At 46.6% G+C, this 131,416-nt stretch overlaps 3 protein-coding genes across 4 annotated transcripts; all 3 read left to right on the top strand.

Annotated features, from left to right (window-relative positions):
- The first annotated feature begins 13,251 nt into the window (after positions 1–13,251).
- On the top strand, positions 13,252–16,182 carry LOC144138463 (acetylcholinesterase-1-like). Of its 2 annotated transcripts, none has more exons than XM_077670749.1 (3): positions 13,252–13,637; positions 13,716–15,204; positions 15,954–16,182. In XM_077670749.1, exons 1-3 carry the CDS (start codon positions 13,616–13,618, stop codon positions 16,093–16,095), a joined length of 1,653 nt encoding a protein of 550 aa, XP_077526875.1. In that variant the 5' UTR covers positions 13,252–13,615; the 3' UTR covers positions 16,096–16,182. The 2 variants fall into 2 exon arrangements, with proteins under 2 accessions (XP_077526875.1, XP_077526873.1); XM_077670747.1 differs by having other exon boundaries at positions 13,254–13,637; positions 13,713–15,204; positions 15,954–16,181.
- A 4,044-nt stretch (positions 16,183–20,226) lies between these two features.
- On the top strand, positions 20,227–25,494 carry LOC144138462 (uncharacterized). The gene is made up of 3 exons (XM_077670746.1): positions 20,227–20,470; positions 21,374–21,467; positions 21,818–25,494. The coding sequence occupies exons 1-3, from the start codon at positions 20,315–20,317 to the stop codon at positions 23,698–23,700; spliced, it is 2,133 nt and encodes a 710-aa protein (XP_077526872.1). The 5' UTR covers positions 20,227–20,314; the 3' UTR covers positions 23,701–25,494.
- Positions 25,495–57,433: 31,939 nt separating this feature from the next.
- Positions 57,434–130,569, top strand: LOC144138461 ((E3-independent) E2 ubiquitin-conjugating enzyme UBE2O-like). The gene is made up of 27 exons (XM_077670745.1): positions 57,434–57,735; positions 58,127–58,294; positions 59,914–60,011; positions 63,029–63,086; positions 67,026–67,169; positions 67,804–67,898; positions 71,659–71,797; positions 77,173–77,326; positions 83,482–83,636; positions 84,742–84,844; positions 88,982–89,081; positions 107,595–107,700; positions 109,189–109,412; positions 112,719–113,054; positions 114,147–114,324; positions 117,218–117,373; positions 120,160–120,364; positions 122,608–122,720; positions 122,786–122,848; positions 124,090–124,296; positions 124,972–125,032; positions 125,145–125,266; positions 125,959–126,038; positions 126,553–126,617; positions 126,741–126,866; positions 128,314–128,374; positions 129,726–130,569. The coding sequence occupies exons 1-26, from the start codon at positions 57,532–57,534 to the stop codon at positions 128,322–128,324; spliced, it is 3,471 nt and encodes a 1,156-aa protein (XP_077526871.1). The 5' UTR covers positions 57,434–57,531; the 3' UTR covers positions 128,325–128,374; positions 129,726–130,569.
- The last annotated feature ends 847 nt before the right edge of the window (positions 130,570–131,416 follow it).

Below are 131,416 nucleotides of genomic sequence, written 5' to 3'. Positions count from 1 at the left end.
CACTCTACCTGGAGCCAGATTTTTCTATGATATCATAAGCTTTCTCGCCGGGTTGTTGGTGATTTGTTGCTTATTAGTATTTAGCCTGGGATTTGCTCTTGGACAACGCCAGAACGATTACAAAATCCTCAGTACAGACTTGAGGCAAGTCAGATGCCAACTGATTTCCGAGCAAGAAGTCGCCACGCATTTTAGTAGTGGAGAAATCAGCTGAAAGTTCATACACGGTAATGCCCCTAGGTTCGGCGGTTAGTCAGAGCAGCTGTTTGAGCCACTCCGCAGGCACTTAGAAGGGTATTGAGAAGAGCCGAGGTTTGAAGAACTGGCTAAGGTGCACACTGAGGTAGAAGCCGTTGCGAACTCTATGCTTCTTGCTTTTATTGAATTCGACATAGCAGAGCTGTGTGCTTGAACTCCTGCCAATCGCTTCCTTGTTTGCAGACTCAACGATTGATTGATTGATTGTAGGGTTTAACACGCCGACGCAATGCAGGCGATGAGGACATGCCATAGTGGAGGGCTCCAGATTTATTTTGACCACCTGGGGATCTTAAACGTGCGCCGAAATCTCGTACACACGGGCGTTTGTGCTTGTCGCCTCCATCAGCAAAGCGGCCGCCGCGACCGGGAATCGAACCCGCAACCTCGTGCTCGGCAGCGCAACGCCTTAGCCACTCAGCCACCGCAGCAGGTGCAGACTCAACGATGTGACAAGCCAGGAGAGCAACTTAGGACATGCCCCAACCAAATTTGAGCGCACAGCAGTTGTGCAGCAATGTTGATGTTGCGAACATCTGACAGAAAACTTTTGGATAAAGTGGAGAAAGGATACCTATTGCAACTGTGCCATTTTCTACGACAATTACTATTGTCATGTTTTTCTGGAGAGCGTTTCTTACCGCTATCATTGCTACCATTGTCATGCTTCTCCACTTCACGGATTACTCTTTCTTCAGTCCAACATGGAGCACCTGAGCTGGGCAACATGCAAATAATCTGTCCTCTGTTGGTTATCGAAAAAGTTCTATTCCTTAGCCCCTGATATGGCTCGCTCAACACAGACATAAGCTGATAGCTACCCACCAAAGTTATTTTTGCCACTCTTAGCACATATCAACAATGGAAGCAAACCACTTCAAAAATTGGGTGGGGGTGATTTTTCTGATGTGTGAACAAAGTTCTCAGTATGAGCCATTAAAAATGTCATGAATGCCATTCTCTCTCTTCTTTAATTCATGTTTGCACTTGTTTCTTCAATACAGTTGCCAAATGATGGAAGCAAACTTCAGTGGGCAGTCACCATCACAATAGGTGTCATGTCCTCTCTAAACGTTTCTATAGATATGTCTATAGATATGTGTATAGGTGCCCTCTAAACGTTTCTAGCTGGCCCCCTTTAAAGTATTCGTGCAAGGAGCACATGAGACAAGCACTGGACGTCAACTGCTGTTTACCTACGGACAACATGATATATTACATAACAGAAATGCACAGTGTGCGCATTCGCGCAGGCACAAATCGCGACATACTGTGTGAATGGCCCTTTTGCTTGCGTGGGTCTACAAAGCTGCAGAATGCGTTATTAAAGTGGGCTTTCTACACGCCAGTGCGTCGACCCTTGTCCCAACAAACTAGCAACCAATGTGGGTTGCCACATCGCCTACCACTGGTCCCTTTTCACAATCACACTTTCTGGGCCAGTGAGGAGCAATCGTCACCCAGCCAGGACGTCGCAATGAATGAAGAAATTTTTGCTTGGAACCAGGTTTCATTCTACGATAAAAGCCCAGAGGTCAAAGTTTTTATCGTTTTTATCGTTTCTTACTGAGGTAAATTTTTACCTCTTTATGATCCCGCCCAGTGTAGAACGCTTGCTTCGCAACAACTGCCACCGAGACCTCACTCTGCTAGTCCCACTGGGCGAGTGTTGCCACACACGTTCTCGCGTGTCTTCTGCTGCGGGCGGTGTGCAAAGTCCTCGGGGCCCACAAGTCAGCAACGGCCAGCCGCGTGGCGGCGCATGTGGCTGTCCAGCGCATTCTTCTGGGTGAAGGCGCTGGGGCACAGGTGGCACTGGTAGGGACGCTCCCCCGTGTGGGTGCGCAGGTGGGTGGCCAGGTGGTGCTTGTGCACGAACGCCTTGCCGCAGTGGTTGCACTGGTGGGGGCGCTCGCCCGTGTGCGTGCGCCGGTGCTTGTTCAGGTTACTCGAGTCTCGAGTCACGTAGCCACACTGCTGGCAGCGCAACAGCCGACGACCCGGGGTATTCGGGGAGGGACGAGAGACTGCGATTGGGAGGAGAGAGAAAAACCGAGAGCGCTTCCACCAACGAACACGGCGATAGCGACGCAGGAGAGCAAAGGGCCAGCACGAAGAAGGAAGGAGCATTGGTGCCAGGCCTCTCTACTCACGGTGTGCCCAGGCATTGCCCGGCAACGCAGACGAACCCTCCTCTTTCTTGCTGGCTCGGCAGAATTTCGCTCGGGAGGCTTCGAAAACTCCACAATCAAGGCTTGTTCAGGAACGGCATGTCTAGTACTCTTGCACACAAAAGGTCTCCTCGATTAAGGAATTCATTGTACTAGTGAACCTTAAGACAGGGACAAAGCTAAAGAGGAGACGAAACAGACGCTAAAACTTCAACTCAGTTTATGCCACAGAAACACGGAAAACATCCGTTTGCACGTAGGTGTTTTCCGTGTTTCTGTGGCATAAATTGAGTTGAAGTTCTAGCGTCTGTTTCGTCTCCTCTTTAGCTTTGTCCCCGTCTTAATGTTTGCTAGTACGATGAATTCCTTAGTTAGTAACCAACTCGCCCAACTTAGCGCGTTAGTTGTCTCCTCTGTTACCGTTTGTCTGCGAAAAGCTACTAAGCTGACGCCTATCCTATGAAACCAAGGGAGTGTTACTAATCCCCGAAGGTGCTTTGCTGTGTCCACTGAACATCGGCATCAGCTGACTCGGCAGCACCAAGCAGCTGATGTGTACGGTGCTCACAAATGTCAAGCGGATGTACAGGTGCCGTCAAAAGTAAAATTGGAACACGGCCTCATAAACTTACAGGAATTTCTTCTGGAACTGCCCGGCTGCATTGGTGTGCATTTAAAGGAGCCCTCCCTAATGGAAAAAGCCTCCTGTAAATCGTTAATGGCTGTCGTAAAGCCAGCAAGACAAATATTTTGTGATATTCACAAATCCTTGTTAGAGTTATAACAGCACCCGTACAGCCCAGTTGCATGTGCTCCACTTGGGACACACACACGTGCAAGCGTAGAGTGGCAGATACCACAAGATGGGAACTGGCCGGGGCTTGGAAAATGGCTGATAAAATGAATATTTTCCTTTAAACAGTTGGCATGAAATTCGATGAACCAGAACTTCACCTCCTGCTGCCGCCAATAACCTGCAATCCTGGGCATAGCCTTAGGCTAAATGATGCGCATTAAATATTGTTAACTAATCTTCACTTAATACACTGTTATGGAGCCTACCACGATGTAGTTTTGAAAGGTGAACTAGATAAAGTTCCATCCATGGCAGTCATGCCAGGAACCAGCAAACTTTTATAAAGCTGTTGTGTGTCCAATGAACTGAACAGGTAAATTAGCAACTTAGTTTTGTTAAATTACATTATTAAACGGGAAGTAGGTCCCATTTGTGGCTGCACTGTCGTGTCTGGCCTACGTAATCAAATATTTCACTGTTTACCGAGTGCCTAGGATATCAATTTATTTGTAGCAGCTGACAGGACTAAGAACCCCAAACACCGACAACGGTGACCGCAGCAACTACCGCAATGGCATCATACTAGCTAGACTCTAGCATGTTTTTGTGCTACGCCAGTCTTCAAAATTTGTACTTTTGCCTTGTTTGTTACCAGTGACTATTAGATGCCAAAGCACGAGTAAAAGCAGTAGGTAAAAAATCAGGCGCCATCATAGCCAGGAGATAGCACACAACATGGCTGGCGGGTAGCCTAAAAATAAAAACTGACCGATCTCTCGAGAAACAAACAAAAAAAAAGAAACAGGGGAAAGAATTCTCAAGTTGGTGCCAAATTCCTCAGAGAAGCTTTCAAAAACAAAGGAAAGTAATTGAGTAGAAAAAAAAAGTTGCCAATTTTTGGTTTGGTTAGGATTATGTCGAGCCCAGGTTGTCCAGAATGCGAGTGAAAGTTTGTGTTGGAGACATGTGTTGAGGTTTAGATGAGTAATTTGGGCATGTTAATTACAGAAGTAGCAATTAAGCCGATAACCAAGCACGTCTCTGCAAAAATGCCTGCTTTGCTCAGTACGAAATTGCACTGTCATTCACTGAATCCTGCAAGCACAGGGCACCGTCCCAACAAATAGTGTGTGAGCAGTGCGAATAAAATGAAGGAAGAATAAAACAGGGAATAAAACACGGGAGAACAAAAAGACGCAAGGAGAAGATTGTCATGATGATGATGAGGAGTGGGCACCGTGTGGCCATTCGGCGTGGAGGAAGGGCCTGCAATGGGCAGAGTTCACTCTGTGAAGAAGGATGACCACCAAAGTTGCGGCGAGTAACGCTAAGACTTGTCTTAGCGCCTAATTCTCATATCGTCAATTTGTTTCCACATAGTTTCAGTAAAACAACAGTTACAGCCGTTTCGTATAACCACACTCCCTCGGTCGATGGTGGTGTATTGACAGCACCCAGTAATTCTGTAGCGCTCACAAGTTCACGGCGAACAAATTATGACGCGCAAATGAAACTCATCGTAACGGTACAGTTGCCGTAGCGGCTAATTGTCATTAATCTGTTTCGGGAAACATTCGATAACACAAGAGTTAGAGCCGCTTTTCGTAGTCCATTAGGAATGCGTGTAAATCGCCCATCAAAGCTTAAAACCTAGCTTATATATTCAAAACAGGCAATGCTTACAACGTGGTGAGGTGTTCATTTTGGTAAAGATGTTATGTAGACAAGCAGCTGGCATATACATAGCTACGAATGAAAAATACAAGTGAAATTGCTGCCACAACTGACGACTAGGTATAGTATTAAGCAAAAACTTTTTAATTTATGCGTGGCATTTTTCGTACAGCACCCTAGTGCTTTATCTAGAGATGTTCACCACTTAGACAGCCGAGCACTCCAGACAACACAACATGACAACCACACGAGCGTCAGGTGGCAAATGAAGGGCACTGAACAATTAAGGATGACCGACCAACAATGGGAAATAACAGAGCAGTCTGTAACAAATGTGCGACAAACTCAAGCACTGGTGAAGGAGGTAGCAATGACATATTCAGCAGTTCAGCTTGTAAACAAATGTTGCTGGAACAGACCTTGTAACCCGGCAACTACATTTGGAGCGCGGCCTCCATTCCGGGTTGAACACCTGACCCATTCCTTCAAACAAATGGTACGGCTAGGCTCAGACACTTGGTAGGACTAGAGGGCCAGAGAGATGCTTGATCGCGCATAATGAACTTGAAAATTCATGGCCGCGTCAGAATGCAGACAGCCTTTTCAGCCCGATCATCTCGTCCCAACGCTGCTTGCAGACGAGACTGATGCCTGCGAATGTGAAACATGACACACCAAGCCGATTCAGTTTTGCGAAGTCACAACAAGCCGCTATGTGAGCCAAGTGCGCATCCACGACGGCTGTTTCGGCCTTTTTGCTTACGACAATTTACAATTCCAACAAGCAGCTCGACACGGTATTCGCGTTGTGTGTGCCTTTTGGAGCGTGACTGTCAACTGAATCGTAACATTTGACGAGAGAGCACGCGGTTACGGAGAGCACAGCAGCTTTTTTGTGCTGCTAGCTCGGAAATGACGCTGGAGAAATCGTCAGTAACAGGCGATTACACTTGTTTCGCTCTTAGCAGCAACTCGCTGCCCGCAGTTTCGCCTGCTCGGTCGGCTTGAGAAGTGCGTATTTCGCAACCCAGGCGTTACGATGAACTGTGTTCCAACTTTCGTAAGTAAGACTCCCTGTTAGGCGGGAGGTACAACCGCTCGAGCCAAAAACAACGCAACTGCAGTCTCGGCGATTTGAACAATTGTCAGCCCCGCCGTACCAGCGTCACCACTGACGCGGAAAATAAGGACACGAAATGTGCACTAATAAATTCTCTCAGCTTACTGAAACCTCGGGCAAACACTTAAAACGTGCGCCGATCAGTGCATCATATGCCTGTGATTTTCGCGTTACCGAATGGCCCGCACGACCGGCACACACACCGCCGGGAGCAAAAATAACTAAACGCGTATACACGACCAAAATTCGATCAAAAAACTCTTCCTTATCTCCGTTGCTTCGTCGTTCACAGTGAGTCAACGAAGCATGGAATGAAACACCCACTGCAGCGAGCCGCCGATGAAACGCCGTTATTTTCACTAAGTGCACGCTCCTACAGGGCTACGCTGCGCAAGCATGCGACTTGCACCTTTCCTGGGTACTTGACCCGCAAACTTCGCACGCAAAAACGAAATCGTGAGCCAGCATGAAATTGTAACAGTGTAAAAACACCCCGTCAAAACCATTCTCTATGAGCAACTTACAACCATTTACAACAAACGACTGGGCGCCGCCATTATTGATGCCATCGTGATACGACTTTCTGAAGTAAAAAACAACTTTATAAACACGGTTCGTGTTTATAAAGTTTATAAAAAATGATATGCGTATGTTTAGAACACGTTTCCACAGAATAATCTTTCCTCCACTCGAACCTCCAGTGGAGGAGGTCCTTGAAATCGATTTCTTCATGCATAATAAGCATTGCGGAATCCTCCTCTCAGCCGAGTGGAGGGAGAAAATGGAGTGGAGTCTCGTTTACGTTTAGAAACCCTTGTAGCAGAAGTTGTTGCCGCAACGTTTCTGCGATGTTGCCAATGTTTTGTAACGTTGGGCAACGGTATGCAACGTTATGAGAACTTTTGACAATGTTCCCAATGTGGGCCAACGCTCGACACAGTCAGCAACATTTCATGCACGTTTTTTAGATGCGACGCTGAGACCATCTCTTGTCGGCGGCCCTGTCCTTCCTGCGTGCGTCCGTCGTCGGCGTCCGCACCCTCCTCCGCTCACCCCCTCTCCTCTCCGATAGCGAACGCTCTCTCGCGAGGGGCATTGGATTGGATTCGATTGGCTTGGCTTGCCTTGAATTGGATTAAAGTGGATTGTGTTGCGTCATAGCCGCGGCAGACGCACTGGCGCCGGCGCGTGCCCAGGTGAGAGCGAACGCTCTCTCTCAGCATCTGCGGTTGTGCGGCCGAGCGCGCTCTCATTCCGCCGGTGGGCGGCGCTGCGGGCGGTGCTGCGCATGTTCAGTACTCTCTCTCTCTCTCTCTCTCTCTCTCTCTCTCTCTCTCTCTCTCTCTCTCTCTCTCTCTCCGCGGTTTCCTCTCCTTCGGGCGCGGCGGCCTTTCGGTCGACGGTTGCTCTCCACTTGCGCTTGAACCCCCCTCAGCGTCGCATCCCACCAGGGTTCCCGCGAGGGGAGGTGGGCGTAATTTTTTACGTTTCAGCAACGTTGCCGAATGTGGGCCAACGCCGGGGCTTGTCCGGCGTCCGGCGTCCGTGCTCACGGCACAGCACCGTGTAAATCGACACATCTGTGAACAAAAGGTTCACGAAAGGTTAGAGAGAGAGAGAGAGAGCACCATGTAAATCGAAACATCTGTGAACAAAAGGTTCACAAAAGGTACAAGAACAAAAAAGGTTCACAACAGGTTAGAGAGGGGGAGAGAGAGAGAGAGACGCACAGCGCCGTGTAAATCGAAACATCAGTAAACAAAAGGTTCACAAAAGGTTAACAAGAACAAAATGAAAGGTTCACGCAGGCGCGTAGCCAGGATTTTTTTTCGGGGGGGGGGCTAAGGTTGTTCTCAACCCCCCCCCCTTCCCCTCCCCAATGAAAAAAAAGCGCGGTAGTTTACATGTTTTGTTCATTAAAAAGAGTGCATTGTCCTGATAACAATGATACCAGTTTCATCGCCAACTTCAAAGGAATAGTCGAGATATTAAATAGAACATATGAAGCCGTGGCGAATCCCCGCCCACTTTCTCGCGATTTCTGTATGACATCACAGGATCTCGTTGGTACGATTGGCTCCCAATGACCTAAGCCACTGCCAAGGAACATGACTGCGCGGTTGTAGAGTGGCCAGCTCCTATCATTCGAATTCTAACGCGAAGTTAACACACTCATAATTACTTTTTAGTGCTGGCCTATATACATCACTCGTGCCCATATTACGTCACTGCAACGCTAAATATGAGTTTTTGATATTTGTTGCATTGCTCCGGTTGAAAAACGTCTGTGACTGGAATGGAGCGTGTGAGTTACCAAAGATATATGGTTCTACCAAATTGAACGAGGCTGTATTTTGTCTTCATATGGCCCCTTTAGGGTATCTCTCATGATATTGGTGTTGATTATGGTGGTATTTGCACCAGGTGAAGTTGTAAACTGGGAGAAAATCCCCAGACCGCGTGGTGCAAATCTGTTCCCGTGATACGGGACGTATTCTGCACGCACGGGCACCTTGCGCAGGCATTGCATTAAATAGCCATAGTTTCATGTGATTACTTGCTTTATTTCAACTTGTGGAGTATGATGAGTGTGAGACCCGCAATAAAAGGACGTGGGCCGTAAGAGTGAGTTTTTTTATTTAGTTCTTGTCCAAAATGCAGAATATTTTTTTTTTTTGCATATAAGCATTCTACGCCCGTATAGCCGCTTTCAGTGCAAGGCCAACGAAGCTCATTCTTTGCAGTCTACATCGAATTCATGCCCTTAGGTTATGTGTAGCGCAGGTCTTATCTTAAGAAAAAAAACGACAGGCTATGAATTATGCCTACAATAAGCGTTATATCACTAGCAAAAATTTCAGCAAACACTAATAACCCTATATCATACAGGCATCCCGCACAAGAACAGCGCTGTTAACGGCGAAAATTACACGAACATGGCAGGATTAGCCCTCACGCAAAGCGGAATAATTCAGCCATCGGTATTGGTTAATTAATTGCCATGCCAGTTAAAATTCCCGCTGATGTTTTTGGTCTCAACGCAATCCATCTCACAGCTTCTATCAGCACTCAGGGCAGACTTGAGAAGCTGGTGCTTTGTAGCATAGTGAATCTGGCTGACATTTCGGCACAGCCCAAATGTCGAGTCTGCTGTAATGAGCTCCCCTATTTTGTTCTGAAATAGTTGCATTATTCTCTAACAAGTATTCAATGCTTCGTGCATAAATGCCCTATAGCCTGACTGAAGACGTGCACTATCCAGTAACTTTTCTGGGGAGGCCATTCCCTTTAGGTGTAGGTACCATAAGGTAGAGTAAGTCTCTGCAAAGTGGACCATTCAATTCTGTATCGAGCTTTAAATTCAGCGAGATAAAATAATAAGGCAAAGACGGCGGTGTCTGGCCATACTCTGTGGTTAGGCATGTTCTGTGCAAATTGAGCAAAATATTGCTGTGTTCGGAATTTTGCCGTGAGATCTGAGGAAGGAGTTGTAATGAGGTCCTACCATTTTTATTTCAGACTTTAATGAAAGGACATACTTTTTAGCTGACTCGTGCGCTGCCATTGTTCAGCCGAGTACACACGGTGGGTTTTAAGCTAAACGATAAAACAGCATTTGCAGTGTATGAGCATGGTTGGCTCTGGAATGTATAGGGCGCACAGGAATTTTGTAGTTTTCGTTAGAGACTCGGAAAACGGAAATTATGTTGGGAAGCTCCTTGGTCCCCCAGAGAACGGAGCATCGGGCAGTTGTACAGAGCCAACATCACCTTCGCGCGTGGTGCGATGCTTTTGTTTCCCGGATGTCCACCAAGAAAACATGCGTAATGGCATGGCCCCGCAGACATAAATGCTACAGACTGCCGTTTTTCAGCGTGAAACAGACAGTAATGGCATATTTACAGCATTGCCTCGGTTGACAGCGACCGTGATGTTCACCTTTCAGGCTACGACATATGATAGATCTGCTAAAAATTGCGAAGTTTTTTTACAGTGATAATTCCTCGGTTATTAAGCAATGCTTACGATTGCTCAAAATTACCTTCGTTCGACAAGTTGCGGATCTAGGCAGAGGGGGGGGGGGGGGGGGGGGGGGGAGTAGTGCTGGTGCTCTTGATAGGGCCTGTAGTCTGTAGTCTGTTTGTTTAATTACGAAATTCTGTTGTCATGTCAGACCGATTGAGCATTGAAAGAACGATACGTCTACGCACACAGGACTTCGAAGGCCAGGAAGCGCTAACGGAAAATGTCTACCACAACGGCATGTTCGCTTCTGCGCCACGATTACGAGGGTTCTTCACTTGTGCACGCTGCTATGATTTTAAAAATTGGGTGCAGCAGTGGATGCACGCGTTGGTATGAAACGCGCTGACAAAAGTCTCGATAACGGGCACACCATGCGACAGCGGCTACTTCACATGGAGTTGTGTTCCTGTAAAAGCAAACTACTAAAACTGCGGCGAGACCTAATATATTTTAACTCTTCATATACCCATACTAATGCTGTCCCGATGCACTGAGTATCCTTCTCCAAGATTGTGTATAATAAAATATTTAGGCGTTTATACGAATTCAATTTACGTTTTCCTTCATTCAAAGTCACCTATCCGCTTCACAGTGTGCACTTCTTTCAACGACCAATTCACACGCAAATATTGCATTCGAAATAAAACGAGACACACATTTTTTATCTCACAGAAACAAAGGTATTGTAACATCGTGTATATTTAGGAAGTGATCAATTGATTTACACCGCACAGCTTAAGGCACAGCAACCTCCATCGTCAAAAGACATCAGTGATCATGCAAGGAAGAATCAATGCAAGAAAATGACTTACAATTTGAGGCCTCTTTTGTGCGTTGGCACTTGGAACATGAGCTTCTCAAAGGCATGGGCGCTTCTGTCCTTGCAACATATTGCTGTTTTTGTGTCTCAATTAAGCACCTCAATATACACTGCTCCGGGCAGCGGCCGCCCAGGTAAAAAGCGGCCGTGGACATTATTCACAAACATGTAGTCACATATTTAACAACCTCCTCTCACGATATCAACGAAGCTTTCGCGCGGGCTTTTGGACAGTCACCTGCAGTTACTCGAGTTTACGCATGAAATCGCTTCGACTTCAAACGACCGCGGTCAGATGGAGGCCATTTTTATTGACTACTCGAATACTTTTAATACTGCTTGCCACAAAAAACTTCTCCTCAAGTTAAAAGCCTTTTTGCACGGCACTCACGGCATTCGCTTGTTATCTGGGCTCTCAGCTATTACCTAAATTTAAGGCAGCAGCTTGTCGCGTTTAACAGTTCACAGTCGTCATCACTCCCTGTCACGTCGGGTGTGCCGCAGGGCTCTGTCCTTGGGCCACTCCTTTTACTAATTTATGTGAAGGATGTTGTTGAGATTGCAAAAAAACACACCAGTCAAACTCCGTCTGTAGGCCGACGACTGAGTCTACTATTCTTTTATCAGTAACCCCAGTAAGCAAATAGATCTAAATAACGTTTTTGTTTGTTTTTGTTCCTGAAGCTCAACGTAGAAAATGGCACTTAACCTTGATTAAACGGTATGCATGACATTCACAAACAAGAAGCAACTTCTACGCTTTTAGCATGGCCAGAGCATACAACATGTTAACGAATTCAAGTACCTTGTAACATTCTCACCGAACCTAAATTGGCATAAACATATAAACCTGGTCTGCTCGAAAGCGCTTCAGCAACTGGGCTTCTCGAAGCGAACGTTAAAAGATGCAACTTGTGAATGCAAACGTACCAACAGCGTACAAATCTCTGATATGGCCCGAACTTGAATTTGCCTCCGTGGTCTGGTCACCTCACTGCGCATGCGACATAGCACAACTGGAACGTGTTCAAAAAAAAAAAAAAAAAGCAGTAAGATTCATATTACCGTTATGATCAGAATTTTCGCCTTTGTCACATGCTGTTCGTCTATCACTCAAATCTCCCCAACACAGAGACGTACTTGTGAGCGTTCGGTACTTTACAAAAAATAGAGAACGAGATAATCACCATTGACACGCCGGACGCCCATTTCCTTTGCTAACTAGCACTCGCAGGTCGAACCCCCTGAACATCATGCCCTTCATGCCATTTCTAGATTGTTTGAAGTTTTCGTTTTTTTTTCCTTTCACAGTGGAATTATGGAATAACCTGGATATTTCTCTCCGAAAGTTGCCCACCAATAGTTTTTTGAATGGGACCGGCTCATGACTGAGCCGGTCTCTCAAGAGAGCCTCAGTGATACCACTGATTCACTCTCTATTTAAGCTAGAACTCGATCAGTACGACAACAAATAAAATCATGCATATTTAAGCATGTAGGCGAATACATGCCTGCAGACCTCTCTGCTTTCTTCTACTAAAGAGCTCTCTCTCTCTCTCTCTCTCTCTCTCTCTCTCTCTCTCTCTCTCTCTCTCTCTCTCTCTCTCTCTCTCTCTTAATTTTTATTTCTTTAGTTTTCGATCATGTGATCCCGACACGCCTACTAGAAGAAGTACGTGCGGATGCAGCACGTGTGTTCTGTCCTCTTGTGGTGCTGTTAGTCCGAACTGAAGGCCACAATTACAATTATTGCTGCCACTGAAAACAAAACTAAAACCTTGTTCTGGGTATTTAAACGTACAAACTAAAAAAAACGTTTTTAGGCTATAAAAACCGAGAACAGCTATAAATGACAACGTCTGCTGTTTACGTACGTGGCGCGACGCATGTCTCGTTGCTCGGGCGGGCGTGACAGAAGATAAGGAGGAGGTGGTTTCTTTGGACGAAAGCAGCCGCGGGTTTCAACTCACTGACTTTGGCCTAAGAAAATTGTACGAAGGTGAAAACACCGTCAGTGCCAGACGATTACCTGGCATGTGACCGCTGATATAACATAGAGGCTTAAATGCGCGTATTCCTTTCACTCCTCCAAAGCTTGATCGTCTTTCGGGTCTTTAATATACCCGATTCTCGACAACGTTGCCACGCTAGGCAAATGTGCCGAGCTACAGAGATAATTCCATTCTGTACCAGCTTGTTCGACAGAAAGACCGAATCATGCCATCTTCGATAGCACACGTGGAGCGCGTTTCAGAGTGTCTCAGCGATTTAAAATATTGTGGTCATTTCGACTCGGGTTTCTGTCCCTTGCACGTGCAACCTTAACTTAGTAATGTGTTCAGCACGATACTACCCCTCTCCTTTTTTTTTTTTGTACTCCTTGTTTACGCTGCCACTTAAACGCGCCCCCTTGCTAAGCGCGCTCAGAAGTACCAACCTTCTCTGTAGTGACCGCATATTCTTCTGCTCGCCTAGAACCTTCTGAAACGTTGCGTCGGTTGTGCTGCCGAAGTGCCACCTTCGGGATATCTGCCTAAGAGGCCATAAGTTTGTGTTGGAACACATAGTCCTCACAACGAGTGTCTCAGCAGTGGGCGCTCTTTAGTGTAACGGGGCTGGAATGTTTTGAGACCATCGCGCTCACGCGGTACGTATCCAGGTCTTCGCTTGCACTCGTACATGTGAGGTAACGTCCGGTGTTCGGAGCAAGTTTGGCCGTCGGACTCGCGACTGCAGCTGGTGGACACAAAATGCATCACTTTGGCATCTTGGGTAAGTGCCGCACAGGAGAACTTGGTGTCTACCTGCGAAGATTTGATTCCGTGCGTCTTCTTGTACCTTTTCCAGCAGTGTTCGTCGCCTTATGGAGCACGTTCGTAAACGCCCAGGATACCAACACAGTGTCTACATCCCTGGGAGCCGTTATCGGAAAGCAGGTGTGCGTCCAACAGCATTGCGTGCAAGCTTTTCTTGGGATCCCCTTTGCCGAGCCTCCCGTGGGAGCTTTGCGTTTCGCGAGGCCCGTGCCCAAGAAGCCGTGGCAAGGGCCGCTTCGTGCGATGGAGTTCTCGAAACCGTGCTTTCAGAGAAGAGGCAATATACCGCAGGTGCCCTGGCAGGGGGACGAGACCGAAAGCAGCGAAGACTGTCTGTACCTCAACGTCTGGACGCCCCAGAACCGGTGCTCTGGCGCACCAACGGCCGTCATATTGTGGCTGCACGGTGGTTCCTACAGGATTGGGTCGACCGATCTGGATCTGTACGACGGCAGCGCTCTTGCCGGCTACGGCCAAGTTGTTGTAGTCTCCGCGAACTACAGGCTGGGCGCCCTCGGGTTCCTGAACGCCAATGTCACCGACATACCGGGCAACATGGGCTTGTGGGACCAGTATCTCGCTCTGCGCTGGGTGCACGACAACATCGCCAAGTTCGGCGGTGACGCCTCGATGATTACCGTGTTTGGCGAGAGCGCCGGTGGCGCGTCGGCTGGTATGCTGGCACAGTCCCCGCTGTGCAGAGGCCTGGTCCGAAGAATAATCATGCAAAGCGGAAATCCGCGCTGGCCGCTGCCCATGGAGAACGACGACGGGCCGGGGTCTGTGCGCCGAGCACTGGCCATCGCCCTCGGCGTGGGCTGCCTGCACAGCGAAGCGGCTGAGACATTAACCGCAGACGTCATCGCCTGTCTCCGGAACGTGTCGGCTGAAGACATCGCCCGCGCAGAGTTGCAGAGCTTCGGCGACCACCTGTTCACCTTTATGCCCAGTTTCGGTGACGCCTTGGTTCCTATGCGTCCCATCGCGGCCGTCGAGCAGGGAAAAATTCTTCCTGTGGACGTGATGCTGGGGACCAATATTCGTGAGGGAGCCATCCTTCATTACATGCGCAGTGGTTCGGACGGCATCCCTAAGAACTGGACGAGCTCCGGTGCAGGCATTGACGTCGAGTTTGGACGCCAGTACCTCGCTCTCGTATTCGCCGCGTTTCCGAAGCCCATAATCGACCGCATCATCGAGCGATATTTGGGACACATGACCGAGCACTCGTCGCCAAGAGACGTATTCGCCGCGATGGTGTCCGCCGGAGGAGACTTTCTGTTCAACTGTCCGGTGGTGTTTTTTGCCGAGTCGTTTTCGCGCAGGCTCGGCGTACTGCTGGCCTACAAGTTTCCGCATGTCGCGTTGCACAGCTACTGGCCAGAGGAGTACGAAGCTACCCACTCCGATGAGATCCAGTTCGTGTTCGGTGCGCCGCTTCGACATCCCGACTTGTACTCGATGGAAGACTTGCTGATGAGCGAAACCATGATGGCTGCTTGGGCCGCATTCGCGCACACAGGGTTCGTATATACGCAATTGTTCTACGTAATCTGTCGTTGTCGTAATTGCAGTTAAATGCGCGATAACTTTGTCTTCTGAAGATTACTTCTGGTGAACTTCGATGCGGAAAAAATTGCTACTTGTAAGCCAGACGGTTGCAGCATATGGGTGGATAAATTTATTTGCATTGATTCGCGTCGTTGCGAGCAATGGGATTGGAGCTAAATAAGCGTGTACTCAAGGGTGATTACGATAGTTCTCTTGCGCTGGCACGTGATTTCTAGCTTTGAATGTGCCTCGCTCCACATTCGTTTACCGCGAATTTTAATGTTCGCGAAAGAACTTCGCACAATTAATGGTTTCTAGAGAGCAAGCGAAACGGGAATGATCTTTTGCGGACGAGGAGCAAGCATCAAAGCACGGAGAGAAGGCATTCCACGTATTTTAACTGACAAATTAAGCGTCTAGAGTTACACCTTCTACTGGTATACTAAATTTCGTGACTCCTACGATGTGGTGTCGTTATTCATTAGCGCCACTCGGCTATAGTGTTAGAGATATAGGTTGATACTCAGGAGAAATTGTGACCCTTTTTTTTCTGTCCCAAATCTAAGCAGCTTATTACGCTCGAATTTGGAAGGCACCAGCTGTGCCGCTTAGAAAGTTTGTAAAAGAAGAAACAAAGCACTAATTGGGCTCGTAACATCTTTTCACAATCAATATCTTCACTCGCGCATAACGATGCCTTTTCTACTTTCTCTTCTTTCAGGAGGCCTGTACTTCCGAACGGAGCAGCGTGGCCTAATTACGACGACGGCGGTCGTTCATACGTGACTTTTGATCATGGCATGGCGGAAGTAAGCCGAAGTCTCGAAGGCCAGAACTGCGCTTTCTGGAAGGGTCTGATCTGAGGACAGAAGATGAAGCACTTTCAGAAACGATGATTTCACCCCACAGTGTCGTCCACACCGCAGTATTTGAAATGTGAAATGTCAAGGGGCAACAAAATAAAGGATAACTGAGTTCTAACGAAGTTTCAGCGCAAGTGTTCTGCAACAAGTGCTCGCCCCAGAAAGGAAGCCGACACTGGGGATCCTCGATTTACCAGTCCGGGGCGGTCCGCGGGCAGTCCGAGGACTGCCTTCAGACCGGAAGCCCTATAGGAATACATGGGAAAATCGAGCGCCGGATCGCATCTCGGGCAGTCCGCGGACGATCCGGGGCTGATAATCGAGGAAGCCGACACTGCAACGACGTGCCATCGTGGGAGTTTTGGGAAGATGGATGCGTATCGGCTTCATAACTGGCTTGGCTAATAGCCGCAGCTGGCATATGCATAGCTACGCGATGGAAAATGCAAGTGAAATTGGTGCCACAATTGAAGATTAAGTATAGTATTAAGCAAAACTTTTAATTAATGCGTTACATTTTTCGCGCAGCACCCTAGTGCTTTATCTAAACATCTACACTTAGACGGCTGAGCACTGCAGACAACCACAGGAGCATCAGGTGGCAAATGAAAGGCACTGAACAAAGGCGACCGACAAACAGTGGGAACTAACCGAGCAGTCTTTAACAATTATGCGACAAGCTCAAGCACTGGTGAAGGAGGCAGAAATGACATACGCAGCACTTGAGCTTGTAAACAAATGTCGCTGGAACTGTCCCTATAACCCAGAAACATCGGAAGCACGGTCTTTCCTTCTGGGTTGAACACCTGACCCATTCCTTCCTAGCAAATGGTACTACTGTACTCGGTTACAACTCAAGAACGGCACCACATCATGTAGTGTATCACTCCGCCAAAGCGCCGGACCCGTGACGTCAGTGCGCGCGCGTTTTGAAAGGGATTTGCTATGAATGCGTGATATCGTCTGCCTTGTCTCACGCAGTTTGTTTGTCGTCACTGGAGTCGTTTATAAGCATATTAAGTCCAAAAAATCACGGGAACTGCTCACGCCACGTTCTAAATATTCCCAGTAACGCCCTACTTGCGTCGCGCGGAGAAACATCCGGCTACGGTGATAAGGCACAGCGGCAACTTCCGGTGATGCCCTCCAGTGAAACAGGGATGCCCTTTGAGCCCAATACTGTTCATGCTTTACATGGCAGGGTTAGAAAAGAAACTGGAAGAAAGTCAAGTAGGGTTTAGCCTAACCCATATGCTGCAAGTCGAAGTGGTACAACAGCATATTCCGGGAATGTTATACGCAGACGACATTGTTCTTTTAGCTGATAACCAAACCGATATGCAACGGCTAATAAATATTAGCGGCCAGGAAGCCACTGACCTCAAGTTAAATTTCAGTGCAGAAAAATCAGGAATAATGGTTTTCAATGACGCTACCACCGACGTAGTGTCTATCCAGCAAGGCGAATTACCTAGAGCGAAGGAATATAAATATTTGTAAGTGTGGATAAACGAACTACTTAAGTACTCACGAGGAGCAACTTAAGGTTAAGGGAAAGCGAAACGCAGCTATAATGAAGCATAGAGCTCTGTGGGGGTATAACAAATATGAAGTAGTAAGAGGAATGTGGAAAGGAGTAATGGTTCCGGGTATCACGTTTGCGAATGCTTAAAATCAGACGTTCTATCAGGCCTCGAAGTAAACCAGAGAACGGTAGGACGTTTGGCCTTAGGCGCACATGGAAAAACAACTAACGAAGCAGTTCTGGGAGATATGGGCTGGGCGTCGTTTGAAGTTAGAGAAACTCAGAGTAAAATATGCTTTGAGATGAGGTTTGAGGGCAATGGATCAACGATGGTGGGCAGCTAAGGTTTTTAGGTACCTATACTTGAAAAGCGTGGACACGCAGTGGTTAAGAAAGACTAGAAGGTTAACGATGAAATACGGAAAGAACAGTGGAGAATCCAAAACAGCCAAGGTAACCAAAAAAGAGGCAAGGCAGATTGAAACGAATAAATGGAGGGAAAAAATGGAAGCTAAAACGTCGTTAGAGATGTACAGGGCTCAGAAAATGAACATCAGAAAGGAAAATTTTTACGATAATTCCCAGGGAAGTGCTTCGCTTTTTGAGGCTAGAGCAGGTTGCCTGCGAACTAAGAGTTTTGTGGGAAAGTATTCACAAAATGATGGGGTATGTGTGGTCTGCGGAAAAGAAACAGAAACTATGCGGCACATAGTGTTAGAATGTGAGGGTATCCATCCAAATATACATGAAGGGAATATTGGGCTTCCAGAAGCCCTAGGATTTAAGGGTATCAGAGAGGAAGTTAACTTCAAGGCTGTCGAGGGGACGAAAAGCAGAGAGGGGAATATTGCCTAGGACAGTTACCACCTGTAACAGGGAAAAGAAAGTATTTCGGGCCTACTATTATAAGCTTTAGTGCCTGCCCTAAGCAACGCTAGTATTAAACCAAGAGTGTAAAACATGGTTATATTAGTCCTTTTTGGTAAGATGACATGTCATCACCCCGCTTCAAAGGGGAAACCAATAGCAATCATCGGTGCGGTCACCGGGTATAGGCTCAGACACTTGGTAGGACTAAAGCAGTGGCGTAGCCAGGGGGGGGGGGGTGGTTTGGGGGGTTCAACCCCCCCCCCCCCCCCCGAAATTTTCACAACACCCCCCCTTCTCAGTAGCGTAGCCAGGAGGGGGGCTGCCCGGGCTTAACCCCTTACTCTCCCGAAATTTTTCGGGCCGGCGCCGTGCTGCCTGTTTTGCCTGGTACGCCGCCTGTGAACAAAGGCGCATATGTTTTGCAAGTGCCGCTATTAGAAACATGCACGACTAAAGGCCTGCCCTACGCATTTCTGCTCACACAAAACTAAGCGCCTGAGTCACGATAATTGCGGTGGGGTGCAGCCCCAAAACCGATCGCGCCTTCGGGTAAGCTCAGCGCGCGGGACGCCAAAGGCGTCCGTTGTGTCCCTTTGTGCGTGACATGTCGCCACACGGAGAATAATTGGCCGGCTGAGTCGTTCTCAGCAGAAGAGATTGACTCGTCACGGTATGGACGAGGAAGGAAGGAAGGAAGGAAGGAAGGAAGGAAGGAAGAATGTAGAAGAAAGGCAGGAAAGTTAACCTGGCTAGAGCCTAGTTTGCTATCCTGCACGTGGGAAAGGGGAAATGGGCAAAAAAGAGAGAGGAAAAAAAAAGAGGAAAAGTTGGACCAGACACGTATGCCCAGCACTGAGGCACTGACAGTGATTGACACTGGAGGCTCTCAGTCTATAGCCTAGTGTTCAAGTTCGTCACCCGTAGAAAACGTAATAGTTCCTTCGTCGCCTTCTGAGCGGATGACTGAGAAGGCCAGTGGCACAGAATCTTTCCCTCCGAAAATGGCCGCCGAGAGTCCAGGTTCCTCAGCGCTGACGACAGCTTTTTTCTTTCAGCCGAGTAGCGTGGGCACTCGCATAAAACGTGGCGTATCGTCTCCGATGTGCCGCACGTTTCGCACTCCGCCCTTGCTGCCATTCCTATTAAGTACGAGTAAGCATTTGTGAATGCCACCCCCAGCCAGAGACGGCAAAGAAGAGTTGCGTCAGACCGTGGGAGGCCTAGTGGAAGGGGACGTTGCAGGTGCGGGTCAAAGGCACCAATGCGTGCGCATGTGAAATCTTCTGGAGACCATTGGGAGATAGCTGTTTCGCGGGCAAGAATGCGGAGGACCCTAGCTGCATCCGTCCTAGACAAGGAAGCAAGGAGTGGTACGCATTAACTCGCCAGGGTAAAAAAGAGAGACCGCCGGCTATTGATCGGTGAAGACTAGAGCGGTGGAGGGCCTAAAGGGAACAGGCGATCATTGTGTAAAGCATAACAACATGCAAGCGATGGTGGCCGACCACGGCCGCTTCATCTCGTAAAAAGGGCGAGATCGAGCGGCCTAGGGAGCCTACATAAGCCGCGCCTTCGTCGTTTAGGGTGGTGCCACTCTTTGACACAGCTCGTGCCGCCTCCCGCCGTCGGGCAGCGTTGCCAGCACACGTTGCCATAGCAACGCGGCCGATACGGCGCCATGTTGTTCCCCAGTCGGCTCACTGCCGCCGTGTGCGTGCTGCGTCTTTGCCGCCCGTGACTCGCGGTGACTTTTGTTGACCACGGGAAGCTTTTCGTAACCATGCCAGCTCGGTGAACGTGTGGGGAGTTGTGTGAGCACCAAAAATGCCCGGCTGTTGCGTTCCGCAATGTACGAATCATTGCAGAAAAGGCACACGGATGTTCCGCTTCCCGGCCAGCCCGAACCGAAGAAAGCGCTGGCTTGTAGTACAAGTGAAAAGGGACCGCTGTGAGCCCACTGCTGCTTCTCGTGTTTGCGCTGTGAGTATTGCACCTCGCTTCATGTTTTTCGCACGCGTACTTGCAGCTATATTCTATTATGTAAGTGCTATGCACCTGCAACGCTTTCACCGAGCGCCGTCGTGTCCTCAACGTCGCCGAAGCGCCGTTGCGCGCCGGTAGCGGAGGCCATGGCTGTTTTGATGGCTTCCAGCGACGGCTGCGCGTAGCCGAGCGGCAATTTAGCGTGCGAATGCAGCGTGTGCGCAAGTGGATGCTTTGCGTGGTTCGATTATGCCGGATTATGCATGCATGAAACGTGAATGTTCAAAACTAAGCCTGGTTATAAAACATCCTCGGAATCGGAAGGCCCGGACCGTTCACGCTTGCTACAAAAAAAAAAAAAAAACGCGATTCTCGTCACTGCGACAAAAATTGGTCGAGACCAAGCGACAAAAGCGGTCACTGAGCGACTGCCAAATCTTCGAATGCGCTGCAATTCAGAGTTCGGCAATCGATTTTGAAGCTGCCGTGGGCTGGATATTCATCGGGTCGCCGAAAAAATTGGCTGGCGCCCCCGTAGGCTTTGTGAAATCTCCCCCTCTACCGTAGACTCGCCTCGTAGGTGTTGTGAAATCCCCCCTACCGTAGACGGGCAATTGTTCCCTGCGTTGCTTGTGCTGATATTCCGTGCGGGGGTGGAATATATGACTGATTCTTTCATGCAACACTGCCAAACGGCGTATGAGGGGTCACTAAAGTCTGCAAAGATTTCTGTGGCGAGCCGCCCCATAAAAATTCCCGTACTGCAATTAGAGGGCATAATCAATTTCCATTCCAAAAGATAAAAAACGCGCGAAAGCGATCATTCTGCCTCTCGAGCGAGTAATTCAAATGCATTATGTGGTTTTCAATTATTGTTTAGATTGACTTTTTTTGTTCTAGGCACATTTTGAAGATTCAAGTTTTGAGCAGCACCGACAAGATGGACTGAAAAAGCTGAGGCCGGATGCTGTCCCAACTCTCTTTCCCTATCGTGGTAAGAACATATCTGAACTCGTTATATAAAGCCGTAAAATGGACACAAATTTAATTTTCCTTTGAATTTGTGAATCTAGTTTGGGTCATTCAGAGAAAAGACAAACTCATCTAAATGCATTGCTTCAATTGCACTGCGGCATTTCGCTCTTATTTTTGTTTACTCAGAACATCTATAAGGAATAGTAATATGCTTTGTGTGGTGCAGACCATTCAAGAAAGTGCGTGATAACATTTTGCTTGTAATTTTTAGTCTGCAAAGCGAAAATAAGTATTGGAACTGTTTGCTGAGTGAGAATGCATAGGCAAGCATGTTATTGTAGTAATGTTTGTATGTTTAATTTTTTCCAGCTGCTCCAAAACACCGGAAGTCCCCGAAGAAGCGCACTTCTGCCATGAAACCTGCGAATTCGTCTAACACCAAGCGTGTTTGCACATCTGGAGACATTCCACAGCTGCCTACGGATCCTTGCGACATAACGAGTTTTGAGCACGGTGTTCAGTTGAGTGCTCATATTTCAGCAGCCGTTTTACAGCCAGATGCTCTTCCTCATGACACTGCTGAATTCGCGAGAGGTGATCCTCCAGAAGCCCACTTGCTGTCAAGTTTGCCCACCAACAAGGCAGCAAGCATCGGTACCAGCGATCCTGAGTCCAGGCTTGCTCACGCATTGGGAGATTTCTCATTTCCTCTACCGCCTACAAACAATCTAGAAAGTGATGCGGACAGTGCTGCCGAGTGCAGGTGTGAGTGTACATCCGTGCGTGTGCCCCTGCCATTTGTTCCTCCAGCCAATGACGCAGACAGCACTGGTGAGTTTGGGTGTCATCATGAGACAGTAGCCGCCTCTCCACCACACCTGTCTGCCAACAATCTAGCAAGCGACACAAACGCTACTCCAGGTTCATCCGTAGCCATTCTGAAACAGCTCCCTCCCAACACCGTAGCAAATGATGCAGGTCTCACTCCTCCACAAGAACAGTCAACCATGCCAGCTGCATTTATGTTTGGAGGCAGCACAACTCCCACATTGTCGACGTTGCATCGGGAAAATTCCGAGCTCCGGAAAAAAAACGCCGACTTAAGCAGAAGGTGTAAAAACTTGGTAAAACTGCATGAGCAGACGAGATCAAAAGTACGTAGTCTAAACAAGAAACTAAGGTTAGTTCAGCAAGAACTGAACGCATTAAGATCATCGACATTTCTTGCTGCAGATCAAACGAAGGCTCTAACAACAAAAGGCAGGGTTCGCAAGTGGTCAGTTCAGACTATACGCGTAGCCCTCCAAATAAAGCACGCATGTGGTACAACAGGCTACGAATTGCTCAGGTCTCTGTCATACCCACTGCCATCTAACCGGACATTGATTCGAAGAATGCAAAACATTCGCTTTCTGCCTGGTGTACTTACTGAAGTGCTGGATGTTCTAAAGCGTAAGGCAGAAACAATGGAAGACATTGAGAAAGATTGCGTCCTCTTCATGGATGAGATGGAAATTAGTCAAGGGTTTGAACATGACCGCTCTCTGGATTGCCTTTTTGGGGGTACGACACTTCCAGAGTCAACTGACAACGTTGCAAACCATGCCCTCGTGTTTATGATTGGAGGTCTAAACACGAGGTGGAAACAGGTCATCGCTTACCACTTCACTGGTCGTTCTACTGACGGAAGCCTTTTAAAGGAGCTTATATTTCATTTAATTGCGCTTTGTTTTGAGGTGTCCCTGAGAGTTCTTGTTGTAACAAGTGACATGGGAAGTGCCAACAGGAAAGTGTGGCAGCTGCTGGAGTTTTCAAGCCACAGGCACTCGCAAACTGTCTGCTCTATACCACACCCTCACTTGGATGGTAGGGAGCTGTATTTCATGGCTGATCCTGCTCACGTTTTGAAAAACATACGTGGGCAGCTTCTCCGCTCAGGAAGTTTTACCCTGGGGAAGGAGACGACAGAGGAGCATTGCATCCCAGGAAAAACTGTTACCCTTGAACATGTTGAGGCTGTTCTCGAATATGATAAAAAAAATGACCTCAAAATCGCTAACAAGCTGTCGGACATTCATGTCAGCGATGGACATTTCGCAAAAATGAAAGTAAACATCGCAGTGCAGTTGTTCCGTGAAGCACCTCCTGCCATTCGCTATCTAATCAAGCTCAAAATCTTGAAGCCGGAAGCTGAAGCAACTGCCTGGTTTTTTGACCTTGTCACTAAGTGGTACACTTTGATGTCGTCATGACACCCCATCGTTGCTTTAAGTCATTTTGACCGCGCAAAGCACCAGGAAGCAGTTGGGACATTGCAGCTGGCATGTGCTACATTCACTCGGATGAACATGGGAGCAACTGCACACTGGAAGCCATCGCAGGCCGGTCTTTTGGTGTCTACAACTGTTGTGCTGCGCCTGTCAGAGGAGCTCCTGGCGAGGCGCGGGTACTTGTACCTCCTCACTGCTAGGTTGATCCAAGATTGCCTAGAAAATATTTTTTCAGTTGTGAGGTTGAAGAAGCCAGTTCCAAGTGCGTATGATGTTAAATGTGCACTGAAGGCCATTTGTGTCAGCCAGTTTGTACACACCCCTAAGACTTCGAGCTACAACATTGACGACAGCAGTCATCTGGCTGACTTGCTTGACCCAAGCTTAAAAAAGCTAGAGGAAGACCCCATTCAGCAGGCTGAGGAGTTAGAGAACTTGTTTGTGATTGGACTGACGGAAGCAGAGTGCGACATCGCAGCGTACATCGGCGGTTTCCTTCTGAGGTCTGTTTTAAAATCTATAGGTAACTGCAAAAGCTGTAAAGCAGTACTGACTGACAGTGCTCCTGGGAAATACAGCAGCCTCATCCAGTTGAAGGAGTACGTGAAAAATGCTGGAAATCTGATCCAGCCAAGCATGTCTGTAATGACAATTTTGATGGATTGTGAAGAAAACTTCAAAACGTTTGCTGAAATGGGTGAAGTCATGAAGGTGAAAAAGCCATTTTCAAGCATTCTGAGTGCCCTGCAGAAGTCTGTAAAAATGCACTTGGGATGTTGCAGTTTGCACAAGCCTACTGTAGAGAAGCTGCTTCTCGAAAAATATGTCCGAACAAGACTAAAGATTTACCTCAGGCAGCAGCATGAACACAGAGTAAATGGGGCAGCAAGCAAAACCTGTGCTGCAGCAAACTTGGAGTAGTTCAGCAGCCAGCTAGAACCGTAGAGCGTACGCAGCTGCGATAAATTTTTTTTTATGTGAGGACACTTCAAGACTTGGGTGTGGTACGTTCAATCATAATTTAGGACTGCCTTTGTTAAGGACTCTATGCAACTTCATTGCCGTACAATGATGATAAAGGAAAATTGATGCCTTATTTGTATAATTTACATTATAGTGTGTTCAAAATAGCTGTAAAATATTTTACTGCTAACATTTGCTTTTGCTGTTCCTCAGTACCAGCCCGAAAAAGGCATTCAAAACCAAGAACAGTAGTGTGCCTTCGTTCACATTGCACCTTTCTCTCGAGACGTTGCTCTCCATTGTGTCAGTTGCTCACGACGTGTTTTTGTTCTCGACTGATGTCATGTAATTTTCAGTGGGGTAATTTAAATTAACCCAGTGGGGCTTGGGGAATTTTCTTATTGATTTATTCCCCAATATTTTGGTTCATGTATGTATCCTTGCTCAAAGTACTACTTATGCAGACGTGTAAAATGCTTTCTCACTGTCATCAGTGAAGCAAGCCGTATTCTTCTCTACTTGCTTTCTCCTTCATTAGTTATCTCTGCGTTTGTCTCATCAGCATTGTCCACCTGTGTAGCCCATCTGGGCTTTAATCTTGCTCGTTGCCTGTGTGTTCAGTTTTTTTTCAACAGCTCCATTGGAAAAAAGTCACCAATGAGTGGTAACTTTTACATGCATTAGTCTGCTACGTAAAGTGCTTCTTGAAATTCGATGCCTTTATTAGCTCGGACACATTTACTTCGTGTGTTTTGTTGTATTTCCCATGTGCGCCTGTTGTTTGAGAAGGGGGCATCTGCATGTCACGCAAGCAGTGCAATAAAAGAATTTTGCGTGAAGTTTGTCTTCCTTTATGCGTGTAATGAAAGTACGCTTCAAGGCATGATGACGTGTATGTTCAGCCATAGATGTAATATTTTGTGTTGCCACCTCAACAATATTCTTTTTAGTGTGTGTAAACGTGTTAAATTACACATTGGGCACGTTAAGATGCCCAGTTTGGGCAGAACGATTCAAGCATAGGCTGGGGAGGTTCTATAGGCAACAGTGGTTTAGTCTGTGCGGGCCATTTTTATTGTATCGGAAACTTTACTACTACACCGATATTTTCTATGCTATAGCATTTGCGGGGTACCCTAATAACATGTAGTGCCTTGTATCTGCACAAAAATGCGTAATTTGAAAAGTCAACCTATTCAATTGAATAATAGTGCATAAAAAATAAAAGGGTAATAGTGCCAAAACAATTAAAAAATGATATAAAAGCCAAAAACTGAAAATGAAATTACCGTCTCTCTAATCGGGCGTCATCGTGCAATTACCTAAACAGAACCTTCCCGGGTTAAGAATGACGGCGAGGTAAGGCGACATAAAATCCCCGACCATTTCCACTAACGTGAAACCTGGGGAAAAGCGAAGCGTGCGGTGTACAAGTGTATCCTCGGCGCTTTGGCGTTTTTGCCACGGAGGTGAAACCGTTGGGGGTAGAAGGATACAGCTTTGAAGCGCAGCGCGTTCTAGCGCGAGGCATTGGAAAACGAGTGACCTGGTGTGTTTTCCTAGTACGCGTTACGCTTTACCCTAAGGCGTAAACAAGGGTCCCGGTGTTTTAGTGCCATGACTACATCGACGACGACATGAGACGGCCACAGCCCGAGCCATTAAGGGGCTTCGCCCCTAAAAGAGACGTGTTCCTTCAATGCCACCAAGGAAATGAAACGTTCGTGCAACAAGCGTCGGAAGAATGCTTATGTATTAGCAGATAATTCTGAGATATATTTCGTGCTTGCCACCGAACTGACCTGCGAAAAATAATTGCACCGTAGCACGATTCTGCATGTGAAAAACAAGATACACCGGCTATGCGCCACATCGAGCTCCACGCACAAAAAATCGCGTATTCGCGCGCTTCTACGTACAGCTAGGGCCTCCAAAGGAGGCATTGGCAAGCCTTTACCAAGGACGTGAATGCCGCATTAAACGAATGATCCCACGATCTCAACTCTTCCCAGCAGCAGGAAGTTTTTGGAAAGCTGCTTGGCGATAACCACGCACTATCGTTTCGAAGCAGGTCGTTCTAGAGATAGCCCATTCCGCGCCTCCATAGGCGCGGCGCATGCCGGCTCCCTGGGTCGGGCGGGCACTGGGGGGACCAATATGGCGGCCCGTCAAGTTTGGCGGCCGCCGCAGCCACCGTTAGGAAACCTTGGACTCTGCTGTCGCCACCCTAAACGACGAAGGCGCGGCTTATGTAGGCTCCCTAGAGCGGCCGTGGGTAGACATTCAAGGCTCCTGCAAGGTTATTGAACAATGCGATGCAGGGACTGCGTATTGGGTGAAATGTGGGGTTTACGTGAATGAATGTCGTGCCTTTGTGAGTAAGAGCGCACAGCAAAGTATGCCCCTCTTCCGCGCGTCACCGCTTCATTCTTCCTTTTTCACGTTTCTGTCGAGCCCGCGAGGGGGTTATTGCTGTGGTCTCAGATTGCGCGCACTGCGTATCCCCTTCTGAAAGCGGTGCTGCGACAGTCATTTTCACCTCCGCGATTACGCAGATTTGTTCGGCGGTATTTTTCACTAACCTAAGAAATTGGCGAACAGCGGGTCAACAAAAATGGCGCACTGCGGCTCGCCGAGCCAGTTCCAGACTTTGTGAGGGCACGGCGGTCACCAGCCCTTCCACAGGCAGACGGCAGTCGCGACAGCAACGAACAACCGATGGCCATCTTCAACCTCGGCCACAACTAAAGCCCCTCCATTGCGTCCATGGCCGCTTTTTACGTGAGCGGCGGCTGCCCGCAGCAGTTTATATTAATTCAGGGGCTTTATTGAGCCACAACAACAACCACATGCTGCAAGAACACAAGCGCTAATGCCTCTAAGAATTCTCATGTTCCAAGTGCCAATACACAAAAGAGGCCCCAAATTGTAAGTCATTTTCTTCCGTTGATTTTTCCTTGCATGATCACTGATGTCTTTTGGCGATGGAGGTTGCTGTGCCTTAAGCCGTGCGGTGTAGATCAATTGATCACTTCCTAATTTACACGATGTTACAGTACATTTGTGTCTGTGAAAAAAAAAATGTGTATCTCGTTTTATTTCTACTGCAATATTTGCGTGTGAATTGGTCGTTGAAAGAAGTGCCCACGGTGAAGCGGATAGGTGACTTTGAATGAAGGAATACGTAAATTGAATTCGTATAAACGCCTAAATATTTTATTATACACAATCTTGGAGAAGGATACTCAGTGCATCGGGACAGCATTAGTATGGGTACATGAAGAGTTAAAAATATATTAGGTCTCGCCGCAGTTTTAGTAGTTTGCTTTTACAGGGACACAACTCCATGTGAAGTAGCCGCTGTCGCATGGTGTGCCCGTTATCGAGACTTTTGTCAGCGCGTTTCATACCAACGCGTGCATCCACTACTGCACCCAACTTTAAAATCATCATGCATCGTGCGCAAGTGAAGGACATTCGTAATAGTGGCGCAGAAACGTACGTGCCGTTGTGGTAGAATTTTCCGTTAGCGCTTCCTGGCCTTCGAAGTTCTGTGTGCGTAGACGTATCGTTATTTCAATGCTCAATCGGTCTGCCATGACAACAGAATTTCGTAAAACCCCATTTCAATAAGCCACGTCGCGCTGTGTAACCTCTGTTTTTTTTTTTAATGTGTGTTCATGTGTCTGTCTGGTGGAGTTTCTTTCGTTTTTTTTTCTCTCTCTTTTTCTTATTTGTATTAGTCATGTAAGCATATAACCCTTATCACATGTTCACCAACCATCTGAAGTAGCAAGCCCAGCATTATGCAGGGCTGACCTCTTCGGTCTCATTAAAGAATTTTCTCCATCTCTCTCTCTCTCACAGAACAAAGGAAGCTGCCAGAAGGTCACAGTAGTTTTCTTTAGTACGTGACCGCAGCGATGAGAAAGTTAATAAAATTTTAACCGTTATCGAGATGAAGTTGTTCCACACTCATTTACCTTTGCAAACTCCATCGTGAGAATGAGGGTGGCCGTGTCGGTAACAAACGTTGAACATGAAGAATCCACGATGACGGGTGACACTGCCTGCTTCATAGTATAGTTGTGGTGGTGACGCTGCCGTGTCCGTAGACTGCTATGAAGACCCGCTCGAGTCCACCAAGTGGCACCAGAACTTTCCACTACGTCCGCAACTTCCTGGAGGACAGAGCGGCCGTTCTGACGATAGGCAACGCGAAGACGGACCCGATAACGCTAGGAGAACGCGGAACACCCCAGGGATCCGTAATATCGCCCCTGCTGTTCAACCTGGCACTGCTACCCCTGCCTAAACTGCTGGAACGCATTGAAGGGTTAGACCACGCTTTCTACGCCGACGATATCACGGTCTGGACGAACAGGGCCGGATCGGAGGGGTGGATGGAAGAAACACTGCAGCGCGCAGCGACGACGGTCCACGAGTACGCCAAGTCGTGCGGCCTGAGCTGCGCCCCCCAAAAGTCCGAGCTCTTAGTAGTCCAGCCGGGCGTCGGCAAGAGGAGCAGATGCGGCCTGAAGATCGAGATCGACGGCATCCATGTCGAACCCTCTCAACAGTGTCGGATCCTGGGGCTGTTGCTTCGCAGCGACGGCAAGGCGGACGCGGCCGTGGACAAGATATGCCTAACGTCGGAGCAAGTCCTCGGCATGCTCCGCCGCGTAGCAAAAAAGAATCGGGGCATCAAGGAGAACGACGCGCTGCGCTTGGTTCAGGCCTTCGTGGTTACCAGAACCACCTACTCGGCTCCATACCTTAACCTAACCGGAACACAGAAGGCAAAACTAGACGTCATCTTGAGAAAAGCCACGAAGCAAGCCCTTGGACTACCCGCGTACACGTCGACCAAACGGCTGTACGAGATGGGGGTCCACAACACAGTGGACGAGCTCGTGGAAGCGCACCTCTCCAATCAGAGGATACGTCTCAGCGGGTCCGAACACGGGAGGAGGATACTGGAAAAGATCGGATGGACGCCTGAATTGGTGCAAACGTCCGACCGCGTCCCCGAACATTGGAGAGACAAGATCAACACAAAACCCCTCCCACGCAACATGGCGCCGGGGGAGGATGACGACAGGAGAAAAGCGCGCGCCAAGGCTTTGGAAACGCGCTTGGAAGGCAACCCCAATGTCATGTACGTCGACGCCGCCCTGGTCAAGGGAAGCGACAAAGCCGCGTTGGCAGTAACAACAAGAGACAGGCTCGTCGCCGTGGCGTCCACGAGGACAAGAAACGCAACAAACGCTGAAGAGATGGCGATCGCATTGGCACTAATCCAACCCGGGGCGACGCACGTCGTGACAGACAGCAAGAAAGCCTACGCGAACTACCGCGGGGGGTTGATCTCCTCCGAGGCGGCACGCGTCCTCAAACGGCACAAAACACCAGACAACGAGGTCGAACTGATTTGGACCCCCGCGCACTCCTCCCTGGTCGGCAACAACATCGCCGACTATTACGCCCGAGACATGTCCCGCCGGGAGGTGGAGGAGACGGGGGTCGACTCATTGACACCAATCACTGCGTATAAAGATATCATTACAATGTACAGGGAAAATAGACAAACGCTACCTGAGCCCCATCACTCCCTCACCCGCAGGGACCAGACGATAATACGCGGAATACAGGCAGGGTCTCTGGCCCACCCAACACTACTACATAAGATGTATCCGCACCAATACTCCGAGCTGTGCCCGTTCTGCAACACTAGCAAAGGAACGTTAAAACACGTCATCCTAGAGTGCACCGCACTAAAGGCACCAATACCCGAAACACCCTCCCCTTACCCCCTTCCCCTCAATGAGCGATGGGAGATCCTTCGGCTCAGCCCCTCCGCAAACGTCCACGCGAGCCTAGCGGCCCGTGGGCGGGAGTTGCTAGCCCGGTACGGGACCTGTGAATAAGGCTCCGCTCCCGTCGACGGGTCCCCCCCCACCGGAGGGGGCTCACTCTTTCGCATAATAAAGTTTGATCAATCAATCAGAGTCCACCAACCTTCGAGCCTGTATGGCGACAAAATTACTGCACTTACGCACCGTCGCAGTTGAAGGAGCGACGCAACGAGCGCGAGTAAAATTATACGTACTTTGCACAAAAAGGCGACGCACGAGAAAAAAAGACGCGCAGAGTTTACATGTGTCCAGAAGCTCTTGGCCCGTCAAGTTTAAGCAGTCGTTAGTCAGCTGGTTTTCTGCCCTAGCAGGACCCCATGAAAGAGTCGACAGCCCCCTACCGTTCCCCACCCCACCTTTCGGAAACAGTGCTGCGGCGTGAACAAGCGACAAACCATTGCTTATTACCGAGTTTCGGCGGGTGCGCGGGCACGAACAAAAGCATTGTTACGCGCAAAATTATATTCCAACTAACTATACATACGCATCGTGCACTTAACGAAACGAGCGCCTACTGCGGTGCCGAAATCAGCCGCTGTCGATGACCGCCCATTTCTTCCCATGTTGAAATTTCGCAACTGTGTCAGTTGGAGACAAAACTCATCAAAACGCATAACGCATTTCCTGTACGCTCCAGGCCGTGCAGCGGCCGAAGCGATGGTGGCTATCGTTTTCACGACGCAGTTATGCCTTGCCGGCCGCTCGCACCGACGAGCATGCTGCCCGTTCAAGCTACAGATGCAGAAACACAGTTCCAGTTTCTGACACGACGGTTCTCATAGTATTCGAGCCAATATGCTCTGCGCACTTGAGCTTGCTTCACAATGGACCTTTTTCCAGTAGCGTTCTGCGCATGCGCGGGCTGCCGGTCCGCCATTCTTGGCAGGCGCCTCCGGCAAAATAAACAAAAGGGTGCCCCCCCCCGCTTTCTGTTTGGGGAGAGGCTATGCTGTCCAGCGCTGCGCGTTTTTATTTTTTCTCGTTCGACAGCTCAAGTGGGTCCGTAAGTGCACACAAAAAGGGCTTTCTAGGGAAAGGGGCAAAGACATTTGAGGCTGACCACGCTGGCAGCACATGCAAGCCAGTGAGGGAGTAACAAAAATGAAAAAAGTAAAGCAAAAGGGGCGCTTCGACCCCTGCAAATTAGTCACGGGAACTAGTGTCACTAAATAAGGTGACTCTAATCTAGTGACTCTAACGGGAACGACGCCTGCTACCGCGATATTCACGTGAAAGGCACGGGTGACCGGTTGGTGCAGAAGGGGCTACAGTACCATTATATTTTATGTGGACGAGTTCTACGAAAGCTCGACTTTTTGTGGGCGTGCATTGCTGCCAATTTTAGTTCGTCGTGGCGGCCGCTAGGAGGATGGGTACTGGAAAAAGGTCCATTATTTCGTTCGCAGTTTTTTTTTTTTTTTTTTTTGCTAGGAAAAATCTCTTGATGCGGTAAATCGTTCACATTACCGCTATCAGATGCACTTGTTCTGTTGCTGCAGCTCCGTTGGCTGCTTGCTGCTTGCTGAAGGGGACCAGAAAAGAGACGTTGGCTCCGTCGCAGTTTCAAAGAATTATGTGTGCCCCCGACATGGGAAAGGAGGGCAACCCAGACGCTTTCCGAAAACTCAGGAAAATGTCCCTTCCTCCCTCCTCCCCCCGATCGCGCGGACGGCGGCGGCCGCCGCGACCGCCACGACGGGAGACAAAGGATGCGTCCTTGGAAAGACCTCCACTCCCCCCAGCAACAGGCAGCGGTGCCTCCCGGAGGGGTCCGCTACAAAGGAAGCATTCTTCGACAAGCCGGCGTCGAACAAGAGAAAAAGCAAAAGGCCCCACCGGCGAGAGCCGCCTGGGGCGGCCAATCAGAGTGCTGCATTACCGAAATCAGTTTGTTTGTTTCCTTTCGCTCCTTGTTCTATCCCCTCTCCCATCGAGTTGACGACGAAACATCAGTCTTCAGCAAGATTTGTTGACGGGCTAGTTGGTCTGATACTTGAAAAGCCATGAGGATTGCGCGGAACGACGACACAAAGAGGAGACAACAGGACGAGTCTTCCCCATTTACGTCGACTGCTTGTCAAAAATCACGGTCACTTGGCCGTAAATGTGACGGCCAGTTTTTACAGTGTACCTCAAAGCGCGCTTTGTGACTCCGAAAAAAAAAAATCAAGAGTTGTTGCAACGTTGGGCCCTCCGAACCTGCTTCTATAGTCTCTCGGCACAAGTATGCCAGTGACTGCTGACTTTACGAGGTAAGGGATATTCATAATATTTTCGGGAATTATTAATGCATCTGTTCGCAGTGTATTCACAGTTTATGTATTAGTGTTTCTTAGCTTGCGTATGGCGAGCACATCTACTATGGAACGGTGAAGTGAATGATTTTAGCGCCCTTCGGTATTTAAAAAGGAGCGTACATAACGTTGACAGCTCAAAACTAAACCGTGCCACAAAATGATCCAGTTTTATGTGCGGACGTTTATATTAACTATTCACCCACAATAGCGCTTTTAAGAAATGAAAGAACTTCACATCGTACGAGTAAAGACTGGTTAATTGTTACGGCGGCCAGAAGAAAGCAGGTATAACTCAATAAGCAGAAAACGGATATGCATGACCCTCGCGCGTATGTTTTGCTAATTCTGTCTTGTCTGAATGGTATGGTGTCATCCAAGATATCCTGATAAAAAAATGAGGAAATATTCACGATTAAATAAAAAAGAAATATCACAAAAAAGCAATGACCGATTTTCATTAGAACAAAAACTGGTTCACCGGAATTATGTAGGCATTGCGTATAACTTTTTTCACATGGGTTATAATCTCGGCAATTTGCGAACTTTTGTGGCATATGCGTAGTAGAATTTTCTGTTTGCTTATTGCCAACGCCTTTTGTCATAATTGTCCACAACGAGCACTTTTTTTATTGAGGATTTACTTCGTGTGCCAAAAAGCCCTTCGCAAAAAACAACTTAAATACGATTAAAAAAATAGAGCGCTACTTGGACAACGACAGTAAAGAAGGACGACGGGACAAGCGCTCACTTGCAACTAACAAGGCGTTGCGCTGCTGAGCACGAGGTCGCGGGTTCGATTTCCGGCCGTGGTGGAGGTCGCTTTTCTGATGGAGGCGAAAAGCAAAAACGCCCGTGTGTACGAGATTTCGGCGCACGTTAAAGATCACCAGGTGGTCGAAATTAAACCGCAGCCCTCCACTACGGCGCGCCTCATCGCCTGCGTTGCGTCGGCGCGTTAAACCCTACAATCAATCAATATTGAGGCATCGTCTCACATTTATACATGAATCATCAGGAGCATGCGCACGCGCACTTCGGTACACTACATGGAACTCATCAACCAGAGAACATGATCAAAGTGACGTTTTCAAAAATTCCAACTCGCTGGCACGCAAAAGCACAGAAGTATCGCTGACGCACATTTTCCCCTTTCTGCTTGATATTATTGTTCGGAAATGCAGAATCACTACGATAGTGGTTGATTAGGGCGAAATCCTAAAAACACTTTGAAATATTTTTTACGGGCTACATATATCAGCAAGAAGCGCTTCCGTATGTAAACGGGTGAGCAAGATAATCACGAATCTACGGAAACATAATTTCTTGCTCTTCCTTGGTTAGGAACACAATTTCGAAAAATTCTGCCTTAGTGAGCCCTACGCCATGACACAAATGCACTTCCGAAATTTCAAGTCTCTAGGTCTAGCGGTTCTGGCTGCGCGTTGATGAGTCAGTTAGTCAATCGGGCACTTGTTTTTATAGGTATAGATTTGCTTTAGTTTTATCCCTGGGTGCGCAGCTCTTTGCAAGCATGTCATTCTAGCAAAACAAAATATTTCGGGAAATGCAAAACAAAATATTTTGGGAAGTGCGCATTGCGCTGTAAATGGCTTGCTGCTGAAGTACTTTACCTATTTCAGTTTGATAAAATAAATATATAGGATGTTAATTTCACAGCAACAATCACCATGAGTATGCTTGAAAGCTCGTCATGTCTTATTTCCAGGTCCGTGAGGTCACAGTATTACCGGGAAATTAACCAGCGGTATCCGACTTTACACGGAATAGGTCACCCCCCTGGTGTCTGGGAGATGTTGACCCAAACATGGGAGTCACGAACAACCAACGATGTCACCGAGAGGCTAGTGCTGTTCGAGCAAGCGGATCCCCCCTTCCTGATTTTTGCTTGCCAGCAAGACCTCCAGGTCTTGCATGATTCAAAGCACTGGATGTGCGATGGCACGTTCGATTACTGCCCTCCAGAGTATTCTCAAACGTACAGCGTTCACGGGTTCCTCAAAGGAGAAGGGCTACCACTGGTGGTTGCCCTAATGCCAAGCAAAACAAGGGCAGACTACACAAAGCTTTTCGAAGTGATCAAGAACGCACTATGTGCCAGGCACGGAACCGTGGGAACACTGGAGGTGGGCCACTTCGACTTTGAGGTGTCTGCTATCTCCGCCTTCGAAGATGTGTTCCTTGGAGCTACAGTGAAAGGATGCCTCTTTCACTTCAGCCAGTGCCTCATGCAGAAGGTGGCTGATCTTGGCTTACGGGTGCGTGTCTTATCAGTCGAAGTTTATAGGAATATGAATTCGTGAAAATATTTTTGCCTCTCTTATCCCCTTCGCTACCTAATTAAAAAAAAACGCGTTTTTTTTTTTTTTTTTTTTTTTTGCAGTCGATGTACAGGGACACGCAGGATCCAGCTCTAAAAAAGTGGGTAAGGAAGCTGGTGGGGCTGGCACTCCTTCCTTTGCCATTGGTTCTTCCCCATTGGATGTCATCCCTCAAGGCTCTGATGCCCGTGGCCCGGAACGCCAGAATCGACGCAGCGATCGGCGAGTTCGCGTCGTATTTCGAGCGGCAGTGGCTGTCATCACAAGGCCAAATCGCTCTGTGGAACCACAGTGATGACAGCGATAACCTCCGAACCAACGTCTCCGAACAACAAACCACGTGGAGGGCTGGCACAGGTCTTTAAGCTGCAGGTTTCAAGTGCAGCCACGGATGCCGCTCGGAAAGTTACTGGTGGATTTTCAGCGAAGTATCCATCACATGAACCAAGTGAGAGAACTTATCAAAGCGCGTTGCGGATACTTCTTTCCTATTTAGTCGTACACATAAGTTGCTAGCTTCTTCGCCTTACAAATATTTTGTGTGCGAAGGAAAATTGAGCAGTATGCCTTCGAAACTCGAAAATCATGTCACTCATATCAGATTGTTTGGAACTCATCAGTTGAATGGGCAGCAGTATGGACGGGGCGCAAAGCCCACCATTTCTGATTAGAATATGTGACCTATGAGATGGGTAAGCTGGACCTCATGATTTGGACAGCTTATCTTTTTTGCATTTTGCAGTATTTTGGCTTGCCGAGTGCGCGGCTCTCCTCAGGTGAAAAATATTTCTACTGGTTCCAGCTTTTTGACTGAGTTTTTGGATTATTCTTAGATGAAACCAGTATCACCAAAGTAGTAGCATCTGCAACTAGTAGCTTTTGAAAGCAGCTGCAACGAGTTATAGACCAGTTACTAGTGGACCTAAGGACTTACATTATTCTCAAAGAACTGCAGGACGTATGAAAGGCGGACTTCACAGGATGAAGTCACTTTTCGCAATGTTTTAGTCTAAGATTGAAACGGCTTGAGTGTAAGCTCACTGTGACACTAAAAATTCGTTCTGTCTTATTGTTAATAAGTAAAAACAAAAACAGCAAATATGGCAAACTAGGAGTACTACAACGTGATGCCCGTATCAGGGTACGCCAATAATAACAACGGTAAGTAACACATAAGGAGTGACGCGTTACCTGTCATAGTTTGTTAGTTTAACGTCGAGTTCTACATAATTAGGATTTCCTGTCTGCTGCAGTACGCGCGCTTCGGCGGATAACTATCAATCACTATTTTTAGAAAATAATGTAAAGCCGGCGCTACTAAGTTACTCCAGGAACGCATCAAAGCCACCATGTTACTGTAGTACCAAGCGAGTGGGAAAGACACATAACGAGTTAAGCCGCCGCTTATAAGCCATTCCACCCGCATAACAAAGCGCCCTGTAATAGACGAACCAACGTTTGTCTGCGAGGATAACACTGATACTGTGCCAAAGTTTTCTTACAACAATTCCGCAAAACAATGTAGAACCGTTTTTATTATTGCAAGCACTTGAGTTGCACACTGGCCAATCAAGTTTTTTGCTATTCACTCATTTGGCTTTGTGGTCAAAGCACATTCCTGAAATTCCTTAAGGGCAACTATTAACGACCTTGTCTTTTTTTGGCTACTTGAAAGGGAATAAGTACCAGCGTTGCATTGGTTTTAACGTCTTAAAATACAGCGCCGAAGAGACGCTGGCTGCCCCAACAGATGCCGTGCGAGCTGTGACAACGCAAAACAATTGAATTGACGTAGCCCTTTGAAAATGCAATTGGCATGGCATGGCTTGGATTGACTTAAAAAAAACAGCTGTGGAAGGATAATGTTGCCGGCGGCGGTACCAGCTCATCTATTGCGGAAAGTTGCTTCCGCCTCGCCTCACAAGTTCTTACCATACCATTTGTAGACATACATAAACGACTACAAAAGAATCCCAAATGTCCCAATCGGCACTAATACCTTGGCCAAGTATTCAGTGGGGGTCACATTAAAGAACTCTTTTAACCGCATGCTCTGAAAACTGCACATTTCTGGCTTATAACATGGATGCAGGTTAAATTTGTCTCAGTCAATGCAAATGAATTTCAAATTACTTTACAGACAGCTCTCGCCTGATAGGATTGTTTACTTACAACCAACTCTTGATGTTTCCAAAACTTGCCCAGGTTGAATATTCGGCAACTGCGTAATAATGAACCAGTGCATCATACCTAGAATAATAATAAGCTCTATATACTATGAAAGTGAACTCTCGCTAAACAGAACGACCAGACAGATGTGTTGCGTTTGTCAGGTGTTCTGTTTACTGAGGTATTTATTCAGCACTGCATGATGCAAAAATACAATTTTTATGTCACAAATGTAAGCAGTTCATGTCTGGCTTTTAGTACCAAGTAACATGTAAATAAAAAATTAATATTGCTAGTTCTCCTGCACATTCCATATGTAAAATTCAATGAGAACTGCGATTTATAAGATTACGAACAAATACTCTACATTTGCTCATCTATGTAATAAGTGTAATTGTTTCAAGTTTGTATGTGCTAAATTTCAGCAATGTTACCAGTAAATTAAATCAGTTAACTTTAAAACTTCGTCAACGCCTTGACTGCTTCACTCCGATCGGCATGCTAGCGTAGCGGCAGTATGTGACCAAATTACGCGTTACAGTATACCAATGAAGCCTAAATTCCCCAGTAAAAATTTGACAAATTTTGTACAGCGGTAGTTTTTTTTTTTTCGTCCTGAAATGGTGCAGACTTAAATTTTTTTTTCCTAATGTGCCCGCATTTGGGGGTTCTCTTGGGGCTTTTTCATGTGTAATTGTAACATATGGCTTGCGTACTGCGTGGTCTATTTTCATTTTATTGCTTCCAATTTATTTTTTCATTAGAAACAGCGCAATGGAAGAAAATGGCCGCCCTTTGCGCTGTTTCTGCTGTTTCAGCATTTATTTCCATTTTGTAATTTCACTGCTGCACATTGTTTATTTTTGTAGCGTATATCTGACGTCACTAATTTGGTATATCATTCTATGCTGAGAAGAGCACTCACACGTTCCCGCTAAGTTATCGGCAATATTCCCAATTTAACGTGATTGGAATGCAGGCACCAAATAATAAATATTTTGTGCGGCATAATAATTACTTCGGTGTTGATCGGGTTTCTTTATGTACCGCAGAGCACAGCCACCCTCCGGACAGCGTCGAGCTCAACGAAGCTAAATTCAGGAATGCTTTGAAGGAACGGGCAAGACAGCAGCCTCACGTGCCGGTGCCACAGATTTACAGCCAGGAGATCGTAGATCTAACACGCCAGGTGAGACAGGACACGTTTTAAATGCGGAGCATTTCTTAGGCTCGCGATGTCACTCGTCGATGTTGTCGGCGCCGTCCACACGTTCACTGCACATGCGCGTCGCGTCGAGGCGCAGGTGCGCGTCTCTCCCCCGTACCCTCCTCGCTCTCAACAACAGGTGCGACGGTGCGGGAGGAGCGCGTGTACCCCGTGCGCTTCGTCGCTCTCAACAACAGCTGCGGCGGTGCGGGGGGAGCGCGTCTGTGCGTGCATGCGTCGTAGCTACCCGTGCGCTGCGTCGCGCTCAACAGTAACGGCGGCAGGGCGTGTACACGTGATAACGGCGTGGTGGGTGCGTGGAAAGTTCGCGCGCTTGTGTACGGAAGTGTGCGCATGCGCGTCTCTCCCCCGTACTCCTCTCCCTCGAACGCGGGCGGTGTGTATATAAGCGGCGGAGCGCGCGTTCGGAATTCAGTCAAGGGCGTCTTTGCTTGGATTTCGCTTGACTTGACGCTTTGCTTGACGGCACCAAGCAATAAAGACAGACTAACTTTACACTCCTTGCCTTCGCTTCTCCTTCATTCAATGAATACGAATAATAAAGACGAAATAACAATTAAGCATTCCCTGGAAAATCACTGGAAAACAACTAGCTGACAAATTCAACGATTACTTTGTTTCGCTTGTTGATAGTGAACATGACCCCACTTCTCTCGACTACTAGCCATGTGTCGAATTCCCTTTTCCTCACTTCGTGTGATGAAATGGAGGTTCAGTCAGCTTTCGACCGCATGAAAATCACTAAATGCGAAGACGCATTCGGTATAAAAATGCAACCAGTTATTTACGTCATAGACATTATTTGCCCTATCTTAACTTACATTTACAACTTAGCTCTCGAAACAGGTGTATTTCCTGTCGAAATGAAGACGGCCAGAGTAGTTGTTCTGCACAAAGGAGGTCCTAAAGACGTCCTTAATAATTATAGACCAATATCTATTTTGCTGGTATTTTCCAAGGGTTTGGAGCGTATTATTTTTGTACGGCTATCCGATTTCCTTAAAAAATACAATGTTTTAACAACTAAACAGTTTGGATTCAGGCAACATTCTTCTACCGAACTAGCACTGCTACGACAAAAAGAACTCATACTTACTATCATCGAGAACAAATTGATCACATTAGGGATATTTGTAGACTTTTCTAAAGCATTTGACAGAATGAATCATCGCACTCTTCTTTTAAAACTTTCAGCCTATGGAATCAGAATTAATATGCTCAATCTAATTTGTAATTATCTCAGTGATCGCGTGCAGTGTGTCTCAATTGAGAGTTTTCAATCTGCCTTCAAATCTGTTAAACATGGGGTTCCTCAGGGAAGTTTGTTAGGTCCTTTACTTTTTACCATATATATTAATGATCTCATACGAATAGATAAAGAAGTTGAATACGTAACGTACGCGGATGATACAAGCTTATTTTTAACTGGAGAGGACGTAAATAGCTTAGTGGGAAAAGTCAACTTCGTCCCAGCTAAATTGCACACATGGTCTATCAAAAATGCTCTTTTGGTCAACTCTGCCAAAACAAAAGCCATATTCTTTAGAGCCAAAAACACCACTTATGACCTAAGAAGTACCCTCTCACTAGGGACTAATGAAATACAAATAACAAATGTAGTTAAATCTCTGGGCGTTTACTTTAGTGAGTTTATGCTGTGGGATGCTCATTTTGAGCACCTGCACACTAAACTATCTCGTACAGTCGGAATACTTAGGAAGTTGCGACACATGCTGCCGGTTAAAACAAAGCTTCTTTTGTACTTTGCATTATTTGAGTCAAATATAAGATACTGCAATTCAATCTATAGTAGTTCCACTGCAACTAATATTAGTAAACTTCCGGTGTTACAGAACGGGGCATTGAAAGCAATAGCAAACTCACCAAGTATATCTTCTTCCCACAACTTGAACTCAAATTATAACATAATTAAACTTACGTCTTTCTACGATTTCCACCTGCTTCAACTGTATAAATCATTATCCGAACGTCGAGCGCCTTTTCTTGAGGAAACAATTATTTTACAAAAGAACACGCACTCCCATCAAACACGCCACCATGAACGCTGGCGCGTGCATCGCCCACGGACTAATTATGGATTTCAAACGCTAAATTATGCGCTGCCTACTCTGCTTAACCGATTTGGTCTCCCCAATTCTTGCGATCGTTTGCCGTCCTACCAACAGATAACAACTTTCTTTTTATAAGATGATTTCAGTGTATGTATCACTTTGGTTGCCTATCGTTTAGTAGTTCACATGTCTTCTTGTTAACTCTGCCTCTGCCATTCTCTTTGCCATGTCTTTGATACCACTTGTGCTGGATATATTTCTGTTCAATTCTTATGTAAGAATATTTTTAATGGTACAAGAGCTATGTATAAGTATTCAACTGTATTTGATTACACCAAAAACTGCATTGCTGTTTTGCTTCTTGCTACCTGCTGTTCGCTACCCTTGTTGCCGATGTAGCTCAGGGGAAGGGAGCGTTGTCAAGCCGCTAAGCTGTGGCTTTTTTTCCCTCCTCCTCAGCCATGTACTTTACATGTCTGAAATAAACTTGAAACTTGAAACCATACCCAATTACGCAACATTCACGCGATACCACAACCACTCTGCGACGCATTTACTCGAGTTCCCCCCGTGGGAAGATGCGGGCGGGTTTTTTTTTTAATTTTTCAGATGCCCAACGAAGTCTCCAGTTTATTTTTAGAAGCTCAGTGCCAGCGTTGTCAATACAAGGCGTTGTTCGTTTGCTCACTTTATGTCGTCGAAAGATAATTTTCTGCCCCCCTGGCCACGTAAATGCCTATCTTTTCTTCTCCGCCCACCTCTCACGCTCTTCCCTTCCCGCCTCCCTGCACTCGTAAAAAACACGGTGCAAGTTTGCTCCAACGAAATCAATTTTAGCGCGTTCCACTGCTCGCGCACGATCTACTGGGACTCTTCGTCAGTGTTGGACCTCCTGGAATGTCAACGCGTGTCTAGAGTCACGCGCGGGTGTGTTTTGAATTTTTGGGCCACAGCATCGCTTTAACGCGTATATTTATTTCCAACCGCAAAAATACAGTAGCCGTATATTTTTAATTAACAGCACATCGCAAATACCACTTATGTAGTGATATTTTGCCTCGAATTTGCTTAATGTTTTCTTTTGCGTGAATACCGTTGACAAGTATCAAGTGTGTTTTCGATTTTAGTAATTTGGAACTGTTTTGCCTCCATAAACTCTTCAAGAATTCACTTTAACCTTTCGCTGGGCGGCTGATTCAAGGGACAGACCCATAAATACAGTCCAAAATTTTCCCGTTTAATTACCCAAGGAAAGACCACTGTGTTTAAAGCAAGTCAAGCCCTCAGGGGCTTTCCGGTAAGGTGGAACATGACAAACAGGCCATACCCATTGCGTCCATATTACGTGCCCGCACACCAGCCTAAAAAGCAAGAAAATGGGGGTTATGTTGTAACGCTCCCGTGCGGCAAGGTGTAGAGTGTTGTTATAGGAAAGCTTTCAATTTCACTTTCCCCGTAAGTTCTTTTACGTCGTTCTTTGCAGTGTTTTTCTTTTTCCGTAGTTGTTGAGGCCTATCTATAGCCTTTAGTCTCTACAGTACATGATATACCGTGTAGGACCAATGTTTAGCAGTAAAAATACAATTTTGTGTATCATAAACGACAAGCTAATGATACATGGTGCTTTGATTTAAATAAGTAGCATTTTTTTTGTCGACATGCCCAGGTTTGGTAACTTGCGCTGATAGACTGTGGGTACTTGTGTGGGTGGGACCTGTGGGTTCTTGTTTGTGCTTGAGAGAGAGAGACAGACTTCCTTCATGCTTACCCTAAGCTTATAAACTATGCGAATTCGACGTTGCTTCGCTGTCCCTGTTGAGAAGTTTTGTAATGCGTAGCATTCTTTGCCGAATACCTCCACAGCCAGGACCATGTAACCCTCTGCATTTCCACAAAGATGCAGATATCGCGGAAGTTCCGCCTGTAATCGCTCTCATAGCGTAAATGGAGATAACTGGTAGCGCGAAATTTTGAAAAACTAAAAAAATAAGAAATATATAGAAAAATTACGGAAAATCGCGAAACATGTATAACGCCTTGCATTTCCACAATAACGCAGATTCCGCAAAAGCTTCATCTTTACTCCTTCTAATATCGTAATTGAAGATAAATGGTCGGACGAAATTTGAAAAAAAAGAAATAAGAAAATATTTTAAAAAATTACCGAAAATGGAAAAACGTATAACGCATGGCATTTCCTCAATAGTGCATATTTCGCCAAAGTTTCATAATCGCTATAATAGCGTAAAGAAGATAATTCGTCGAATGAAATTTTGGAAATTAAAAAAAAAAACAAATATGAAATAATTACGGAAAATGGCTGACCGTGTAACGCCCTGCATTTTCACAAAAATGTAGATTTCGCAAAAGCTTCAAATGTAATCTATATATAACGTAAATGGAGATAATTGGTCGAAAGAGATTTCAAAAAACTACAAAATAAGAAAAAAAATATTAAACAATTACGGAAAATGGCAAACCGTACAACGCATGACATTTCCACAATCATGTGCACCTTTCCCGCTCATGACAGTCCTTTCAACAGTGATTACTCTGCAATTTTTCAGCGAAATGAAATGTTCTTTTGCACAGCTAACATTTGGGGTGAATACTTGCTTTGTGCACAGTTTCAAGTCGCGCACGTTGCGCGACTGGGTTCCTGAGCCATGGGAACTATCCCATAGAAATGCATAGGGAGTTAGATTTGACAGCGAATTACGCAAAGAAACAGTCAGAAACCTGAAATATTCTTTTAGCGTTTTAATCGCCACGTTGGCTTCTAGCTTTGCGCCAAATATCATTTTCCTACAGTGGTTTTGCTAGGTTCCCGAGAGGTTGTAATTTTGAGCGAGAAAGCTGGGTATGAATGCAGGTTTTGCGAATGTCCGGCTTCTAATCCTTATAGCAGCGTAAATGGAGTTAATTGGTCGGACAGGATTCAGAAAAAAAAAAAAATCGGCTGTAGAACACTCCCACTCAAGACAAGCGGCACAGGAATGCTAGATAATTCTCTGTATTTCTGCAGAATTTTTTCCTCTCTGCCGACTGCTGTCAGAAGCGGCGAGTGGTTCTCCACCCCTTCTTGTATATACCTTAGTTCTTCCACGTCATTCCTTTAGTGTTATGGATGTGAAATGCTGAGCTAAAGTAGTTTCTTTGTGTCTTTCTGTTATGTTTTTCCCTGTTTTAGTGGAACTAGTACAAGAATGTTATTTTCTCTCATAACATTGCTTTACAAGGTTGTGACCACTGCAAAATACTATATGTGGGAAAATAAGTGCCCTACTGACTGATCTAGAAATTTATTAAAACATTTCCCCCTGCAACACCAGATGGTCCGGATTAGAATTTTGGACAAAATCCGCGTTTTACGAATTGCATATAAGTATTCAGCATGCCGAATATCCATCTGGTTTTTTTTTTTTTGTCTTCGAATTTTCTGCGAAACCAAGTTTAAGAAAAAAAAAACAATCTTAGGATATTGTCTTAACAAATACGTAAAGGGGAGAACGGATTTTTTTACCCTACACCCCTTTTGAAGTCAAAATGACTATACGGCGTGATATCAACGTCCAGTCAGAGTACGGTCTAATCATGGTTAGGAGCTGATTTAAGCTATTTTTTATCACAGCTATAAGTAAAAAAATGCCCTCGTATCTGCCTATTTGGCGGAAAATGTCTTCGAAAGGCATTTTTCAACCACCCTTACCACGTATTTACTTACCTTGCTCCCTCATGCCGGGACGCCACCCATCTCTTCGGTCCTGTTTTTCCTTAATGCGTTCTTTTTAGTGTTGTAAAACCGATTCAAGTTTATAACCATCAAGAAATTTGAAATGATCGCACTCTTATCCTCGCACAAAAAATTCGACATGTCTTTTCCATGGTGGCTTTGTACTGCGGCTGGAATGGCTTAGAAGCGGCGGCTTCGTGTTGATTGTTATGAGACTGACTGATAGTTATCCGTGACTGACAGCTGCTAAAATACAACTTCCTGTTGGTATACGTATATCCGTTCCAGCGAACCAACGCCTTACAACACGTTTCGGGATAATTTCAATAAAACAGACACAAGTTGTCTTCTGTAACCAAAATCCTGCTGTAGGAACTTGCGTATTGACAGAAGACGGGAGTTCCATCTATAAGAGAGAGAGAGAGCGATCTTTAATGAAGTCTGGCGATGTTAGCTGGGCTAAAATGCCTAAGGTGTACTACGTAAGACAAGTAACAAAAAACTCAATATCTTATGCGTTGTTGGTGTATTGGCACACCCGGGAATCGCAGGCCGTGGCGCTACCGTTAGTAATAAGTCAAAGAACGTACTTTATATCCTATAGTCCACTAATTCCTTTGCGGGGGATTTGTTATATTAGTGTTAGCGCCGGCTATGATAGGCTACTGCTTCAGAGGTTTTTGATATGAGAAGCTGTGCATTTTGTCCGGTGTATTTCTCGATATATCTAAGCGGGAAAATTTGAACCCGTCTGTCTGCCTCTAACCAGAATCATCCATAAATTCACCGGGGAGCCTGATAACCGGTGGGTGACTGCCTTACTAGAAATTGATGGGTAAGGGATTTCAGTTGGTAGAGATTGGAGAAGGAAAATGTCTGTAGAATTAAGTAGAAATGGGTTAAGGGACAGTAGGATAGGGAGATCAAGGTATACACGAAGAGGAGAAATAAGATAGGAAAATGAATATTGTGGTTGGGATGGGTCTATGGTGAGGAGAAAATAGCAGAAGCAGGAAAAAGCAGTGCATACCGGGAAAGCAAGGGGAGAACAGGGTGCAAAGAAATCGTAGCAATAGATGATGTGGTCGCGGAGTTGAGAATAGTAGAGAAAAGATATAATGGAGGAGTGAGAGTGGGAATGGATACCTAGAAAATTTTTAGGGGCCAAAAGGAGGAGATAAAGGCATGGTAAGCAAATTAGGAAATGATCAAAAAGGTGGGGGGAGATAGGAGTTAGATAGGGAGAAGCTGAAAGGTAAACGAGAAAAAGAGCGGAGCATGACGAGGGTGAAAGAGGAGGGTAAGGACATACGGCAAGCAAATGTATATAGAAAGATACAGCATCGGAGGAGAAGCAAAAATGTTGGAAAGGGTAACGACGTTGTGAGAGGTTGTAGGAAGGATGGAGAGCACACAAGGGGGAAATATGAGCGGCATGAGGTGGAGGATCGGATCTTAAAATTACAAGATGGAACGGGGAAGGAAGGTGAAGAGATACGCAGGACCGAGAGAAGGGTGGTGACGAAAAGAGGAAGACGGACAGAGAGGAAAGTGGAAGTCTGGGCCTGTTGGTTCATGATGTTCAGGGAAAAAGAGTGAAAAAAAAAAAAAGCTGCGCAAGAGGAGAGACAAGGTACGAGGACAGTCACTAGAGATGAAGTGCACAAGAAAGAGAGGGGACGAGAATTGGTAAGGGTTGGAATGCGAAGAGTGGAGGGCACAATTGCGTCGTAAGTGATGCAAAAACAGTATTGCTTTTCGAGGTCATTTGCCGCGAAGCAAGCACATACGGTGACAAATTTTTAAAAATACAATGTTATTTTGTTGCAGGGGCACACTACCGTCGTCGCTGACGTCCCTGTATACATTTGAGAGCGTCCGCTCTACCGTCTACAGGGGGAAAAGGAAACAACAGCCCCCGTTGCCCACTCACGTAACGGGAATCGACCTTGGACGTGTACAGAGGGAGACCCGGCCATGACGGATGGAACTTCTTACTGTTCGATGTGACAGCGCATGTTGGCAGAATTTTGTGCTTTTGCACGCAAGAGGCGCTGCAAGCATTTGGGAAGCCGAAGAAGCATTCGCGGATGGAACTTTTTTTTGCATGCCCCACTTTGTTTTATCAGCCACTTACCATAAGCATTCTGAAAGAAGGGGCCAGTTGTAATATTGCGTATTTTCTTTTACCGGGAAAGTCCCGAGAAGTGTACATAATCGCCCTCACCCACTTCAAGCAGAAACTGGACGCTCTTGGCCAGCCCCTGTCTTTGAGCACAGTGCGCGCAGACTTCGAACTAGCGCTTATTCAAGCTTTTACTTTTGTTTTTTCGGGTACACGGCACCGCGGTTGCCACTTTCATTTTGGGCAAGCCATATTGGCCATATGGCGAAGAGTCCAGGAAGTAGGGCTTGCAAAAGCCTACAAAGATGATTCCCTTGTGACTAGCTAGCCTTGCGTTCGTGCCGCCCACGTTTGTGCGGGTCGCATGGCGGCGCCTGAAGGCTAACGGTTCCTTCTTCCACGGACATGCCACAGCTGATCCTCTATTTTGAGGACACCTGGATGCAGGGCAATTTCGACGTCCAGCGCAATGGAATCATTATCAGAACGAGGGAGCAAGAACCAACAATCTCAAGGAGGCGTGGCACCGGTAAGTACACTTTTCTAAGCGAGATAGCTTCGGTAGTCAGCAAGCAAATGTTGTCATCAGCAAGGCGGTATTTTTTTATGTTCCTTATTCGCAGAAAAATCAACAACCTTTTGGGGAAGGCTCACCCCAACATCTATGCCTTCGTGGAATTGCTCAACCGGGACGAGGCTACGACAAGAGCAACGCTGATGCAGCTGGCCAACGGCACGAAAGCGAGAGAAGAAGTGGGAGAAGAAGGACAAGGCCATCAGAGAGTTGGAGTCGCGCCTCAGCAACGGCCGCCTCACACTGGGCACTTTCCTACACGCCATGCAGCGCTTCTGCGGCATATAAGAGGAAGAGGGCATGCCTTAACTTGTGTGTTTGTACATAGTGTAATATATACACAGGGAATTATAGCATTATATATAATTCTTTTGCGATTTCCTCTCTTGTTTTGATTTTTATTGTCGCCTTATTCAAGCCCCTACCTCGAGCCTGAAATGTTTCTGTAAATAAATATATGTATTCAGGATTGGTGTTTTTTACTTATATACATTATGTTCTTGTGCGCATGAACAGTTTTACTGATTGCTTGTGTTTAGAAAGTGCTAATAAATTCACTTTGAAGTAGTACAACTGCGAAGTCCGCCTTGGCCAGTAAACCGCAGATGCAAACATGGGGCTCCAGTCGTCAGAAACTCGCTGCGAAGGGGAGCAGTAAGGAAAAAGATGAACATCTTTTTCGTAACAGAAAAAGATGACCCAAGATTGCATGATGGAAACATTCGTACCGCCTTTTTTTTTTAAGTCTCTTTACATCGCGTTTCAATACTGCCTACCGGTTATGGTGTGCTGTTGTTTTGAAAGAGTTTTTCACCAAGGCTGTATTTTGGCAAACAACCATATTTTGTTATCACCTATAAATAGCCCTGCCAAAGAACACCCATCTTTTATAAGAGTCATACACTCCCAACATTTCCTCCTCGTTGATGTCAATAGTTTTTATCGCAGCTTTTGGTTAATACCAAACCAAGATGGTTTGAATTGAATGGATTGAACAAGCACTTATACTGCCTCAGCGCTAGCGAAGAATGAATACAGCTTTAATAAGAAAACAAGTGCACACCAAGCAGAACTTGAACATGAAATTCAAAGGCAAAGTACAAAAGCGCTAACCACATGGAGCGATTTTTCCAGCGACGCGACGAGCGACGCGACTAGGATCCGCAGTCGCCGAACCGAAGTCGCTCGCCGAGGCAACCACATGACAGCGACTGCTCGAGCGACTGAGGAGGGCGATTTCAATGTTGCCGCACACACGCGCTTGGTACGCTGGTTGTTTGCAAACATTTTTTTTGTTCATTTGTCATAAAAAGCATGACTAAAAAGTATTACGCCTTTGTACCTTCCTCTTTGCACTTCATTGCATCTCTAAAACTGGTTTGGGTTAGCGATAGCGCACGCTTTTCCTTCTGCGCCTCGTCTCTCGGCTGCAACATGAACGCCGTGAAGAATTCGCTTTCTTGACGTCGTTTTTCCCACACGGGTGTCACCCAGTGTGTGCGGGAGCCTTCTTGCTCCTGCTTCAGCGTGTACACAAGCTTTACCACGAAAAGCTTTCTTTTCCGCTGCACCGCAAACGCCGACTGCGTGGATTTGCGAAATCTCCCCCGTTCTCTTCCAAAACCGGAGGTTGCGTGCTTACGTAGGGGCTCTCCTATTGGCTAGTCGCTGAGGCCACTTCCGGCAGGCGAGCGACTGTTTCTGGCGGCCCAGAACCGAGCGATTCGATGAGCGACTTGGTCCGCGGCGAAAAGTAGTTCGTCGCTAGTCGCGTCGCTCCCCAAGTCGCTTGCAAAATCGCTCCATGTGGTTGGGGCTAAAGAATAAGGGCCAAATTAATGACAAATTGAATATTTTATTGAAATAAAAATTTACAAGGCTAGGAGTAAACATAAGTACGCTAAAACTTTACCTACAAAATTGCACAACTTAATGGCTGTAACAAAAAACAAATGGCGAACCTTGCGCAATGCTTGAACCATAGCCCATGGCTGGAGGCTTTCTTCTACGTAAGATAAGCACGCATTGCATTAGGTTAGAAATTGATCGTTTACATGTTCCGTCATTGCTTTTCACTGTGGTAGTAATATCCATCGTCATATCCATCTATATCGTCGTCTTCCACATGCATGACTGCCGGCCCGGATAATTTTGTCCGCAGGCTTTCACGTTTCTCCCAAAGTGGAACGCGTAAACACGGGCTAGAACCAACGGCAACCGGCTTCCCAAACTGGGCGTCTGTAGCGCGAGCTGTCTTGGGATCCACCCCCTTGAGGCGCGGAAGCACGTGAACTGCTTTCTTGGTATTTTTTGCGAGCGCCACACGCAAGCCTGGAGTTCGCCGGCGCTCGTCGTAAGCGCGTACTTACGCGCGCGGTAAATGGTGGGAGTACCTATAGGATATACGGCCTAACATTGGTGACACTGCACACAATACGGCCAGTAACGACAGCTCCGCAGTTAAAAACACAGTCAGGTAGCCACCTGCGTAACAGATAAAAATGTTCTCAAGAAAAGCCACGATTATGGTAATTTCATTGCTATGATATGGCTAAATAAGCAAAATGTCATCTTACCGTAATTAGTGCTCGCTATGCGTAGTAACTTTCCTTGGCGGCTAATCCAATATAATTCATTTTGCAAATGCTGCATTTCAGGGAGCTGGTATAAAGCTAATTACACGCACTCGAAACAGAAATATCAGTGGGTTACGATAAAATGAAAAAAAAAAAAACAGAGATGGCACCATCCTGTCGAAGCAAAAGGCTGCCTTAGGGCGGAACGAGCTGATAGAAATGGTAGCCTGATTTTGAATACGTTGCAAGGACGATAGATGGCGACCATATGTGTTACTCCATGAAACAATATCATACGTGATAGGACTGGTGCTTGTAGTGAGTGCATGGTAGGCAGATCATCAAATAAAAGCAAGTGTAGGTTCGTTTACTGCAATTGCTAATTAATCGAAATAAATAGCTGAAAATTGCTAATATTGCAACAGAATCTCAATTCCGTTAAAAAGACGAAGATATATTTGATAAACAGACGTGAGCAGTGGTAGAGCTTGCTGCGCAGGGCCAGTTCGCGGATAAGGAGTTTCTTGTGACGCGCGCCTGGGCCGCCGCGGCACAGCGTGGACCACATGACTAGGATGTCCACCCATCGACTACGGTAGCACTCAATGCGGTAATAAAGAAGACGTTCTCCAGGACAATGATATCCAATCCAAGCTAATCCCATCCAAAAAAACGTCTTCCATAAGCAGTCTGAGATGGTGAAAAACGTTCTTTACTGAGCTCAAGGGGTAGGGAAAGGGGTGTGGTCAGCCTCCTTCGTCCAGGAGGCCGCGGGCCTGCGCTGCATCCGTGGCTCGTTGCACCAGCGCGAGTTGACGCTCCGGCGCCGAGCTGGTCAGCGCAGACTCCCACTGCTCAGGGGATGGGGATGGGATGGGGTGAGGGTGGTGGGGACAGGAGTATACTAGGTGGTAAGTTGAGAGTGGGATGTCACACTGTGGGCAATTGTAGGGGAACAGAGATGGGGAGATGTGGGACAGGATGGTGTGGTTGTAGTATGTCTCGGTTTGCAGTCGCCGGTAGATATACACTTGATGGTTGGAAAGAGTGTGATGAGGAGGTGGGTATATCCTTCTTGTGTTTGTGTAATGAGAGAGAATGGAGCTGTATGTGAGGTCAAGTGGGGTCAGTGCCTATGGGACAGGTGGGGCTTGTACGGTTCTTCCTGGCCTTGCTGTTGGGAGTGCCCGGTTGAGGAGGTCGCGGGCTACGGCGTGGGCTGCCTCATTCCCTGCAAGGCCGGTGTGGCCTGGGCTGGTGTCCAGATGATAGAGATGTCGATGTCTTCGGAGAGGTGTTGTAGGATCTGGATGGCTTGAGGGGGTGCGAAGCCGGCTTGGTATAGGCGGCAGGCTTGTTGGGAATCCGATATGATGGCCAAGTAGGGTTTTTGTTGGTGGGTAGTTGTAGTCCTCGACTCAACTGGTAAATTAGCAACTGCAGCCTCCTATCGCAACCTACCTGTAGCAACGGCCGAAGCGCTAGCCATCGCTCACAGTCTGAGAATTTAAGATTAACCGCCGATCAATAATAAAACTTCGTACAACTAATTGCTTGGGAACTAGTGTTCAAAGGTGATACTTCGGCTATTCCCTTACCAGCAAAAGCCGGTGCCCTGTGTGCAACAGTAGCGGGAATTGACTTCAAGTGTTTTCTGTTTCGAATGGAATTCCTTCACAGCTGTATGGTTGTGATGCATGTGAAACGAGTAATCTTAGTGCTACTGCCCAAGTGACCGGCTCTACTACTGTATATTGCGCAAAAATTGGGCTTACGGAAATCGGAAAAGATTTGGGTTGCATTAATATTGCTGGACAAAAATAAATTTCGAGGCCGTACCGTCTGAGAACTTTCGCATACCACACACACAAAAAACGCTTTTTGCGCGCAATGTCCAAGAAATTTGAAAAGAAAGGAATGACTTCAAAGTGAGCTACTTAAATATCCCAAGAAAAAAAGAACTCACAATGAAAAAAAGTGGCTGAAGATTGGAATGCAGAGCTATACAATTCTCTGAATGTCTGCGCATCTTTTCACCGTTTAATAATAATGTACGCTGATTGGAACATGAACAGGCTTCATTTTAATTACGGCGTGAATATGAACGGTGCCAACGGAGTCAAAATTGTACTGAGAGTCGCAAACTGTCATTGGCCAAATACACCGTCCTTTTGTCCTCGTTATGGATATGCATGTTAAAGTTTTTTTTTTTTATTACATATGCATGGTAAAGTTAGCTGTTCTGACTTCCACACTTCAGTCCTTTCCCCGGAGTGTACGTAGTCGTTCTGCAGTCAGTCCGTATTTATTTATTTATTTATTTAGATTATTACATTCGTTCAAAGGAAATTTTTGTAGGAGATACATAGAAGAATGTGTACAGTACGAAAATGGACTAATCAATCTTACGCTAAGGCAAAAATTATACGCATGAAAATATACAGGGACATTTATTAAAAGATTTCAACTAAGAGAGCTGCTCAACATCAAAGAAAAGCAAAGACAAAGGGGAAAATTTAAAAAAATAGGAAAGAAGGAAAAACGCGAAACAAGAAAAAGACGGACATCATATGACACTAATCAAAGGGGTGATAAAAACTTTGCAATAAGCAGCATTGTGAAGCAGTAATAAAATATACATACACAAACAAAAACCGGAAAAAAACTCATGACAACTGAAGTTATATATGCTGCGTTCTATGTATTACAACGTTGTTTGCTACAATATATCCCGTCACTTAAAGTAATGAACTGGCGATTTTTTTATTATTTTTTTTTTAAAGAAGAAAGATAGCGGGAAGAAAGGCACAACGTCAAAGAGAAAAGGCAGTGAATGAAAATTAATCTGCACACAGAAACAGAATGCAGTTTTACGCGCCCTAAGCCTGCTTTCTTTTGGCTCTTTCTTTCTTTCGTTTTCTGTTTTTCTCGGCAAAACAGGGGGCCAGCTCCACTCACTAAATCTAAACTCAAAAACTAAAACTCGCAAACTAAAAAAAAAAAAAAGAGAGAGAGAGACGTCGCGGTAGCCCTCTTTCCTCTTGACAGGAAGCCCTCCGCCGTGTCCGCAAGGCCGTGCCCACGCAGGAGCCTCTTCCCCCCTCCCCCTCCCCCCTCTCCCCCTTCCCCCCCCCTCGCAGGGAGAGGAGCGAGCAGTTTCCACGGTGCTTGTGGCACGGGTAGAGTAGCACGCAGGGGAACGGAGAGGGGGAACAATAGCGGGAATTTACCTAATATGTTTCTGGTTGAAATGACATTCAATCACAGTTGTATTTTTGGGATGCCTGTGAAACGGGTAATCTTATCGCTACTAACACGGTGACCTGACCAGTTGTAATATTGATTAGCTGAAAGCCCACTAATTTGGGTTATGGAAATCGGAAAAGGTTTAGGTTGCATTATTACTGGTGGACCAAAAAAACGCGTGGCATCACTGTCCGAAAACGTTCGTATCCCACACAGAAAAAAAGCGTTTCTTGCGCCCATACACCAAGAGATACGAAAACAAAGGGCCGACTGAAAAAAGAAAAGTTTCCGCAGTGTCAAATCAGGGACTTAAATAAAACGAATAAATTTTGCAGAAATAGTCGCATCAGCATGCTTAATAGTTCCTGGTTGGCTGTATAACATCACAGAATAGCACAAATGTCGGTTTTAGCTGAAGCAATGAACAGAAGCAACGCATTGACTTATTATAATAGCGAAAATAGAGATAGTTGGTGGAAATTTAAGAGATTACAAAAATAAAAGGCAGCAAATATATAAAATTGAACATACGAGATCAAAATTAGGCACCTTATATATCTCCCCCCCAGATAAAGACACAATAAAAAAAGCCTATAAAAGAACTACCGGTACACGAAAAGAAAAATACAAAAACGGACCAAGCACTTAAGATCCCGCGGTTGTGCGAAATGTGTGATTGGCTGAGTTAACACACTCAATCGTTATATTTAACTTAAACAGAAATAATGGGTCGAACAAAATAATACGGGAAAATAAATAAATAAATAAATAAATAAATATATATATATATATATATATATATATATATATATATATATATATATATATATATATATATATATATATATATATATATATATATATATATATATATATATACAGTATACTTGCGAAATATACCATATTTTTTTACCCCCTAGACTTAGAACAATGAAAAACCCCTCAAAACAACGACGGAAACAGGAATAGCGAATTGCGAAAACTTACCGTAGAGTGCCGTGCATTTGCCCGAAAATGCGGAATCGGCGGACGTAACACATTTAATTGTTATAATAGCGTAGATAGCGATAATTAATCGCAGGGAATGTGAAAAGGCATGCATACAAAAAAGTAAAAATCCTAAAATATGTACGAAGAGTACCAATGAAATAAAAAAAAATTACATCAGGAAGCGACAACAAAATTAAAGCAAGTTTTTTTTTAATCTTATAAGCCACCCTCACTAACCGACGACAAGAATTAAACAATTCGTAACAGGATGACGGAAACACGGATAAAAAATTATGAAAAGCACCATCCCCGCACTGCGCCTTGCATCGGCGATCGCCGATGCAAGGCGCAGTGCGGGGATTTTCATGATTTTCGAAAATCATGATGCATAATTGGTGAAGTTGAGGCCCTTGATCGCAATGTTAGTGCAAGCGTACATTTATCTGGTTTCATCAGGGATCCAGAGTTTGTATGTATATCTAACTAACGTTTGGGTTTGGTATACCGTCTTCGTTTAGGTGCTGTTCCACTGTTTTATGTTTTGTGTGCATGTATAGTTTTGTTATACTTATTAGCAAACTTCTGCAAGAAAAAAAAAGTATACATTATTGGCGGAAAGAAACATAGCAAAACTTTAGAACAATAAGGTAACTCAACTTAATTAGCTACTATAATCCGGCTAGGAAAAGAAAATCATCGTGAATACAAGTGGCGTAAGAATCGTATGCATTACTATACAATTCTCTGAATGTCGGCACATCTATTAACCTTTTAATAATAATATGTGCTGAGTGAAACATGAACCGGCTGCACTTTAATTATAGCGCTGCACATTAATTCTGCCAACGGTGACAAAATTGTGCTGAGCACCGCGCTGTCATCGGTCAAATACACCGTCCTTCTGTCCTCGTTCTTGGGATGCATATTAAAGTTAGTCGTTCTGACTTTCACACTTTATCTCCTTCGGCGCTGCACGGGAGACGATCCCGAGTGCACACGTAGTCGTTCTGCAGTAAGGATGTGTTTATTTGTTTATTTATTTATTTAGATGACTACCATCGCCCAAAAGGCATTGTTGTAGGAGATGCATAAAAGAATGTTCACAGTCCAAAAATGGACTCACCAATCTCACTCTAAGGCAACAAATATACAAGCATAAAAATGTACAGAGACATTAATTAAAAGATCGCAGCCAAGAGTGTTGCTCTACACCAAAGGACCATCGAAGTGAAAGGAAAGAAATAAAAAAGGAAAGAAGTTTGGAAAAGTCGAAGGAAGAGAAAAAACGGGCATCGTATAAAACAAATCAAACGGGTAATAACAATATTGCAATAAGCAGAACTGGGCAGTAGTAATAAAACATACAAATAACAAATAAAAAACGAACAAATTCACGGCAATTGAAGTAATGCTGCGTTCTGTGTGTTACAACGTTACCTGCTACAATATTCGGTCACTATAGAAGTTCTGCCTTGGCGTGATTTTCAGACTTATTTTTTAAAGAAAAAAGATAGAGAGAAGAAAGACCAAATTCAAGGAGAAACGGCAGTAAATAACAATTAATCCGCACACAGGAACAGAATGCAGTTTACGCGCTCTGACTCCGCGTTCTTTTACCTCTCCCCTTCCCCCGTGTTCGGTTTTGCTCGGCAAAAAAGAGGGGCTGCTCCGCTCACTAGAACTACTCTCAAACAAAAACTAATAAAACTCACGAACTAAAAAAAAAAAAAAAAAACGTCGTAGTAGCCCTCCTTCCCCTTGACCGTAAGCCCTCCGCATCCAAACAAGTTCACAAAGGCCGCGCCCACCCGAGGGGCCCCCGCGGAGAGAGGGGCCAACAGTTTCAAGGGTGGTTCTGGCACGGGTGAAGTCGCACGCAGGGGAAAGGAAAGGGGGACGTTCCCCGCGTGGCAAGTGACACGCGGGGGAATCGGCACTAAAAACATAAGCCGAAATTTTAACCGGCATGACTTAACAAATACCGATGGCTGATTTATTCCGCTTTGCGTGCGGGCAAATCCTGCCATGTTAGTCTAATTTTCGCCGTTAACAGCGCTGTTCTTGTGCGGGCGGTGTCTGTGTGTTATGGTTAGATAATTTATTTATGTATTTATTGTTTCAATATTGACTAATTTCCCAACTCGATTCCTCAAGCACAAGAAGAAAAAAGCTTCCAAATTTTTCTAATTTTCCTCGAATCATACACCTAGGCAGTAATCTCATTCGAATTAACGACTGATGTTTGGCCGATCCCCTGATTGGGTATGCGCCAAGAAGGTTAAGGAACAACAACAACAAGGAAGAGGAGGGCGTGTAATGGTTCTGCCGCCGGGATGTATGCTCTGCCTTCCTGCGCTACATTGAAAATTCAAAACGATTCTCTTTATGATTGCGATTGGTCACCCTCGCTTTGATTTTTCAGGATTTTTTTTTCTCGAAACGTTTTCCAACCGGTCTAAATTATCTTTCCTAAGCGTCTCGTGATTGGATAAGAATTGCATTCATTTTCACCATCCTCTGTTGATTGGCCGATTCCCTGATTGGGGATCGGCCATACCTAAAGGCGCAACAACAACAACAATATTGCTCTCAGCCGGTGCACCAATGTCAACAACCATTACCTCACCAACGCTGACGGAGACTACCGATTCTACCACAGAGACAACATCTACAAGAACATGATGGACGAGTTTCGGCGCCTCGAGAACCACCGCCTACTCACCGTAACACAAAGTACTTGCGTGCCTTTGCCACCGGTGTGGACCCGGACGCGGAATTCCCTCTGGCGCTAGTAAAAACCAGATCACTCAACATAACGGCAACACAATGGAACCACACGGAACCGCCACGATGCTTCGCATCCTCATCAGGGTTCCCCACGGGAAGATGGTGTAATTTTTTTTAATAGCTAGCTGCGCGAAGTCGTTGGCTCGTGAAGGCCAATATTTTTTTCAGCCACCACAGCGAGCCTGCGTAAACTCGGCGCTGCTATTTTGCTACTGTGCGGAATGGGAGCCGTGTGTGTTCAGAACGTGGGCGCGTTTAAATCAACCTCATCTAACCCTTTCAATGCACCTGCTTTATTTACTAACAGAGCGCGTCGTATATCACGATAGCACCGCGCAGTTCTGACGCATTTGGTACGCTCCACTTAGAGCGCCTTGATTATACCAGCAGTATTTCGCTCCTTCGTCCTACAAGCGCCCAAATACTACGTTTTCCTTGCTTAAAAGTTTATCTAGGCCTAATATCAAACCAGAAAAACGTGGTTCGCGTTCCGAAACGCAGTCCTGCGCTTCTCGGCCGCCTCGATTATGACTCCCGGACCGCCGTAGGGCTGCACTGTAGCTGCACGGTACGCAATACACGCTCAATTTTTAAATGTATTTTTGTTCGGAGGCAGCCCTTGGACCAACCTTGGACTGCCCGCGGACCGCTCAGCGAATCATCCCGCTGCGCACACGGTTCACGTGCGAACCGGTTCGTGATCTCGCGAGGCTTGAACGCCTTAGCCATTTTGCTCATTTTGCGCCACCCGTTCTCTGCGTCCACAGCGCGCTGTTTCGAACAGCGCCGCAGCCCGAAGATGACATCGGGCATGTATTTCGCCGAAGACTCCATTTATCGCATAAACCCCGACAGAAGCGTCGAATTCGGCATGGTGGTAAGAGGTGGCGGGTGCTCGCACGGCGCTCTCGAAGGACCAGTGGCCGGTGCTACGGCTCTCAAAAAGCGCCTCGCGGTCTTATGGGGGCCCAGAGGCCAGTCAGGAATGGTCTCTACTGACAAGGTAAGCTCATCATTTTTACTGCATATCGCAAAGGAAAAAAAATTAACTTTGCCGCGATAGTTACGTCAGGGCGCTAGACGTTGACAGTACTGGTGCGTCGAGGCGGTATAGAACGCTCCATGCGCGTTCGTATCTTTCACATGATGCTGCTGTTACTGCTGCGGCGGCACTCCTCTAAAGCTCGAAATGGCGTGCCGCTACGTATTGCAAATGGAAAGCGATTTACTTTTCATGAATCGTAACGACATACCCGCGCGGTGCTGCCCGTGTCATAGGCTCGCTCATTGATCACGTGTCGCACCTTATCTTGTTCCGAGTGGCGTCACTACGAGCCTGATTGAGAAACGTTATCACAGCGATTCCTCGCGGGGTGGACCTTCTTTGAGCGCAGGTAAAGCTTCACGACCGCGCCTTCGTACCCGGCGATGTGGTGACGCGCGACGTGGCTCCGGGCCCTCTCGGCTACATACGCAAACGCAAGGTCTTCGCCACGGTTCAGATCGTCGGCACGGACCGCGTGATAACGGGCTTGAACACTGCCGACTTGGAGCCCATCGAGGTAAGTGAAAGTGTTACGCTTCTGTGTTTTCTCTGGTTTCTACGTAGTAGCGCGATGTCCGTTACCGAGACCCGCTGGCCGGGGAGTAGAATTAAACGGAATATTGTATTTCAAATGAATGGCTAAAGGGGTACCCGCGCAAAGAAATTAATTTGAGCGACACGACAAGCGAAACTCAACAGTTTACAGAAATCTGTTAGTGTTGGCGACAGCTGGACGTTTTCACCCGCGCTACTCGTTCCATATTTTGTCGCATCGCTCACAAAAATTGCTCTAGGTGGTCACCTCGTAAATCGAGAAAATTTTAAATTGATGGTGTGCTGCAGGAAGTATGTATTAAGAGGTCACAGTGAAGAGATAATTGCGCCGGAATTTTTTTGCTGTGGGTCTGGTCTAGCAGCGAGACAGTGTGATCGGAGAGGAAAAGCTTACAGAGCATTTGAGCAGCGACTGGGTTACATCCAAGTTTTTTTTCTGGGGACAACTACTCGAAAGGGGTGATGTTTTGATAACCGTGGTGCCTTTTCACTGGGTTGCTGGCTTGTTGCCATCTTGAACAATTGATGTTGCGCACGGTAGCTCCTTGAAGAGGTCACATAAATGCGTCAGCATTTACTCAGGTACACTGTGCACAACTTGTAAGTCTCCAAGAGGTGTGTATTGCAATTGTGACCGGGGAGGATTTCGGTGAAATGTAAAGACAGCAATTGCTTTATCAGAACAAACATCCACTGTCTGCTCCCTCCTTTCTAGAAGTCTGTGCAGAGTGGCCTCAACGTGCCAGCTCTACAAGTTTCAACTTTTTTTCTGCCACTGGATCCACTCATTGAACTGAATGCCGCCTTTTGTAGCACAATTGCACCTCCAGAGACTTTGGTGGTGTGGTGTAAAAGAAAGATTGCGCTTCACGCTTTGCCACAAAGCACACAAAGAAGGCACATACATCACTGCACCTCGGGTTGTCCAGCTGCATGGCACTCAGTCAACCTAAGTTGTATCAGAAGTGCATGTGCTGATGCATCATCCTTTTTGTGAAAGAAAATAAATAAAAAAGCCTTTGAGCTGTTTAATTCTAGTATCTCGGGTCATCATTTGATTGCAGCAGTATCTATGAATGGGGGCTTTCATGCCCTAAACTTTGTAGTAAACCAGCTGGTGCATTGCTTGCAAGCACGGGCTTATATCTGTTAGCATATGCTCCCACTGTTCGACCTTTCACGATTTGTGGTGTCATAAATTGTTTAGAGAAGATGCAGTTGGACATATTGGGGAACAGAGTGTGTTAATTGCCTCTTGTTTTTTTTTTCAGTTTTTTAGCTGATTTCCAATATCCAATTAGTTTTGATGAGAGGTAATTAGTTTCCAAGTTAATTTAAAATCTTCCTTGGTTCTTGAGAACTACCACTCATGGCGGAGACATGGGGAATTATGAAAAACTTGTCAATTTTTTGTTGGAATTGGGCCTCTATGGCTCTTTTAAGTACCTGGTACTTATCCAGGTATGGAATTTCCGGAGGAGAAACTGTGCAAATGAAGAGAAATGGGATACCTAAAGAAATCTTTTTTGGGCAATTTTTCAGTCCCAAAGACCCATATTCACAATCGTTTGTTTCCTGCAGAGTGTGAGCACCAACATGGTGGCCTACCACGATGGCCGGGTGTGCCTCGTGCTGGAGGTGAAGAGGGAGCTCACGGTCCGTTTCGCCGACGGATCAGTGTGAGTGGAGACGGCAGCAGAGAGCGCCCATTCTTCTCGCGTTGGGAGGGGCTTTACGTGTACAAGTGCAGTTTATCAACACACTCGTTAAGTTTGTTCCTTCTCCCCCCTTAGTGCTTAAAGAATCCATGAAGACAAAAAATTGGGCCCATCTCCCCGCGAGGGGGACTCGAGTAAATGCGTCGCATAGGGGGTGGGTGTATTGTGTTAACGTTTAGTGTTTGGGGAGTTGGTGGTAGTGAATGCGTTGTATCAGCAGCTTCTTGACGTAGTTTGAATGAGTCAAGGAAATTTCGTCATTCTTGCGTGTTTCGCTTTGTTTACAAAGCAAGAAACGCAAATGCTTGCGGAGTTGTTAACTAACTGACTGACTGACTGACTGCAACGGCTTACTTGCACGAATGCTTTGCTCTGTGGACAGCCAATGCACTCGCCATTTGTACAAGTGCGGCACGCACACACACACAGCTGGCTGGCGCCGCATCTTTTCAAAGTGCTACGAGTTGTGCCGCACCTCCGCCAGATGGCGCCACGGGTCCCGCGACCGAGAGAAGACGCAGTGAAACATCCCTCTCGCGAGGGGCACGATCAAATGCAGAGCATTTCCGGGGGCACACGACGTTGAGTAGTTTGCGTTACGTTAATGTTGTTGCACTTGTGGCAACTGCTGACGAGAGAGCGCTCGTCAGCAGTAATTTGAATGAGTCAAGGATATAAGGCGCGTTCGTAGCGTCCCATTCTGTGTCGGCTTTGTGGCGCAGTGGGTAGAGCACCATGTACATTGCGTTCCACCCGCAGGGTCGAGGGATCGAAACCGGGCGCCGGATAGTATTTTTTTTTTATATAGTAGGGACAACGACGGTGCGGACTACGGACGTCAACGCGGGTGACATCGTGAGTTACTGAAATGCTCTGCATTTAAAATACAAGTTGGGTGTATTAGAAAGACTGCATAGTCCCGATAACAATGGCACCAATATCATCGCAATCTTCGAACAAATGACGGAGATATTAAAGAAAACGTGTGAAGCAGTCGCGGCCCACGAGCCAATTTCCCGCAACCTTTCTATGACGTCACGGAACCTTGTTTGTGCGATTGGCGGCCGCCTAACTGACCTGTCGCGACGACACATGACTGGACGTCTGTAATGGGGCCTCTAGTTCCATTTGACCGCATCACTTGAATGCTAGCGTGCAGTTTAACACACTAAAAATTGTTTTATTGTTGGCCCATATGACGTCATTCTTGCTCATAACGCGTCTCTGTGGCGCAAAATTTGAAAGTTTTTAAATACTTCTTGCTTTTTTTTGTTAAGAAAACATCTTTTGGGGCTGTAATGGAGCTGAGTGAGATACTGAATTCTAGGTTTTTCAAATGACACGAAGTTGTATTTTCTCTTCATGGCTCCTTTAATAAATAGAATGGAGGCATCAAGGAAGATGCAAGGTGGTGCTCCTAAGGTTGTACCACAGTTCTTAATTAACTCGGTGCTGTTTTGAATGTGGAGCGCATTACTTGGCTAGTTGGGCTGAATAAAACCCTGCTACCATCACAAACCAAGCGGGTAAATTCCCGCTGCCTGCATGCAATTCATCGTGCGGCTGTTTCGCGAGTAATTCACTAGATGGCGCAAACTGGCCTAAGGAGCGTAGTTTTTAATGCAACAACACTACCAGCCTACCAACCCAGACTTCATCTGTTGACCCAATTTCGTTGCACCAAAACATTCTGTTTGCAGCTCTAGAATTACTCGGGCCAATCACATCTCTTATCTATGAAAGCAGATATGTTTCTGGTAGTCATGTATGTTTACATTTTACATTATGGGTATTTTCATTCATAAGAGTAGTTTCATAATGGCTTGTGGTAGTGTGGAGCTGTTTTAGCGATTTGATTGTGCCATTTCATTGACATTTACCGAAGTATACCAAAGGACGTTCAGGCACAAATTTGCCCATTTTGCTGCTTGAAAGCTTGCTTTTAAGGGGGCAGATGGGTCTTTGGGGCCGAAAAATGTTCTAAAAGTCGTCGTTTTCTGGAAAATGGCATTTGCAGCATCCATGGCCACTTTTCTATCAGTCTGCAAATTTCCTCATCATAAGGCACCATATTTTAGTGTAAATAGAATTTTAAAGTGCACTCTACAGCTCAGTTTGCGCAGAATTCGATGGTGAAACGGCACTTTTCTTGCAACGCACAGCTAGCATTTCGCCCTCAGATATCTCGGCACCCAGACCAGGTACAACTAATTTTTTTTTTGCTTTTGATACCTAAATGTGGGGAGAATACAATGTTGGAAACAAATTTTCCAAATGGAGGCTTTGGAAAATTATTGTGTTCAATTGACACCCACCATCTCGGAGCCATTTCTGGCAGAGCGCGGAGTGTGTTGCAAAATCACCAAAAAATAGCTAAATCCAACGTTGTATTCTTTAGTCATTTCTCTGCCTAGCCACGGTATTTAGTCATTTCTCTGCCTAGCCACGGGGTAATCACCATTCTGTATGGAGTGGTTATTTTGTAATTGTGACCCAAAATAATGGCAATTAATCATCTCAAAAAATAATCAACTTGAAAAAAATCTAATTGCAGATTTGAAATTAGCACAAAACTTCATAATGCTGTGCAGTTTCATTAAAATTGGATAGTAAATAAAAAATATAGCTCTAAGACCAGTCTGCCCCCTTAAACGTAGCTGCAGAACAGGCTCCAAAATAAAATTTGTCAGCTACAAAATCTCATTTGTGTCACTGACATTACTATCACAACAAAACTTGCCGCAAGGTTGGGAAGAAATTTTACAGAAAGAATTAACGAGAGAAATGAGTGACTTTCACACATGATGGCTGCTCATGCAGCATGTCAGTTTTACTGTTTATCTGACATTTGCATAACGAGTACTAATCTTAAGCAGTAGTTCAAGTGGGAAATCAATTTTAGTTCGCTGCTAGAGCTTAGCGAAATGTGGGATGTGCTATAAGTGTGAAGTCCTGTGTGTGCCCCACCAACTTTTCAGGTGCATTGTCAAGCACGAGGACACAGATCACTTTGAAGAGGTCAAAGAGCGGGGACGGGTGAGTGTCGATCTTAACTTTTTTTTTCTTCCAAACATGCTTGCAGGAAAACTTTCATGCACGGCGTGTTAGGGTGCTTTTTGTTCACAATATGTGCAGGGGGGCAGGCTTTGAACAGAGGTGGGACTTGCAGCCGAGATGAGGCCAGAAACTGGAGTGACTAATGTAACAGGCACAATTAAACGTCACGGCAGTGTCCTAAAAGACAACTTCGATGCGAGCTTACCGTTTAGCTATCGCTTGCTGGAAAAGTATTTGGGTCTTGTGGTTCTCCTGCCATGAGCTGTGTACCGCTGCTGCTGCGGTTTGCCGGACTTAAATAAGCTACATAATTAGGAAAAACGGGAATGGTCATGCGACCCACCAGCTCATTTCCCGCAACAGAACCTGTGATGTCACATGAGCTAAGCTCTGCGATTGGCGGAGGCTGGCAGAAGCAGACGCAAATTAGGTAGAGCTTACAAACTAGACGAACGAGCGATTTGCGCTTAAATTTAGGGCACATTCTTTACAAAGCAATAAGAATGATGGGACAAACAGTGGAAGTTACGAAAGCACGTGTAAACATAGAAGTACTGATGCGTTCTGCTGTTCGTACTGCGCACAGCATGCTTGGTTTAGCTGCACAGCACTACGGGGCTTGGGGTTGTCTCAGACAACACTGGCCGATTGACGCAAGCAACGGTGTCTTACGTGACCCCATTTGTCGAGCGAGCACTGTTTCAGGGAACGAATATTTTCTCCCAGAACAAAAACAAGCCAGGTTTAAATGCGGGCAAAAACAAACCAAACGCTTGCCACGGTATGGTGGCGCCATCTAGGTTACGGAACGTAAAGAAACGCGGGAACAAACCAACACCGCTGTACAGGGTGGAGACAACCTTTGAACGGTTCCGTGCCACCGCAATTGGGCCAACGGGCTCAACGTGTTATTCTTTTCGTTTCCCACGAGACCTAGCAACGCGAAACAGACGATATGATTCAAACTTCATCAGTAAACCGCGTTGCGGCGATAATTTTAGCGCGGTTTTGACACAAGGACTTGCTTCGGCGGCGAGCGAGCAACCGAAAATGGCGGCGCCAGCGTATACGTGTCTCTACCCTGTACGGCGGATGCGTGAATGAAGGTGCTCTAGGCTGCAGAGTGGTGGGTTCCTGTGATGTCATTTGGGACCACGAAAACGCACGATTGAGCGGGAAAATCAAAATTTTAACCTAAATTGTTTAATTTCTCAGTGAATAAAGCACCGTTTGTATCCGGACAAGCGCTGGGGGCACTATAAAACACGAAATCTTTCGAATAAAACCAACTTGCATTTTCTCTTCATGGCTCCTTTAAGGGGGGACGTGGCTTTCAAAATCAACTTTTTTATTTCTTTGTGGATTTTGATGAAAATTGGCACAGCAACTGGAAATGCTTCCGTGATAACACCATAAAAATTTCAAGCTAATATTCTGAAAACTTTTTTATGTATTAAATTTTCTTTCTGTTCCGCTTGTACCGAGCTTGAGCGGCTTATAAAACATGATAGAAAATTTGTTCGAAGTGCTTTGCATTCCCAAATGAATGGACGAGGTCGTGACAGTTTTAGAATTTTTTTTTTACAACACAATGTTTTTTAGTTTTCATTTTTTTAGAGGTTAATGTGCAATAGGCATGTTGACTGTGAACGATTATGTGAATAAAAAAATCACAAAAAACAAATCTGGAAAACCAAGAGTGTCACGACCTGAACTGTTCATCAAGGAATGTAATGCAAGAAACGGAATCAAAATAGACCCAGCGGTCACAAAGAAATCCCTGGTACAAGCGACACAGGTGGCAAAAAAAACTGTTTTGAGAAAACGGCTTCCAAAGTTGCAACATAGGTTTCACTTATCAAAAGTCGTCACGGTTGTAGCCTTTCATGTCCTTTTGAACATGGGGCTTCTGGAATGCCTTGCCTTGAAATTGGAGTGCCTCTCACAGCCTTTCTCTTTCCAGAAAATATCATTTTCAGCTCCTCTGTGAAGAGTACATAACCCACTTTGCAGATCAAATGAAGGGGGAGATAGGTTTCAATGGGCTTTCAATGCAAAGTAGGTTAGCTGGTTGTCTGTATCGCACTGAAAAGCCTCCTTTTGCAGTGTTGTCACCATGGCAACAAGTTAAGCATTTTTTTTACTTAAATTTGAACATTTTTGGCTTTTTTTTATGTTTTATCATCTTGCCTGGCACAGCAACTTAGTACTCATACGTGCAGGTGTTCATTGCCAAAAGTTTGCATACCACAAGGATGAAAATGAGCTACTTTGAAGCTTGGTAGAGTATTCTGCATAACTCCCAACTTCAATGCAAGAGCATATTTTTTTACTACTTTTGACATTCAAGGCATCCAATATTTCTCGCAGCAAAGCCAGTATGCCCTGAGCAATGGAATCAATAATTTCACTAAAAAATCACTGTTAAATGCTGCGACAAACGTACATTTTTAATGCAGAGAACATATTTTTATTCCTATATTACTAACTCAAACCTGTTTGCATGAAAATTACAAGTGCACGGGAAACGTTGCGCAAGAAAGGCGATATGGCTCGCGCGCATCTTAGCGCACGCTTACCGCGACATATCGAACTTTGATTACAGCTGATATGGCTGGTCAGGTTGCTTTTAAGATTAAATCCAACGTCGCAGGCATTAATTACAACTACTGGCGTTCAATCGTAACCGGTTGCCCAGTCATGTGCTGCTCCAATGCGCGTCGGCTATGCCGTGCGCGCCGCAGCGTTTGACGAGTCGACCGTTTCTTTCTCAAGGCTAGCGAGCCCACAGTCAAAACACAGCATAACTAAGCGTGTAAGCATCGCAAACCCGACTAAAAGTTCACTTCACGAACCGCTATCGCAAGCGCGCACACCGCGTCACCCTCCGGGGTCTGGCGACGGTAGAGTCACGCGCACCACGAAGCGTTCGATGACCTCCTTCGAGCCACACAACTTCCCGTAATCTGGCTCGTTATCTCCGGCATTCCCACCGCGATAACGTCCGTGTTGAATGCCATAGATTGAACAGAAACTCGGCCGAGCGAAGCGGCGAAAATGAACTCAACCCGCTCGCTACGCAGCTCAGGCGGCCGCCATCTTGCATTGCGCCCGTGACATCCAATCAGGAGGGTCGGTGTTCCGCGACCCGACCGAGGACCAATAGCGCTTCAGCATCTATTTCTAGCTTCGTTTGTGCGTCGTTTCTTTTCTGCCGTTTGTGCGTTTGTGAATGAACGAAGATAAAAGAGGCGAGCAGAACCGGAAAGACGATCGCTCGGCCGATCTAACCATATCAAAATGGCCGCGCTCGGTGGCACCGGTGCGGAGATAGAGCGCTCCGAAAATTGCCGTTTTTTCGCCCTTTTGCGCTGATAGTTTGTCACCGCGCCTGACAAAAGTATTTTTTTATGCCACTTTGCGACGCTTTTCAGCCTAAAAACTTTGCAGACGCATAGAATAGGAAACATAGAAGCCGAATATGTGGGTTTCAAAAAAACGATGTTTTGGTCATTTTTCCGAAGTTGAAAGCCGCGTCCCCCCTTAAACATATGGCAGGGACAACGGTCTTTCAACCTCCAAGTTATTTTACGTGTGCACTGTTGAAATGCTCGGATATATTGTGAACCACCTAATCTAAGATATGGATTTGCGCATTATCGACACGTTCAGAAAGCATGCACAGTTTTCAAAAAAGTGTTTGCGGGGGCACCCCTTTATAAGTGACCTGCTCGGCACGGATGAAAACTGCCATTTGAACGAGTCTCGCGTGCTGCTTGTCTTTGGGTGAGGACGGAGAAAGCTGGGATGTAGAGTTGTATTGCCATATGGCACACGTTGTTTATGGCTCCAAGTTTTGTGGCCGTTTGAGCGACTGAAAAGCCTCCCCCCCTTCTGAACGACACTTGTTGTGCGCAGTGCGTCGGCATGTTCTACCGTGGCCAGCGGCTGTGTGGGCCCGTGCAATGCTTTGAGAATGCTCACTTCCTGCACCGCACTAAGCCGAACCAGCTCCTCATGTCCTACTCCGAGAGGGCTCCCCTGCAAGTTGTCGTGGACTACGTGAGTCGCAATGTGGTGGAAGGGCTTCTGTGTCGCACCGTTCCTCCTCCCTTCCTCCTTTCTTCTCTCTTTTCACTTCCGCTCTCTCTCTTCTCCATATTTAACACGAAAGTGTTTCATTCCTGGATCACAAACATTTGAGTGACGTCATACCCGTCACGGAAGTGATGCCAGTACAACGAAGCAAGCGGCCTGTAAAGGGTGCACCCCTGCACACAGGATACTCTTGCGGGGAAGAAACCTTTAGTACTAAAGAGTGCGTTATACTCCGGTTTATTTGTTTTCAGGTTTTATATTATAATACGAAAGTGTTTTATGCCGGGATACCCCAAGATTTCACTGACTTCATATCCGTCACGGAAATGACACCAGTACACCTTTGCCGAAGCGAACCGCCAGCAGGACGTTGCTTGCCAAGCACACCCGCAAGACAGCCGCCAACCCATAAATCATGCTCAGCTGCAGATTTCGCTGCACTTCTGTGTTTCATCGATTCCTATGACAGAGGAACCAACCACATTTTTTTTCTTTTTGTGCTACGAAAATTACTCGGCCGTCTTTGTCCTACAAAGGACAAACAGGCTGATGGATGAGTGCACTGACATGACGTGTGTTCCTCTTCATCTTCTTCCAGGTGACGGTAGTTGAGCTGACCGTGCAAGACTTGACTGGCCCAACTGCGAAAGGTGCCAATGCCGTGAGGGTCATCCGGGGAAGGGCCCTGGAAAGGTAAGGGACGGGGAAAGTGAAGTTCGAGGGTTTTGTGAATCGAGGCGGCCCAAACTAGTGCTGCCAAGCGAGGGCACCTGTGAGTTGAAAGATGGAGAGGCAGAACGTGCAAGGGAGATGCCCTCACTGAGGATGGCACGTATTCGCCCAGTGGAGGGAATTGAACTTCTTGTAGTAACAGTGCACGTCACATTGCCGCCACACCCACCGCAGTGGCTCAGGCGTTGCGCTGAAGGCGTTGCGCTGCTGAGCACGAGGTCGCGGGTTCGGTTCCCGGCTGCGGCGGCCGCTTTTCTGATGGAGGCGAAAAGCAAAAAATGCCCGTGTGTGCGAGATTTTGGTGCACGTTAAAGATCCCCAGGTGGTCAAAATTAATCCGGAGCCCTCCACTACGGCGCGCCTTATCGCCTGCGTTGCGTCGGCGCGTTAAACCCTACAATCAGTCAATCAAACATTGCTGCCACACTGGTTACATTCCAAAAGGGATGGTGTTGGGTGGAGCAGGGGTGAGACAGCTGCACATACTGTGCAGTTTTGATACGAATTTGTTTTTCTGCGCCAGGCTGCACCGAAAGCTTGAAAATTGCAAAAATTGCGCCAAACTGCTCCGAAACAGTCTGAGAGCCAATGATTTTAACGCTCCTGTCAGTTGCAGTGGGAAAAAATGCTTACTGGAGGCATAATTTTCCAGCACCCCCGAGGTAATGCGGTTTGTAGAGGTTTTATTGATCATTGAATAACAAGCCCACGTAAAATTGTCCCCGAGATAGTTTTTTTTTTTTAAAGTCACAATGTTGGGTTGTACATGTTATATTCTGGGTGTTTTTAAAGTTTTCCCATCAAAAACTATTCCAAAGCCCTGTAGAAACAATACTTATGTGTACTGAGGCGACAAACTACTTGTGCAAGTTGATGAAACAACGGCAATTTTCAGAGCGCCGTATCTCCGGAACGACGTTTCTGGCTGCCACCATCTTGGTGTGGTGAAGACTAGAAATAGAAAACACGGCCGCCAGGCGAAGCAGTTGCTCGTGGTTCAGGCAGAGTGCTCTTCGCCGATTCCTACCGTGGTTTTGGTTATGGGGGGTGGCTGGATTTACATTTAGTCGTTTGATCTGTTGCGGGAAGTTGCGCGACTTGAAAGACTGGAGTTCATCAAGAACGACCTGGTGCCCGCGAATTCGCCGTATTTCGGCCTTGACGGTGAGGCGCGGTGCGTACCTGAAGTAAAATTTCGGACCCATTGCGGTGTTATGAAACGCTGAGTTATTGCTGCCTTTGACAGCGAGCTTGCGAGCGGCGGGAATAAGGCGATCGACACTGCAGAAGTTGTGGCGCAGGCTGCATCGCCGCAAAATGTTCAAGGAGTGTCCTATAGTGGGTCGGGCTATTATTGCACGCTAGTAATAATGGTTCATCTATCTTAAGTGAAATTTAATGCCAAAAGGGAGGGGGCTAAACATACGAACGTTACTAAAATTATGATCATAGTGAATGTGTACCTTCGGGATTGAAATGGATGGGCTGGTAGGGTGCGACGACTGTCACCTCGTTTTACGCAACTTTTGCCATAGCTCTACACTTGTGCGTAAGGTCGAGTCTGGGATTACAAAAATAATGATTTCGGCATTCCCATGATACTAAAAATGCCTTACGATTACTTAGTTTTTCAATTCGACATTTGCAACAGCACTCCACGCTATCTATGCATAATGCCTAAAAATTCAAAAAAAAAAAAAAAAAAAAGAAAGGTTTGTAAAACGGTAGTGCAGTTCATACCTTGTGATACTCTGGTAGCAAAAGCTTTATTGAAAGGCTGGTTCAGTGTTATGTACGTTCAAAACCCATTAAAAAGTGCCCCCCCCCCCCTTCTTTCCTGAGTTGGAAAACTTCGATTTTTTCGTTCTCCTAAGACGACTTATTTAATGTCGTTAGCTGCTCCAAATCAAAGTTCTTCTGCCCCAAAATCGAGATTTCGCGGCTCCAAAACCTGCTCCCAAAATCAAGGTTCGCACAGGTCCTTGAAAACCTTGAAAACCCTTGAATTTAGAAGTGTAAATTTCAAGGCCTGGAAAGTGTTGGAATTTTTAAAGGGTCCTTGAAAACCCTTGATTTTTCTGGAGAGAACCAATGGCCCTATCTTTTCACAAAAATGTAACGTGTTTGTCGTGAATTTTAGGTGCTAAAAATGTAAAGAAACATTGTAACAATCAAGTTTCAGTGTATTGCGTGAAATTACAAGTTGTGGATTCTCATTATTACGAGGCAACATTGGGAGCAGCACTCCTGAATAGAATTCATGTCACGATACAATCGCGTGAAAGCCGGCTTCTGTTCTCTATCTTGCATGTTCCATCTAGTCTGTGGACGGCCTTTCATTATCTTGCATGTTCCATCTAGTCTGTGGACGGCCTTTCATTTCATGTTTGCTGTGCCTCATACGCTCCATCTGCGTTTGCTTTTACGTGCAAATGGTGGACGTGTACATAGTTCATCCTGCCTTGCAGCAACACTTGCTGAGTTAATTTCAGCTGATACTCTTGCCGACAAAGCAGGAGATGCAGGCAACATTAACGAAGTTTTGAAATCAAACAGCCTCAGCAAAACACCAAGAAAAAAGAAAAACCTGTAATTACAAACTATGAAATAAAAAATAAAGCTGTGGAAGCATTCATGAACCCATAGCACCTATCTAAATATGCATTAATGTTCTTAGGTATTAGGGAATAATGAAATTTTGCATTGTGTTGAAAAGTTAGAATTAATCCCAGATAAAAGTTGAGATGGGGACCCTGAAAATGTGTTTTCTGGTCCTTGAAAGTCCTTGAAAACCCTTGAATTTTTGCTTTTGAAGCCCGTACAAACCCTGTAATGTCGATAACTATTCCAAATCAAGGTTCTTCTGCTCCAAAATCGAGCTTTCGCTGCTCCAAAAACTGCTCCCAAAATTGATTCAGCTGTCTCACCCGTGGTGGAGAAGCGTGAAGGTTTCGTGTGCCGACATTTAGGCGAAACGTGTTTTTTTCGCTCTGATTTGCTAGGACGCTGTTTTCTCCCTGTTAAAGTGGCTTGGGGCCACTTGGGGCTTCAGCTAAAAATGCCGTGTTCTTACTAATTGTAATTGGTAGTACATTGTGAAAGAATCGTTTGCTCGGCATTTTGCGTTCCCTTTCCCTTTACAAATTCTGCTAGCATTGTGGCCTTGAAAAAAAGTTGATGTTTTGTGGCAACGGACAAATTGTTTGTGGGCCATTTTTCACCCGAAAACAGTGGGAAAGCAAAAAAAAAAACATTAAATTCCACTTTCAAGTCTCAACTGCTTTTGATGTGTGCCAAGTTAATGCTCGAGGTTGGGCACAGTGTCTTGTATCCTTCTTGGCTGCACCTGTGGCAAAATGATTTTTTTCTCCAGGTGGTCAGAATTTATGGAAATTTTGTCTCTAGTCACGGTGTAGGGAATGTGAGCAATATTCTGATTGATAGTGGGGTAATGCTCAAATTCTGCTTGTATTTGGAATGTAAATATTAACGGCTCATGAAATCTATGGATATCCATGTAATCCCTACAGTATGGTATACAAATACGTGGATATTAAGACACATCAGTATGATCACGAAGATCTCTCTCTCTCTCTTTTTTTTTTTTTTTTTTTTTTTTTCGTGGGAAGCTATTCAGTTTGAGGATTTGGCAACTGAAAAGTTGATAGCGGCCTGTGCGTGAAAGTGCAATCTCTCTCTCTCTTTTAATCTCTGCATTCAGGGTGAAGATGGTGAATGCGTTTGAGCCATGCGCCGTGCTAGTCGGGGACTACAGCTACTACCAGATCAGGGACTCGGACGTCATCATCAGCCTGGCGGACTGGCAGAAACAGTGCGTCTCCAAGTACAGCCCTCCCCAGGTCAGTGTGTGAACCTTGTGAACCTTGTCGTGCATATGTCCTGTAGAGGCCAGAAACGCTGATCCTGAAAGCCGTATTCCGTGAGCCTCTGGGCAATGTGCAGATAAATGTTGTTTTTTTATCAGCCAGGCTGCCTTGCACTGGAGTTCTTCACTATACTCCAGTTGAGAAACTTTGCTTCATAATCTGGGCAGGTTCCTCTGCTTCATTGAAGCTTCGGGGTAAGGGTACTGGCGTGGAATCTAGGGGATAAGAACTGAACTTTTCGTAGCATTTACCTAATAACAACTTAAAGTGAGGGCTTGCTTTTTAAAGGAGGAAGCATCCTTGGTCAATCTACCGGTGCTGGTTGGCGTAGATGCTGTTGGTGTGGGAACTCCGAATTGTCTTCAGTGCTTCTTCATCTGTACATTATCGTCATCATTAGCAGACATGCACCCACACTTTGTCCTCATCTCTGTAAATACTCGTGATCATGGTGTGTGCTTGCATGTTCTTCGCTCGAGCGTTCTGAAGGATAGGTTGCTCCGAACACCAGTCTCTGAAGTGAACCTCAGTCTCTCAATGTGTAATGTTCGCCAACGTTCCTGCAGTTTTTCGTTTGGCTTACGGAAGGAGCCGCAAACATTTTTGCACTACAACTTGCCCCATGCCTGCCCCTGTTTGTATTCAGTGCAGGGGGTCCAACCGCACACTGGCTTTTGATACATGGAGCGACCTGTGGGGAGTTTCGCAACTGGTATAGGTTTAATCGCACTGGTTTCGCACTAGATTCGGCACAAAAATTGCAAGTGTCTATTGGGTTGCAACGGCAAAGGGTCGAGCGCACTTGCACCACAGCTAGTGCAAAGTTCTCTCTAGCTCTCATCTAAAAAAAATCAATTAAATTGGCTGCCGAGATGACTCTCATTACGTCGAGTTTCATGCACTTGTTGTAATTAGTTCTCGGTGAAGTCGTAAACGTTGCAGAATTCCCGTCTGTTGTCCATGCATGGTCGTCCACGGAGGGAGTAAGGTTTACGGATGATGGCTGTGACTCTTTTATCGAAACTATGCCGCAAAACAGGATACGCGAGAATCAATTTCTAAGACGACTAACGTTGCGCTGAGTTTGAAGATGGAAGACCTGGGCCAGTTTGCCTGTGCGCATAAGTTCTTGTTTAAGGGGGGACGCGGCTTTCAACTTCGGAAAAATGACCAAAACATCGTTTTTTTGAAACCCACATATTCGGCTTCTATGTTTCCTATTCTATGCGTCTGCAAAGTTTTTACGCTGAAAAGCGCCGCAAAGTGGCATAAAAAAATACTTTTGTCAGGCGCGGTGACAAACTATCAGCGCAAAAGGGCGAAAAAACGGCAATTTTCGGAGCGCTCTATCTCCGCAACGGTTCCACCGGGCGCGGCCATTTTGATATGGTTAGATCGGCCGAGCGATCGTCTTTCCGGTTCCGCTCGTCTCTTTTATCTTCGTTCATTCACAAACGCACAAACGGCAGAAAAGAAACGACGCACAAACGAAGCTAGAAATAGATGCTGAAGCGCTATTGGTCCTCCGGTCGGGGCGCAGAACAACGACCCTCCTGATTGGATGTCACGGGCGCAACGCAAGATGGCGCCCGCCTGTGCTGCGTAGCGAGCGGTTCGAGTTCATTTTCGCCGCTTCGCTCGGCCGAGTTTCTGTTCAATCTATGGTATTCAACACGGACGTTATCGCGGTGGGAATGCCAGAGATAACGAGCCAGATTACGGGAAGTTGTGGGGCTCGAAAGGAGGAGGTCATCGAACGCTTCGTGGTGCGCGTGACTCTGCCGTCGCCAGACCCCGGAGGGAGACGCGGTGTGCGCGCTTGCGATAGTGGTTCGTGAAGTGAACTTTTAGTCGGGTTTGCGATGCTTACACGCTTAGTTATGCTGTGTTTTGACTGTGGGCTCGCTATCGCTAGCCTTGAGAAAGAAACGGTCGACTCGTCAAACGCTGCGGCGCGCACGGCATAGCCGATGCGCATTGGAGCAGCACATGACTGGGCAACCGGTTACGATTGAACGCCAGTAGTTGTAATTAATGCCTGCGACGTTGGATTTAATCTTAAAAGCGACCTGACCAGTCATATAAGGTATAATCAAAGTTCGATATGTCGCGGTAAGCGTGCGCTATCGCAGCGCGAGCCATATCGCCTTTCTTGCGCAACGTTTCCCGTGCACTTGTAATTTTCATGCAAACAGGTTTTAGTGAGTAATATAGGAATAAAAATATGTTCTCTGCATTAAAAATGTACGTTACTGTCGCAGCATTTAACAGTGATTTTATAGTGAAATTATTGATACCATTGCTTAGGGCATACTGGCTTTGCTGCGAGAAATATTGGATGCCTTGAATGTCAAAAGTAGTAAAAAAATATGCTCTTGCATTGAAGTTGGGAGTCATGCAGAATACTCTACCAAGCTTCAAAATAGCTCATTTTCATCCTTTTGGTTTGCAAACTTTTGGCAATGAACACCTGCACGTATGAGTACTAAGTTGCTGTGCCAGGCAAGATGATAAAACATAAAAAAAAGCCAAAAATGTTCAAATTTAAGTAAAAAAAATGCTTAACTTGTTGCCATGGTGACAACACTGCAAAAGGAGGCTGTTCAGTGCGATACAGCCAACCAGCTAACCTACTTTGCATTGAAAGCCCATTGAAACCCATCTCCCTCTTCGTTTGGTCTGCAAAGTGCACCATGGGGTATGTACTCTTCACAGAGGAGCTGAAAATGATGTTTTCTAGAAAGAGAAAGGCTGTAAAAGGCACTCCAATTTCAAGGCAAAGCATTCCAGAAACCCCATGTTCAAAAGGACATGAACGGCTACAACCGTGACAGCTTTTGATAAGTGAAACCATGTTGCAACTTCGGAAGCCGTTTTCTCAAAACAGTTTTTTTTGCCACCTGTGTCGCTTGTACCAGGGATTTTTTTGTGACCGCTGGGTCTATTTTGATTCCGTTTCTTGCATTACATTCCTTGATGAACAGTTCAGGTCGTGACACTCTTGGTTTTCCAGATTTGTTTTTTGTGATTTTTTTAATTCAAATAATTGTTCACAGTCAACATGCCTATTGCACATTAACCTCTAAAAAAATGAAAACTAAAAAACATTGTGTTGTAAAAAAAAATTCTAAAACTGTCACGACCTCGTCCATTCATTTGGGAATGCAAAGCACTTCGAACAAGTTTTCTATCGTGTTTTATAAGCCGCTCAAGCTCGGTACAAGCGGAACAGAAAGAAAATTTAATACATAAAAAAGTTTTCAAAATATTAGTTTGAAATTTTTATGGTTTTATCACGAAAGCATTTCCAGTTGCTGTGCCAATTTTCATCAAAATCCACAAAGAAATAAAAAAGTTGATTTTGAAAGCCACGTCCCCCCTTAAAGGAGCCATGAAGAGAAAATACAACTTCGTTTAATTTGAAAGAACTAGGATTCAGTATCTCACTCAGCTCCATTAGAGCCACAAAAGATGTTTTTTAACGAAAAAAAAGCAAGAAGTATTTAAAAACTTTCAAATTTTGCGCCACAGTGACGTGTTATGAGCAAGAATGACGTCATACGGGCCAACAATAAAACATAATTTTCAGTGCGTTAACTGCACGTTAGCATTCAAGTGATGCGGTCAAATGGAACTAGAGGCCCCATTACAGACGTCCAGCCATGTGTCGTCGCGGCAGGTCAGTTAGGCGGCCGCCAATCGCACAAACAAGGTTCCGTGACGTCATAGGGAGGTTGCGGGAAATTGGCTAGGGGGTCGCCACGGCTTCACACGTTTTCTTTAATATCTCCGTTATTTGTTTGAAGATTGCGATGGTATTGGTATCATTGTTATCGGGACTAAGCAGTCTCTCTAATAAACCCAACTTGTATTTTGTCTTCATGGCTCCTTTAAGTTCCCACTTACGAATAAGACGCCAGTAAGTCGAAGTCGGCCACAGCAAATAAGCCGGTTGCCAGAAAACTAGGGATGGGCGAATATTCGGTATTGTCGAATATTCGATCGAATAGCTCTCTATTCGTTATTCGCTTCGATCCGAATGCAGGTATTCGATATTTTCGAATTATTCGATGCTCCCGAATAGGCAGCTAAAAGCCAAGCTTTTCGGTCAAGCTTTCCGAGAGTTACCCCAGGCTTGGCTCAAGACCCACCGACGCGGACATTTCTATTATCAGTGCCGGCACTGCCGAGTTGCTGCCTTGCCTAGAGGTTCGACGAAGCTCTCGGCCGCCAGCACACTTAAGTTAAAAAAAAAAAAAGGCGGCACTGAAACGGCACCGCTCCGAACATAGCGGCACCCAGCCAGCAGACTTGTACAGGCCGCCATTTTGAATAGGCATGCCGCCATTTTGAATAGGCATGCCGCCATTTTGAATAAACTCGCACAGCGCGGCAGTACGCCGCACTAAGCGAGCCTATTCAAAATGGCGGCCAGCCACTTGCGCTTTGCTTGGCTACGGCCGAGGATACTAGTGGCTACAATACTTCTTTTTTTTAGCGGAGCTTCTAGGCGGCGCTTAACTCTGCGAGTTTCTAGGCGGCGCTTAAACTTGTGAATGAGCAGCCGGCGGAAACTGCTGCACCTAGAGCATGTGGCGCAACAGGCATTTCTTCATGAAAACTTGTGAATACAGCAAAGGAAAGCTGTGTGTAAGATTTTGCAATAAATGTTCAACTGGTAATAGTTTTACACAATGCTGTGCTTACGTGAGTTCTAATTATTAGAAAAAAAATGTGTACATTAGTCAGGTCACAAGTTGCTCATTTGTCTTTGTGATTTGCAATGTGCACTATTCGAACTATTCGATTCGAAATTATTCGACCAAATCACTATTCGCTTCGAATTCGCTTCGAACCTCAAAATCTATATTCGCCCATCCCTACAGAAAACCCGACGGAAACGCTACCTTAACCAAGCGTTTGTATCAGTTTCGGGCGAACGACTTCTTACCTTGACAGCGCTAAAGTCGTAGTTGAAAACTTATTCCCACACTTATCGCGTTCGGGCAAACGGGCCCTGGTCTGCCATCTTCAAACTCAGCCTAATGTTAGAGAAGTCATACGTTGATTCTCATGTATTGTTTTATTCGCCTTCTACTACTGTGACAATGGAAGACGTTGGCCTTCCATCTTTACAGGAGTAAGGAGGCCTGTACGTTTCTTTATTTTATTTATTTATTCGCAAATAGTTTGCATGCCTGCCCTACCTTTCTCGCGGTTTGTTCGGCAGTGAAAAAGTGATTTGGTTTGCCCAGAAGATGTCGTGGGCATTCCTTTGTGACGCGTCCGCTGCTCACTCTGTGGCGTTCCCGGGTTGATGCCCCGTGTGTTCTCCTCGCCTGCTGCAGGATCGAGGGGACGAGAGCCTCGGGGCCCTGACGGGCGCCATGTACGCCAGCACTGCGCACGTCATTGACCACTCCGACCTGGCTGCCTGCGCGGCCTTTTCGAACCAGTCTTCTTCGCTGCCGCTGGGACTGTCTCCGCTCCGGCGGAGCCGGGGTGAGCCTTTCTCGCCTCTCTTTTAGGCTCTGGGGATGTTTCGGGGATGAACTGGGGACGTTCGGCGGCGAATATCTTTTTTCCCCAAAGGTACACACAGTTGGCTTGCCGCTATTTTGCTGTGGGATTCATGTGCACCTCCTTCCAGAGTTACTTGATATAGGAGTTGCAAAACTTCCCATTGGCCCCATGCATCAAAAGATGGCCCTACATACCTGCCAACTCTCCCGAATTGTCCGAGAGACTCCCGAATTTCGGACCTAACCTCTCGATTGTAAGAATGCTATCTCGAATCTCCCGAAAAGTGGCTGCCTAATCACGCGCGTATGTCAGTCTTTCCTGCTGCGTCAGTTGCAGTGCTGCGGGAGAGCACTCGCCAGTATACCTCTAGTTCGTTGTAACCATACCGTAGAGTACCGCTAAGTATATTCTAGGCACTATAGAGTACCGCGCATCTGGGCGAAGGCCAGCCGCGAGACGCGCTCGCCACCGTACCGAAAGAAGGCGAGGAGAAAGGTATGACAACTTTTGTGTCTGTCTGTCGTAGCTCACGTTCCACACGTAGTTTTGGCACGAAGCGTTGATGCAAGTTCTTCGAGAGTGTTTGCTGCGTTGATGCGGCGTGTTGTCAGCTTGAAACCTGTAACAATGCCGCCCACTTCGGATCGCCAACTGCCAATGGAGATTGGTTTGTTCGGTGGAAGGCGGCGCCGATGGAGGCGGCCGTGGCCGTGTGTGCAAAAATGTGTTGCTGGCGACTTCTGCAAGGATCGCTAGCTACCACCACTGAAAACAGGTCTTTCATGAACGCAGCAGGCAGGCATCTTTCTAGAGGAGGTGCTGTTTGGAGCACGATGGCTTCGGAGGAAGTTGGAGTGCATTTTGTACGTTAGGCCTACCTCGCCTGCCTAGCCGTCAGTTGCATGTTTCCCCGAGTTCAGTTGTAAAGTCGATGGCGCTGTCAAAAGCAAAGAAGTACCGTATTTATTCGAATATAAGGCGAGGTTTTTTTTTCCGAAATGTGCGGTCTCAAAGTCAAACCCCACCTTATATTCGAAGCTCAGTATCCCAATATGCCAATTCTGGTGTGACAGTTTTGGTTTCCACCTTCCAACCATTTCCAAGCATCCAAAGGAGCCCAACGAGACTGTTGGAAATGTAACAAAAAGATTTCAGAATAAAACGCATAAAATTTTACACGAATGGAGGTTGCAGATAGTAATTACCGAGTTTCGGCAACTGCAAGGGTATTGAATAGTTCGCGATACAGCAGAGGCCATGGCAGCAGGCGCCTTCGACCATGTCAATGAGCTGAGCCAGCAGTAGCCGTTCCAAGCCAGTAGTAGCCGCAAAACTTGTAAACAAGTCGGGACGCCATTTTGCATTTTTTTTAGAGCTCTCGGAGTCCCTGCTGCAAGATTTTCTTTCTCTGTGCTTGTTTCACATGACCAGCCTTCAAGAAGAAAGTCATAGCAGAGGCAGAAGTCGCTAAAAACTGCGCGGCGGGTCGAAAGTTCGGGTGCTGGGTGCAGAAGTACATGAAGAGGGCCGGGCTATCGTTGCGAAGGCGGACCTCCGTGATGCAGAAGTTGCCAGGAGACTATGAAGAAAAACTAATTTCTTTCAAAGATATGTTATCGGCCTCCGACGCGACCACGACTTCCTACTTGGGCAGATTGGCAATGCCAACGAAACTCCGATTTTTTTTTTACATGCCGTCGGCCCAGACCATTCACCTAAAAGGTGATCGCGAAGTGAGCCTGCGCACTACAGGCAACGAGAAGGCTCGGATATTCGTGATGTTAGCCTGCACCGCTGATGGACGGAAGTTGCCCCCCTTCATCATCCTGAACAGAAAGACTATGCCAAAGAACGAGGTGTTCTCGCAGAACGTCCACATTCGTTGCCAGGAGAAAGGGTGGATGACGGAAGAGCTTTTTCTTGACTGGATAAAGTCGGTGTGGAGCCGGAGACCAGGGGCACTTCTCGCCCGGAGGTCAATGCTGGTGCTCGACGCCTTCCGTGGGCACCTCACGGAAGGTGTGAAGAAGCAGCTCATGGACAACCAGACGGAGCTGGTCGTCATTCCGGGGGGCATGACGAGTCAACAACAGCCGCTTGACGTTTGTCTTAGCAAGCCCTTTAAGGCACACGTCAAATGGCTGTACAACTAATGGATGGCGTCTGACACTGTGGCTCTGACGCCGTCGGGCAAGTATTTCTGGACTCATACACTCCCGAGTTTCTGTGCTTCGTGACTTTGCGGAAAGGTGACTCGTAGGGATTCTGTGCCACCTGCACCCATGATGCGAGCGTTTCGCACAGTGGCAAGACCTACAACATAATGGTGCACATCGCTTCACAGAAGCATCAGAGCTACGTTCGTGCTCTGGAAGGGCAGGGCAATGTCGGATGTCTCTTCCAAAAGAGCTGCGAAGACAGTGCGATCCACGCAGAATGCCTGTTCACGGGATTTCTTGTGGAACACAACCTGCCGCTAAGCGTAAGTGATCACACAGGACCGTTGTTTCAGAAAGTGTTCCCGAAGTACGCGAAGCGGTGCGGGTGCGTATGTACGAAAACAACTGCCATCGTCGGGGAAATGGCCGCAGATGCCAAAAACACAGTGGTGAAGGCTCTGAAACGCCGTGCTTTCGCAATTGCAGTGGACGGAAGCAACGACAGCGAGTTGCAAATGTACCCAATCGTGGCAACGTACTACGTTGAGGAGTCACGAAACGGGGAAAGCCGACTGCTTTGTCTGCAGGAACTCCATGGAGAGGCCATCAGGTGAAAGATTGAAAATTCCTCCTGGACACACTCAAATTGCGTGATACACCAGTTGAGACTTGCATGGCATTTTCTTCCGGCAATGCCAATGTGATGGTCGGCAAAAAGAATGGCATGGCAGCTGTGCTCAAGGAAGCCCAAGAAAGTTTGATAGCCATTGGCTGCCTGTGTCACCTCATAAATCTTGCGGCCGAGAAAGGAGCCGTGTGCTTTCCTGCAAAATTCAACGAGGTGCTCGTGGACATCTACTGCCTTGAGAAAAGCGCCAAGCGAAAAGACAGGCTTGTTGAATTTCAAGCGATGCACGACACGAGGTGCGGAAGATTTTGAAACGCGTGCCAACGCAATGGCTACGCTGGGGAAGTGTCTGACCAAATTTCTGGAACAGTGGCAGCTTCTTTTTGAATGAGACAAAGCTGAAAAACCAGCAGCGCCCAAACTTTCTGGGGTCGTACCAGTTCCCCAAGACAGATGCAGCTTTGGGAGATGTGCCGGACGAAGTCGCCTAAACGGAAGGAGCCAAGAGGCCAGATGGATGCAATCCCAGCAAAGAAAGTGACGCTTTCATCCGAGAGTGCTGGACATGCTAGCTTGACCCGTGAGGAGCGTCTTTTGTAGTTCCTGACCTCTGATGTAGACTTGGCTAATGGCCCTTTCTTGAAGGGTGTCATCCCTGTGTTTGACAGAGTCAACGTCCAACTCCAGTCTGAGGCACATCGCATTCATGTGCTCCAGTCCCTCTGGATGCAGCTCCAAAGTGACCTTTTGGCTCGGTTTTTCAATCCCTCAGCCATTAAGGCCTGCTTTTTGCCAATGAAGATCTTGACCTCGGGAGCCGCGCATTGTCTGTTGTGGGGGGCTGTGTGCCAGCAAGAAGCAGCAGCTCTTTTCTAGTGTTTGGGAGTAGTACTTTACTGTCACATGTGACTACATAGGATGAAACCTTGAAGAAAGAGGAAGTAGCCTGTTTGAAGTTCTTGAATGATGCATCTTTCAAAAGCCTTCGCTTCCTCATTGAGTCCTTCCCACAGATTCTGCCCCAGGAGAAGAATGAGTCTAGAGAAGAAGCCTTGGACGCTCTTGAAGCATAATTTGCAGAACTGCAGGCACACAATATTTCTGAGGACAGTCTAAATGAAGGGAGGATTGATGTTCAGTGGTCAGAAGTGGGGAAAATCACTAGCGTTGATGGGAAAGTGAAGTTTGGTAGAGTGGCAAAGGTGATGCTGCAGCTGCTTGCCATTCCACGCAGCAATGCTGAATGTAAGAGGATCATTAGCATGGTTAGCAAGACTGTTCTGAGAACATAGTTCCAGTGTTCGCTTTCCGACGACTCTATGTGGCCCTCCATATAGTGAAGGGTCAGCAAACCGGACATTGTTTTCTGTACATTGTGAACTGCTGTATTCTGACAACTTTTTGAAGCTTGCAAAGTCCACAACTACCAGGTCCCTTCAGAAGTAAAGAAGCTTGGTTGCAGAGTTTCTCGTGATGAAAGAACAAAGCAGCTCAAAGTAAACATCCTTTCCCCTTTCTGATGTCAGTCTCCGCTCTCTGTGCAACCCCCCCCCCCCTCTTTTCCCCATTTTTTTCCTCCCCGCTGCAGTCCCCCGAATTTTCATGTTGCTAGTCTGGCAGGTATGGCTCTACGATTGGTACGATGTTTTGAGTTTCTCGTACACTTTGTGACAATCAAAAACGGTATTTGGGTGCCTACGTAAATTTGTTGTGCCAAAGCCCAATGTGTTCACCATGCAAGTGTTTTATATGCGAAGAAACTTGGCACCTTACTGAGCAACCAGAAAGCAAACTTAGGTTGGCGCAACAGGCCATGGAACAAATAATGTTCAGAGTGACACTCAGGGACAGGAGACGTGCTTCCTGGATTAGGGAACAAACTCAAGTAGATGATATTGCCGCATGGGGATTAGCGAAACGAGATAACCGGTCACTACAGCTTATCACCCGCAAAAAAAATGGCCTTTCCAAGCGTTCCCTTACGGACGTGCTCGCCACGTATGTGTCTAGTGACCACAGTGACTGGGACATTGCACTGCCTTTCTTCACTTTTGCGTATACAGTCAAGTCCACTTATAACGATACCGTTTATAACATTATATCAGATATAATGATGAACAGCTGTGGGGTAAAATAAACCGCTTATTACAATGCTCCAGTGCCACGATATCGGATATAACGATTGAATGTGGTTATATTGTGCCCCAAAAGTGCTGTAGTGATGACTCTAACGACGCGGTTGTGCAGCCTATTCAGGTAGTGTCTTCGTAGGAGGCCCAATGCGTGACAGTCTCTCGGGGACTTCTTTCTGCCAAGGACATTTACCTCAGCTACGTGAAGAACCTATAGATGCTCTTGGAAAGGATTTGCGCTAGCTTCACACGCGGCAAACAAAGGTGACCGACTGTGGCTTCTTTTCTGCAAATTAGTCGTAGTACGACCTTGCTGGCATGCGAATCAGATGTTTTGAGCTCTGTTCCCTCTTTTTACTTCGCAACCCGCTTATAACAATTATTGGTTATAACGATGGGATTTTCTTGGCACTTGGATATTGTTATAAGTAGACTAGACTGTAATTCCTGCGTGGGTTGGGCGGGCAGATTCTCTCTCATACATAGCCGCAAAATGTTCAAGCAGCGTCCGATAGCGGGACGGGCTACTATTGCACGCTAGTAATAATGGTTCATGTATCTAAAGTGAAATATTTAATTCCAAAATGGAGGTGGCTAAACATACCAGCGTTGCTCAAATTATGATCGCAGTGAACGGGCACCCTGGGGGATTGAAATGGGAGGGCTGGTGGGGTGCGACTGTCACTTCGCTTTCCGCAACTTTTGCCATGGCTCTACACTTGTGCATAAAGTTGAGCCTGGGATTACAAAAATAATAATTTCGGCATTCACGTGACAATCAAAATCCCTCATAATTGCTTAGTTTTTCAATTCGATATTTTCAACTGCACTCCACGCTGTCTATGCATAGAGCCTAATAATTTAAAAATAGCTTGTAAATAGGTAGTGCAGTTTGTACCTTGTGATTCTCTGGAAGAAAAAAATTTATTGAACAGATGTTTCAGTGTTATGTACATTCAAAACCGATTGATTCCTGCCGAGTCACCAAAAATTTGATTTTTTAGGCTCCTAAGCTGACATGATAAGTACATGTCGTTAACTGCTCCAAAATCGAGATTTCGCTGCTCCAAAAACTGCTACCAAATCTGATTCTGCTGTCTCACCCCTGTACCAAGGAAAAGAGGTTTTTACGCGTTGGGATCTACTCACTGTGTTAACGAAGAAGTGAGGAAAGACGAGGCTGTGATGTGTGGGTGGGGGCGCCACCTGGTGCAGTGTTCCGCCGAGGGAAGCCGAGTGGCTCGGTGCAGTGGCCCAAGATGCTGCACGATTGGACCGGTCCCAGCCAGCAGCAGCCCTCATTGGTACCCAAAAGCACGGTGGTCACGGTGGTACTGGCGACCACTTCCACGGTGGACGTCATTTGGGAGGTACGGCAGTTTTTCTTCTTGGAAAAGGACAACAGTGTTCACAGGAGTGTGTGCAACTGGCTGAAATTTTAGGGGCGAAGCACCATGAGGCCGAGGCTGTGTCCGGCGTCCGGCCGGCGTCCTTGCTCGCAGCACAGCACCGTGTAACTAGAAACATCTTTGAACAAAAGGTTGACACAAGAACAAAATAAAATGTTCTCAAAAGGTTAGAGAGGGAGAGAGAGATGCACAGCACCATATATATCGAAACATCTGTGAACAAAAGGTTCACAAAAGGTTAACAAGAACAAAATAAAAGGTTCACAAAAGGTTATAGAGAGAGAAAGAGCTCCTGGGGAGTCGTGCTGCACATGTGCGAGGAGCATTGGATTTGGGTTGGATTAAAATGGATTGGATTAAATTGAACTGTTGGATTGGATTGGAAATTGTTTTAGTAGCAGCAAGCACTCTCACGGGTGATCGACGGGAAGACCGATCCCCGGTGCTTTGTCCACTCGTCATGATTCATTTTGTGGAGATGCGTGAATTTTTTTGTCCCTCCTTTTGTCGTGGGCTGCAATGTCTTGGTGGTGGAATGTAAACTGATCAAGGAATTTTTTTTTTTTTTGTAAGAGAAAGCTTTATTAGTGGAACAGATGGCGTCCTGTCAAAACACTCATGCATTTCCCCACAGACCGGTTGGCCAACTGAAAAGCTCTGATAAGACTTCTGGACACATGGTGGTGCGTGCGTGAAACCGGGCTTCCATTGTGTCCAAACGGTGACATGAAAATCGCCCCAAAAGGAGCGATTCTGCATAAGACAATACACGCATCGATCATGAAGGAGGAATACAACAGTATGCCTTTATCTCATGAACCACATATCGGTGTACATTTAGGACGTTCGTAGATGTGTTTACTTGGTGCGTAAAAGTGGGTGCGGTATTTGTTTGCGGTTTGGGTCTTCGAAGGTTTGACGATCGATGGGACGCACTTTCAAGCGAAGGTTTTGATGCACCGTTAGTGGTTGTTTTGCTGCACTTTCGATGTCAGAAAGCTTTCGCGCTTCTCTCATCTTTTGTTTGGAAGGGGAGGTAATTTTCCTTTCCCTTCTTCTTTTCCAGGACGGTTCTGTGGGGAAGGACATCCCAGCCACTGAGTTGCGGCCTTCCAGCTGGAATGCTGCCTCGGCGTTCCTTCCCGGAAAGTTTGTGGTGGAGAACATCGGTGAGGAAGCGTGCGCCTTAAAGTGCTATTTTTGTGCTCTACTCGGACAGGTGCGCTGCTTCAGTTGTGGGCGGAGTGGGAAATCACCGTAATTTCACGTGTATAACCCACCCCTGCATATAATCTGCACCCCTAAATCCAGCCCGCCGGAAAAGAAAAAAAAAATCCTGGCGTATTGCCCGCACATTTGGTACAGGAAAGGCTGCACCAAAGCTTTTGCTCAAGCAACGCATCACATACTATGGAAAGTGAAAAAGTGTATGCTATTTAGCAAATAGAATACACTGACTGCAACGCGAGTCACAATTCACTCAGTGTTACTCCTCTCGCTAGAGCTATCACCAACAGTGGTGCAATACATGGCAAATGTCACTTAATATTGAGTAAATGCAAAGTAATATCTTTTAGTCGGAAACACGATAATTCAGATTTTCTTTATTCCATCAACCACAGTGCAGTTTTGCAAGCTGCTTCCTATAAATATCTGGGTGTTCATCTAACTCTCGTGGAGTACCCACATTTCCGCCATCTGCGCAAAGGCTTCTAAATCGCTCGGTTATCTGCGACGAAATTTACGATGCGCACCAGCCCTTGTCCGCAAACATGCGTATCTAACCTTTATTCGTCCACAGCTAGAATTCGCGTCGGCAATCTGGTCCCCTCACCAAAACTACCTAATCGTCCAGCTGGAATCTATTCAAAACAGAGCCGCCAGATTTATTACACGCAAGTACGACCGTCATCTTAGCTTTACCCAAATCAAAAAAGAGTTACCACTTCAGCCTCTAGATACCCATCGCACTATCGCGCTATTATGTTTTTTTCATAAATACATAGTTCGCGTTAGACCAAACCCGCTTCCTCTTAACGCTCCAGTACGTACGTCACGACGCCTTCATAATAGTCATAGTTTCACGCGCATTTTTGGCAAGACGCTTGCTTTCAATTCATCGGCATTGCCTCGAGCAATCATGCACTGGAATGATCTTCCTCACCAAATTGCATCCATACTTAGTCAAGATAGCTTTACCGAAAATCTGCACCGACATTTTTCTTAGTAATTGTGTAATGATGAATTGCCAGAATAATATTGTTACTGTTTATGGGTGTTTTCCCCCTTGTATTTGAGTGTTTTCTGATGTTTTTGATTCCACAAAAACCCTGTGCATTTGCGATAATTGTCTGTTAAAAACGTGTATAATGTGTTTCATTTACGAATGTAAGCCGATTACCCAAACTTTATATTGTGTACTTGTCTTTTCTTCTTTTTCCCCACTATTTTTTTTTATGTTCTTTCAAAAATGTCACCCCCCTTACTCAATGCTCTTCAATGGGCCTGTGAGGTATAATAAATAAATAAATAAACAGTAGAGCTGCCATGGAAGGCTGAGTCAGTGCTACTGCATAGCAGCTTCACTGCACAACGCGCATTGCTGTGAAGCTGCATTGAAGGAAAAACCCGCTTATTATCTGCACCCCTGCTTTGCCTCTGAAATTTTCGCATTTTTGGTGTGGGTTATACGCTCGAAAATATGTGTGCAAACGCAAACGTGTCTATCCTCGAGTGTGCCTGTCGTTCCCGAAATGAGTTTCTAGTTTAGCTGTACTCCAGAACAACTTTCTGTGGCAATGCAGTCAAGGCTACGGAGGCCTTTTCGTTGCGCACCTGGAAGTAGTACAACAAAAATAATTGGCTGGCTGTAGCCTAAGCAATTCAAAAACATATAGTTCTTATGTATTAGCCTTGGATTGATAATGCGACTAAATTACTAGCCAGGATATACGAAACAGGGAGCAATATTTTTTCGATTTTCGGATTTTTTTTGCTTGCTGCTCTGTCGCCACTTGCATTGCAATGGTTCCCTTCGAAAAAAACATGGCTTCCTTGTCGACGGCCTTCGGCAGCTCGCAACTCCGCATAGGATTTTTAAGAAACTGAGAAGCAAACACTGTCAGAACAAACGAAGCAAGTGGTTTGTGAAGTGTATGACTGATGGACTGATGCAACCGAGACTCTCTGTCGTTTCCACAATCTGTTCGGTTAGCCAGTCTGTTGGCGTAAGCGAGCGTGTGCGTAAGCGTGCGTGCGTGTTGCTCTTTCGGTATACTGCGCCCGCGCTAAGTAAGTACACTGCACATGTTTGTGGTGGTGGTGCCGAGCTTTGAGCTCGGTAAGAGTTTACAAATCAGTGCATGTTGTCAAAACTGCAGTGCTGGAAAAATTCTCTTCACTTCTGAATGATAGAGACTTGGGCATAGCTATAGTCCACGGTCGGTCTAAGTTCTCCAGTCGAAGCGTTCACTTGTGTTTACAAACAATTGAGGCGTGGGAAAGGAGACCCCAATATGCCTGCATGCTTGGTGATCATGGTTCAGCACATTCAACCATGGAGCCCAAGCAAAGAAAATGAACTGCATCAAATGCGCATCTGTCACGCCGAAACTGAAACTGAAACCGAAACCACTTTAGTTGGGAACTACTTTGGTGCAGTAGCACAGAGCAGTTAGCTCCCCCTCCCCCCATAGCTTTCTCTCCATTACACAGAATTTTGTCCCTGAGTATACCGTATTTTCGTGCGTATATCCCGCCCCTGCATACAATCCGCACCCCGCTTTCAGCTTGCCGGAAAATAAAAAGAATTCCCCGCGAATTGCCCACACATTTGGTACAGGAAAGGCTGCACCAAAGCTACTGCTCAAGCAACACATCACATACCATGTAGACAGAAGAAGCGTATACATTCTAGTCCACTTATAACATTATCCAAGTGCCAAGAAAATCCCATCGTTATAATCGATGATTGTTATATGCGGGTTGCTAAATAAAAAGACAGCAGAGCTCAAAACATTTTATTTGCAGGCAAGCAAGGTTGCACTGCTACCTATTTGTAAAAAAAAAGCCATACTCGGTCAGCTTTGTTTGCTGCACATGAAGCTGGCGCACATCTTTTTCAAGAGCATCTATAGGTGCTTCACTTAGTCTCTTAGAGACAGTCATGCGTTGGGCCTCCTGCGAAGGTGCTACCCGAGTAGGCGGTGCAACCGCGTCGTCAGAGTTGTCACTGCCACCGCTGTCCGCAGCACGTATCCGCGCAACGATTGCTTCTTCAGTGAGGCACTCAGACATTTCCAAAACATCAGCCCTGACGTCTGATCTGCGGAAAAACGGAGGTAGTTGAAAAGGCACCCAGTCAAATTCAAAGCAGCAGGCACGGGGACGGGGCCAAAGCAGCGGCATCGGGAGGGGTGTTTGGAAGGAGAACTGTTCCCCTCCTCCTCTCGAGGGGTGGACGGGATGCGAGGCCCATCACGGTGCATGGTGTCGGCGTGGTTGGCGTGGAGAGCCGGCGGCAGCTCGCATTTTCGGTGCTTGCTGTAACCCGATTCAATCGTTATATCCGATATCGGGGCACTGGAGCATTGTAATAAGCGGTTTATTTTTCCATAGAAAGCATACATAAGCGGGCGGTGCCATAGCGGTTCATCGCTATATCCGATATATTGTTATAAACGGTATCGTTATAAGTGGACTCGACTGTAGTTAGCAAGTAGAATGCACTGACCACAAGGCAAAAGTCACAATTCACTCTGTATTTCACAATTCCCAGCGCTGTAGAGAATTTCTTGTGGTGATGTTGCGCAGATTCGTGGGTTTATAGGTCTTTCGTTGAATTGTTACAGTGCGCTCGTCCTGCTTTTTTTCCCTTGCCCTGTTCTGTTTTGCGCAATCGCTGCCATGGAAGGCTTAGTCAGTGTTAATGCGTAGGAGCTTCACGGCACAACATGCATTGCCGTGAAGCTGCACTAAAGGCACGTGAAGCTGCACGTGAAGCCGCATATTATTTGCACCCCCTACTTTGCCACTGAAAGTTTCGCATTTTCAGTGTGGGTTTACGCGTGAAAATACGGTAGCTTGTTTCTGGTGTAGGAGTTTGGATGTGTGGTTTTGGATCGGCACATTCTCTTCATACCTCAACAGTGGTGTTGTAAGATTGGGTTGCCCAGTAAGCCAGCATTCGGTGCGTATTCTGAAGCAGTGGCACAGTTTCACTAATGAGCGGGGACTTATCGGGGCCCACTTGGAAAAGTCGTTCAAAATCAGTGGTAAGTGCTGAGCTGGCTGTGTTTTCTTTGCAGACAATGCGCCGCTCGACCGGTATGGTGTGGTCAAGTCGTTTGATTCCCCCGCAAAGACCGCCGTGATCGGCTTGTTCAAGATAAACTCCGGGAACGTCAAGTGAGTGGCGTGTTCGCGTGGTGCCAGGTTTCTGTGGGTATTTTTATGCTGGGTTTGCTCTTTTATGTCATGCCACAATGTATGCTCAAAGGGAATACCGTATTGACTCGTGCAATGATTGCACTTTTTTGTGTTTTTTTTTTTTTTTTCAAAACTGATGCAAATACACAGGGAAAAATTTTTGCAAAACATTTTTGAGCACAGAAAACGAAAGCAAGTTGTGCGTAAAATTTTTTACAATAGTTCTCGTGAACATAATACAAATAATAAATAGAAACATAATGAAAACGCCGCACACCGCCGCCAGCCTCTTACCAAAGTGACGCAAAATGCTTGTTTTCATGTATTACCGAACACACAGGTATGAGGTGACAACAGTTAGGCCATAAAGTGGCTGCCACTGTTACAGTGCCTGACATCAAAACAGACATGGTGGCCAACTCGGGAAGCTGAGTGCGTTTTTTTCTGTCTTGAGTATATTATCTGCATTTAGTGAGAGTTCCTTTCTTATCAATACTGAACGCATGCTTGTCGATATCGCTAATATTGGCAAGTCTGCGGCAATAACGTAGCCATGTGCCCTTCGAAAGAGAAGGAAAAAGGGGTACGCACGTCCATCATCAGCTAGACTTTGCACACATACGACATATTGCTGTGGCTAGTTCAGGGTGCGTTCATTGCGCAGGAAATAAAAAAAACGAACTTGGACGACATACTTACGGGGTGCGATCATTACGCGGGTGCGATCATTATTCGAGTAAGTACGATAGGTGTTTTTTGAGGTGTACTCTTTTGAAGTGTGCTATTCTCGTGTGGGCTTGCTTGCTCTGCTGGTCTACTGAAGTGCTAACGAAAGAATCCTATCAGAATGATGCCCATCTGGGCTGGTTGGGGTGTTGTCTTAGTGTAGTTCAGGGTACTCTTTCCGGACAAGACATTAAAAAGGAAACATGGGCAAGTTACTGTTTGGGTCTTCATTTACGTCCCTTTTTTAGTTGTAACACTCAGTACTCTGCCATGCTTAGCGAGGGGCATGCTTTCTAACTTGGGAAAAGAGTAGGTGGTAGCACAAACAATGGAATGGGAGGAATGGCAAACCGGAGACAACACACATGCGCTTCAATGTGCATTAAGTGCGCTGTGCCCATGTGGCCTTTTGCTGAAGTTGCACGGTGATCTTTTTAACGTCATTGAAACACACCGAGTAAAACGTGACTTAGCAGTGAACGCGTTGGCCCTTATATACGCATATTGTATTTACTGGCTTAATAATGAACTCACTTTTTTTTCCGGAAAATTTGGCATGAATTTGGGGGGGAGGGTTCATTATGCGGGAAGAAGTTGCGACAGATTTCTGAAAATTGAGATTTCATGCAATAAAGATGCAAAGAGAAGGGCTGTCAGATATTTACCTTTTGAGTAAAAACAGGTAGGTATGTAACCAAGTTTTTTTTATCCACAACAAGCTAGTGGCCCCCTGCTCGCCATTGTCCCCCTACTTGCCATTGAAGCTGTCCTCCTTACTGAAGTCGCTTGCAACTTCATGTTTTTCATCGTCCCACAGCGCATCACCTTCCGTGCCATCAAGGCAGTCCAGAACTTCTTTTTCTACACTGGGAAACATGCCTTCTTTGGGTCCATGAAACACACGGCGATTCCTGTTCATCGCCCAAACCTCCTCTTTCCGCTTCCTCCTGTACATGCACTGTGTCAGCACTGAAATTCTGCCCAGCCACGCGGTTTCCATATGCTTCAACGCATGCTCCAAAGTCTTCAGTTTAAAACCTGCTATGCAGCTCGTGTACTAGGCCACGCACCAGGAGCACAAAAAAAAATGTTAGAACACAGCTGAACTGTTAACAAAACCATGGCACGTAATGGCGAAGTTGCTGAACAGCACAGAGCAGGGAAGGAGTGGGGCTTTCTGTCACGCAAGAAGGTTACTTGTGTTCAGCAGGTGGCACTCCGCAAGCGTGCTATTTTTAAATTGTGAACCACAGGGTTCGCGCTTGCGTCTCCGGCTTGTATTCTGTGGGCTAACGTACGGGATAGCAGAGGACCCCCGGCTAGCTTCGCTAGAGAACGCTACGCGTCATACACTAGCCCTGCGGAATCCGAAGACTCACGCCCGGGTTCGAGTACTCACATGTGGCAGACAGGCTCCGGCAATCCCAAATGAGGCTTTATTGCCAGGGCATATACCAGACAACACGACTATTGCTCGCGGGGAGACAGTGGCTCCTGTCGCTCGCTCAAGCCGCTGGACTCGGGCCTCGATATCCGTCATCACGGCCGCGGGAGCAGGGGAGGCATCCCGTGGCGACCGATCAGGGCAGAATCTCTCGGCAGAGTCCGTGGAGCCAACTGGGTTCACCGTCATCGGGGCATTCGGCGTAGGCACTGCCGAGCCAACCGGCTCCGACCAAATCGCCCAGTCGACTTCCCGGCGAAGCGCCCGTTCGTCCCGCAGGTCAGCTTGGAGGGGAGAGGAGATCTTCCCCAGGTCGGGGAGAGGGTGGCGCGAAGGAAGGTGGCAAACTGGTCCTCCTTCCCCCGCTCCCTCGCGCACACGTTCGCGGCGAGCCGGTTCGGCGCGCGCACAGGGTCATGAAGAGGTCATGACTGACGTGACGCGCCGGCTGCCCAAAATGGCGGCTCCCAGCTCGCGAAAACATGTGCAGGCGAGGCGTTGGGAAGCAAGGGTCCCCACAATTCCTACCCCAGCTGTATGCTTTGGTGGAGTGCGCCGTAAAGTGGATGCCGTTTTCGCGCAACTCGCCGCTATCGCGGGTTCAAATTTCACTTGCGACGCCATCTGCGCAGCGAAATGTAGACGAACGATGATGAAATCGAAAAAGGAGTTGCCAACAAATATGCCAGATGGTGTTAGTTGTCACAAGGTGCTGTTTTTAGCTTTCACAGGGCAATGGACCTCTCCCTGTATGTAAACACCATGACGTCAAGAAGCGCACGTGCGCGACGGGTGGCGCCTACTGGCGGCCGCGAAATGCGGCTTCGGTTGGCAGAACGCGGCTGCGGCGCCGGCCCGGCCTGGCCGCGCGGTGCCCACAAGGAATGATGTGCCGATGGTTCGGGCCGCGCTATTACGTTTCGTCTACTTTCCAACGGGGGCGTGGCCCTCGGGGCCGCTGACATCTCTGACGTCAACGGCGCGGCGCCGTCACATCCGCTGCACGCTTTGCAGTGGCAGCATCTGCCCCAAATAAATTTGACGATTTACCTGTAGAACTCCTAAACTGTAAACGAGAACATATGCGCTTTTGAGATGATTACGTTAGGCACCGAAAAATTTTTGAATCCACGCCCGCATCCATTGCGAAGTCACGCTCTAGTCTAGCCGATCCGCTGAGTGAAGAAAAATGTCGTGCACTGTGTATGCTGTAGCTGCTGCGCCGTAAAGTTTCGCTGAGCTGTGCCAGCTGTGCTACCACATAACCCCTCGCTGGGTTGGGTGGGTGGTGGACTGTGATGAAAGTGTGCCGTGTGCTTCATAAGCCGTTGTATTGTGAGATGCTGAGAAACCGTGCGAGATTCCCAACCAACTTTCCGAACATGCGATCGTCCATTTCATCGTCAAAGGATTTACTGCGTGACTTGATGTGTTCGCTTCTTTTTTGCTTTTTATTTACGCATCACGGTGTGCTCGACGCCTGAGCGAGCATGTTTCGTATGCCCAAACGCATCGCCGCATACCTTATGGTTTTCTTACCGACCAAGGCGGAGTGGCACTGTGTTCGTGTATCCTCTCTGCAGGCATCAAACAAAGCTTATCATCTCAGGCTAATCAAGCGTACAAGGTTCCCACTAGTTGAATACGTTGAATAATGCCTTTAACAAAAAATAGCGTGTAGTACTTCCTAAATTAAAAGATAATGCCGACGCCGGCGCCGCTCTTTTTCGTATTGTAGCAAGCACACTTGTTTAATTCAAATATATTGCACTATTGTCCAGTTTTGAATATGCTTTTGTTTCCCTTTTAAATTGCGTGAAGTTTCTAATAACTATGTATTAGTAGCTTTTTGCGAAACTGCGGCTTGCGTTAACATGCGTGCTACGAGGCTTTCGGCTGCGGTGGCATGCCTGCGGTGGGAACCGCTGTGTCGTTCCAGTTTCTGGTGCTTCAGGCATGTAATTTGACTGCTGGTAAGCTGCCTGCTTTCTGTCCGGGAATTGGAATGTAGTGTGCCAGCTCTGTCAAGCAACTGTTGGTGGGTGAGCCTCTTACCGGCAGTTGTGGAAAGCCAAATATCGTGCTGTGCTTCGTAACTCCTGAAAAAGTGGTGCGCAGCATTGTTATCTTTTGTGAACGCTTCTTTTTTTTGTGGGATAGAGGCATTCAGTGGGCAGGTGCCGTGCGTGACGTTGACTGTTCTAGATGACGAACAGCTGTATTGCTTTCATTGCCGATGTGCTTCAAGCTGTACCCAAAAGGTCGACATGTCAACAGTGGACCTGTATTGTCTAATACTAATCGGCGCTTCCTGTATGTAGGCCAACCCACTAAGTTTCTCTGTATTTGTCTCATGCGTTAGCAAACAAATACCAATTGAGCTATTTAAATCCAGCCCTGTAAAACCGGCTTCACTAAGCACAAACGCATTGCTAGAAAGACATCTAATAAGGGGAAATATAAGCAGTGTGACAACAAAATGTGGGGTTCCAAAGACTTTTTTAAATGCCCAATTAGTGCATTACGTCACACTTTTTATTCCTATCGGGTCTGAAGGTACGAGTCTCTCATAATTACGCATGTTAATTTGCCTGATTATGTGTTTACATAGCATGTATTACGTACTGCCCTTTTTTTCATTAAGGGCCGACTTGCCAAAGAATGCTGACACATTAACACTGTTACACTTCTCGTCATTGAATTTTTTAGTGAAAAGAACTGCTGAAATGACCCCTTAAATGCTGCTCATCCGATACCGTTTTCACAATTTTCACATCAGTTCTTACAGTGTCCACCATGTGCCCCTAGCATACAGCCAAAGACTTGTTGAGGCATGCACAAAAAATTTTGATGCATATCAAATAATTGGGTACCACTGCATAGTTACATGTTCTCTGAGCATGCCTAGACTGGAGCTCTCCATTGCACAGTACTGGTTTGGTGCATAAGGGTGTGAATTTTGTGAAGCAACCAGTCTCGCAAAAACAACTTTATTTTATGTTAGCTGAAAGTCTGGTTTCTGATTACTCTGATCGCTGATTACTGTGGTTTCTGTTGGCGCCACGTGCTCGGTCTTGAAGAAAAATTTCGAGTATGGCAGGCAGTGTGATAAGCGAATAACAAAAAATGGGGCAGCTGTCTGCTCTTCGAACAGCCTAGCAAAAATGACGGCAGCAGCGGCCTTTGCTTAGTGCGCATGCGGCCACTTTCGCCGAGTTTGCCGTATCACTCCATCACGAGGCGCTGATCGACCGAACGGTCGATGCTCCGGTGTTATTGGTAAAAAATTGGACGGGTGTACATTGTTGGCAGCTGTTTGTCTTGTGTTGCTCTCCGATAGTACATCTTAGGCACCTGTTTGTTTTGTGTCACTTATTGATTTTGTTTAGCTGGACTTGACCTGCCACCAATTATTTCTAATATTTTAGGACGTTCAGTTTCCATTTTTAATGTTTGTTTGCACTGCCTGTGATGTGTAAGGCGGCAAATGTGGCTATTAAACACAGATTTCCTGGGCACATTATTCTCACCATATTGCACATAGCTTGTTCTTAGCTTATGAACCTATGATTCCAAGCTATTGCCTTCAAACCTACCGCAAAAACGTTAGTTATACCGGGGTGTCAGCTCAGACCAAGTTATGAATCTATGTGGTACTGAGGATTCTTTCAGGCATGCCGCTTGTTGCATTTTAAGTTGTCGGATACACAGAGATAACCCAGATGAAGAGAAGGACGGACCAAGGGGGCAGCCTTAGTCTGAACAAGGAAGTCGAGGATGGTGCCTGGAACGCCGAGAAGGAAGAAGTCGGGGGATACTGAACCGGCCTATCGTGTCCAGTCGGTGAGACCAACGTTGGTGACCACAATGTGGAGAAGGCATTGTTATAATCCGGAAAGAAGAATGCTTTAGCTGAAAGTAAAGAACAGCTCGTCAGCAACAAAACACAAAGCTTTTAAATGAAGCAAAGACGGTGTTGGATACTCCTGATGTGGAAAGTTCAGGCTCACTCATAGAGTGGCTGCAGTCCAACAACAATGAGTTGAGCAAGCTGAATGCCGAGGTAAAAAATGTTTACCTGACGACGAGTTCGACATACAGTAGAATCTCGATAAACGGAAATCGCTTAAACGGAATTGCCGCATAAACGGAACAGTCGCCTGTAAGTTGGTTGGTTTTGTATTCAGATAACGCAAAAAAACTCTCGGTAATCAGAACTAAAATTTCCGCGCCACCGTGTAAACGGAACTAGAAATGGAACTTCTTATGAAACCCATCGGGATGAGAATCAGCTTTCTACGCTTCCGGCTGTTTTGTTTTTGTTTGTTTTTCTTCCATGTTTTTTTTTTACCTCATTGGTCTCGTAAGCCTCATCTCATTAGTGGTCAGCCGTATTAGCGCAACGAATGCAACATCGCAGTTCTTGTTCCAGTCGTTTGGTCTCGATTCAAGGCGGTCAGGTTACAGGGCTTAGCTCCTTCTGCCTTGTTTGTGCCATCGTGGTGCTATTCGCGCTTCATTACCGCGTTGCCATATTCTACATTCAGTGGCTCGTAATACTCGCGAAGTTGAGGCCTCTAACCTCCGTGAAGACGCAGTTTCAAGGACTCAAAGATAATTGATGCATTTTGTAGTGCACAGCGACTAATTGTTGCCAAATCAACTTTGTAAATGCTGTGCCTAAACCTTTTTTTAGTTTTCTTGCTTTCTAAAAAACTATCAGCTACATTCACCTCCTAGTGCTTAGAGTTCCATGAAGTGGTATGAAGAGTGCGCACGTACACAAATGTGCACTTTTACACATCTATCTCAGTAAACGGAACTCCTGTTAAACGGAACTCATTTTTTTTCGGTTCCGTCTATCGAGAGTCTGCTGTAATTATGAGGTACGATGACGCCACCGAAGGCATGCTGGGCTAGCTAAAGGCTAAGAAGAGAACGGAGTGTAATTAGGATTAATGATTAATAAATACATATTACAACAACAAGAGATCGCTATGGAATGGTCAACGGCTGCCGGGATCGACAGCCCCAGCACCTTCTGTAGTGTATTCTCAGAGTGACGAGTGTCATCTCCATGGAAGCTCCATGAAGCTCCCAATGCTGCAGCTCCAAACATTTAGTGGGGAGTTGTGCCAGTGGCTCAGCTTTTGGATGCAGTTTAAAGGAGCCATGAAGACAAATACGAAGACAAAGTTAGATGGGCAGATGAGATCAACAAGTTTGCAGAGATAAATTGGTCACATTTGGCACAGGACCAGGGGAATTGGAGAATAATGAGAGAGGCCTTTGCCCTGCAGTGGGCGTAGACAGGCTGGTGATGAAGACAAATACAAGTTTATTTGATTCGAAAGATTTCGTGTTTTATCGTGCCCCAGCGCTTGTCCGGATGTGAACGATGCTTTATTCATTGAGAAATTAAGTTAAAATTTTGATTTTCCCACTAAATTGTGCGTTTTCGTGGTCTGCAATGACATCACAGGAGCCGACGTCTCTGCAGCCGATTGGGAAGCCTTGTTTACCGGTTATTGAACCTAGATGGCACCATCATACAGTTGCAAGCCATTTTCTGCCTTTGGTTTGTTTTTGACCGCATTTAAACCGGGCTTGTTTTTGTTCAGGGAGAAAAGAATCGTTTTGTGAAACATAGTGCTCGCTTGACAGATATGGTCGCATAAGACACCGTTGCTTGTGTCAATCGGCCAGTGTCGTCAAGCCTCGCAGTCCTGTGCAGCTACACCAAGCATAGTGTGCACAGTACCAACAGCAGTACGCATCGGTACTTCTGTGTGCTTTCATAACTTCCACTGTTTGTCCGCCCATTATTACTACTTTAAAAAGAATGTGCACTAAAATTAAGCGCAAATAGCTCGTTCACCAAGCTTATAAGCTCTGTCTAATTTGCGTTTGCTTTTGCCGGCCTCCACCAATCCCAGAGCTGGCTGGTATGACATCATAGGTTCTGTTGTGGAAAATGAGCTAGTGAGTCGCATGGCCATTCTCTTTTTTCCTAATAACATAGCTTTTTGAGCGAAGTTTATGTAAAGTGGTGTCAGTATGATTCTAACGAGGCAATCGTTTGAATGAACCAAACTTGTGTTTTCTCTTCATGGCTCCTTTAAGGCAGCCATCCACAAAAATCCCAGCCTGAACAGTAGACAGAAGTTTCATTACCTTTGGTCGCTGCTGCATCCATTGCCAGACTGCAACCGATGTTACCCAGACGCCGTGGAAATTCTATTGCGACACTTTGGTGACACGCCGGATTGTACAGGAACATCTGGTACAGCTTCGATCGCTCCCTTCAGTGGTGTCATCGAATAATGTTGGCGGGCTCCAGCGAATGCTGGACCACGTGCAGTGTCACGTGCGTGGTCTGGCAGCCTTGAAGGTTTCTTCACACGTACTTTACGATGATGACAAGCGTGCTTCTGACATTTTAAGCAAACACTACATCGCAGTGGGTGGCTAAGGCGTTGTGCAGCTGAGCCCAAGGACGTGGGTTTGATTCCTGGCCGCGGCGGCCGCTTTTCTAATGGAGGCAAAATGCAAAAATGCCTGTGTTCGAGATTTTAGTGTGCGTTAAAGATCCCCAGGTGGTCAAAATTAATCCAGAGCCTTCCACTGCAGTGTGCCTCATCGCCTGTGTAGCGTTGGCTCGTTAAACCCCATAATCAGGTCGCGTGGGTTTGTCGTATGCGGCAACAGTGTTGTTTTCGAATAAAGTTGCATAGATTACATAAAGCGTCACTGTAGTTTGGTTCCGTCAGACGTAAATTTTCTTACTTGACCTTTAATTGAACGTAACTTCCATTTACATTTACTTATTTATACATTTGTTTACAACACTGCTGGCCCTTGCAGGTTTCAGCAGGGGTAAAAGGTGAACAATACACGTACGTCCTCATAAAAAACAAATCTAGCTGCCCTTCAAAGTTTTCAGAGGATTTGCATCTTGTGAACATTTTGGGAGAAAGAATTTCAATGCACCATTGTACAAGAAACAATTTTTATCAATTTGTGGTGCATACGACTGAACGAATGGATTCAATTTCTGGTTCTGTCAGATGGGAGTAATTCTTTACTGTAGATGTCAGGTTACATCAGACGTAACTTGAAGCATATGAATAAGGTTACATCGGACATAATTTTAACTTTTCATATTGGGTTACATCAAATACATCCGGCTAAATTTTTTGCATGGCATGTGTTTTAAAGTCAGCTTCTTCTGAAACAAACAAGCCATACAAAACAGCCCGACAAACTAAAGCGCATGTATATTTATAAGTAACTTTAGCCATAACACACTGTTTCTCAATATGGCATGGGTCTACATATTTAATCGAGTTGGTAAATACATGGAAAATATATAGCTGTCATTCAGCAATATTCTGGTTTGCCTTGACAGGATGCATTGCCGATGATCAAAAACCAAGGCTAGCATTCTAATTGTGTGACACTCAGTTCTTAGCTAGGCTGAAGACAGCTTTTTTTTACTTCTACTTTTCTATGGTTTAATAGTTAATTTCAGTGTCTGTCAACATCCTCAAGGCCTGCAGGACAGCACCACTTCTTGTACATGAGTTTGGCTTAAAGCATTTGAAAGAAGTGGTTTATCCAATTTTTTTTAATAAAGAAAGGAAGTCAAGGAGATAACAAAAAAGAAAAGGACTCTCACTTCCAAAGACATGCTATCACGCTTCAATGCATAATGGGAAGAATGTACAAAAACTGAAAGATGTCATGCAGGAACATCAAAATGTATGCGCTCACTTGTGTCGGTGGGCCATGTGGAAGAATATTTACATAAGCAGTGTGCATAGTACCACTAATGCGTCCTGCCGGTGACAAGATATGGGGCAGAAACGGCGGCTTGCTTTAAGAACCAGAAAGAAAACTAATGTTGCCTCAATATGCCATGAAATGAAGAACGTTGGGAGTAATGCTTAGGGTCAGGAAAAGAGCGGCTTTGGATGGGGAAACAAATTCGCGTGTAGGATAGTATGTATAGTTAAAGTTACATAAGAAAAAGTCGACTTGGGCTGGCCGTGTAATAAGATGAAATGACAACCAGTATTACCAAGGTAACTCGATGGAGAGGAGAAGTAAAAAAATTTGGGTGCAAAGAACGGACTGGGGTGGCTCAGGACAGGAGCTGTTGGAGGTTAATGGGAGAGGCCTTCCCCCTGCAGTGGACCTAAATAGGCTATTGGTGATTGATGCTGAGTATATGTGCACTTGCGTGTTTTTCCAGATGGGATGTACTAGAAAAGCAGCGTCAAGAACTGGCGACAGTCTCAAATTCAGAGCCAAACATGACGTAAAAATATCGAGTCATGTGCAACCTTCCCGTCGCAAAGCAAAAGGTAGATTTGATGCTGCAAAAAATTGCAACCAATGCATTTGAACAGTGAAAATGAACCTACACGGCACTCTTTCAATGGCATTACTTTTAGACAGATGCTCAATTTGACACGACAGACTACATGTAAAATTGGCTTGGTTGTGCCTATTAAAGGCTGGCTTTCAGTTTTTAGTGCCTATTGTTGCACCTAAATTTTCGTTTTAGTTCTGAAAAGTTTGCTTGGCAAGTGTCAAATGTTTGATCTTGCTTAGAGCTTTTCATTTTCATTTTTGTAAACAAAGCAACGTCACCGATAAAAAATTTACCACAAGGCTGAATTTTGCCTGTCAACTTTCTTTAGAGGGACATTAAAAGCTAAATATTTTACTTGAACTGTTGGAACTGAAGTTTTAATTCTGCTTTGCGACCGATGACGCTTTGTTTGCAGGGAATTAAAAAAATTGTGCAGCACTTGCTTCATTTCCCTCCCATCTTGCATGATGCAGCAGAATGTGTATGAACTGCCATGTAGTTCTTGGTAAAACTTAAGCAGGTTTGGCCCCTTTTACAGAAACTGTGTGAACGATCACAGTTAAAGGCAAAGCTGATGCCTAACTTAGTTGCCTATTTGCTAGTTGTAGTACACTACAGTTGAGCGAAAGATGTTTCATGTACTATACTTGGTCGTTATGATTTAGGGCACCCATAAAGTCAAGGCACTTGTACACAGCCATTGTGAGTGCATGTGTCGGCTTTCACTTCCACAAAAATGGTACGTTCCAATCAGTTATTCCACCGATGCATGGCTATAAGCATTACTAGTCTTTTATTGTGGTAATATTTGGCACGGAATATACCGCAAGCATTTCACACCCTGCAAGTTCTTCAACAGAGAAAATAGAGCAAAGGCAAACCATCTGTATACAGCAGGTAAGAAATGCTGTACACAATGGCTCTGGTGATTGTCATCATTTAGCAGAAAATGGGACATGAAATTGAGAGCAATAAGTTACACTTTGTTGCAACTGGTTTCGAATATCGCTGCTTCATATTTATGGTACATTAAAAAATTCTTGTAAACTGTGTACTTCAAAGCACCTTAATTGTATTTGCAGAGAGAAGGATGTTCACAGCATTTATGTTTGTAAATGCATTTACGTTTGCAAACTCCATTGGCATTACATTTCACCGAGCATCAAAAAAGAAAAGCACTGCACTTTCACTGCATAAATATACAGATAAACTAAAAAAATGTTTGGTCATCCAAATAACCTCACTGCACCAGTTCCGTGATCCCTAAGCGTTGCACAACTACAAGCTACGAGAAAGAACTGTATGGAACCCATCAGAGAGGAGGTTTGGAGGACACAAGTTTTTGTGCTAGCAGGAGCCAGTGCAGCCATGAATTTTGTGGAGAGCTCTACAGCTGGAGTATTGTATTGCTGCCTGAAATGCAGTGCCACACAATTATTGTTTACTAGTCACTCTTGTCCACGCTCTAATGGCTACGAAATTGAAAAGAAATGAAGGGAATTATGCGCAAAAAATTGCTTGTATTCAAGCACATTCTTTGGATATAAACAGAACAATGTAACAGTGCTGGTTAGTAAAACCAGTGGAGTTTAAAAATTTTACATGCAACATAAAAAACAATAACAGAACTTCTCTTCTGAACAGAGAAACTTTCGAGAAACTAAGCAACAGTACCAATTTGTCCAAAGGTGTACTCGCCTTTCTATTACTACTTGAAAGATTTCAGAGGGCAGCACTTGAATGCATTTTTTTTATTACTCGCGCTAACGAACTTCGGTTACCCATTCAACCCGTCGAGCCCGTGCAATTGTCTCGCCATAATCGCTGGCATTGCGCAAGCTGAGTGAGTACAGCAGGCATAAACAAATTCACACTAACATAACGGCGAAACTGCAGACTGTTTGTTAATCTTGACATGAGTTGTTCAACCAGTGTAAATCTAGTACGCTTGCTTAGCCCGAGATGAAAATCCTGGTTTCATTCTTTCAGCGCGCATACAAGAACATGTAGTTCCCCTCCGCCTTGATCACTACAAAACCCAAGATAAACGGCAATGCGTTTGGACATACGAAACATGTTCACTCATCTTAATGCGTAAATAATAATAATAATAAAAAAAGACACATCACGTCACGTAGAAAATTCCCTGGCAGTGATACGGGCAATCGCAGGCTTCAAAAAGTTTGGCTGGGGATCTCACACCATCCTTCAGCATCGGACAATGGTAAGTATTCTGAAGCACAATGCGCAATTTTTTGAAGTCACCACCACCCACCCAACCCAGCGGGCGGTTCTGGGGTTGCACGCACAGAACCGGGAGGATTTGTTGCACAGCTGGCACACACCATGGCAGCTGTCACCAGCTGGCACACAGCATTTTGAATCGGCTATAGCGTGATTGCGCAATGGATGCTGGCGTGGATTAAAAAATTTTTCGGTGCTTAACAAAATCATCGCAAAAGCACATATATTCCCGATGAACAGTTTAGAAGCTCTACAGGCGAATTTCAAAATGTATTTGGGACAGCTCCGCTGCTGCTACTGCCACTGCACAGCGTGCAGCGGATGTGACGGCTGTGTGGCCTCGACGTCAGAGACATCAGAGGCCCCAAAGGCCACGCCCCTGTTGGAAAGTAGACGAAACAGAATAGCGCGTTTCGGTTCGTCTACTTTTCCAAAAGCAGACTGTTCCAAGAGCAGACGGCCACCCCATTTTTTGTTATTCGCTTATCATACTGCCTGCCATACTCGAAATTTTAAAGACCGGGCACGTGGCGCCAACAGAAACCAGAGTAATCAGCGTTGCCAAACGCAAAGTTCGTTCAGCGCAAGGTTCGTTCAGCAACGCTGACTACTATGTTTTCAGTTGGCGCCACGTGCCCGGTCTTGAAGAAAAATTTCGAGTATGGCAGGCAGTGTGATTAGCTAATAACAAAAATCAGGGGCGGCCGTCTCCTCTCGGAACAGCCTAGCAGACAACGGCAGCAGCGGCCTTTGCTTAGTGCGCATGCGGCTACCCTCGCCGAGTTTGCCGTATCACTCCATCACGAGGCGCTGATCGACCGAACGGTCGACGCTCCGGTGCTATTGGTAAAAAATTGGGTGGGTGTACAATTGGATAGATTTTAAGTATTCAGAGAACTGCAGTCCAAGGGCTATCAGGCACAAAGCTAATCACTTTCAGCTAACATAAAATAAAGTTGTTTTTGCGAGACTGGTTGCTTCACAAAATTCACACCCTTATGCACCAAACCAGTACTTTGCAATGGAGAGCTCCAGTCTAGGCATGGTCAGAGAACATGTACAGGTGCAGTCAAAAGTAATTGGAGCACGGGAGCTGTGGCCGAACCGCATCGGAGCGCCGTGTAGGTGCACCGGCGGTAAACGAAAGGAGCAGAACACGCATGCGCGCCTGCCGACGGTGATAGCCCATCTATACTTCTCAACCCACTTCTTTTAACGCGGCTTCGAGCAAATTATTCGCAGCATACTGGTCTCAGCGATGGCGCTGATAGCATACCCACCTAAACATATTAGAAAATAAAAATTGTCATTTCAGACCCTAGCGATTACGACGCTTCTCCAGCAACTCGCGGGCGCTGAAAGTGTGTGAGCGACGCTGCCAGATACCACCTCTGCTATCAGCGCCATCGCCGAGACCAGTATGCTGCGAATAATTCACTCGAAGCCGCGTTAAAAGAAATGGGTTGAGAAGTATAGATGGGCTCTCACCGTCGGCAGGCGCGCATGCGTGTTCTGCTCCTTTCGTTTACCGCCGGTGCAGCTACACAGCGCTCCGATGCGGTTCGGCCACAGCTCTCGTGCTCCAATTACTTCTGACGGCACCTGTAACTATGCAGTGGTACCCAATTATTTGATATGCATCAAAATTTTTTGTGCATGCCTCAACAAGTCTGTGGCTGTATGCTAGGGGCACATGGTGGACACTGTAAGAACTGATGTGAAAACGGTATCGGATGAGCAGCATTTAAGGGGTCATTTCAGCAGTTCTTTTCACTAAAAAATTCAATGACGAGAAGTGTAACAGTGTTAATGTGTCAGCATTCTTTGGCAAGTCGGCCCTTAATGAAAAAAAGGGCAGTACGTAATACATGCTATGTAAACACATAATCAGGCAAATTAACATGCGTAATTATGATAGACTCGTACCTTCAGACCCGATAGGAATAAAAAGCGTGACGTAATGCACTAATTGGGTATTTAAAAAAGGCTTTGAAACCCCACATTTTGTTGTCACACTGCTTATATTTCCCCTCATTAGATGTCTTTCTAACAATGCGTTTGTGCTTAGTGAAGCCGGTTTTACAGGGCTGGATTTAAATAGTTCAATTGGTATTTGTTTGCTAACGCATGAGACAAATACAGAGAAACTTAGTGGGCTGGCCTACATACAGGAAGCGCCGATTAATATTAGACAATACAGGTCCACTGTTGACATGTCGACCTTTTGGGTACAGCATGAAGCACATCGGCAATGAAAGCAATACAGCTGTTCGTCATCTAGAACAGTCAACGTCACGCACGGCACCTGCCCACTGAATGCCTCTATCCCACAAAAAAAAGAAGCGTTCACAAAAGATAACAATGCTGCGCACCACTTTTTCAGGAGTTACGAAGCACAGCACGATATTTGGCTTTCCACAACTGCCGGTAAGAGGCTCACCCACCAACAGTTGCTTGACAGAGCTGGCACATTCCAATTCCCGGACAGAAAGCAGGCAGCTTACCAGCAGTCAAATTACATGCCTGAAGCACCAGAAACTGGAACGACACAGCGGTTCCCACCGCAGCTGACCGCAGCCGAAAGCCAGAGAACAACGAAAGCCTCGTAGCACGCATGTTAACGCAAGCCGCAGTTTCGCAAAAAGCTACTAATACATTGTTATTAGAAACTTCAAGCAATTTAAAAAGGAAACAAAAGCACATGCTTGCAGAGCGGATACACCAACACAGTGCCACTCCGCCTTGGTCGGTAGGAAAACCATAAGGTAAGCGGCGATGCGTTTGGGCATACGAAACATGCTCGCTCAGGCGTCGAGCACACCGTGATGCGTAAATAAAAAGCAAAAAAGAAGCGAACACATCAAGTCACGCAGTAAATCCTTTGACGATGAAATGGACGATCGCATGTTCGGAAAGTTGGCTGGGAATCTCGCACGGTTTCTCAGCACCTCACAATACAACGGCTTATGAAGCACACGGCGCACTTTCATCATAGTCACCACCACCCACCTAACCCAGCGAGGGGTTATGTGGTAGCACAGCTCAGCGAAACTTTACGGCGCAGCAGCTACAGCGTAGCACAGCTTGTTAATCGCACACAGTGCGCGACATTTTTCTTCGCTCAGCGGATCGGCTAGACTAGAGCGTGACTTCGCAATGGATGCGGGCGTGGATTCGAAAATTTTTCGGCGCTTAACGTAATCCTCTCAAAAGCGCATGTGTTCCCGTTTACAGTTTAGAAGTTCTACAGGTAAATCGTCAAATTTATTTGGGGCAGCTCCGTTGCTGCTACTGCCACTGCAAAGCGTGCAGCGGATGTGACGGCGGCGCGCCGTCGACGTCAGAGGCGTCAGCGGCCCCGAAGGCCACGCCCCCGTTGGAAAGTAGACGAAACGTAATAGCGCGTTCGGGCCGTCGCTGGCCGCCTACATTACAGGTGGGGGTCTAGCTATCCTAGCTGTGGACGTCGCACCTCCATGTAGCTTTCTGCCCCAACAACCTCCGCAACACTTTCGTATATGACGAGTGACGCTTTCGGATAATCAGTGCGTGACAGAACAGCATTAACGAGTCATTCTGAAGATTGGTGCGTTTGCGACGCGTTCCAAGAATGTTTTGTTATGATGCTTTATGTTAGGACACATACCAAGGAAAGTTCATTCATTGTTGTTTTCGAGGTCCGCTTAAGCTGAGCGCGGTGCCTCAGGCAGCGTATACGCTCCCTGTTCTTGGTATCTCTGCGTCGCCCCACAGAACAGGGAGTCGCCCGGAGACAGTGGCTTACGAACGATTTCATGTCGAGGGGGGAAAGGACAGGTAAAGCATGAAAAGATTAAAAAGTAAAATTAGCAGCAGCGAAACAAAAATATAGAGCAAAAACCAAAAATTATTCAAATAAAATTATCGCGATGATGTCGTGCTCATACGTAGGTAACCGATTGCTTTGTTACATTTTCCCCCAGTAAAATCGCGAAACGGCTCATCGCCATTGTGAGAGTAACATAGCAGCCACATATTGTTAGTGCGTATAGCTTGCGACAGTGGCGCTGAAATAATTATCGGTACTCATTATTTCATGATAGTTAAAGTCGGGAGGCCGCAACAAAAGAATACATTCACTGAGTCCGTTCGCTTAGGGCCAACAGATATCGAGTTTTTTCGAGATGCGTGAGCGGCCCATCTCATGCCGAAGGCATGATGCTACATGCATGTGAGCACGGCAAGCATATCAGTTTTGCCGCGTCCTTAAGGCATAATATCTTTGATCAAGGTAAAACTTTATTGCATTTACAAGCAATGAATTTTGTTCGTCTTGAACAGATCTCCCCATACGACCAAACTTGTCGTGGTCGATTTGGCGGCAGGCGGCTATCGCGGATACTTCTTCGAAACATTTATTTCGCGTAGCTAAGCAGGTCAGGCATTCATTGTATTTTTAATACAGTACTCTATCTCATCAAAACATGACAATATTTTCCAGCAAGAAAGTTTCCATCTGACCCCAACCCCCGGTACTATTTCTGCTGGTGCTGCATGATAGCAGATGGTTAATAAACAGCATCATTTCATGGCAGTAATCAGCGCGGACTGCCAATGTAGACGATATGACTGCGCTTTGAAGAACAGCAGAAGTTCGAGAATGAGAAACGTTGCTATGAGTAAGAGCGGACGATGTCACTGCTCGTGCTGCTAGCCTCTTCGGCGCATCGCGCGCATCCACAATACCTGCCGAATTTACCTGTTTGGGGACGCGGCAAAGCCTGATGCCGCTGATTTTGCTCGCACGATTTGCTTAGCCGAGAGTACAGCAACCCACCGGCATCAGAAAACCGAACACATAAACACAAACTCCGCTTTTGCGCGTGTCTAATGCAGCCTGACTGCATACGCGCCGCGCGCGGGTCCGAATGTTTTGCCAACCACCCTCCCGGCCACACCCAGCACGTGCGCACGCCGTGACGTCACGGCCGCCGCGTGACGTACCCCGGGAGAGGTCCATTGGAATCATTGGAACTCCGTGTCCGATGGCCTATGGCACTGTAACTAAAGAGTTAAAGGCCAATTGCACTCAAACTTTCGACCTCTTGAAAACCCTATTTCTGCATAGTCTGCTGAAAAAGAAATCAAGCCTGCAAAATACAACAGCTGAAATACGGGCGTGGACGCTGCAAGCGGCCAGCAAAAATCGGCGACTTTGAAAGCAAAACCGAGGAGAGTATGGCCATTAAAATGGCTTTTCAGCCGTCCAGCGAGCGGCCAGACGGTCGCCAGCTCGGGAAAAAGTCTGCGCGCAAGTTCTACGCGCGCGGGGAAGCATGTGGGCGCAGCAGAGCTCGGTGTGTTCTCCAGCTGCAAGGCTGGCCAGAGGAAGAAGCTCCCGTTGGCTTGAGCGTCACAGGCGAGTCATGGCTATTTACGCGATCCGCTGGCAGGTGCAGCGTGGTCTGCAGCGGAGCTTCTTTAAATGCTTCTGACTGATTATCGAGGCGTTTCACGGGGGTACCACTCGTGTCCTAGCTAATTTGGGGGTATTTACTACGCATTAAGAATACATTTGGTCGAGGTGAAATTTGAATGCAGTTGGCCTTTAAAATGTAGCATGGTTTCTGTTCACTCTTTGTTTGATGTTGCCCTGGCTGTGTCGGTGTAGCATTTGTGGCGCAAGCGGTGTTCAGACGGTGCTGCCCGTTTTTGTGTCCAGCCCCGAGGAGTTGGGGGACAAGGAGGTGAGCCTGTACGACATCAAGGAGCACACGTCCTTCAGCTTTGTGCGTGGCTCATGCGTGCTGCGGAGGGCCAACCACATGGTGAGCGTTGTGTCCGCCGTGGCTTGTGCGAAAGCTTTTTCTTAGTGGGACCGATGCCATTCTGTCAAAAAAACAAAAAAAAAAGTGCATTTCCCCATAGACCGGTTGGTTGACCAGATAGCTCTGATAAGACCTCTGGACACACAGCAAGTGCGTGAAAGTGGGCTTCCATTGTGTCAACAGGGTTACTCGAAATTCACAAAAAAGGAACAGTTCTAGATGAGACAGTACACACATCGTTAATGAGGAAGAAGGGATGCAATAGTATATCCTCATCTCATGCACCATGTATTGGTATACGTTTAAATTGTTCGCAGGTGCGTTTACTATATGGTATTGAATTACTGAAGAGTGAATTTTCTTTGCAGTGGAAATCCTTTCAAACAGGAATTCGTATTTCAAAAACAAAGAAAAAAACTGTACAGTTAGACTGCAGGAAGGGGGGAAAATGAGAGAGGGATGGTTAAAGGTGCTTGCAGGGACAAAATTTGAAGCCGTTCCACTCAACATCAAAGCTGTCAGAAGTGCGGAGCAGTGATTTGCCATAATTGGCTGTGGTGCCGTTATCCACTCACTGCTGCCACCTATCACACTCTTCCCCTCATACTCTTGATGAACTTAACAGAGGGTTTGTTCAATGCAATTCAAATTTCCCGCCTTTGAAGTGTTTGCGTGCCTTCCCCTGGAACAGCTCGCGTCCTTTTCTCTTTGTTCCTTGTTCTGCCTGGAACGGCACGAGTGGGAGCTCTGTTCTTTTTGTGCTTGCTTCCGTCTCGCACGTGCTGGAGGCCTTTCCGCACCATTTTGAATGCGTCGATTTTTTTCTTCTGCGGTCACTTTTCTTTGCTTACTATTGCAGAAATCAATCAAACGAGCATCCCTAATTAATTAAGCGAGTGCAAGTATTGCCGGTTACGTGCACATATTTTGCCTCAAATGTACCCGCAGTTTTCTTTTCGCTAAATAATGGGGACATATATGACTAATGCAAGCGGTTCCTGGAGTTTCGAACGGTTCTGCATATATGAACCTCTTGTTCAAGTATCTTCCCAACTTTTGTCCGGAAGTCTGAAACTAGGGACAAGCGGGCATCTTTTTGAAGCCTCTGTTTGGGTGCGTGACGACATGAGATTGTGTTTGGGTGCGCTGGACTGCGTGACTACAGTGGCAAGATAAGGTGACCGTGGATGAGCTACTCCAAACCAGGCCCCTAAAGTGCTCTGCACTTAAAAATTGGAAGCGAATTAGGAAGGTGCAGAGGTCACTAAAATTTGTTAACAGTAGAATGAGTAACTCGAACAAAACAGGCAAAGCGGTGGTTCCCAACTGGCACCCCGATACAAATGGAGTGCCTCTAATCGTCATCAACTGCGCTTGTGCTGTGCCTTTCTGGGAACGGAGTGTCGCTGTTGTTGCCCAGTTTCTTCGACCGCAGTGCCACCAGAGTCACTTTGGGGGCCCGTGGCCCCTGTGTGCGGCGCTGTGCAGGACGGCCCCGAGTGGATGGTGGGCCAGGTGGTGGACCTGTACCCCGAGGCAGGTGGCGTGGAGGTTCGCTGGGCGGCGGGCTGGGTGTCCCTCTGCTACCCGCAGGAGCTGTACCACGTGGGCCGGTACGAGCACCTCTGGCTCAAGGCCAACGAGGAGGCGGACGACGATGTCGGCACGGACCTCTTCTCCCACCCCTCGCAAGTTGTCATCGTCAATGTCCCGTGCGTACCTCAGGGGGTTTGGTCTGCTCGGCTTTTGTTGTCTCTTTGGGGGAACTCGCAGCACAGTATCTGAAGTTCGGCTGCCGTAGTGGAATGTATAGTTGTAGACAGCTCATGATGGTAGTCTTGAGAGATGCAGAAATACCTGCTATGAGCAGTAGTACCATAGTATACCATATATTATAGACAGAGCCCCGTGTGCAAGCTACCTTTAAAGGGGGCCACGAAGGCAACGTGCGAGTTTCGTTCATTCAATAAGACTGCTTTTTCCCGATAATAATGGTACCGGTGTCATTGAAAACTTCAAAAAATTAATGGAGCTCATTTGCTTCCTGGTGCACACTAGTCTTCACCATCTCGCCCACCGCCGTTATTCCCTCAGAATGCCTCTGGCGTCTCCTGCAAACCAGTACCCTCATTTGCCGGGTAGTACTTCACTGCGTCTACCCCTCACCAAATTGCCTCTTGTGTGGCTTCCCAGTCACACTTGTGCACAGATTTTTGTGGGCGTGCCCACAAGATCCCTTCCATGATGAGCGTTGGGAGGGTACGCTAGGCAGCTTGGACCTGGACGTACAATCACTTCCAGTCACTGGGGCTGCCACCGTCGCCGCCAGACCTCAACTGGAAGCCGCCATGCACCGCTAATCTGCATAACTTGATAAATGTTTCTCTCCCTCTTTCCGTTGGCGCCACAAAACTGTACAAAGCAGTTGCTTGACCTTGAACAAGGATCAAGGTCATGGGGATGCCACGAGCAAGGGTGAGACAGCTGCGCATATTGCGCAGTTTTGATACAGTGCTGTTTTCCTGCGCCAGGCTGCTCCGAAAGTGTGAAGCCTGGGAAATTTGCACCAAACTGCTCCAAAACTGCCCGGAAAGTGATGGTTTTGATGCTCGTATCAGTTTCAGTGGGGAGAGAGGCACAATTGAGAACATGGTTCTCCAAGCAGCCCAAGTGCTGCTGTTTTTTGCGAGGGCTGGGTTATCATTTTAGTGTCGCTAGGTCTGCTCAGCCCTCGTCTGCCTTGCGGGCACTGCTGCTGTCGTCGCCCACTCAAATGCGCAAGCAGAAAAAAGAAAGACTGAAATGAAGCAAATGATAGCTTCTAAAGCATGATTTACTCTCCAGCTGCATTGCTGAAACGGCCTTCCTGATTGGGTGTCACTGTGGCAACGAAAAGCATGGCCACCGGGCGAAGCGGCTGCTGTTAAGTTCAAGCACTTGGTGCTCTTTGTCAGCCTTTTCCCCGGTTTAGGTTATGCGGTCGGTTGAATTCCCGTTAGTCATTTTATCTCTTGTGGTTCTGAACAGTGCCAGCTTATGGCAACTTGCACGGCTTGAAAAACAAAGGTTGTTGAAAACGTGGTGCCTATGACTTCGCGTTGGCTTGTGCCTGAGTGTCAAATGCAGTGCGTGTGTCTACAATTGGGGTTCATGGAGTGAATCCTTGGGTTCATTGCAATGTTATAAAATGTTCAATTACTGCTGTGTTCGACTGAAACCTCGCGAGCCTTGGGAATCGAAGAATCGACACGCAGTTGCGGCACGCGCTGCGGCACCGCGGCATGCTCAGGCATGCCCGCCTGATGGGACTGGTTAAGCGAGTAATAATAATTGATGTATGTGATGTGAAATCTAACCCCAAAAGCGTGGTTAGCTTAACGTAGCAAAGGTACCCAAATTACGATCGAGGTGATCGTGCGCCTCGGGGATTGAAATGGTGCGACGACCTCCGCCTCGCTTTGTGCAACCTTTGCCGTGGCCCTACTCCTGTTCGTGCAGTGCAGACAGGGATTGCAAAAATAATAATTTCAGCATTCAAACGGTACAGAAAAACACCTTACGATTGCTGCATTTTTCAATTTGAATTTTTACGGTATAGCCTCAATACTAGGGATGGGCGAATATTCGGTATTGTCGAATATTCGATCGAATAGCTCTCTATTCGTTATTCGCTTCGATCCGAATGCAGGTATTCAATATTTTCGAATTATTCGATGCTCCCGAATAGGCAGCTGAAAGCCAAGCTTTTCGGTCAAGCTTTCCGAGAGTTACCCCAGGCTTGGCTCAAGACCCGACGCGGACATTTCTATTATCAGTGCCGGCACTGCCGAGTTGCTGCCTTGCCTAGAGGTTCGACGAAGCTCTCGGCCGCCAGCACACTTTAGGTTAAAAAAAAAAAGGCGGCACTGAAACGACACCGCTCCGAACATCGCGGCACCAAGCCAGCAGACTTGTACAGGCCGCCATTTTGAATAGGCATGCCGCCATTTTGAATAGGCTCGCACAGCGCGGCAGTACGCCGCACTAAGCGAGCCTATTCAAAATGGCGGCCAGCCACTTGCGCTTTGCTTGGCTACGGCCGAGGATACTAGTGGCTACAATACTTCTTTTTTTAACGGAGCTTCTAGGCGGCGCTTAACTCTGCGAGTTTCTAGGCGGCGCTTAAACTTGTGAATGAGCAGCCTGCGGAAACTGCTGCACCTAGAGCATGTGGCGCAACAGGCATTTATTCATGAAAACTTGTGAATACAGAAAAGGAAAGCTGTGTGTAAGATTTTGCAATAAATGTTCAACTGGTAATAGTTTTACACAATGCTGTGCCTACGTGAGTTCTAATTATTAGAAAAAAATGTGTACATTAGTCAGGTCACAAGTTGCTCATTTGTCTTTGTGATTTGCAATGTGCACTATTCGAACTATTCGATTCGAAATTATTCGACCAAATCACTATTCGCTTCGAATTCGCTTCGAACCTCAAAATCTATATTCGCCCATCCCTACTCAATACAATTTGACAAGTTGGCAGGGAGGTAGTGCAGTTCGTACCTTGTGATGCTCTGTTAAGAGCACTTTCTCAAAGGTTAGTTCAGTGTTATGTGCACAGTAGAACCTCATTGATATGTTAAAAAAAAAAAAAAAAAAAAAACTCGAGGGGCTAAGTGTATTATCCAGGAACAAACATACTTGGGGCATTTTTAGTGTTCACAATTGAGAGCGTAGCAACCAGGAAATCGTATAAGCCGGGAACATATCAACGGGGTTCGACCGTATCCCGAACTGATTCATCAAAAGGGTACTTCTCCCCCCCCCAAAGTTGCTTCAAAGTTGATTTTTCAAGCTCCCAAGATAACGTAATCAATGTCGTGAACTGCTCCAAATCAAGGTTATTCTGCTCCCGAATCTGTTTGGCCTGTCTCACCCCTGCAGGAGGCATTTCCTGGGCTTGTGTTTCGAGTGATAAGCTTCGCTTCAAAAATTCTTGTGGAGTGCCTTACTCCCCACCTCTTGCCCGCATGCAGGCCCGGGGGCAGCGTCAATGCCGGCGTGATGGTCCCGCCGTCCTACCCCGAGACGGCCAGCGTTCCCCTCGGTCCTTCCCTCTCCATGTCCATTGAGGTCGAGGTGTTCAACAATGCCGCTTCAGCACCGCTTGAGGCCATCCCGGAGGAGCTATCTCCGTTCGGTGAGGCGCCCACGGCGCCCGAGTCGCCGCAGGATCCCAAGGAGGACGTGCTGATGCAGATCAAGTACCTCGAGTTCAGCGTGGCCAGCCTCGAGCACAACATCGCCAAGGACGTCAACCGTCACACCTGCGCCTCCCTTCGCAGGCTGGTGGACCTGTTCTACTTCTACAGGTAAGCGGGCACGGAGGACGTGTCATTTTATGAACAACGTAACGGTCTCCGTTTTACCTTTCGGGGGAGCTGCGGCCAGGTTCACAAATGCGGCGTGGCTTCGTTTTTTTATCGCCTGTGCTACTAAGTTGAAGGGGTCATGGCGATGATTTAGAAGAAAAAAAAAATTCAAAGTCACCTACTCATTACGCAGAAGTTGTGAAAGTAAGGGCTTTGATGTCCAATGGATGCTGCTGAGGGCTCTGTTTTTTTGCAGTACGGGTCGTGTTCTTGAGTCTCGCTCTGAAGTATGTGTTTGTTGTGGCTGGGTCCTGTGAGTGGATGTGTTGACGTTGTATCCAAATGAGAATTGGTGAAACAGCTGCGAGCTTCTTGTGGCATTTGTCGTCGTCGGTAGCCAGTTCCGCTTTAACGCGAGGTTACCTTTACGTCAGCCCCAACAATGTGCCAAGCAACTTCAAAATTAGTTGTACGTCGAGCTGCGTGTACCGGTTGTCAATGTTTCCCGAATAAATCGAAGGCCACAATGCATTCGCCAAGTGCACTTTTAGTCGGCTACAGCTGCGAATACAAAATGGTGTTAGGGATGCATCTTCGTTTTGCCTTCCAGAGGCCCTGGGTGGAATACCCATCCAGACCCAAGTTTACGTAATTTCTTTTTGAACTCAATCGTTTTATTCTCTTAGCGCCGGTGACCATTTTAGGAGCCGTTTCGCTGCTACAGGCGCCATACGGCAGCTTTTCTGCTTCAGTGCTTTAACGTTAGAAATCTGTAGCCTTTTATTTGTGGACTTAGATGGTCTCTGCTCAAGAAGCGTTACTCGCTCATCCTTTTCTCTCGGTGGTTGTCTACTTCCGAGAAAGTTTGCCAGTTCTGTGCATACGGGGTAGTCCGCAGACCGGAGGTTGATGCGGAGGAGTCTGACGGTGACCTCTCTCTCTCTCTCTCTCTCTCTCTCTCTCTCTCTCTCTCTCTCTCTCTCTCTCTCTCTCTCTCTCTCTCTCTCTCTCTCTCTCTCTCTCTCTCTCCTCTCCTCTCCTCTCCTCTCCTCTCCTCTCCTCTCCTCTCCCTCTGGTGGTGGGGCTGTGCAGGCGGCTGGAGTTTGTCGCGCACGTGCCCTACCTGCACCAGCGCATACTGAATGTGCTGGTCCAGTGCATCCAGGTTCGGAGCCGGCCCGTGCCTCGGCGCCTGTCCGCGCGGCTCCGAAAGCTCCTCTTGGACTACCTGATGGACCACCCGCCACCAGTGGAGGAAAAGCAGAAAGCGGTAACTCGTTGTCTTCCCCGTTTTCTTCCCTCTTCCTCCTACCCTCGCTCTCCTCCCCTCCACATTTCTGTGTTAAATAACGTATCATCAGCATCATCAGCTTGTGTACCCCCCACTTCCGGGCAATTATGCCGGTCCTGTGCTAACTGCGTCCAATTTATCCCCGCAAACTTCTTGATCTCATTCGCCCATCTAACTTTCTGCCGCCCCCTGGCATGCTTGCCTTCTCTGGGGATCCACTCTGTTACCCTTAATGACACATAGAGCAGTGAAACTTTGGAGATGACGGGGAAATATGAGAAAAAGAAGACTTTGAACAAGGTAGCAGCCTCAGAGTGTTGCCAATGTTTCGGCACGAAGACTCGCCTTCGTCAGTCTTAACAAAGACTAGTCTTTCTGCTGAAATGTTGGCAATACTCTGAGGCCGCTACCTTGTTCAAAGCTTTGTTTTTCTTTGCGTGCGTGCGTGCGTACGTGTGTGCATGTGTGTGTGTGTGTGTGTGTGTGTGTGTAGGTGTGTTGGTGTGTACATATGTACAGTCAAACCTCGGTAATTCGAACTCTGAGGGGATAGAAAATTTTGAATTGGTCGTAGTCTCTTTGATTGGCGGTACAGCCCATGCTACCAGTATTAGAAATGCATGCGCGATAAAATAGATGGTATTGCATGTCCTTCGGAATGCACTTTTAGTGGTTACGTGCTGCGAAAGTACGGCATACGCAATGGTCAGTTCAAGATGCAAACCCAAAGGAGCAGGCGTGCACTTCCAGACTACGATCCATAGTGCAAAGGTCGTGTGGTGGTTTATTATTTTCGTTTAAATTGCGATAGTATGCCCTTTGGCATAATGTCCTAAAGGTACAAGTTGGCACCCGTTTCCTGGAGGAAGTCCAGAAGACAGCGGTGGTGGGGCCCCCACAGCGATTGCTGGAGATCGGGGGGTCTCCCAGAAAGAAGGCCTGTGCCGCGTCCTCGTTTATGCCAGCCGCTTCAGTGTCCGCAGAGCAGGCACGCAGTAACAGGTTTGGGGAGCTGCGGAGGCTAGTGACGCATTAAACTTTGGCCTTCGGCTTCGAATTCCACGAAAAGTAGTCTGCGACACTGTGGCACATGTTTCAGGTTCGGGAGTTTTCCCCCATTCAAATACATGTCACTTTGCTGAGACCAATGAACCAGTTCGGATTAACGAGGTTCAACTAAGATATGTTAGTTGATTATATATATTAATTGATATATAATATAGTGCTGGCTACCACCCTCAAGCATCAGATACAGTTCTAGTAAATATAAATGCCCCAGGAAGTGAAGGAAGGCACAGTCGCCCAGGTAGCCAAATTGGTAAGGCATTCGAGATCAAATCGAAAGGCATGGATTCGGTTCCCACTCTGGGCACATATTTTTCCTTCCTTCTTTCTTACGTAAATTTAAAAATGTTAACTTCACTAATCGTAGTAAAAGAAGAGCCTAGCCATACCCCTATGCCTCCTTTGGCGTTGTAGACTGCCGACCTATCTTCTTGTATTTCCTCAACGAGCCCCTCATTTCCTAAACACACACACACACACAGTGGCGGGTTATAGCAATGAAAAAAGCGGCATCGGCGACACTTGTAAATGTGAACATGGAAAGTGAATACGCAATGCTTGCAGCAATTTTTCCTCAATATTTGACATGCATCAAGGGAGTCTTGTAATATGCCCCCAATTATATCCGGGATCAGTTCTCCCATGTGCACGCAGGTTGGGTAGAGATCGCTGATACAATAAAACCTTGTTACAAGCGACACTGAAGGGACCTGGGAAACGTCTCTTGTAGCCAAGGTCTCTTGTATGCAACGTGGCAAACTTTGGAAAACCAACCAAACTGCTTTCACTCAAATGTCTTGTAGTAACCAAGTGTTTCTTACAACGACGTTTTAATGTAACCAGTCACGTTGGTCCTGTCTTTTCAAAGAGTGATGTACAAGTTGCAGTGTGTGGTGTTAAGGTGCACTGTCATGCACCAAGCCGCTACTCTTAACGTTTGGCCAGTTCCCATTTATTCAATGCTAGGCATACCTCTGTAGCTGTTTTGATGACTTCGTCTTCGGGTATCGGGGTGCAGTGCATGTCTTGATGCCCGCTTCTGAGCAGAGTTACTCGTTATGAACAAGTTGCAAGCCTCCTGATAGGCCCCGTTGATCGGAAACCGGTCCGCAGTTGGCCCCCGCCTGTCATCTGTTGGCCGAAAGTTCAGATAGTATACTCTAGCGTGTGGGAATTGTGGAGAACCGCGGCCCGCGATCCCGAGCAGGCGCGCACTTCGGGGGAGACGCGTCGCGCTGAAACTGGTCCGGCGCTCTGCTGGCTCGTCGATGGCACGACCAGTCCGTCCGGAGTATGGGCGTGCGGGCAGCGCGAATGTGTGCACGCGGGAGACGGAGAGAGTCTTCGGGGGAGATCAGCAGAACAGCATAGCACTACAGGTGACATGCATCTCAGATGCAGACTGTTTGTCGCGCGCCGTGAGTGCCTGCCTCCCGTTCGCGGTCACGACCCGGACGGCGTGATTAGTGAACACCGTCGAGCCTTGTGCTCACATGCTTTGGGATTCTCCAAATAAACGGCCGTGCTTTGGCACTACTGCCTACTGTGTTCTCATATCGGCGAACCTCGCTGGGCTGCCGTAGGCTCAGGAGCCCGCGTGGTTGACATGCCGGGAGCTAGCGTGGAGGCCTACGCCGGAGTACTGGCTAGGTGACCCCATAGAACCCCACGATATTCCACAAGCGCTCAAGACAGACTGTGGGTGCATAAGCAAAGATACCTAGTTTAATGTTTCGTGATTTTAAAAGCAAGCTTTGTTTCATTAGTTAATGTTATTGAGCGAACGTGAACGATTGCCGACGGACAGGTGCAGGAAGGAAAAGGAACAGAGGAGGCGGCTCCGCAAGGGGATGCCCGTAGTCGTCGTGAGCTCGAGTGGAAGTTCCTGGAACTGCAGGAGCTGTGCCAGCTGCTCGCCGGGCTCCTCACACAGAGGCTCGAAGGCTCTCGCAAGGACTACGAGGTGAGTGGCGCCCATTCGGGGGCCTCCAAAATAGCGTGTCGTAATGCTCGCAGTGTGTTTTGAGGCGAGGGTCGAGTCTGCCTGTTTTTCGGGTCCACATCAGATCTAGGAGCGGCCAGGTGGTTGCGTGACATGGTTACTTGAGTGTAGGTGCAGGCTTAGACGATGCTGTTTGCCCATGTAAACAATATTAGAAGCAATGGCCTCAGTTGGGCTAACCCTTCCTCCCCTGCCCCTGTGACTCATCATTGCTGGTGCTTCCCCTCTGAAAGTGTTTCCCCTCTGAAGATAGAGACTGGACGTAGTGGGTTCGTTTTATGGTTTGCAAGCTTTATATTGTGCGTAAATCCCTTACAGTGGAATCTCGTCGATACGATCTATAAGTTTTTTTGGCCTGATAAGTTTTTCTTTTCATTTCCGGCCAACGTCCCTTAGAAAGAATGCATTTCCGTGCGTTTCATACGGTCACATTTCTGCCGAACATTGGCTAATATAATCGCAACAGTGGATCGTGACTGACATTTCTAGATATCTTACGTTTATTCTTTGTCGTACCAGCTCGAACCGCGTTCCAACAAGCCACGATCTGCAAGTTGCAGAGCCGCTGAGGCCGTGGCAGTGCCGGTTTTGCGGCGAAAACCTCGCTGCCAGGCCCAGCACTTCTTCCAACAACGATTGACACGTCAGGCGATGCACTGCACCATCTAACGAAGCGTATGAAGGAAGGTGCCCAACGTGAGCAAAGCTCTCAGCAGGCAGCAACTTTCTTCCCAACTTATAACTATGCTCAGTGCTTCCCACACTGTTCTTTGTTCACTTTCTAAAGGCCTCATTGCTGCAGTTTTGAGGCTATTTTCTTGTTCTCCCTCTGGTTGCCCTGTTGCCGTGCGTGATGGTGCTGCCAGGTTAGCGACAATGTCGAGGAAACGCAATGTGCTCCACGTGAAAGAAATTGTAAGGCAAATTCGAGGAGAACCCGAATTGTTGGACTTGGCACTTGAGCTCGGTTTTTTGCCAGTGTCAATGCTCAACACTATTGTCGGTCAGTAAGAGGAACTTCAACAAAAGGAGCTGTAGGTGTTCGGCCCCGGTGGAAAACGTACGCGAGATGCGAAGTATCGGTAAATGGAAGACGTTGTGCTTGCATGGTTGAAGGAAGTTGGAGCGTCAGCTGTGAATGTCGACGGGTCAGTCCGACGGGAAAAAGCTGACATCATGCTCTTCTTGGACATTGAAGGCTTCCAAGTGCTGGCTGCTGGCTTCACCGATTTCAGGCATGACACGGATTTTCGTATAAAACAGTGTCTGGCGAAGCGAAAAATACCGGCAGCGTCTTTTTTTGTGTCAGAAGAACTCGCTCCTGGACATTGAAAAAAAAAAAAGCGCAGCACAAATTGATCAGCTTCTTGAATGTTGCTCAATAAAAGTGAGTTGCTGACGGAGCATGCATATTTTCCTAGTTGTTTTAAAGGAGCCATGAAGAGAAAACACAAGTTTGGTTCATTCAAAAGATTGCCTCGTTAGAATCATACTGACACCACTATTAACGTTAAATTCGCTCAAATAAGCTACATAATTAGGAAAAGAGGGAATGGCCATGCGACCCACTAGCTCATTTCCCGCAACACAACCTATGATGTCACATGGGACAGCTCTGGGATTGGTGGAGGGTGGCAAAAGCAAACGCAAATTAGGCAGAACTTATAAGCTTGCCGAACATGCAGTTTGCGCTTAAATTTAGGGTATATTCTTTTTATATCAGTAAGAATGGTGGGACAAACATTGGAAGTTACGAAAGCACACGTAAACATAGAAGTACCGATGCGTGCTGCTGTTGGTACTGCGCGCACTATGGTTCGTTTAGATGCACAGCACTGCGGGGCTTTGAGGTTGTTGCAGATGACACTGGCCGATTGATGCGAGCGACGGTGTCTTACGTGACCGTATTTGTCAAGTGAGAACTGTGTTTCAAGAGACGATTATTTTCTCTGTGAACAGAAACAAGCCAGGTTTAAATACGGTCAAAAACAAACGAAAGGCCACGGAAAAAGAAACCTGATTTGTGCCAAAGGCAGAAAACGGCTTGCTACGGTATGATGGCGCCATCTAGGTTTACCAACGGCAAACAAGGACTCCCAATCTGCTGCAGAGCTATGGTCCCTAGAAATATCTTTCTAGGCACCATAGCAGAGCGGTCAGTTCCTGTGATATCATTGCAGACCACGAAAACGCACGATTTAGTGGGAAAATCAAAATTTTAACTTCAATTAATTAATTTCCTTGTGAATAAAGGATCGTTTGCATTCGGACAAGGGCTGGGGGCACTATAAAATAAGAAATCTTTAGAATAACACAAACTTGTATTTTCTCTTCATGGCTCCTTTAACCTCTTCGGATGACACGATTTTCGCATAATACGTTTTATTTCCCGGTTCCTGTGAAAAACGTATCAACAAGATTCTACTGTTTCTTGCATGTGCAATGCCTTGCTTTAGTGCTTTTTCATTTGGCTTAAAGATTTCTAGAGTGTGCAATGATTGTTCTTACCGGGGATCGGTTACTCGTGGGTGCCTTTATTAGTTTGTCCAAATGATGAGTAAATGTTGAACTTTGTTCCCGCACTCGCAAGCCTGAGGGTTGCAAAACAAGAGGCATCCCTGGTTTGCATGTTTGCATGCCGAGGTTTGTTGTGAGGAGAGAGGGAAGTTGGTGTCTTTGTTGCCCAATGAGGGAAGCGAATTTCCTTGGCTAACTGCGAAGCACTTTCCTGTTTCTCTGCTGTGAAGGCACTGTTCAAGCGCACCTCCGACGTGGCCGTTCAGTATGAGGAGGAGGTTGAGGAAGGTGGCGACACCAAGGGGGAGACTAAGGCGAAGGATGTGGGTGCCGTGGAGACGGAGGCAGAGGGTGACGGCGCAAAGGACGCTGCTGAGAAGGCTGCAAGCGACGAGAAAGCGAAAGAAGACCCTCAGGGCAAAGAACTGGGCCAGGGTAAGTAGTATAAAACCATTCAGCCTTTCCCTCTGTTGCTAGAACGAGTTCGAGACAGTCAAATAAACAAAGAACTCTAGAGCCCTTCCGCAACTGTGAGAATGGAAGATCAGCGAAGCTGTATTGGTGGTATAACTCTATTGAACTGCGTATGGTGACTTGTTGTATTGATCGAATAAAGAGACATACACATACCTTCCTTAGAATTAATCAGGTGTGGAACAGCTGCGCCATTTGCGCCATTGAGTGCCAAACGTGTATACCTGCGCCATCCTGTGCCGAAGTGCCCCTGTTGCGCCAAACGCGTTTATCAGCGCCGCCCTACGCCGCAGCGCCTGAATTGAGCCGCGAGATACGGCCGCGGCGGCCGCTTTTCTGATGGAGGCGAAAAGCAAAAACGCCCGTGTGTACGAGATTTCGGCGCACGTTAAAGATCCCCAGGTGGTCAAAATTAATCCGGAGCCCTCCACTACGGCGCGCCTCATCGCCTGCGTTGCTTCGGCGCGTTAAACCCTACAATCAATCAAGAGCCGCGAGATACGACCGCCATGATGCCCAGCACCAAAAAACTTCGTTGAAACTTCGTGTTGTCGGTTTCATCAAGGCTATGAGCGGCGATAGAACTTGGCTTTGGCTTAGCCGTAAGGCCGCAGGCACTACGCGCCACCTGTTTGAATTTCTGTGTGTTGCATTGGCACGGTTGTATTTACCGGTGTTCGCTGCCTTGCCACAATTAATGGAAAATGAACGAAAGGAAAAGGTTTTTGTGTCTCATCGCAAACAGATAGAAGAATATTCACATGAACGGTTGTAGTTGGTTGTAGGTGAACATCAATTTAGTCGTCTATTTTTGGCCATCCTAGCACTGCTGCCTGCAACTTTCCGTTGCTGCATGCATGGAACAAACAGGGTCTTGGACGCTTCGCCCTCGCTTGTTAATTTGGTGTGCTTTTGTTTTGAGGTAACTACTCATTTTCGCCCGTGAACTTGAAAAGTTCACGGGCGAAATTCGAAACTTGAAATAAACTCCCCATGAAACAGAGGGAAAGCTGGTGGCCTTTTGCCTTCCCTCCATTTTTTCTGTATTCAGGAAAGAACAAATAAACTTCTGTACAATTCCGTTCAACTTTGGGGTTATCTTTGTTCAGTGGAGGATAGTCCACCATTATTCGTGCTTTCTGACACGCTCTAGTTATGTAGTCTGCGGCGTAAGTTCGTTCACTCTCACAAGCCTGTGAGCGGCAAAGACGAAGCTATGTTCAGCTTCGCATGCACTGCAACCGCTGTTCGGTGGAAAAAATGCAAACAAACACCTTGTTTTACAGAATTCCGCTGCGGGTTCGCATAAACACTGTCGTTTACCTGACACGAAGCAAGGCCTGTTACCTGATCTCTTTCGACTCTGCGCGTGACTTTTGACCTTCGAACGGTGATAACGCGGTGCGCTCGCTGGGGCTGAAGGTAAATAGATAACTCCGCATTTTGTAAACCTCCAGATATAGTACAACTGCGTTTCTGGTCCAGAGTAGGTTCTAGTGCATGGTGGAACGCGTGAGATAGTAGACAGGTACAAGGTACTTGGCGGGGGACTCACACAGCGGCCTGTAGGGAGATCAGGGAGGCACCATAATGCTGTGAAATGGTGTTGCACGTGCTCAAAAAGACATTTCTAGCTTCTCCAAACCTGCTCAAAAAATGCCTCTATGGCTGCTCCAAGCCTGCTACAAAAGGCACTTTTGCCTGCTCCTGGGACTGCTCCCAAACCCATGGACCCTGTTCTACCCCTGACTAATTCTAAATTATTTTCCGTATAATTTTGCTTTGTAATAGTTTTTAAGAAAGTTGCAGCCGTTTTTTGTAACCATGCTCCCTCCGTGGATCGCCATCTGTTGACAGCAGATGAGAATTCTGTAACGTTTGTAATTTCACCGTGAACTAACTGTGACAAGTAAATGCAACTTGGGGTAATGGTAGAGTTGCCTCAGCGATCGCTTTAGTATGATTCTTTGGTGTGATACCAAAATGAGGGGGCCACGGAGCATTTTTCACTAGCTGCGGAGAGAGAGCGTGCGTAATTCTTTGTCGATGCAACCCCGATAGGCACGCGCAATTTTGGTCAGAACCTAGCACAAGACAGCTTTTGTGTAGAAAGTGGGCATCGCCACTGTTGGTGTCTGCAACAATGGGAAAGTGGGGGCATTGTGTGAAACGGAATCAACCACTCCGTGGTTGTTTTTTTGCAGGCACTCCAGGGGTGTTCACAATGGTGGAAACGATTCCCAACGGCCACAGGTTCAAGCTCTCGCTTCTCGAGCCAGCCAACCCGAAGGACTTTGCGAGGGCCGTCAAGAGAGAGGTGGTGAAACGATGTTTCCTCGAGGAGCTCTGCCCTGCTCACTCGCGCCTTTTGCACGTGTGCAGGTGAAGCTTTTGATGACGTCCCTGCCCGATGGAATCCACGTCAAGGCCTACGAGGATCGGATGGTGAGTTGAAGGCGGTGCGTCTGTTGGGTGTTGATCTCTGTGTGACCTGAGTGGCTGCTCGGTGCACTACGGTTGGGGATGTGGGCAACATCGATAAGAAGAAGAAAATTGGCCGCATATCTGCTCGCTTCCTGCAGATGTTGATAAACGATAGGCTTTGCTGCCGCTGCATGTAAATGCCTCTACTTCCTGTCCCCCTCTCACGCTCTTCCCGTCCTGCTATTCTGCCTACGCCTGGCCATTGTCGGTTATCGTCCGGCCATGAAGGGTGGCCGGACGATAGCGACAGTACGCAGATAGATCACCGTGTGACTGAACGATTTATTGTGAAAGCCTGGCCTTTTTATAGCGACAACTCGGGGAAGAAAGACCACGTGATGGAATGACGTCACGTTGCAAAGCTTGCAACGTCAAACTACAGCACATCTCGTTTTGCTCCTCCTGCGGTAGACGCAGTGCAGGCTTGCTCAAGTTAATCCATTTTTCCCGTGTTCACACTGCTGGGGCAGCATTTGTTAGGACCTTTAGTTACTGTTTAACTCAACATTCAAGCCACAAGCTGGAGGCTTGTGCATGAGTGCTTTTTGTAATTTGTGGTTGTAATATTGTTTTCAGTGTGCATTTTCTTCTTTGTTGCTATTGCAAAAATCAAGCGGACATGTACTTTTAATTAACACTGCCGGTATCAGTTACGTATTGACATTTTGCCCCAAATATGTCTGCGGTTGTCTTTTTGCTCAACAATGCTGGCAAGTGGGAATTCTGTTTCTAGATTAAGTGGTTTGGAAAAGTTTCACGTATACAGTCGAACCCTGCAATAGCGAAACTGCCGGGAAAGCCCAAAAATTCAGTTTTGTGGGAATTTTGTTGCCACGAACTAAGACGACCAACATGTGTTGCCAAGCTGCGCAAAGACACGCGAGCAGAGAAACGCAGGCGAGTGCGCTGCCTGAGATGGAGGGGGACCTAAGGGAGGAGCAAGACAACGAAATGCTGCTGCCGCGGTCGGCAATAGCGGTTACTATTCAGTGAAGCACATACAGAGCGATAACCAAGCTCTCATTCACTTTCAGTAAAATTGTTATGTTGATTTCTCTCTAAGAAAACACTACAATAAATGGCACTGCATGTAGAAAACATTTTTTTTTTTCCGGCGAAAGTTAGCAACATTAAAAGAGGCAGGCAAACATTTTTGCGTTTAAGTGGGCCAGTAAAGAGTTTTGTGATCAAAAACGTTGCAGGACGTCTACTCGGTGATGATTCGCGGGCCCCACCACACGCCCTACGAGGACGCGCTGTTCCTCTTTGAAGTGAAGCTGCCGCCCGACTACCCGCACTCGCCCCCGCTCTGCCACTACATGTCCTTCAGCAAGGAGCGGCTCAATCCAAACCTCTACGAGGACGGCAAGGTGTGCCTCAGCCTGCTGGGAACCTGGCCTGGACAGCAGGTGAGGCATTGGCTGTGTGTTGCAAAACATTTCATTTTGTATTCTGTGAGGCCGTGCGTGGCCATTTTCTCGCACGCCTGGTGCGTGCCCCTTGGCAACAAATCTGGATTCTGGGGATGTCACCCGCCACGGTGGGTAAGGCATTGCGCTGCTGAGCCCAGGGACGTGGGTCGGATTCCCGGCTGCGGCGGCCGCTTTTCTGATGGAGGCGAAAAGTCAAAACGCCCGTGTGTTTGAGATTTGGGCACATGGTAATGATCCCGAGGTGGTCCATATTAATCCGGTGCCCATACGGTAAACCTCATGATCAATCGATCGATTTTTGAAATGTCTTCCTGATCACATTGCGTGCTGCAGGAAAGGGCTGCGCTGAACTTTTTGAAATGCTGGCCAGTCAAACGCAGTGTCAACTTTTTTTCTTGTAAGTGGCTGCCAGCTTAGAGTGCCGCATCACTGTCTGCATCTTTGCAAGTTTGATCTGTTGCTTTAGCGGTAAATACCGGAATCCTCGAAGAGGCCAATGTCTGCTAGCTGCGTAGACCAATCGTTGAGCCGGCAGCCAGAAATGGAGTTTGCACAAGCCTGCGCGTGCAGTTCTCGCTTGGTTTGGCTTTGGCTTGGCGTGCGTGAATGGTGGATGGATTGACAGCCGTGGCGTCTTCTTTGTCCTTCCAGAAGGTGGAGACGTGGTCACCTGGGGTTTCGAACCTCTTGCAGCTGCTGGTCTCCATCCAGGGTGAGTGGGAGCAGTTGTGTACTCGTTGACCATTCCCTAGTGCTTCTCTTCTCCTTCACTTCGTCCAACCACTCTGTGCAGTGGTGATCAAAAGTAACGGTACCTCGTGCAGGCCTGATCCTGGTGTCCGAGCCGTACTTCTTGGAGCCGGGCTTTGAACGAGAGAAGGGCACCGCATCTGGTGCGGCCAAGAGCCGCCAGTACAACGAGCTGGCCGTCATCCTGATCGTGCAGGTGAGTGGGGTACTCGCCACCAGAATGCTCTCTAATTTGGTTCCTGCTGCAGTAAAACCTTGTTACAATAGACACTTGGTTATAAGAGGCATTTGAATGAAGACTGTTTGGTCGGTTTTCCTATGTTCCCCATGTTAGCAACACTGCTTACAAGAGACCTTGGTTACAAGAGACACGTTTTTTGGGTCCCTTGAGTGTCTCTTGTAACGGGGTTTTACTGTAGTGGTGTGCAGATACCACGGACGTGCTAAGAGTGCTTGGGGGGTGATCGTGCTGTGCTCACTGATTGTGCAAATTGCCGGCAATGTGTTGAGTTTGTGCTGCGGTGTGTGTGCGGCTAGCAAGCCACAATCCTGCAGCACTGCTCTTGTGGTTGAATGCGGGTCTTCTCCCTGGTGGGCCTGTTTTGCCCACTAATGCTTTTCGAGCTTTTGCAGCTGCTGAAACTCTGCTGTACATGTGTGTGTGTGCGTGGATTCATGCGTACGGGACATTTTAGGAAGCTCGAACGAAGCACCGGTGAAGGGCTGAAGATGAGAAAATTTGGTGGCAAAGGGGGGATTAGTTATTTGATCACTTTTTTTGTTTTTGTTTATCAGGATTTCGTTATCTGATTTTTGTTTCTGCTCCAAATAACGGGAAACAGGCTGTAAGTGCGCACACGCATGTGGTACGTAATTTTCTTTTTGCAGGCAATGGTGCGCATGCTGAAGACGCCACCCGAAGTCTTCAAGGAAGAGGTCAAGCGCCACTTCAAGGAGTACGGAGAGAGGTGAAGCTGCGCTCGTCTCCCTAGATTGGCTTCGTGCAGTTTGCGACCAGTGTAGCGAGTAGTTGAGCGAGCATGTTGGGCAGTGGATGAGTAAGCGAGTAGGGAAGGTTTGGATGCACAAAAAGTTGCACCCTAACCCTAGGGAATGCTCGGACTGCGCGAGCTTGTGGTAAAATGTGTTCAATGCACAATAACAGCACATTTGATGGTAGGGAAGTCGGTGAAAGAGCTGCGTAGCTGACCTACAAGGATAAGCCTCGTCTCGTGCCAAAGGGCAAAATTTGCAGCAGGTGTAGCTGACCTTTAAGAATGAGAAACTCTTCATGCCCGAGGTCAAAATTTGCGGCAGATGCTTCAGACGTTCGGAAATGTCTTAAATTTCTCTGTGAATACTAGCTTCTTCGACTCTGTCTTTGGGAGGCCGAGAAACTTGATTAGCGGCTGTGATGTCCCTTGCGAGACGTACCGAGCACCACTTAAACTTCACTCGCACTCGAATCGTTCCAATCCACAGGTTCATCAGCCGTCGGGAAGGCTTCCTGGATCTGACCACCGCAAGTGATGGCAGCAGTCGACCAGGTATTAATTATTCCGAAAACGTTCGAAGCTCCGGCTGAAGCCTGTTGTGAATGTGCAGCGAAGCTATTTCAAGGCGATGTTGGTACCACAGAGCGGCCCACTGTCTTGCTTCTTTCCTTCCAGGGGACAGGGGCCTCCTTCCGGGCTTCCCCCTACTGCCGACCACGCGGGGGTTCCGCCTCTCACTGCGCCACGCCATAGACAACTTCAAGGGGGCCCTGGAGGCCTTGCTTGCACCCGTGGTCCCAGGCATGACATTGTGCATTTCCACCGTGTTCTTTAAAGCCGCCATGAAGACAAAATACAAGTTTGGTTTATTAGAAAGGCTGCTTTGTCCCGATAAAAATGATGCCGATTTCATCGCAAACTTCCAAAAAATTACGGAGATATTAAAGAAAACGCGTGGAGGAGTGGCAACTCGCTAGCCAGTTTCCGGCAACTTTTCTATGACGTCACAGAATTTTGTTTGGCCGATTGACAGCGGCCGAACTAATCAATCACCAGGACACATGACTGGACGATTGTAGTGGGGCCACTCGAATGCTGACGCGCACCTAACCACTGAAAATTATGTTTTTAGTGCTGGCCCATATGACGTCATTCGCGCCGATAGCACGTCACTGTGGCGCGAAATTTGAAAGTTCTTAAGTATTTCTTGCGTTTATATCGGTTAAAAAACGTCTTTCGTGGCTGGAATGGAGCTGAACGAGGTACTGAAGCCTAACTCTTTAAAGTTAAACAAAGTTGTATTTTCTCTTAATATATTCTCTTAATTAATATATTTCTCTTAATAATGTATTTTCGTTTAATATATTCACCAGTTACGACACTGTGCTTCAGAATCTGAGCTGTACGAGCACCTCTGCCCTGTTGAAACTGAGACTGAGCTTTGTTCAGCATTTATTTTTAACACCACCTACTGAATGAAGCTCGATTTTCAAATTGCAAAAAATTCGGTGTTTGCTTGTGTTGCCGAGTTTCTTTTTTATGTCCTCGTTTCTTAAAACAGCTTCCTTTTAATCGCTAAGTAAACTGTGTAAAACTTGTGAGCCTTGCTGCTTTCCCCTCACTGATTTCAAATATGGCATTATTTTTTCAGTAGTGTCAATTACTTACCAAGGTATTGGAGATAATTAGCCATTTTTGGAGGAACAATAGACAAAACAGTGTTGGTCATAAAACTGTGATCTTTATATTGTACAATACTATGAACCCTGGTGAGTGCAATAAGAGAAGCAGTTTTTTGATACATCACTTAGAACTAAATTTTACAGCTCATTAAACTGGTGGCACCAGTAGCAAGGAACCATTTCGAATGCCCATTTCGAACACCAAAGTTTAATGAGCTGTAAAATTAGTTCCAAACGGGGCATCAAAAAACAGATTTTCTTATTGCGCTCAGCAGATTCATAGCATTGTGAAATATAAAGATTACTGTTCTGTGACCAACACTGTTTTATCTGTTGTTCCTCTCCTCCAAAAATGTCTAATTATCTCAAATTGTTTGGTAACTAATTGACCAACCGGAAAAATGCCATTTTAAAATCGGTGCGGGGAAAGCAGTAGGACTGACAAGTTTTACACCGTTTACTTAATCTTTAAAGGCAATTGTTTTTAGAGCCATGTCCCCCCCTTAACACGTCCACTGCAACATATTTTTTTTTTTTGTGCGTGTGTCTTTTTTGTCTGGTTTTAGGTGCGGAGTGACCCACCAGTGGGCCATTGGGTATATCCCCCAGGTGCATTGTGACCCACCGGTAAGACGTGGCTATGCCTTTTTTTTTTTTTTTCCCTCCAGCGAGATGGCGCTGCCAACGTTGCAGCGGGTGTTTGGCGCATTTATTTGAAAGATGCAAAGCTGTCGTGCCACCTCACGTCCAATGCAATAGACAATGTATATATTAGTTGCAATTTCAAACTTCAGACGGCAGCACAAGATAGAGAGCTCTCGAGCGTTCACCGGTGGGTCATAGCCTTTAACATCAGACAAGTATTCTTCTGGGCGTGTGTATCCTCATGCAACAAAAATGATACCTCTGCGTTCAAGTGTCATAAAGTTATCGCAGCCGCAAGCAGATAAATGCGCGGAACTTTGCAGCTGCATAGGGGGAGCACAGGCTGTGACCGCATATATGCGTTTCCTAGGCAGTACAGCCAGCCGTCATCTGAGATTGCTTATGGGGGTTATATCGCAGCATAAACGTACCTAAAGCATACAAAACCCCCCGAACAAATAAATAAACCACGGTGTCAAAAAAATATTCAGCAGAAATAGCCGAAACCACCTAAAAGGGGGAAACCCGCAAAAATGTACAAGCAGTAGCTGAAAGTGACGTAAAGGTAACGAAAATACCCAAAATTTCATTTATAATGCATAAAGGGGTCGTAAATAGATTATGTGTGTGATAACAAATGTTAATATTCAAATATGACAAACCTTTGAAAATGGAAAAAAAAAAGCTGTTACGGGATTTGAACCTGGGATAGAATGTTTGCTTCGCAGGAGCGGAACTACTACGCTATGAGACCGAGCGGTTCTGAGTGATTAAATTGAGGCCCACATGTACGTGGACATAGCTTCAAACATGCCCCTAGATGGCGCCACGCGTTGCTTGGCTGTGCTGACTAGGAAATTCCTATACACTCCCCCCCACCGGTGACCCACGACACAGTGAACGTGTTAAGGAGCCTTTGTAACCAAGGTCTCTTGTATGCAGCTGTGCTATAAAACATGGCAAACATAGGAAAGCCAACCAAACCATTTTCATTCAAATGTCTCTTAATAATGATTTGAAGTGCAACAAAAAACACGGACGAAGGAACAGAGTAGAAGAGACAGGTGCTATCTCGTCTATCCGTGTTGCACTTCACCAACTAGCCCAGCAAAAAGTTCGTCTCTTATAACCAAGTTTCTTTTTACTGTGCTACTTCAGCTTTCTGTGTTCAGATGGCAGGCTAGTTGGCATGATTGCCCCCCTGCTTGTTGCCAGAACATGGGGGGCCAACAACCATGGACCACTTTTTGATGCGTGGGGAGTTTCGCAGCTCTGATTTCCATGACAACTTTGCTGCTGCAGCTACATTGCAATTGTTCTGCTCCTTTTTCAGATGCTGGTCAGTGAAGTCGTCCTAGGACCGTTCTAGCCAGGGTTGCAGTCGTCCTTTGGCAACGAACAAACTTCTCGTGCTCTTCTAAATTTTAGGCGTTTCTTTTAGTACATTTACCTTCAACGAGTTCATAGTTCCTGCGTACCTCCCCACAACACTGTTTTTTTAATGTAGGCATTTTGACCTGGCTGGTGGCTGTATCGTCATTTTCTTCCCCCATCTTTCTTTTTATATTCCTGTCGCCTTCTAGTCCCCTCCTTCATTGGCAGCTTTTTAAACAAAGTCAACTGACCACACAGTGGTGCCTGTAAGGCTCTGCATAAAAGCTGTCGCAATTGATCTCTGTAGCCCAGGAAGTCGTAGTCATCTAGTCATGGTCATCTAGTCGTGGCAGGTGCTCTCATACCCAATCCCCTCGTGTACTCACTGAAAGCTTCATTTTTTAAAAATATTTCATTAGTGAAGTGGGTGTTTGAGCCCGTGCAATGTACCTGAATCAAAACCCTGCTACTCAGCCACTCTGCAATGTTAGCTTCTCTACAAGATGTATTGCGACTGAAGGTTTCGCTGACTCGGAAACTGTGATTGTGGTTGGGTGCGGGAATCTGGTTGTGGAGCTGTTGATGAGAGAACAATCTCTATTAGATGTTAGGTTAGGACTGCGTGGCCTTACCAGGACATCTGGGCACTGCTTGCCGTTGGAAGCAGCCGGTTTAAAATACTCCAGGGGGAGATTGAGGTCTCGCACTGCTGCCGAATTTTTACAGCCACCAAGTTTGGCCTTGTCTGTGTTACACTTTTTGGACAAATATACAATAAAGCATTTCTGCTGTTTTATTGTTGCGCGCCATTGTTTGGACTGCATTTCTTGTGTAATGACACCTGCTGTTCATTGCTGGTGTACAGCTTTTGAATAGTGGGGTACCACCGCATTCCAGACCCAATGCAGCGAAGTTAGATTTTTTGTGCGATGGGGTGATGCTTGTAACTGCAGCCATCGGTTGCAGTGCACAACAGGCTGTTGTAAGACAGACACGCCGCGGTGGCTCAGTGGCTGAGGCATTGTGCTGCTGAACACGAGGTTGCGGGTTCGATTCCTAGCCGTGGCGGCCGCTTTTCATATGGAGGAGGAAAGCAAACATGCCCATGTGTACGAGATTTTGGCGCACAATAAAGATCCCCAGGGGGTCAAAATTAATCTGGAGCCCTCCACTACGGTGTGCCTCATCGCCTGCGTTGTGTCGGCACGTTAAACCCTACAATCAATCAATTCTGTTGTAAGACGGCCAGTGTACATTCAGGGTGCCGTTAATAGTCGATGTAACAACCAACTACACCAAGGTGTTTAACTGATTATGCTTTAACTGTTTCGTTACGACACCTATTCAAATCACTAAGAAACAGAGTGGACGAGACCAGTGAGCGATGCTTTGTATTGCTGATTTTGACGTTTTTTGTGCACCTAGCGTGCCCCCAATAGTTAGTCTAAGCACTGCACTTAGAGTTTAAATTTTTCCGCTCCGGCAACATTTATATTCTTGCGAGCTGAGGTGCATGCATGTTTGCAAAAGGGGACGTGGCTGCTGCGATTGACAAAAAAGCATGCCGCTCGTGGTTATGCTGTATTACCATAAAATTTTCTTGATCAAAAGGCTCCCAGCAAGTCAAATGCCAAATTGTTTTGCCAGCTT

The sequence above is a fragment of the Haemaphysalis longicornis genome, unplaced genomic scaffold, assembly GCF_048455015.1.
Source record: "Haemaphysalis longicornis isolate Haplotype H1 unplaced genomic scaffold, Haemaphysalis longicornis Haplotype H1 scaffold_5, whole genome shotgun sequence".
In the NCBI taxonomy this organism is placed as follows: domain Eukaryota; kingdom Metazoa; phylum Arthropoda; class Arachnida; order Ixodida; family Ixodidae; genus Haemaphysalis; species Haemaphysalis longicornis.
Note: the sequence above shows the minus strand (reverse complement) of the source record. Positions and strands in the feature narration are given on the sequence as shown.

What these genes read in the sequence shown, in the direction of transcription:
- LOC144138463 (XM_077670747.1), top strand. Translation starts at nt 13,616, where the DNA reads ATGCATCACTTTGGCATCTTGG. An exon ending in GCATCACTTTGGCATCTTGG is followed by an intron (nt 13,638 to 13,712) that starts GTAAGTGCCGCA and finishes TACCTTTTCCAG; the next exon opens with CAGTGTTCGTCGCCTTATGG. An exon ending in GCCGCATTCGCGCACACAGG is followed by an intron (nt 15,205 to 15,953) that starts GTTCGTATATAC and finishes CTCTTCTTTCAG; the next exon opens with GAGGCCTGTACTTCCGAACG.
- LOC144138462 (XM_077670746.1), top strand. Translation starts at nt 20,315, where the DNA reads ATGCCCGGCTGTTGCGTTCCGCAATGTACGAATCATTGCAGAAAAGGC. An exon ending in CTGCTTCTCGTGTTTGCGCT is followed by an intron (nt 20,471 to 21,373) that starts GTGAGTATTGCA and finishes TTTTTGTTCTAG; the next exon opens with GCACATTTTGAAGATTCAAG. An exon ending in AACTCTCTTTCCCTATCGTG is followed by an intron (nt 21,468 to 21,817) that starts GTAAGAACATAT and finishes AATTTTTTCCAG; the next exon opens with CTGCTCCAAAACACCGGAAG.
- LOC144138461 (XM_077670745.1), top strand. Translation starts at nt 57,532, where the DNA reads ATGACATCGGGCATGTATTTCGCCGAAGACTCCATTTATCGCATAAAC. An exon ending in CGGGGAAGGGCCCTGGAAAG is followed by an intron (nt 67,899 to 71,658) that starts GTAAGGGACGGG and finishes CTCTGCATTCAG; the next exon opens with GGTGAAGATGGTGAATGCGT. An exon ending in TGATGGCAGCAGTCGACCAG is followed by an intron (nt 126,618 to 126,740) that starts GTATTAATTATT and finishes CTTTCCTTCCAG; the next exon opens with GGGACAGGGGCCTCCTTCCG.